The following is a 112088-nucleotide window of genomic DNA, read 5'->3' as shown; positions in this document are numbered from 1 at the left end:
CACAATGAGGTCCTGACTGAGGAAAAGATTGTGGAAAATCCTTTTGAAAGGATATTGACTAAGCATTTGTAAAAGAAGAATATGATCATAGTGTTAAAAGTTTAAGTTGTCTTTGGAAAAAGGCAAGGCATAGTCCAAGGTAAAATAATTAATTGGCTTAGATACCATCTGCAGAAATTGTAAAGAAAGTTTCAAAGGAAGAAACTGATGTCCAAGAACATGGTGAAAGAGGAGGTAATTGAAATACTCACTGAGCTAAAATACAATGACAAAGATTATAAATGCTGTCTGGTCTTAAACTGTTAAAACATCCAGACCAGATGAGATGCGTCTGAGGATGCTTGGTGCACCTGATCAGGTGGAAATTGAGCACGCACTAGCACTAATCCTCTAATCTGCCTGAGATACAGGGACGGTGCCACAGGGATGGAGAATTGTAAATGTGATCCCTTATTCAAAAAGGGATGTGAAGACAAGCCCCAACAACTACAGAACAGTCAGTTTGGCCTTGGTGATGGGGGATACTTTATAAAGTGAGATTCAGGATAAAATCAACTGTCATTTGAATAAGTATGAGTTAATTAATGAAAGCCAATGTAGATTTGTTGTGGACAAATTATGTTTAACTAACTTGCTTGAATTTTTGATCATGTAACAGAGATTTGAACAAGTTAATGCAGTTGATATAGTGTCAATGGACTTTCAAAAGGCACTTGATAAAGAACCAAACAATAGTTGATCAAAAAAAAATTAGAGGTCAAAGAATAAAAAGGACAATAGAAATATTGTTACAATGTTGGCTAAGTGACAGAAAACAGAGTAATGGAAAAAACTTGTTTTTAAGACTGGGGAAGGACTTCTGCATTTCTTAATCTACATCAATGATCTAGAATGGGGATACAGGGCACAATCTCAAGACTTGCAGGTGACTCAAAACTTAGAAATGTTGTGAAATTTGAGGAAGATAGTGATAATCTTCAAAAGAAAATGGACTAGTCCTGAGTATGCAAGTGTAATAGTTTCATGCTGAAAGATGTGAATTGATAAACTTGGCTAGAAGAATGAAGACTGGAAATCTAAAATAGGACTGAGAATTCTGCACAAAACAACCTCTAGGTGGTGACAGAATGGCAGAGCAAGCTGAGAAAATGATTACAGAGTCATACAACATGGAAACAGAACCTTTGGTCCAATCCGTCCATACTGACTGTATCCTAAACTGTGTTATGGACCAGACCAGACCCCTCAAAATATTTTAAGAAGGTAGCCTAGACCCAACTCCTTTTTTTAAGGCAAATGTAAAGTGCATTATTCCAAACGCAATGTGACCGATTTAAGCTAATTTACATTAAGCAAAACCAGAGTTTATTTAAATATGGTAGCCAAAATACAAACAAAACAGAAAAGAACTTAGAAATACAAATCTATTGGAAAACTGAACCAGATCGATACAGTAACTTAGTTAATTAACTGTTCCAATATAGTAACATCCCACAAACACTGCTCTTGGTAAAACCGGCAAATTCAGAAAAATAGAGGCAGCATGGTGGCTCAGTCGTTAGCACTGCAGCCTCACAGCGCCAGGGACCCAGGCTCAATTCCAGCCTCGGGTAACTGTCTGTGCGGAGTTTGCACATTCTCCCTGTGTCTGCATGGGTTTCCTCCAGGTGCTCCGGTTTCCTCCCACAGTCCACAGATGTGCAGGCTAGGTGGATTGACCATGCTAAAATTGCCCATAGTGTTCAGGGTTATAGGGGGATGGGTCTGGGTGGGATGCTCCAAGGGACGGTGTGGACTTGTTGGGCCGAAGGGCCTGTTTCCGTACTGTAGGGAATCGAATCTAATCTAATAGATTTGTCTCATCGGTAACCTAGCAGCAGAGAGAAAGCCCACCTCCCAGTTGTAACCAAAAAAGGGAGAAGATAGTTTCTGCTTCTTCAAGACTGCTTAAAGCTAAAACTTAAAAAAAACTAGAAAGCTTGGTCTGTGAGAGCTGGTCACACACAGCCAGACTGCCCCATTTGTTACAACATAATAAAAAACCCAAACGCCTCACAAGCTTTTTGCTTTCTTCCACACAACTGGACACTTTTCATTCAACCTCCCTTTAAAAAAAACGAAAAGGACAAAAGAACCTCTTAAAGCCATAGCATCATCACAGCTCCCCGTTTTAAAAAAAATGAATCATCAATATACAAAGATGGTTTCATTTTTAAAAAGCCCTTAGCCTAACAGTATTGGTCCACGACAGTACATATACATTATATTAAGTCTAAGCATGTAAACATTCACTACTACAGTCTATTTCAATTCATTTATTTATGCCACCGAATGCCTCTGACCTTCTTCATCAAAGCCACGACAATGTGTCAGCAATTATGTTCTCATCCTGCCATGGATATTTCTGTTGATGATAATTCACTTTTCTGGAAGAGATCTTTCTATCTTCCTGTCATTTTCTTGTAAGAGACCAGACCAACACCCAAGTCACCCGCATTGTTCACGATCTTGAAAGGCCTGGTGTATTAGGTATGGTTAGTACTGCAGCAGTGGTTGAAACAGCTTTCAGGCTATCAAATGCCTTGTGACAGTCTGCCATCTATTGACATTTTCTGTATTTCTTCACAACGTCAGTCAGTGGAGCTAAATTCAGTATGAACTTCAACTAAATTCCACTTAATCTTAGGAACTACTACTGCACCCTTTGTCAATGGTATGGGAAACTCCCCACTAAGGTTTGCTTTCACATCCCACAGACTATCCCATCTGTCCATGTCCAATAACGTTGACCAGAAACATGCCTTGGGCTTTTGCAAACTCACTCAGTCAGGTTTATCATCAAGCTCGCCTGCTGAATTCAATTGAACAATTCTGATAGATGCTGCAAATGTTCCTTCCATGTGTGACTAAAAATCACCACACAATTGGATAATCCTGAAATTACTTTATTTGTCTTTGAAATATGGCTGGCAATTTTTCATATCAAATGAAAAATTGATGTAATCCATTCAGTGTCAGGAAAGCTGAAATTTCACAGAAAGGCACCTGGCAGTATCCTCTGAGTAAGTCCAACTCAGAAGTTGCTTGTTGCACCTTCTGAATACAGTCTTCCAAATGTGGAATAGGATATGAATCAGACTTTGCAACTGCATTGACTTTGCAATACTCCATACATTACCATTGGGTACCATCTGGTTTTGGTATAAATCCTACGGATGAGCACCAGTCACCGCAACTCACTTCTGTAAGTTTTTCTCTGAGCATGCATTAAATCTTTTTTGGAACCTGTGCCAACTTTAGAGTGTTTAGTCTAACCTTCAAGCTCAGTGAACCAGCTTACATCTGGAACAAAATAAAGACCCACTCTCTTGTGGACCGAGAGGAGGAGAGTGCTGTCTTGGAGGTGAAAGGAGGACGTCGGGTTGGCTGTGCACCCTTGCAACCGGTGGATCTTAATGCTGGCTTCGGCCTAACACTGGTTCAGGGGAGCACCCAACCTGCAACGATGGCTGCGGCAAGTGCTCGTGCCCCAGGTCAGGGGGTCCGGAACACCATCCGTATTTCCGTAAAGAAGGTGGATGAAGGTGCACCTGTGGACCGCACCTTCTTCGTGAAGAGGGTCCTGTTAGACTGTTGCGGGTTCGCTGCTGCGGACATTTACTGCCTGCAGGATTTCCCCGGAGGAGGTTTTTACGATGTGACCTTCAGGAGTGCCAAGCTTTGCGAGCGCTTCCTGGAGGTTTTCAAGGAGAAAGGAGGTGAGGGCCCCCTCTCTGTATTGACCGCTGCCCCGCTGTTTGTGATGCCAGCGCAGAGGAGCCGTATGGTGACTGAACACATGTACAACCCAAATGTGCCAGCGGTTGATGTCCTGACCTTCCTTGGAAGGTACGTGAAGGTGGAAGGGGACCTAACTGACATCATGGACCCCTTTGGCATCTGGACCAGTAAGAGGCAGGTCAAGGTGACGCTGAGGATGGGCGCAGACGGGAATGTCGCACACCCACCATCCAGCGTCGCGATCGGCGGGAGCAGGGGCTACCTGACCTATGCAGGGCAACCTAAAGTCTGCCATGCCTGTGGGAGGTCAGGTCACGTGGCGGCCGACACGGAGGAGGGACACCTTGCAAAGGATTGCCCACGAGAGAAAAGCTGCAACCTTTGCGGGGAAGCGGGCCACTTCTATAGGGCATGCCCGCGGCGGGGTACCACCCACGCCCAGGTCGCCGGCAGGGGAAATGCGGGGCCAGCCCCCCCAGAGAAGAGGAAGGCACCAGGGCCCAGCAAGGACCCCACTAATGTGCACGAGGGCCAGGCCGTGCAGGAGGGCCCAGCGCTGCAGGATGGGCCTGAGGCCAGCAAAGCACCCCTGCAGGCTCCGATCTCCCCTGACAACCCGGAGCCAATGGAGGCGGCAACAGGCGACCCAGGGGAGTGGACAACAGTCCGGAAAGCGAGGAGGAAGGCGCGTCGACGGGCCCAGGAACCGCAACCATCAGGCGGGAAGAGGCAGCTACAGGGGGGCTATAAGAGCTCCTCTGACGAGGAGGATTCAGAGAGGGCCCACCCAAAGCAGAAGTTAAAGATCTCAAGGGGGAAGGAAAGCAGCACCCCGCTTCCAGGTGACGGGAGGCGTCCTGAGGCTCCCTCCGACACCCAGTCAAGTGCCGCTGGAGCACTGGAGGGCCCCCCAGAAATTCCAGGCGGGAAGGAGGAAACAGCGTGTCCCCAGCCTGACCCGGAGCCGGACCATCCTGCCTCCGCACCCCTGACGGGGGGATGCCACCCAGAAGGCAGCAATGACGGTTTCCTGAGCCCGGAGACCATCCAGCAGTTAGCCCGGGCAATGGGCATGAAGGGACAGATGGAGGGGCTGGACCTTGGACTTGGGGGGGGTACTGCAGTCACTGCCCACAATGGGGGTACGAGTTGCGAGCATTAATGTGTGCAGCGTCAAGTCAACCGCGAGATGTGTGTCCACTTTGGCCTACCTGACCACCATCAAGGCGGACCTCCTGTTTCTGCAGGTGTGCGGGATACCGCACCTCGGCAGGTACGGGAAATGGTCTGGCGCCTGGACCTATGGACCTTCGATCTGGTCGGGGGTAACGACTGTCGCTCCTTGGGCCTGGCTATTCTGCTGCGGGGGCGCGACTTCACCATCTCTCAAGTTCAGGAGGTGGTGGGGGGGCACCTCCTAGTGGCTGACATCACCTATAGGAACACTCCCCTGAGGCTGATCAACGTGTACGCCCCAGTGGTACGGAGTGAGCGGTTGGCCGTCCTGCAGCGGCTTCCACCCCTGCTGGCTACGTCCAGGCCGGTCATCCTAGGCGGAGACTTCAACTGCATCATCGATGCAGATGGAAGATCCGGCGTGGGGACAGCGGGTGGGGGGAGTCAACTGGACGTCACGTCCAGATCCTGATGGGCACGGTGAAGGACGCCAAGCTGCTCGACGTCTTCAGCACCCCTGCAGACGGAGCGCAGCAGAGGTACTCCTGGTCGCGGCCAGACGGGTCTATTCGCTCCAGGATAGACTTCCTGTTTGTGTCACGGGCGTTCTCGGTCAGGTCCACCGGCGTCGAGCCGGTGTTCTTGTCTGACCACTGCCTCCTGCTGGCCGACTGTCACTTACAGGACGACCAGCCGGCCGGCAAGGGGACGTGGAAGCTCAACACGACTCTGTTGACCCCAGAGAACGTCGAGGAGCTTAAGAGGGAGTATGCCGATTGGAGAACTGTGAAACCCCTCTTTGATTCTCCAGGCGACTGGTGGGAGACGGTGAAGGTGAACATCAAGAGGTTCTTTGTCCTCAAGGGTGTTCAGAAGGCAAGAGAGAGGCGGGGAAAGCTGTCGCGACTCCAGAAAAGGGTGCAAAACCTGCTCCTTCTGCAGTTGATGGGGGTCGATGTCACGGAGGACCTCCGCGAGGTGAGGGGCCAGCAAGCCTCGCTCTTCGCCGCGGAGGCCTCCCGGATAGTCTTCCGGTCCAGGGTCCGCTCCGTGGAGCAGGACGAGACGTGCTCGCGTTTCTTCTTTCGGAAGGTGCACAAAGAGAGCTCTGTGCTTAGCCGGCTGAAGGAGGACGACGGTTTGGTGATGTCGTCTCGGCCCGACATTTTGAGGATCAGCAGATCCTTCTATGCTGGACAGTACGACACGAAGCCCACGGACAGCACGGCCTCCGAGTCGTTCCTGTCGTCTATCACGGAGGTCTTCGATGGCACGAGGGAGTGGCTGGGCCGGCCGATATCCCTGGACGAGCTGGCCAGAGCCCTCAAGTCCGTGCAGAGGAATAGGACTCCCGGAAGCGACGGCTTACCGGTCGAGCTGTATTCCGCTCTGTGGGGTCTGGTCGGCCAGGACCTGCTGGAGGTGTACGATAGTGCGCTTCGGGCAGGGGAAATGTGTAAGTCCATGAGGAAGGGCATCATCACCCTCATTTACAAGAGGAAGGGGGAGAGGGAAGAAATTAAGAATTGGCATCCCATTTCACTTTTGAACGTGGACGACAAAATCCTGGCCAAGGTCATAGCCAACCGGGTCAGGTCTGTCCTGGAGTCTGTGATTCACCCTGACCAAACCTGTGCTGTGCCGGGCAGGAAGATCGCTGAGAGCCTCGTGCTCATCAGGGATACGATCGCCTACGTACAGGACAGGCGGGTCAGCCTGGACCAGGAGAAGGCCTTCGACAGGGTCTCTCATGCTTACATGAGGGACGTCCTCTCCAAATTAGTGTTCGGGGAGGGCATCCACAATTGGATCCGGCTGCTCTACGCCAACATCATTAGAGCAGTCTCGATCAACGGGTGGGAATCAGACAGCTTTCCTGTTAGATCTGGAGTCAGGCAGGGCTGCCCACTCTCTCCTGCCTTGTTCGTGTGCTGTGTGGAGCCCTTCGCCGCCTCCATCAGGAAGGACGTGAGCCTGAAGGGCGTGACTATCCCAGGCAGCGGAGGCCTTCAGGTCAAGACCTCCCTGTACATGGACGATGTCGCCGTCTTCTGCGCCGATCGTCGGTCGGTGAGTAGACTATTGGACATCTGCGGCCAGTTTGAACTGGCCTCGGGTGCCAAAATCAATAGGGGTAAGAGCGAGGTCATGTTCTTCGGGAACTGGGACGACCGCTCCTTCATCCCCTTCACCGTCAGGACAGACTACCTGAAGGTGCTGGGTGTTTGGTTTGGTGGAGCTGGGGCGTGCACTAAGACTTGGGAGGAGCGTATCGCCACATTGACGCAGAAACTGGGCAGGTGGACGCTCTGGTTCCTCTCCATCGCGGGTAAGAACCTGGTTGTCAGGTGCAAGGGGCTTTCGGTACTGTTGTATGTGGCGCAGGCCTGGCCTATTCCCTGGACCTGCGCCGCTGCGGTCACCCGGGCCATCTTCCACTTCACTTGGGTGTTGAGGATGGACCGGGTCCGCAGGGACACCATGTACAAAGACCTGGAAAACAGGGGAAAGGACGTACCGAACGCCACCCTCGCCCTGATGGCTACCTTTGTGTGCGGCTGCATCAAGCTGTGTGTAGATCCTCAGTACGCAAACACCAAATGTCACTACTTACTGAGGTTCTACCTGTCCCCGGTGTTGCGAAGGATGGGCCTGGCCTCGTTGCCGCGGAACGCTCCGAGTAGTTGGACCGTCCCATACCACCTGTCCTTCGTGGAGAAATTTTTGAAAGGAAACACCTTTGACCACAAGGCCGTCAGGCAGTGGTCAGCACGTAGTATCCTCGAGACCCTTCGGGAAAAGGAGAGGGTGGATCCAGTCGTGTGGTTCCCCACGCAGACTGCCAAAGTCGTTTGGCAGAATGCCTCATTGCCAGAACTTTCAAACAAGCACAAGGGCATTTATGGCTGCACGGTGGCTCAGTGGTTAGCACTGCAGCCTCACAGTGCCAGGGACCCGGGTTCAATTCCCACCTCGGGCGACTGTCTGTCTGTGTGGAGTTTGCACATTCTCCCCATGTCTGCGCGGGTTTCCTCCGGGTGCTCCGGTTTCCTCCCACAGACCAAAGATATGCAGGTTAAGTGGACTGGCCATGCTAAATTGCCCATAGTGTTCAGGGGTGTGTGGGTTATAGGGGGATGGGGATGGGTCTGGGTGGGATGTTTCAAGGGGTGGTGTGGACTTGTAGGGTCGAAGGGCCTGTTTCCACACTGTAGGGAATCTAATCTAATTGCTTGGCTGGTGATGAGAGGGGCTCTGCCAGTGAGATCCTTTATGCACGCCCAGAATCTCTGTGCCACCGCATGCCGCCCTCGAGGCGGCTGCGGGGGGGGACAAGACTGTCTATCACCTCCTTCTGGAGTGTGCCTATGTGCAGGAGGTCTGCAGGGGGATGCAGTGGTATTTGTCGAGGTTCGTCCCGAGCAGCTCCGTGACACGAGACTCCGTGCTCTACGGGCTGTTTCCCAGGACGCACACCGAGGCCAACATCAACTGCGCCTGGAGGACCATCAATGCTGTGAAAGACGCTCTTTGGTCTGCCAGCTGAAAGAACTGACCCTGACCGAGTGTTGCAGACTGGCGCACTCCAAGGTCCAGGACTATGTGCTGAGGGACGTCCTAAAGCTTGGGGCAGCTGCTGCCAAGGTGCGGTGGGGAAAGATCACGGTATGAAACCCCCCCGTCCAGAATAGAAAAAAAGGGCCCTGTCTGGTAACTGGGCCCAAGTGGCGCCTTCCCCAACTGGTCAGGGGGCCAACAGAACTGTGCGGGGAGATGACTGCTGGGGTATTTTCTTTGCTTTGTTTTTTTTTCTTCTTTGTTTTGTTTTTTTCCTTTAGTTGGTGTATGTACCCCCTGGGTAACCCGGAGCGGCTTGCATGACTGGGTAGGTGTATGAATGTTTTATTTTTTGTACATTCTATGAATAAAGTGTATTTTTTCAAATAAAACAAAAGGTGACGAAACATCTAAAAACTAACCTTCCAGCTCAGCGAGCAAACTCACATCCAGAAACTCAACCTGAGCTACAAACCTTCTCAAATGGAGAATGGGTATTAAAAATGCAGGTTTCATTGTTGCTTGATGTTTTCCAATTACCTGCCATCTATGACATGTCTTGCAAAATTCAACCACATCTTTATGCTGTCCAGGCCAATCAAAATGTTTTATTTTGTTTTGGCTTGAATGTTCCTTTGCCCCAAATGACATCCAACTGGTAATTCATGTGCTACGCACAACACCTTTTCTATAACCCATCAATAATGGATGATCATGGTTCAACCTGATGAACTTCTGCCAATTTCTCATCTACCTGAATATTTGATGGTCTCCAAAACCTCGTCAAGACATCATTTTTAAGACAGTAACATTTTGGGATATACAGATTCTTCTACTGTGTATGTTTCTTGATACAAGTGCTTTAGTTTTTCATCTTTTTGTTGTAATTCAGTTAATTTCTCAGAACTAAAAATATACGTCTCTTCTTGCTTTTTTTCTCAACAATTTGATCAAACACAGAGTCTGATAATTGTACTTCAACTTCCTTAACTTTATTCTTTGATTTCTCCTCCTGCTTCAACCTATGGCTTTGTGACCTTGTTATCACACTGGGAAAATCCCAGGATGTATTTCCTGTAATACTTCAGTACCCTGATTTTCGATTGGCTTTTCACCCCCAGCTGTGACCCAGCTATATCATTACCGAGAACAAATTGTACTCATGGAGCCAAGAGTTTCTCCAGTACTCCTACCACCATTTCTGCACTTCTCACCAAACACTCCAACCTCATTTTATATAATGGAGCACATCTCATTACTCCATGTATTTTATATATTACCATGATGACGAGCAAACCCATTGTAGCCAAAGGCCTAATGGGGATCTGTTTAAATATATCCAAGCATTGCCTAAATTCGATCAGAAGGATGCTGAAGCCTTTTCCATTTCATTTGAGGAAGTGCTGAACAACTGAAGTGGCCAGTGACCATGTGGACATTGTTGATTCAAACCACACATTACCATTTATTCTGGCAGTGGACCTTCCGAATTACCTATGTCCTCGTCTCTTACCATTAAAGATTGATATGCTCCCGTCTCGCTTAAAATTTTAATTTCTTTACCTACTTGTCTTGGCATGTACAAGTAAACCTTGCCCTCACAAAGGAGATCTAGCATTTTCTTCTTAACCAACCCCTGATCAAGTTGCAGCTTTTTAGCTTCGAATGTGCTTTCCTTTAGCACTTCAACAAAATTCACAGACTTATCCTGTTTTCCCACATCCGTCTTCCGAGTGCTTTTTCTAAACCACCAACACTGCAATTTCATGTGGCCTACTTTATTATAGTGAAAACACCTGAGCTTTTTCACCTCTCTTTCCCTCTCACAGATTTCCTTTTCATCCTGTGGTAAATTATCTTTACTAGCTTTAATGAGATCTCCTTCTCCCTTACCACTTGAGGATTTCTCTCTTTCCCTCACAGACTGCAATTGATGTTGGAAGCCATACTTTGATTTATGAATCAACACATAATCAGTGGCCATTTCAGTTGCCAATCTTGCAGTTTTAACTCTCTGCTTTTCCACATGGCCTCTCGTTACTTTTGAACCCCTCCAAAGTAATCGTCTGTAAGAATATGTTTGATCAATTTTCAACGCCCTTATCCACCTATCAAAATTAGATTATTTTATCCCTTCAAACTCAATGTACTTTTGACAGGGTTCTCTCCTTCGATTCCTGAAACATTTTTATAGGCTTCTGGCACTAGCTCATATGGACTTATTTATGATGGCTTTCTTCACCTCCTCATACACCCCAGATGGCTCCTCTGATAGTGATGCCAATACCTCACCTCTAATTACCTCTGTACTTGAAGAAAAGTCAACAGAAGCTTTTGAAAGAGAATTGGGTAATTAGCTGCAGAGAATTATTTGTTGGCTAACAGAAGAAGGCAGGGAAGCTGTATCAGTTTGTTCTTGTAGAGTGTTGGAATGGACATAATGGGTCAAACTACCTCTCTCTGTGCTGTAAAGGATTTATTTCAAGGAAGGGAAATGGAATCTGAATGAATAGCTCCACTTAAACAGCTGGCACATTTACAGACCTGCTGGGCAGAATGGCCTCTAGCTGAGCTGAAATTCCAAAGAGTTGTTTGAGGGATATTTTATTCTTGTCAGGTCTCCATTTCCTGTACTTTTTCCTTCTCTTTCTTTATCTAAGCAAGTTCAGTGATTCCCCAGATTTCTCTTCAAATCAGCTATGTCTTACTGCTGTCAGGGTTCCACAGGTAATGATGCCCTCCAATAGCTCACAAACCTGGAGTGAGAAACTCCTTAACAACCTTTATATTCTGCAAATTAAATGCTAAAATGGAGAGTCATTAGACTCTAAGCATTAACTCTGTTTTTCTCTCCACAGATGCTGCCAGAACTGCTGAGTTTCTCCAGCACTTTTTGTTTGTTTCATTTTCTGTAGGTCACACCTCATTCTATCTTTGTCAATACTGTGCTCCATGAAGCAAATGGAATGTGCACGTATTCTTTGATGGTGAACTTTTAAATTTGTAAATATTTGCAAACTGCATGGTCCATCTGGTCATGTTCTTCAACCATCTCCCCACATATCAATATAACATACATCTACCAAATGGCAACTTTTAAACTATGTGAAATATTGGACATTGTCCTTGAGAAGTCTCTGGGGCTAAAGCACACCTGAATGGTGGTCTGTAGAAAGGAAATTTCCCAAATGGAGTGATAAAGTAAGCATTTTGATTGCTCATCTAATGGTACCTTCCAGAACCCACTGATGGCATCAAGTTTATTGAAAATCCATTTCAAACAATTAACAATTAAACTCTCATCGATGTTAGACATAGGGTGGATGTCCTTTTGCTATCTCAATGTTGCGCTATCAATGCATAATCTGATTAATCTATTGGGTTTACGTACAGTAATTATGCCAGAACATCATTTGTTTTATTTTGTCTCTGGGAAAATTATGGTCATTTCCCCAGGCTGCTGCAGAATGTAGTGAATTAAGGAGTGTGATATTTTCCTGGGTGTGTAGAGTTGCAACAGTGTTGTTAGGGTTTTGTGGTCTTGGAGGAACTTTGTGATGATGTCACAGAGCATTAAAAAGCATAGATGGACAGTGTTAGAAAATTCTAGAATGAGAAGGGACACAGAGAAATCATGGACATGATCAGACAGGGAAGATAGATTAGTCCTTACCTAATGTAACAATAAGATCAGTGCTTGGGTATCCGTGATTACCATGTGCAGCAGCATTTAGTATTTAATGTAATAAATAGTGTACTTTGAAATCGAAAGATTGTCTTCAACTTTTTCTCCTCAATCCAAAACCCATACTGTGGCATCAGGCTGCATGATAAAAATGATGAGATTTGCTGTCTAGAAAATTGTGGCAGCAGTGAACATAGGGAAACAGACCAGAGTTAGCCTCAAAAGCAAATTTAAATAAGCTAATTCTAAAAAAAAGTAATCAGTATAATTCTAAGACCAGCCAACACCCAGAAAGCCATGGAGCTGAACAATTGCTGTGAACGTACTATCTTGAACACAAGATTAAATTTCCTCCAGAGTAACCATTAAGACTCAAAATGCCTTTTGCATCCAATAGTAAGAGAAACAGCGTTTTATAAAATTACTGACATACTAAAAGCCCATTCACAACTAAGGGGATAAATCCTAATCGAGTACCCAAGAAAAGAGGCTGTTTACAAGATACCCAAAGCAAATTTGATCCCTTAAGGGAAGGATCAAAAATGAATTGCCAAACTAGGCTGAGGAGCATAACTGAGATTTTCAAAAATGAGTTAACAAATTTCTGAAGTAATTACTGAATGACAAAGTTAACAACAGCAAGTTATGATCATTTTTCAGGTACAGGCTTGAAGAATGTTGAATGTAAAAGGAAAAAAGATCAGGAATAAGAATCATTATTGCAATCAGAGCCCTAACAGTGAAGTTAGTGAAATATTTGTTATTTTGGTAGTGTGAATGGCAAATTCAACTTCTATTTGCAACCACAAACTTTTATCCATTTTATTGATTAAAATACAAAAACCTTGAATAATAGTCACCCAAACATTGAATGGTAGCTGTCCTTAATGCAGTAATAAAAAGATTATTGAGCAAAGCTATTTTGAGTAGTTTTCTACCCACAGATGTTTCGAAACCCTTCCGCTATTGTGGAATATCTTCATCTATGTCCATGACATGGAATGACTGGTACTGACATACGTTGTTGCTTTAGCTGATTATTGATAGACACTGGAAATTGTTGCATGTTTTCTTGGAAGATTATTGCCAAGATTTTGATTTAGCACAATCAGGTCTCCTCATGGACATTTGAGCATATGTGTAACTGTTATCAATGTTATGATGAGGGAACACTCATGCTGTATCAAAGCTTCAGGACATTGCAACATTGTGAAGATGTTACAGAGCTGTCAATCACTGAGCATAAATAGCACCAGTGGGTGCAATTAGAACACTCTAGAATGAAAGAGAACTCAGGGAGTACATAGACTTGAAATCAAGAAGATGATAATTTAGTCTTTAACTAATGTAACTTTACGTCAGAAAGAAAAGATAACAAATATGTTACTTTGATAATAAAATGTGAGGCTGGATGAACACAGCAGGCCAAGCAGCATCTCAGGAGCACAAAAGCTGACGTTTCGGGCCTAGACCCTTCATCAGAGAGGGGGATGGGGTGAGGGTTCTGGAATAAATAGGGAGAGAGGGGGAGGCGGACTGAAGATGGAGAGAAAAGAAGATAGGTGGAGAGAGTATAGGTGGGGAGGTAGGGAGGGGATAGGTCAGTCCAGGGAAGAAGGACAGGTCAAGGAGGTGGGATGAGGTCAGCAGGTGGATGGGGGTGGAAGAACAGGTTAGGGAGGCAGGGACAGGTTGGACTGGTTTTGGGTGGAGGGGAAGGGCTGGGCTGGTTGTGTGGTGCAGTGGGGGGAGGGGACGAACTGGGCTGGTTTTGGGATGCGGTTGGGGAAGGGGTGATTTTGAAACTGAAGTCCACATTGATACCATTAGGCTGCAGGGTTCCCAGGCGGAATATGAGTTGCTGTTCCTGCAACCTTCGGGTGGCATCATTGTGGCACTGCAGGAGGCCCATGTCATCTAAAGAATGGGAGGGGGAGTGGAAATGGTTTGCGACTGGGAGGTGCAGTTGTTTGTTGCGAACTGAGCGGAGGTGTTCTGCAAAGCGGTCTCCAAGCCTCCGCTTGGTTTCCCCAATGTAGAGAAAGCCACACCGGGTACAGTGGGTGCAGTATACCACATTGGCAGATGTGCAGGTGAACCTCTGCTTAATGTGGAATGTCATCTTGGGGCCTGGGATAGGGGTGAGGGAGGAGGTGTGGGGGCAAGTGTAGCATTTCCTGCGGTTGCAGGGGAAGGTGCTGGGTGTGGTGGGGTTGGAGGGCAGTGTGGAGCGAACGAGCAGACCGGAAAGCAGACAGGGGTGGGGATGGAAAAATGTCTTGGGTGGTGGGGTCGGATTGTAGATGGCGGAAGTGTCGGAGGATGGCGCACCTCCCCACCTATACTCTCTCCACCTATCTTCTTTTCTCTCCATCTTCGGTCCGCCTCCCCCTCTCTCCCTATTTATTCCAGAACCCTCTCCCCATCCCCCTCTCTGATGAAGGGTCTAGGCCCGAAACGTCAGCTTTTGTGCTCCTGAGATGCTGCTTGGCCTGCTGTGTTCATCCAGCCTCACATTTTATTATCTTGGATTCTCCAGCATCTGCAGTTCCTATTATCTCAAATATGTTACTTTGAAGTCTAAGTCTGAAGACTGTTCTTAGCTTTACCTTCTCTTGATTCGTCTGTCTTGAACCCAAACTTATAGCGTGGCTTCAAATAAAATCGTAAAAGAATAACCACTTAGCATCCTTCCTAAACATTAAACTGCATTCAACTATTAAGTTTCCCTAATCTTGTGAACAATTTACAGTAATCCTTCTGAAGGGAACTTTTAATTCAATGTTCAGAGCAAGGTCAATGGAAAAAAATGTCTTCCAACACAAGAATGAGGTTTCTTGATGATGAATTATGTAGACATTATTTACTGACATCTTTCATGTTGTAGAATTACTTGTAACATATCCCTTATTTTGAGAATTATTGCACCTGGACCTTGAAGCTTCAAATCTCTTTCTTCAGCCATTGTATTCAACCTGAAAGGAGAATGGCATTCACCCTGGATGAAGCTTAAAATCAACTGACATTAACAACTTCTGTCAAACTTAAGGTAGTTGAATCACCAATTTCTCAGGACTACATTTGGTATCTTTTCTAATGATGGTGATGTCATTGTATTAATATCTTTGTATTAGTTTGCACACTTTATATTGTTGTATACTAAGTAAATACTGAATTGAGCTATAGTATTGTGGATGTAGCCAGTGTTGATGTAGCTAAGCATTGCATGTCCCTGTGAGGATTTATTTTTATTCTACAGTTCTGACAATGACACTTAATATCCATAATTTGGCCTTTTTTGTTTGGGACTAGCTTGTCACTTCCATCTTTAGAGTGTTTTTAGTTAATAAAGTAGATAGGTTCTATTGCTCACTAGTGTTGGGGTTGGCCTTGTCCTCTCAGGATTTATCTTCCTGGTTTATGCTTCTAGCATAATCTGAATAGCTTCCTCCAAAGCTATATTCTTTGCACTTAAATAAACCTGATAAAATCTCATTAATAATTCCAACAACAATTCTCTCATGAATGCTGATTCCAATGCTCCATAATGACAGTTTTCCACTATTCTGCAGAGGTCATTGATGAAATGATCTGCAAATTCCCCAAGACATTGAGCATTTCTGTTAAAATATAATCTTTCAAAAATGTTGTTTATTTTCAGATTAAAATAATTGACAAAGAACTTTGAGAACTTTGTCAAAGGTATCTTTGCTTTCTTTTACACTTAGTGATTTATAATGTTATTGATTGTCGGTCTTCCTGAATACAACAATGTGCTTACTTGTTCAGCTTGGGATTTAGTATTTGGGTTTGAAACAATTCTGTATCCTAAGGATGAGAACTAAGAAGGGTATGGTCACTCTTTTGGGACTGTATTATAGACTCTCAAATAGACAGGGAACATGGGATTAGCACTGCTGCCCCACAGGGCCAGGAGCCCAGGTTTGATTCTACCCTTGTGTGACTATGTGGAATTTGCACATTCTCCCTGTGTCTGGCTGGGTTCGCTCTGGGTACTCAGGTGTCCTCCTACAGTCCAAAGATGTGCAGGCTAGGTGGATTGGCCATGAGAAATTGCTCATAGTGTCCAGGGTATTACAGGAGAATGGGTCTGGGCAAAATGCTGTGAGATTCAGTGTGGAGTTGTTGGGCCAAAGGGCCTCTTTCCACATTGTAGGGATTCAATTCTATCCTATTCTAGAGGAGCAGATGTGTAGACAGACTGCAGATATTTGTAGGAATAAAAGAGTCATATTGGTTGGAGATTTTAATTTCTCCTGTATTGACTGGGCCACCCACAGGGTAAAAGGCCCAGATGGGGTGGAATTTGTCAAACTTGTCCACGAACATTTCCTAACTCAATATGTAGAGGGCCCTACTTGGGACAACACTGGACCTTTTCTTAGGAAATGAAGTCAGGCGAGTGACTGAAGTATCAGTCGGAGAATATATTGGGTTCAGTGACCATAACTGTTTCTTTTAACATACTTATGGAAAAAGATAGGTCAGGTCCACAAGTTAAGATGTTAAACTGGAACAGGGCCAATTTTGGGGCCATTGGGCAGGATCTGGCAGAGGTCAATTGGGTGAGCCTGTTTGAAGGTAAAGGAACTACTGGCAAATAGGATGCTTTTAAAATTGTGATATCAAGAATCGAGGGACAGCACAGGTGAAGAGAAAAGCTGGCAAATTTATCGATCCCTGGCTGACAAGGGATATTGAGGCCCTGGTGAGGAAAAAGAGGGTGGAATACATTGGGTTTAAGGTTTGGGCTCAAGTGAATCCCTTGATGATGATAAAAAGCATAGAAGCACACTCAAGAGGGAAATCAGAAGAGCAAAAAGAGGGTATGAGATGGGTCTGTCAGATAAGGTTAAAGATAACCCCAACAGGTTCTAGAGCTATATTAAGAGTAAAAAGGGTGATGAGGGAAAGAATAAGTCCTCTTAAAGATCAGCACGGTTATCTATGTGTACAGCCATGGGAGCTGGGGGAGAGACTTTTAATGAATATTTCTCCTCTGTTTACTGAGGAGAGAATCATAGGTGCTAAGGAAATAAGGGAAACTAGTAGGGATGTTTTAGACCGCATACACATTACCAGAGAGAAGGCCTTTGCAGTCTTAGGTTGCAATAAGGTGGATAAATCCCCTGGGCCTGATCAAGTCCATCCTCCGACGTTGTGGAATGCTAGGGAAGAAACTGCAGAGGCAGTTGCAGATATTTTTGCTACATCTTCAGCCACTAGTGAAGTTCCGGAAGACTGGAAGGTGGCTAATGTTATTCCATTGTTTCAGAAAGGTAGCAAAGCCAAGCCAAGGAACTACAGGCCAGTGAGTCTGATTTCGGTGGTAGGCAAATTATTGGAGAGGATTCTGGGAGACAGGGTCAACCAACATTTGGATAGTCAAGGTCTGATTAGGGAGAGTCAAGATGGATTTGTGCACGGAAAATTATGCCTGACAAATCCTTCAGAGTTTTTTGAAGAGGTAACCAAGTTGATAGATGAGGGTACGGCAATGGATGTGTTCTACATAGAACATTACAGCACAGTACAGGCCCTTCAGACCTCAATGTTGTGCCGACCTGTCATACCGATCTGAAGCCCATCTAACCTACACTATTCCATGTACGTCCATACACTTATCCAATGACGACTTAAATGTACTTAAAGTTGGCGAATCTACTACCGTTGCAGGCAAAACATTCCATTTCCTTACTACTCTGAGTAAAGAAACCACCTCTGACATCTGTCCTATATCTTTCACCCCTCAATTTAAAGCTATGCCCCCTCGTGCTCGCCATCACCATCCTAGGAAAAAGGCTCTCCCTATCCACCCTATCTAATCCTCTGATTATTTTATATGTTTCAATTAAGTCACCTCTCAACGTTCTTCTCTCTAACGAAAACAGCCTCAAGTCCCTCAGCCTTTCCTCGTAAGACCTTCCCTCCATACCAGGCAACATCCTAGTAAATATCCTCTGCATCCTTTCCAAAGCTTCCACATCCTTCTTATAATGCGGTGACCAGAACTGTACGCAATGCTCCAAGTGCGGCTGCTCCAGAGTTTTGTACAGCTGCAGCATAACCTCTTGGTTCCAGAACTTGATCCCTCTATTCATAAAAGCTAAAACACTGTATGCCTTCTTAACAACCCTGTCAACCTGGGTGGCAACTTTCAAGGATCTGTGTACATGGACACCGAGATCTCTCTGCTCATCTACACTACCAAGAATCTTACCATTAGCCCAGTACTTTGCCTTCTGGTTACTCCTACCAAAGTGCATCACCTCACACTTGTCTGCATTAAACTCCATTTGCCACCTCTCAGCCCAGCTCTGCAGCTTATCTATGTCTCTCTGCAACCTACAGCATCCTTCATCACTATCCACAACTCCACCGATCTTAGTGTCGTCTGCAAATTTACTAACCCATCCTTCTACGCCCTCGTCCAGGTCATTTATAAAAATGACAAACAGCAGTGGACCCAACACCGACCCTTGCAGTACACCACTAGTAACTGGTCTCCAGGATGAACATTTCCCATCAACTACCACCCTTTGCCTTCTTTCAGCAAGCCAATTTCCGATCCAAACTGCTATATCTCCCACAATTCCATTCCTCCGCATTTTGTACAATAGCCTATTGTGGGGAACCTTATCGAACGCCTTGCTGAAATCCATATACATCACATCATTCGGTTTACTCTCATCTGCCTGTTTGGTCACCTTCTCAAAGAACTCAATAAGGCTTGTGAAGCACGACCTTCCCTTCACAAAACCGTGCTGACTATCCGAATCAATTTATTCTTTTCTAGATTATTATAAATCCTACCCCTTATAACCTTTTCCAACACTTTACCAACAACTGAGGTAAGGCTCACTGGTCTATAATTCCCAGGGTTGTCTCTACTCCCCTTCTTGAACAGGGGAACCACATTTGCTATCGTCCAGTCATCTGGCACTATTCCTGTAGACAATGACGAGTTAAAGATCAATGCCAAAAGCTCGGCAATCTCCTTCCTGGCTTAGTTAGGCATTTTACAAGATCCCACATGGCAGGCTAGTCATGAAAGTTTATTCACACAGGATCCAGAGAAAGTTAGCTAATTGGATTCAAAATTGGCTTGATCATAGTAAGCAGAGGATGATGGTTGAAGTCCTATCCTGCTCTCTCTATAACTTAGGCCTACTAATCCTGCCACCATCTCCATAAATCTTCTTTGCACACTTTGCAGTTTAACTATGTCTTTCCTTTTAATAGGATGCCCAAAACTGTACACAACACTCCAAGTGCAGCCTCATCAACAACTTATACAACTGTAACATAACATACCGACTCCTATACTGAACGCCTCGATTGAAGAAGGCCAGCATGCTAAATGCCTTCTTCACCATCCTGTCCTTGGAATGTAGGAGAATGAAGGGTGACCTTATTGAGGTGTATAAAATCATAAGAGGCAAGGATAGGATGAATGCATATCATTTTTTTCCCAGGGATGGGGAATTTGGAAACTAGAGGAGATAGGTTTAAGGTGATAGGGAATGGATTTAAGAAGGACCTGAGGGGCAGCTTCTTTGCACAGAGATAGTGCATATATGGAATGGGCTGCCAGAGAAGGTGGTTGAGACAGGTACAACAGTAACATCTAAAAAACATTCAGATAGTTACATGGATGAGAAGGGCTTGGATGAATATGGACCAAATGCAGGCAATTGGAACTAGCTGAGTGGGCACCATGGTTGGAATGGACCAGTTTAGGCCAAAGGACCTGTTGCCTTGCTATATTACTCTGTGACACAATAATTGCTTTCTCCAAGGTATTCCATCTTATTCTGGTATTAAATGTCTATAGCAATATTATTTTTCCTCCCATGATTAATTAGAAAGTTAAGCAGAGAAATAGCAGATGGAGTTTAGTCCAGAAAAGTGTGACATGATGCATTTTAGGGAGGTCAAATGTATGAGAACAGTAAACAGTAAATGGCAGAGCCCTTGGGAGCATTGATGTTCAGGGACATCTTGGGGTGCAAGTGTATAGCTCCCTGAAAGTGGCACCAAAGTGGATAATGTAGTAAAGAAGACCTACAGCATGCTTGCTTGCCTTCACTGATCAGGGCATTGAGTATAAAAGTGGGGAAACAAAACGTAGACTGGGTGACTGCTTTGTAGAACATCTACGTTCTGCTCACAATGCCTGCCGCTTTAACACATCACCCTGTTCCCTGGCCAACAGCTCTGTCTCCGGCTAGCTGCAGTGTTCCAGTGAAGTTAAGCGCAAGCTGGAGTAACAACACCTCATTTTCCACTTGGGGACCGTGCAGCCCTCCGGACTCAATATCGAGTTCAATAATTTTAGCACCTAAACTCTCCTGTGTCCCAGCCCCTAACCCATCACATATCTTGCCATTACACACTACAATTATTAGTCATTAACAGTTCCCATCAGTAGCTATTTGTCCGCCCAGCCTGATCGTTATCAACTCCTTTGTCTGTCTAGCTGCTCTTCTCTCTCTTCGGGCTCTATCCTGTTGTATACTCCCAACCCCATCCCCCTCCCTGTTATCTGCACATAAACTGACATTTATCTAGCTACTGTCAGTTCTGAGGAAGGGTCACCAGTCCTGAAATGTTAAATCTGATTTTTTTCTTCACAGATACTGCCAGACCCGCTGAGTTTTTCCAGCAATTTCTGTTTTCGTACAGTTTTTAACTTCTATCTTTTCTAGACTGGTCCTTTTTACTGTCAATTTAAAGCATTTCCTTTCTCCTAAATGAGATTTTTAACTTCATTCATGGAACTCCAAAGTCACTCCCCAGCTGAACTTCACATTGAAACTGCACTTACAAATCCTTTTTCTCTACAAGTTTTATCTTTGGAAAAAGAAGATCAAAACAATGTATGTTAAAACAAAAGAAGATGCAGGGAGCACATGGGAGGAGTAAAAAAAAATTATCAGTGGGCCCGCACAGATGTCTGTCTCTGCTGTTTAGTTTCAAGTGTTACTGGCCATGGTGTTATGTCTAAGAAAAATTAATGAACAGTGAAACAAACAGCTGACCTTGGAGAAACTCATTATAGGGAGCTCCTCATAGCAGGTGAAATGCTAGGTGCTTCATTAAGTCTAATCATGCTCTGCTTGTTTGTAATTCTATAACATTGAGTAGCGTAAATTTTTAATTTTTTTGAGACAAGAACTGCTGATGCTGGAGTCTGAGATAATACAATGTGGAGCTGGAGGAACACAGCAGGCCAGGCAGCATCAGAGGAGCAGGAAATGCATTTCTGAAGAAGGGTCCTGACCAAAACGTCAGCTTTCCTGCTCCTCTGATGCTGCCTGGCCTGCTGTGTTCCTCCAGCTCCACACTGTGTTTTCTCAAGATTAAACTGTTCCTCAAAATATAAAACGTAGATACCAAGTTACCTGACAGCAGCGTTCTTTTTTTAGAGCAGTAAGGCTGTGCTATTTTCTGAGTCTGTGGATTGTTAAGAAGTAGCAATCGCCTTTAATAGAATAATGTCCTCTTCCTGTAGGATGTGGGAGATTGGAGAGAATCTCAATGTTACTGATGATTATGACTGCAGGAAGTGTGTTTGGTTGTGAATCCTATCAGATCGCATGGATCAGTTGGAGCAGTAGTTAGGGGCAAAAAGGAATTTGCTGGAGCTAAGGGGTGTGATGGTCGGCTGTTTCAGCTTGGGAGAAAAACCATAGATACAGTCAGGTAGATGGGTTACCTGCGGGAAAGGTAAGAGAGGGTGGTGCAGAGGTCTCCTTGGCTATCCCCATCTCAAACAACTATGCTATTTTGGAAAGTGCAGGGGTGATGAATTCTCTAGGGAATGTAGCTTCAACAACCAGGTTTCTCTGGTACCAAGATTGACTTTAATGAAACGAGGGGCACATGATTTTCCAACAGATTGACTATAGATTCTCCTATCACAATCAGAGACACAGATAGACATTTCTGTGGCTGGTAACACAACATCCAAATGGTGTGCTGCCTCCCAGGTGCCAGGGTCAAAGATGTCTCAGAGTGGGTGCAAAATATTCTGAAAGGGGACAGTGATCGGCAAGCTGTCATTTTACACATTGGAACCAATGACATAGAAAGACAAAAAGACAAGGTTCTGAGGAGAGATTGTAGGAAATTAGGCAGGAGGTTAAAAGATAGGGTGCCATGAGGGTAGTAATATCTAGATTATTCCTGGTGCCACATGCTAGAGAGGATAGGAATAGGAGGATAGAACAGAAGAATGTGTGGTTGAGGACCTGGCGCAAGGGAGAAAGATGCATTTTTGGATCATTGGGATTTTTTCTAGGTTGAAGTGACCTGCATAAGCAGGACAGATTGCCCCTGAATTGGAAGGGGACAAATATACCGGTGAGGAGAATTGCTAGTATCACCTGGGAGGACTTAAATGAGTGGCGAGTGGCTTGCGTGGGGTTGCAGAGGGACCAACAGAGATAGTGAGAAAAGGGATCTTTCTGAGAGTGGTGCTGTTGGGAAAAGGAGCGAGTCATACAGTTAGGGAAGGTAGAAACAAAGCAGAAGGCAATGTGGGACTGAAAAATTAAACTGCATTAATTCTAATGCAAAAGGCCTGACAGGTAAGGCAGATGATCTCAGGTCATGGTTGGAAACATGGGACTGGGATATCATAGCAATTACAGAGGTATGGTTCAGTGATGGACAGGACTGGCAGCTTAATGTTCCAGGATATAGATGCTATAGGAAAGATAGAAAGAGGGGTGCAAGACAGGAGGGGGAATGGCATTTTTGGTTAGAGGTGACATTACAGCTGTACTTAGGGAGGATATTCCAGGGAGTACATACAATTAAATTATTTGGGCGGAACTGAGAAATAAGAAAGGGATGATCACCTGATTTGGGTTGTACAGTCGACACCCCGAATAGTCAGTGGGAAATTGAGAAGCAAATTTGTAAGGAGTTCTCAGGAAACTCAACTGGACTCACCACATTCACAAAGTGGCAACAAGAGCAGGCCAGAAACTGGGAAAACTGCGGCGAGTAACGCACCTCCTGACTCCTTAAAGCCTGTCCACCACCTACAAGGCACAAGTCAAGAGTTTGATGGAATATTCCCCATTTGTCTGGATGAGCACGGCCCCAAAAACACTCAAGAAGCTTGGCACCATCCAGGACAAAGCAGCCTGCTTGACTGGCACCACATCCACAAGTATCCAATCCCTCTACCACCAAGACTCAATAGCAGCAGTGTATACTATCTACAAGATGTACTGTAGAAATTCACCTAAGATCCTCAGACAGCATCTTCCAAACTCAGGACCACTTCCATCTAGAAGGACAAGGGCAGCAGACATATGGGAACACCACCACCTCCAAGTTCCCCTCCAAGTCACTCACCATCATGACTTGGAAATATATTGTCATTCCTGTACTGTCACTGGGTCAAAATCCTGGAATTCCCTCCCGAATAGCATTGTAGGTCAACTGACAGCAAGTTCAAGAAGGCAGCTCACCACCACCTTCTCAAGGGCAACTAGGGATGGGCAAGAAATGCTGGCCAGCCAGCGACACCCACATTCTAGAGATGAATGGAAAAGAAATGGTGATAGTCCAACAGGTTTATTTGAAATCACAAGGTTTAAGAATGCTGCTCCTTCATTGGATGAAGTGACCCGATGAAGGAGCAGCACTCTGAAAGCTTATGATTCCAAATAAACCTGTTGGGTAATGACCTGGTGTCATGTGATCTCTGACCCTGTCCACCACAGTCCAACACAGGTACCTCCAAATCACAGTTTTAAAGTAATGATAGAAAAGGATAGACTTGATCTAAAAATTAGAGTTTTAAATTGGAGGAAGGCGAAGGCCAATGTTGACGGTATTTGGTTAGAACTTTTAAAAGTCGATTAGGGGCGGATATTTGCAGATAAAGGGACAGCTGGAAAGTAGGAAGCCTTCAAAAATGAGATAGCAAGAGTCAAGGGAGCGTATGTGTAAGGGATGGCAGGCAGATGCAGGGAATTCTGGATGACTACAGAAATTGAAGTTCTGGTCAAGGAAAAGAAGGACGTATATGTCAGGTATAGATAGCTGGCACCATGTGAATCCCTAGATTACATGGGCAATAGGAATATACTAAGGACGGAGTTCAGGAGGGCAAAAACGGGACATGAGATAGCTTTGGCAAAAAGAGTTAAGGAGAATCCAAAGGCATTCTACAAATACGTTAAGGACAAAAGAGTAATTAGGGAGAGAATAGGACCCCTTGAAAGTCAGCAAGGCACCTATGTGTGGAATGACAGGTGAAAAACCAAATGAGTATTTTGTATCAGTGTTTACTGTGGAGAAGGATATGGAAGCTTGAGATCTTGGAGAAATTAACAGTGACATCCTGAAAAGTGTCTATATTACAGACAGAAGGTATTGGATGTCTTAAAAAGGTGTTTAAATCCCTGGGGCCAGATCAGGCATACCCTGGAACTCTGTGGAAAGCTAGGGAAGGGATTGCTGGGCCCCTTGCTGAGATATTTGTATCATTGATAGCCACAAGTGAGGTGCAGGAAGACTGAAGGTTGGCTAACATGGTGCCACTATTTAAGAAAGGTGGTAAAGGAACGCCAGGGATCTATAGACCAGTGAGCCTGACATCAGTGGTGGATCCTGAGGGACATGATTCATATGTATTTGGAAAGGTAGGGACTGATTAGGGATAGTCAACATGGTTTTGTGCATGGGAAATCTTTCTCACTAACTTGATTTGAGTTTTTTGAAGAAGTAACAAAGAGGATTGATGAAGGCAGAAGAATCTGTTTTCTGACTGTACATTCTGTGACTCTAACTGCTGAGTATGACTAGTTTCTTCCACATTGACTTCAGGAAGGTGTTTGACAAGGTTCCTCAAGGCAGACTGGTTAAAATGGTTAGATCACTGCTGAGTATGACTAGTTTCGTCCACATTGACTTCAGGAAGGTGTTTGACAAGGTTCCTCAAGGCAGACTGGTTAAAATGGTTAGATCACATGGAAGAACTAGGCATTTGGATACAAAATTGGCTAGAATGTAGGCGATAGAGAGAAGTGGTGGAATGTTGCTTTTCAGACTGGAGGCCTGTGACCAGTGTTGTGCCACAAGGATTGATGCTGGGTTCACTGCTTTTTGTCACTTATATAACTGATTTGGATGTGAAAATAGGAGGTAAGGTTACTAAATTTGCAGATGATACCAAAATTGGTGGTGCAGTGGACAGCAAAAAAGGTTCCATCAGAGTACAACAGGACCTTGATCAAATTGATCAATGGACCGAGGAGCGGCAAATGGAATTGAATCTAGATAAATGTGAGGTGTTATGTTTTGGTAGGGAAAATCAGGGCAGGAATTATACTCTTGATGGTAAGGACCTGGGGAGTTTTCATGAACAAAGCAACCCTGGAGAGCAGGTTCGTAGCTTCTTGAAGATGGAGTCGCAGGTGTTCAGGGTAGTGAAGAAGGCATTTTGATATATTTGCCTTTATTTATCAGTGCATTGAGTACAAGAATTAGGAGGTCATGTTGCAGCTGTACAGGACATTGGTTAGACCACTTTTGTGATACAACCTTCAATTCTAGTCTTCCTGCTATTGGAAAGCTGTTGCAAAACTTGTAGGGGTTCAGAACAGATACACAAGAATGTTGCCAGGGTTGGAGAATTGGAGGTTTTGATCAATGGGGAGAGCCTGAATGGGCTGGGACTATTTTCTCTGGAGCATTGGAGGTTGAGGTGAACTTCTATAGCTTTATGAAATCATGAGAGGCATGGATAGGGTGAATAGTCAAGGTGTTGAGACGGGACGTTGGATGCCTTCAAGGCAGAGATCGACAAATTCTTGATCTCAGAAGGAATCAAGGGCTACAGGGAGAGTGCAGGGAAGTGGAGTTGAAATGCCCATCAGTCATGATTTAAATGGTGGAGTGGACTTGATGGGCCGAAAGGCCTTACTTCCACTCCTATGTCTTATGGTCTTATGGTCTTTTACCCGGTGTAGTGAAGTCCAAAACTATAGAGCATAGATTGAAGGTGAGAAGGGAAAGATTTAAAAAGGACAACATTTTCACACGAAGGGTGGTACATCTATGGATTGAACTGCCAGAGGAAGTGGTGGAGGCTAGTATAATAACAACATTCAAAAGGTGTCTGGATAGGTACATGAATAGGAAGGGTTTTGAGGGATATGGGCCTAAAGCTGGCAAAAGGGACCAGATTAATTTAAGATATGTGATTGATGTGGATGAGCTGGACTGAAGAATCTGTTTTCTGACTGTACATTCTGTGACTCTAACTGCTGAGTATGACTAGTTTCTTCCTTAAGCTGTTATTTCTCTTGCATTCATTATCAGGTTTAAAATTAAGATTTTAGCCTGGAGTGCTGCATCTGTCTGCTGTTCCTTCCATGAATTCATAGAATCCCGACAGTGCAGATACAGACCATTTGGCCCATCAAGTCCACACCGACACTCCAAAAAGCATCCACCTGGACCCAATCCCCAACCCTATCACCCTGCATTTAGCACGGCCAACCTACCTAGTCTACATATCTTTGGACTGTGGGAGGAAACCCATGCAGACATGGGGAGAATGTGCAAACCCCACACAGACAAGGCTGGAATCGAACCCAGGTCCCTGGCACTCTGAGGCAACAGTGCTAGCCACTGAGCCACCATGCCTTCCAACTTGCTTACCAGCATCGTAACCTATTGCAATTCATGCGCCAGGACCCCCCAGATCCTCTACCATCCAGTCCTGCAATATGTCTCCAGTTAAATTGTATGCTGCTTTTCTATTCTTTCTGCCAAAAAGGATGTTTGGACATTATATTTCATCCTGCCAGACTTTAATTGACAGCTTTAATCTGAATACATTCTTTTGCAGATTCCCTACCTCCTCTGACAACTTTGTTCCCGAAAATCGAAAGAACTGTGGATGCTGTCAATCAGAAACAAAAACAGAAATTGCTGGAAAAGCTCAGCAGGTCTGGCAGCATCCATGGACAGAAATCAGAGATAACGTTTCAAGTCCGATGACTCTTCCTCAGAAATGTTAACTCTGATTTCTCTTCACAGATGCTGCCAGGCCTGCTGAGCTATTCCAGCAACTTCTGTTTTCATTACTTTCCTTCTTTTCCCCAGGGCAGGATTGACTGCCACGAGGGGTCATAGTTTTAAAGTGTTAGGAGGAAGGTATAGAGGAGACGTCAGAGGGGAGGTTCTTCACCCAGAGAGTTGTGAGCGCATGGAATAGTTTACCAGTGGTAGTCGTGGAAGCAGAGCCATTAGTGGCATTTAAGCGACTGCTGGACATGCACATGGACAGCAGTGAATTGAGGGGAATGTAGGTTAGATTATTTTATTTTTGGATTAGGATTATTCCACAGCACAACATCGTGGGCCGAAGGGCCTGTACTGTGCTGTACGTTTCTATGTTTTATGTTCTAATTTCGTTTCACACATGAGCCACTCTGGGTAAAAAAAACTGCCCCCATGTCCTTCTTAAATCTCTCTCCTCTCACCTTAAAAGTATGGCCCATGGTCTTGAAATCTCCGACACTAGGAAAAAGACACCTGCCATTTACCTTATCTGTACCCCTCATGGTTTTATAAACCTTTATAAGGTCACCCCTCAACCTCCTAAACTTCAGTGAAAGAAGTCCTACCCTATCCAGCCCCTCCTTGTGGCTCAAACCTTCTGTTCCCATCAACATGCTGGTAAATCTTTTCTGAAAGAGGCTCTGGGGGTTCCGGTGCATGAATCGCAATAGGTTACGATGCTGGTAAAAATGCTGGCAAAATGCAGGGGATGGGGACAATCGAAATGTGGAGCTGGTTTAAGGAACAGATATTGCGTGTCCTTGATAGGTATGTCCCTGTCAGGCAGGGAAGAAGTGATAAGGTAAGGGAACCGTGGTTTACTAAAGAAATTGTATCTCTTGTTAAGCGGGAGAGGGAGGCTTATGTGACGTTGAGACGAGATGGTTCCGATGAGACGATGGAGAGTTACAGATTAGCTACGAAGGATTTAAAGAGACCGTTAAGTAGAGCAAGGAGGGGACATGAGCAGGTTGAATAATGGAGAACCCTAAAGCTTTCTATAGGTATGTGAGGAATAAAAGGATGACTAGGGTAGGAATAGGGCCAGTCAAAGACAGAAGTGGGAAGTTGTGTGTAGACCCTGTGGAGATCGGAGAGTTGCTAAATGATTATTTCTCATCCGCTTTCACTGAGGAACAGGAGAATATTGTAGAGGAGATGACTGAGTTACAGGCTTCTAGAATTGAAAGGATTGAGGTTAGTAAGGAGGAGGTGTTATCAATTCTAGAAGGTGTGAAGGTAGATAAATCCCCTAGGCTGGATGGGATTTTGCTGAGGATTCTCTGGGAAGCTAGGGAGATGGTAGATGGCCTTGATCTTTGAGTCATCATTGTCTACAGGTTTAGCACCAGAGGATTGGAGGATGGCAAATGTTGTGCCCTTGTTCAAGAAGGGCAGTAGAGATGACCAGGTAATTATAGACCTGTGAGCCTTACGTCTGTTATAGGAAAAGATTTGGAAAGGATTATGAGAGATAGGATTTATAATCATCTAGCAAGCAACAATTTGATTGGAGATAGTCAACATGGATTCGTCAAGGGCAGGTCATTGAGTTTTTTGAGAAGGTGACCAAGCAAGTGGTTGAGGGTAGGGCAGTTGATGTGGTGTACATGGACTTCAGTAAAGCCTTTGATGAGTTTCCACATGGTAGGCTATTGGAGAAAATGCGGAGACATGGGATTGAGGGAGATTTAGCAGTTTGGATTAGAAATTGGCTTTCTGTAAGAAGGCAATGAGTGGTGGTTGATGGGAAATATTCAGCCTGGAGTCTGGTTACTAGTGGTGTGCCTCAAGGATCTGTTTTGGGACAACTGCTGTTTGTCATTTTTGTAAATGACTTGGACACAGGCAAAGGTGGATGGGTTAGTAAGTTTGCAGATGACACTAAAGTCGGTGGAGTGGTGGACAGTGTGGAAGAATGTTGCAGGTTGCAGGGAGACTTGGATAAACTGCAGAATTGGGCCGAAAAGTGGCAAATGGAGTTCAATGCAGATAAATGTGAGGTGATTCATTTTTGGAAGAATAATAGGAAGGCAGAATATTGGGTCAATGGAAAGGTTCTTGATAGTGTAGACGTGCAGAGGGATCTTGGTGTCTGTACATGGATCCCTGAAAGTTGCCACGCAGGTTGATAGTGCTGCTAATGAGACTTACGGTGTTTAAGGTTTAATTGGTAGAGGGATTGAGTTTTGGAGCCGTAATGTCATGCTGCAACTGTACAAAACGCTAGTGCGTCCTCAGTTGGAATATTGCATACAGTTCTGGTCACCCCATTGCAGGAAAGATGTGGAAGCATTGGAAAAGGTGCAGAGGATATTTACCAGGATGTTGCCTGGCCTGGAACGCAGGCCCTATGAAGAAAGGTTGAGAGACTTGGGTCTGTTCTCATTGGAGAGAAGAAGGCTAAGAGGGGATTTAGTAGAGACATACAAGATGATCAGAGAATTAGATAGGGTGGACAGTGAGAATCTTTTTACTAGGATGATGACGTTGGTTTGTACGAGGGGCATTGCTTCAAATTGAGGGGCGATAGATTTAAGACAGATGTCAGAGGGAGGTTCCTTACTCAGAGAGTGGTAAGGGTATGGAATGCCCTGCCTGCCAATGTAGTTAACTCAGCCACATTAGGGGCATTTAAAAAGTCCTTGGATAAGCATATGGATGATGATGGGATAGTGTAGGGGGATGGGCTTAGATTAGTTCACAGGTTGGCGCAACATTGAGGGCAGTAGGGCCTGTTCTGCGCTGTGTTGTTCTATGTTCTATGAACCCTTCCAACCCTCTCCTGTTATCTAACCAATCTTTTATTCATGCTAACACTTCTTTGTTATTTGTTCTAGTGATCCACTTACACTCTGGTGTCCTCATGCTATGTAGCAACTTCTGATGTGGTATCTTATGTCTAGAGGCAGCATATGTTAATGTGATTCTTAACAAATATTTTAAATTTGTCTTCACAAATTGGGTCAATACAGACATTGCAGTCAATGACGGGGTGTGTGAAGTATTGGATCGGATTAACATAGGGAAAGAAGAAGTATTAATGGGTTTCCATTTATTAACTATCCCTGAAACCAGACAGGAAATAATGGAATATCTGACCATTATTATCCAATTATTGCTGAATACCTGTCTGATAATGCAAGACTGGAGGATTGCTGATGTTGAATCCTTGTTTAAAAATGGAGCCAGGAATAGAACAAGCCCATAAGTCTAATTTTGGTTGTGGGAAAATTAAAGGAATCAATTATGAGAGACATGGTGAATTTTCACTTAGAAAAGCATGGATTAATCAATAACCTTCAGGTACAGTATAACCTGCCCTGTCCCAGAGACAATGGTGAAGCCAGAGTAAGAATACCCAACTGGTGGACAGCCAACTTCAGTGCAGTAAGAACAGAGCTAGTCCAGATAAATTGGTACAAAATGTTTTTGAGAAAACAGTAGTTGAACAATGAGTTACCTTCAAAGAGGAGGTGGTTTGGGAACATTCAAGGTATGTTCTATCAAAAGGGAAAAAAAGGACAAAACAAATCCACAGGGATAATGGGAACTGCAGATTCTGGAGAAGCCAAGACAGCAAAGTGTGGAGCTGGATGAACACAGCAGGCCAAGCAGCGTCTCAGGAGCACAAAAGCTGACGTTTCGCGCCTAGACCCTTCATCAGAAAAGGGGCAAGGGGAGAGGATTCTGAAATAAATAGGGAGAGAGGGGGAGGCAGATCGAAGATGGATAGTGGAAAAGATAGGTGGAGAGGAGACAGACAAGTTAAAGGGGTGGGGATGGAGCTTGTAGAGGTGAGTATAGGTGGGGAGGTAGGGAGGGGGTAGGTCAGTCCAGGGAGGACAGACAGGTCACAGGGACGGGATGAGGTTAGTAGATAGGAAATGGGGGTGCGGCTCGAGGGGGGAGGATGGGATAGGTGTGAGGAAGAACAGGTTAGAGAGGCGGGGGCGAGCTCGGCAGGTTTTGGGATGCAGTGGGGGGAGGGGAGATTTTGAAGATTGAAATCCAATTGACACCATTGGGCTGCAGGGTTCCCAAGCGGAATATGAGTTGCTGTTAAGGTAAGCTGAGCCTGACGTCTATGGTGGGGAAGCTGCTGGAGAAGATACTGAGGGATAGGATCTATTTACATTTGGAAGAAAATGGGCTTATTAGTGATAGGCAGCATGGTTTTGTACAGGGAAGGTCATGTCTTACCAACTTAAAAGAATTCTTTGAGGATGTGACAAAGTTGATAGATGAGGGAAGGGCTGTGGATGTTATATACATGGACTTCAGTAAGGCATTTGATAAGATTCCCCATGGTAGGCTGATGGAGAAGGTGAAGTCACATGGGTCCAGGATGTACTAGCAAGATGGATAGAGAACTGGCTGGGCACCAGGGGACAGAAAGTTGTAGTGGAAGGAAGTTTCTCAAAATGGAGAACTGTGACCAATGGTGTTCCACAGGGATCCGTGTTGGGACCACTGTTGTTTGTGATATACATAAATGAGTTGAAGGAAGGTATAGTTGGTCTAATTAGCATGCTTGCAGATGATACTAAGATTGGTGGAGTAGCAGATAGTGAAAGGGACTGGAGAATGCAGCAGAACATTGATAGATTGGAGAGTTGGGCAGAGAAATGGTAGATGTAGTTCAAACCAGGCAAATGCAAGGTGAGACATTTTGGAAGATCCAATTGAAGAGCGAACTATACAGTAAATGGAAAAGTCCTGGAGAAAATTGATGCACAGAGAGATCTGTGTTCAGGACCATTGTATCCTGAAGGTGGCAACGCAGATCAATAGAGTGATCTTTAGAGTGGTCTCAGAGGGGCACTAATACCCTGGGTGGGAAATTTGCTAGTGCTATTCAGATGGATTTAAACTAGCTCAGAAGGGGGATGGGAAACTGAGGTGTAGTTCTAGTACACAGGAGGATGAGTGTAGGGAGGACATGGTCAGGACCTCACTGTCACAGAAGCGTGCTGGCAGACAGCAAGCTGGGTTGAAGTGTGTCTACTTTAACGCCAGGAGTATCCGGAATAAGGTAGGTGTGCTTTTAGCTTGGATAGGTACCTGGGACTTCGATGTTGTGGCCATTTCGGAGACATGGATAGAGCAGGGTCAGGAATGGATGTTGCAGGTTCCAGGGTTTAGATCTTTCATTAAGATCAGGGAAGGTGGTAAAAGAGGGGGAGGTGTGGCTTTGTTAGTCAAGGACAGTATAATGGTGGCTGAAAGAACTTTTGATGAGGACTCGTCTACTGAGGTGGTATGGGCTGAGGTCAGAAACAGGACAGGAGAGGTAACACTGCTGGGAGTTTTTTTATAGGCCCCCGCAAAGTTCCAGGGATGTGGAGGAGAGGATTGGCAAAACAATTCTGGGCAGGAGTGAAAAGAACAGGGTGGTCATTATTAGAGACTTTAACTTCCCTAACACTGACTGGAAATGCTATAACTCTAGTACATCAGATGGATCAGTTTTTGTCCAATGTGTGCAGGAGGGTTTCCTGACTCAGTATGTCGAAGGGCCGACAAGAGGGGAGGCCACACTGGATCTGGTACTTGGCAATGAACCAGGCCAGGTGTTTGATTTAGTGGTAGGTGAGCACTTTGGAGAGAGTGACCATAATTCGGTTATGTTTACTTTAGCAATGGAAAGGGATAGGAACATGCCACAGGGCAAGAGTTATAGATAGAGGAAGGGCAATTATAATGTGATTAGAAAAGACTTAGGAGGCATAGAATGGGTTAACAAGATGCAGGGGATGGGGACAATCGAAATGTGGAGCTGGTTTAAGGAACAGATATTGCGTGTCCTTGATAGGTATGTCCCTGTCAGGCAGGGAGGAAGCGATAATAAGGGAACCGTGGTTTACTGAAGAAATTGTATCTCTTGTTAAACGGACGAGGGAGGCTTATGTGACGATGAGACGAGATGGTTCAGATGAGGTGATGGAGAGTTACAGATTAGCTAGGAAGGATTTAAAGAGAGAGTTAAGAGCAAGGAGAGGACATGAGCAGACATTGGCAGGTAGAATAAAGGAGAACCCTAAAGCTTTCTGTAGGTATGTGAGGAATAAGAGGATGACGAGGGTAGGAATAGGGCCAGTCAACGACAGAAGTGGGAAGTAGTGTGTGGACATTGTGGAGATTGGAGAGGTGCTAAATAAATATTTCTCATCTGTTTTCACTGAGGATCAGGAGAACATTGTAGAAGACATGACTTATTACGGGCTACTAGAATTGAAAGGATTAAGGTTATTAAGGAGGAGGTGTTATCAATTCTAGAAGGTGTGAAGGTAGATAAATCCCCTGGGCCAGATGGGATTTTTCCGAGGATTGTCTGGGAAGCTAGGGAGGAGGTGGCGGAGCCTTTGGCCTTGATCTTTGAGTTGTCATTGTCTACAGATTTAGTACCAGAGGACTGGAGGATTGCAAATGTTGTGCCCTTGTTCAAGAAGGACAGTAGGGATGACCCAAGTAATTATAGACCTGTGAGCCTTACGTCTGTTGTCGGAAAAGTTTTGGAAAGAATTATAAGAGATAGGATTTATAATCATCTAGCAAGCAGCAATTTGATTGGAGATAGTCAGCATGGATTCGTCATGGGCAGATCGTGTCTCACAAACCGCACTGAATTTTTTGAGAAGGTGTCCAAACATGTGGATGAGGGAAGGGCAGTTGACGTGGTGTTCATGGTCTTCAGTAAAGCCTTTGATGAGTTTCCACATGGTAGGCTATTGGAGAAAATACAGAGGCACAGGATTGAGGGAGATTTAGCAGTTTGGATTAGAAACTGGCTTTCTGTAAGAAGGGAACGAGTGGTGGTTGATGGAAAATATTCAGCCTGGAGTCAGGTCACTAGTGGTGTGCCTCAAGGATCTGTTTTGGGACAACTGCTGTTTGTCACTTTTGTAAATGACTTGGACACAGGCATAGGTGGATGGGTTAGTAAGTTTGCAGATGACACTAAAGTCGGTGGAGTGGTGGACAGTGTGGAAGAATGTTGCAGGTTGCAGGGAGACTTGGATAAACTGTAGAATTGGGCCGAAAAGTAGCAAATAGAGTTTAATATGGATAAATGTGAGGTGATTCACTTTGGGAGGAATAACAGGAAGGCAGAATACCAGGTCAATGGAAAGATCCTTGGTCGTGTGGATGTGCAGAGGGATCTTGGTGTCCATGTACATAGATCCCTGAAAGTTGCCACCCAGGTTGATAGTGCTGTTAAAAAGGCTTACGGTGTTTCAGGTTTTATTGGTAGAGGGATTGAGTTCTGGAGCCGTGATGTCATGCTCCAACTGTACAAAACACTACTACGGCCTCATTTGGAATACTGCATGCAGTTCTGGTCGCCCAATTACAGGAAGGATGTGGAAGCATTGGATAGGTATAGAGGAGATTTACCAGGATGTTGCCTGGCCTGGAACGCAGGCCCTATGAAGAAAGGCTGAGGGACTTGGGTCTGTTCTCACTAGAGAGAAGGAAGCTAAGAGGGGATTTAATAGAGATGTACAAGATGATCAGAGGATTAGATGGGGTGGACAGTGAGAGTCTTTTTCTAAGGATGATGACTTCAGCTTGTACAAGGGGGCATAGCTACAAATTGAGGGGTGATAGATTTAAGACAGATGTCAGAGGCAGGTTCTTTACTCAGAGAGTGGTCAGGGCGTGGAATGCCCTGCCTGCCAATGTAGTTAACTTTGCCACATTAGGAGCATTTAAACAGTCCTTGGATAAGCATATGGATGATGATGGGATAGTATCGGGGGAGGGGCTTGAATTAGTTCACAGGTCAGAGCAACATCAAGGGCCGAAGGGCCTGTTCTGCGCTGTATTGTTCAATGTTTTATGAAGGCATACGGCATACTTTCATTCATCGGACGGGGCTTTGAGTACAAGAGTTCGCAGGTTATGTTACAGTTGTAGAGGACTTAGGTTTGACCACATTTGGAATACTGCGTACAGTTTTGGTTGCCTCATTACCAAAAGGATGTGGATGCTTTGGCGAGGGTGCAGAGGAGGTACACCAGGATGTTGCCTAGTGTGGAGGGCACTAGCTATGAGGAGAGGTTGAGTAGATTAGGATTATTCACATTAGAAAGATGGAAGTTGAGGAGGGACCTGATTGAGGTCTGCAAAATCATGAGTGGTATGGACAGGTTGGATAGCATGAAGCTTTTCCCCTCCAGAGTGGGGGAATCAGTTACTCCGGGTCACGACTTCAAGGTGTGAGGGGAAGTGTTTAAAGGACATAGCATGGAAAGGTCTCTACACAGAGGGTGGTGGGTGCGTGGAACGCATTGCCAGCGGAGGTGGTAGATACAGGCACGATAGCATAATTTAAGATGTATCTAAACAGACACATGAATGGGCAGGGAGCAGAGGGATACAGATCCTTGGAACATAGGCGACAGGTTTAGATTGAGGATCTGGACTGGCACAGGCTTGGAGGCCTGAAGGGCCTGTTCCTGTGCTGTAATTTTTTTTGTGCTTAGCTCTACCTTGAACCTATGCCCTCTAATTTTGGATTCCCCCACCGCAGGTAAAAGGCCTTGACTATTCACCGTATCCATGCCCCTTATGGCTTTATAAATCTCTCTAAGGTCACCTCTCAGCCTCTGACGCTCCAGGGAAGTAAGCCCCAGGTTACTAAGACCTCCATATTACTCAAACCCTCCAGTCCCTGCAATTTCTTTGTAAATCTTCTGCACTCTCTCAAGTTTAACAATATCTTTCGTCTACAAGATCAAGCAGAATTGTATGCAATATTCTAAAAGTGGCCACACCAACATGACGTTCCAACTCCTATAGTCAAATGTTCTGACCAATTAAGGTAAAATTACACAGTGTTCCTTTTGTGTACAATAGTCGCTTTTATATCTGGGGATACTGTGTTTGTGTATACTTAAGGCTGAGACAGATTCTTGATCAGCAAGAGAGGGCAACAGAGTGGATATGAGGAATGTCAGTTGAATCAGCCACCGTCTTATTCAATGGTGGAGCAGGCTCAAAGGGCCAAAACACCGTTCCAGTGATTTGTTTTGTGACTTATTTCGGCTAAGAATACAGTCTTGCACATGCTCGGTACAATATTTTAGCCTGTACGTTGCTTTTTCCAACCAAAAAAGTCTAGGAAAACCTAATTGTGGTTTGACATGTGTTTCTATGGGAAACTATGCTTCGCTCAAACTCGTGGTTTCCCGCACCTGCAAGCGAGAACTTACTGTAACTGACGGGCTGGAGCGACCCTGCAGTACTGGATTGAGCTGGAGTGGCGCTGTCTCCGGAGGAATTGGGTTCCGACCATGCAATACTGGAGTAAACTGGAGGGGCGCTGTCTCCGGAGGCCTCAGCCTCTACGCCGTGGGTTGAAGCTGCGATCGAACCCCCTCTTTCCGGCCGGTGCCGCTCCGTCCGGTCACTCGGAACCGCGTGTCCTGCTGTAGTTTCGAGAAATGCCGGCTCGACTCAGCCTTCAGTCCGAGGACCCGGAGCCCACGATGGAAGCCGAGTCCGTCAACAGGAAATCACACAAGAAAAGCAAGGTGTGGGTGGCGGCGGACCCCACCATAAGACCCTGGTCTCTTGTGTAGGCCCAGGCCTGGGACCTGGAGTAGATTGTCCCGTTCCGGGACAACGTGGGACCCAGCGCCCATTTTGTATCCGGATGGTGCTGGGGTTGGAGGGTCTGGCTGGGGGACAGTGGGGCATTACCGGTGTCAGAGTCGTCTTTCTGCTTCTTACCTTCTGCTGTTTAATTACAGAAAGAGAAAGAGAAAAGGAAACACTCAGAGAAAAGCGAGGACAAAAAGGCCACGTCCTGGGAGAATGGCGAGTTGAACGAAGACGCGACAGGGGAAAGCGAACTAAAGCCCCCGAAAGCAAAGAGACACCGGAGTGAAGATAATGACGGCAGGGATGACAGGAAGGGTCATAGAACCGAGAAAAACGGGGTGATCAAAGAGTCCAAGCAGAAAACGGCCCCACGTTCCAGCGATGATTCTAGTCAATATTCGGAGGGTGAGATCGAGGAGGTGAGACTGTCCACCGGGGACAACGTTTCCTTCAAAAGTCAGTCCCACACCAGCTGGTGTGGTGGCATTGAGCGCTCAGAATTGTTCACTCGTGCCTGCACATTTGTCATCGTGACACACTTCATGTTGAGTGAGGGGTGGGTGTCGTTTCCCTGTGTCCTTGGAAGAGAGGGTCGTGAAATTTGACATGTGGAGTTGCGTGTTGTCCGGGAAAAGTTGGGGGTGAGGAGGCCCTCTCCCGCGTCCCCGGGGCAATGTGCGCTTGATTTAAAGGGCATTGGTGACTAGTGTTCCAAAAGTTGAATCCGAAACCCGTTGAAAGCCTTAAAGAAGGCGGACCTCCATGATAATTGGCACCGTGGGTCAGGCATTTGGATGAGGGGCAGTTGGTAGTGATGTGATGACATCCCTAGAATGCATTCAGAAGAGTCTGGAACCCAGTGGGTCTCCAGTTATTGAGGATGGCAGTTGCAAGCTACAGACCTTTGTTTCAATAACATTTTACTTCTACTTTAAAAAATACCTAGCAAAGTTTTGCTTGTCTCAAGATCCCAGCTGGAATCTTTGCTTTCATGCAACTGTATAATGACTGGTGCTAAGACCATCTTCCATTTAACAACTTTCTTTATTTTCATTTAAAGACTCAGACCTATTTGTTTCTTTGCTGCCTGGTCTGCTGTGTTCCTCCCGCTCCACACTATGTTATCTCTGATTCCAGCATCTGCAGTTCTTATTATCTCTCAGAAAGCATGCAGTCTTTCAGAAAGAAGTTTTTGAACTGTACAGCATAAGTGAATTTGCCTTCCATAATCCTGATTGGTGCTTCACCAATGGGCATCATCTGATGACCCCATCAAGGGCAGTTTGAAGTTGCTGGCAGTCTTCATGCAGGGTCTGAATCCTTCCTGGCTCCAATTCCGGTGAGAGGGATTACTTTGCATCCGCGAGTGGTGTGGGTCAGTGAGTTGGCATCTTTCCAATTCTTCAGGTGTAGTGCAGTACCAGATATTACATTTTCCTGGGGGAGGGCGGGGAAGAGGTCACCAATGGTAGATTGAACGCAGTGGGCAGACAAAAGATGACAAGGAACTGGTCAGGACACGGGGGTGAAAGGACTTGGTGGGGCGGATTCGAAATGAAACTAACCTCACCAAACCAGGGTACCTGGTCACCAATGTCCCGAATATCTTTTAACCAGTAATGGTGAAGTACTTGCAATAGTTTGATGTTTTATAGGAACTGACTCCAGAACAGAAAGAAGGGGCCTTTTCAAACTTCAGGATTTCTCAAGAAACAATTGAACTGCTGAAGGGTATGTGAGATTTTGTTTCCTTTGGAGATTGCACAGATCTCCATGGCTGCTAGTCATCTTTTGTGAGACTGTTTCAGATTCAGTATTTAACAAATGAGAGCTATTTATGTTGTCAACTGTTCAATCTCATTTCCCAATAGTTTTTGCTGCCTGGAATCCCTAAGCTTAATAGTTTCTCAGATTTTATTTCAAAAGGCATAAAGGATATTAAACGTGGCCTTCTCTATGTGCTCACTGGAGTAGGGCCTCTCATAGTCCACTATTTGACGGTGTCCCTGAAACCTATTCATCAGCTGGGATTTGTTATCTGAACTAGTGTTGCAATTGCCAGTTTTCTGCTTTTTAATTGAGACTCACTAGCAATCGGGATCCCTGGTGACTTGTCTCTTTAGCATGTTTGTTCATCAGCACTTTCAGACTGGTTCAGTTTGATTGGTTCTGTTCCAGGTGCTACTTTTCAACCACTAGTCTGATCAATAATTTGTTCCCAAATCCTGCTAATCCAGAAGTGCAGAGTGTTCATTGTTCATTGGATCTTCTGAAGTTCCAATTGCATGCCAAGCTGTGACAATTGTAAAGAATTGTCACTGCAGCATGGGATAAAATGGCTCTAGCAATCTTGGGAATTTACCTTTAAGTTTTTCATGGACACACACAGTCTTGACTGATCTGTTTGCCTGCGTTGCTTAGGAAACACCACTAAAATTAAGCAAGAACAATGCAAAGATTTTGAGGGCGTTGTTATATAGTTTTGCTGATTGAGAATATATGTTTCAGGATGTGGTGAGTGTACAATAGGTTGATTCAGCTGAGGCAATGTTGCTGGAGTTGGGTATTTTAATTTTGGATCGACTTGGAGAAGCCATACAGCTCAAATAAAATCCTAGAGCATACAGCACAGAGTTGGCCATTGGACAAATATGCCTGCACAGACATTTTGACAGAAGTGCTGCATTGATCCTATTCCCTTTGTCTATTCATGGACCTATGCAGTCTTTTTCCACTTGTCCCATGTGTCCATTTCTTTTTAAAAGTTTCTTTTTTAGCTGCCTCAACCACTCTTTCAGGAACACATTCCAGATTGTAATTCGTGAATGTAATTTTGTTAGGTAAGGCATAGTGGTAATTTCACTGGCATCTTTTATTTTAGTTTGTCAGAAGTTTCTTACTTAGAGCATTGCTGGAAGCTGTTCCTTCAGGTAAAGGACTTCACAGCAACAGTGGTATGATCTGGAAACTGGTAGGGCTGTTGTCATTCATATCTTTTGATGCTAGAAAACCCTGCTTCAAGCCCTACCTGCTCCTCAGGTGTGTAGTACCATCTCTGAACAGGTTAATTAGAAAATGCCTATAACCTGGAAACTTGAGCTGGGCCAGACAGCAGTGCTGATGTCAAAGAGCACTTCTTTAGCGCACAGGGTCATTGAAATCAGAACTTGAATTTCCGGGATAACTGGGGTTAGTTTAACAATTCCAGAGCTTGAAGATAACAGATTTCTGTTAGGTAAGGGTGTAAAGGACATGGGGCAAAGGTAAATAAAGGCAGTCAGAACCCAGATCTCTGATCGATTCAAGTGGCTGAATTAATTCCTATTCCTAATGTATTTTACCACCAGTGACATAATATTTGAAACAGTCAGCCCTTTCCGCATTACAAGGGCCTCTGACTTAACGAGAGTCTGACTCATGAACCCTTGTACTTACAAATGTGATCCTATGCAGAGGTGTAATTTTAAAGATCCACAAGATGAACGTTCTTTGGACTTAAGTAAGACAATATTAAGTAGCTTAATAAAATGTGAGGCTGGATGAACACAGCAGGCCAAGCAGCATCTCAGGAGCACAAAAGCTGACGTTTCGGGCCTAGACCCTTCTTCAGAGAGGGGGATGGGGTGAGGGTTCTGGAATAAATAGGGAGAGAGGGGGAGGCGGACCGAAGATGGAGAGAAAAGAAGATAGGTGGAGAGAGTATAGGTGGGGAGGTAGGGAGGGGATAGGACCTATCTTGGCCTGCTGTGTTCAACCAGCCTCACACTTTATTATCTTGGATTCTCCAGCATCTGCAGTTCCCATTATCTCTAATATTGTCTTAGTGTTGTGTTCTGACTTGTACACAAATCAATGTATAAATGTAAACTGGGACTGTCTGTACCCAAAATTTCTTTGGTAAATAACAGCTGTGGTTTAGGAGTAGACTGACCTTCAATACTGTAAGATAGATTTACACGAGATATAAAGATTAAGCCAGGGTGAATAAGAATTGAGCAAGATTACTTCCTATGGTGCAGGTGGTTTTCCCAGCTAGTAGCACTTGCCTTACCAACATTTTTAGGGGGAGTGTGGGTCACATTTTGTTGCACGAGGCAGCAGCCTGCAATTGGCACAATAAAGCCCCTTCTTTCTTGTGTCCTTTGTTTTGCCAGTTTTGAAATGTGCAGTTCTGAAGAAGGGTAACCTTCAGACCTTCACCAAAACGTTAGCTCTGATTTTTTTTCACAGATGCAGCCAGACCTACTGAGCTTTTCCACCAACTTCAGTTCTTGTTCCTGATTTACAGCATCTGCAGTTCTTGGAGTTTTTGTTTTGAAATGTGCGTGTTGGTGCACTGTTCTTTCTAATCTGTCACATTCTTTTGGTTCACTGTCTGCAGAACGAGGAGTGACCTACTTGTTTCCAATACAAGCACGAACATTCAACTATATCTACGAAGGGAATGACTGCGTGGCACAGGCCAGGACTGGCACTGGCAAAACCTTCTCCTTCGCAATCCCTTTGGTGGAAAAGCTGCAGTCAGAGGCTGTTGACCGGAAGAGAAATCGCCCTCCGAAGGTAAAAGAACCTGCAGCCAGATTGCTGCTGGGACATAAAATTGAAAAGCAGCTTTAGTTCCTCTAATAAGATGTGGCATTCTCCTACTCTGCACTTGGTGAACACTGGGATACAAGCTCACTGGGTTCACATTTGGAGAATGATGCTCAAAATGAGAAATATTGACACTGTTCAGTGCCTCACTCGGAAGGTCACATGTCTGGGCTCTGGGTTTCTTGGGTTCGTTTACAGTGAACGGCCGTATGGTTGGATCTCCAGCATAATCCCCCAATTTTTTGAAGTTTGTGTTTGTAGTAAATAGGGTAGTTAAAAAGGCAAATAGCACACTTGCCTTCATTGCTCAGTCCTTTAAGTATAGGAGTTGGGAAGTCATGCTGAGGTTGTTTGGGATGCTGGTGAGGTCTTTTTTGGAGTACTCTGCCCAGTTATAGGAAAGATATTAAGTTAGAGTGGGTTCTGAAGAGATTTACCAGAATGTTGTCAGGTATGGAAGGTTTGGGCTATGAAGATGGGCTGGACCATCCTTCATTGGAATATAGGAGATTGAGAGGTGATCTTAGAGGTTTTTAAAATCATGAAGGGTAAAAATACGGTTATTGGTAGATGTCTTTTCCCTAGAATTTCAAGTTTGAGGATATATTTTTAAGTTGAGAGAAGAGAGGTTTAAAAAGGTCACAGTGATTTTTTTAAAAGAGGTTGGTATGCATGTGGAATGAACTTACTGAGGACGTGGTAGATGCAGATACAGTTAGTGTTTAACAGACGTTTGGTTAAGTATTTTAATAAGAAATGTTTGGAGTGATATGGGCCAAGTGCTGGCAGGTGGGATGAGTTTAGTTTTAGATTGTTTGGCATGAACTGGTTGGACTGAAGGGTCTGTTTCTGTGTCGTTTGACTCTATGACTGGAGCAGCTGACTATACTACCATCACTGGATGTGCTGATGAGTGAATACTGACCACCTAGTCTGAAGTTTGAGCGTCTGCAAGTGGCTATGGAGCACATCCCTGCTGGGTTCCTTGCCAAGGTCACAAACAGATTCCTAATGGCCGGAATCAATAGCTGGCTGGTTGGCAGCCTTGCATTACCAGACTGGGCTGGAGTTGCCACCTCACTGACTCTGTTGGTAGGATGGCGCACAGAGTTCCTTTACTAGCTGAATGGGCCGATCTGGCAAATTCATGATCGGTTTTACAGGTGCCAGTCTTACATCACGTTTTTTAATTCTTCCTTCACTTTCCTTCCAAGGTCCTAGTGCTTGCTCCAACAAGGGAGCTGGCGATTCAAGTAGCGAAAGATTTCAAGGATGTAACCAAGAAGCTCATGGTCTCTTGTTTTTATGGCGGAACAGCATACGTTGGACAAAGTGAGTGCTCAGTATTCAGAATAATACTTTCACCGTCTAACAATTCATACAATGTGCCTTGTTCTTCTGTGAGCTGCTTTGGTATGCTGTTTGTCAAAATTGATCAAGAACAAAGTTGCTGGAAAAGCTCAACAGGTCTGGCAGCATCTGTGAAGGGAAAAAACAGTTACCGTTTCGAGTCTGGTACCCATTCCTCAACAGGTGGTGGCTGGGAAAACATCAGTTTATATCAGAAAAATGGGAGGTGGGTGGGGTAGGGAGAAAAAGATAGGAAAGAGCCCAAAGAGTGAGAGAGAGAGAGACAGTTGAACAGACAAAGGAGTTGCTAATGATCAGGCTGAGAGGGTGAACAGTTGTTAATGGGGACTGTTAGTGATTAACAACAGCAGGTGTGTAATGGCAAGCTATGTGGTAACAAGGTCTGGTGTCTGCGACAGGGAGCTGGGACATGGGAGAGTTTAGGCCCTAAAATTATTGAACTCAGTATTGAGTCTCCGGTGAGCTGTAGGGTCCCCAAGCGGAAAATGAGATGTTGTTCCTCCAGCTTGCGTTCAGCTGTGCTGGAGTGCTGCAGCAAGCCAGAGACAGATGTTGGCCGGGGAATAGGGTGGTACATTGAAGTGGCAGGCAACAGGGTCTTTTTAGTGAAGCAATTGCCAAGTCTACGCTTTGTTTTCCCAGTGTAGAGGAGATTACAGTGCAGTCGATGTGGTAAACATGGATTTAAGTAAGGTGTTTGATAAGGTTCCCCATGGTAGGCTCATGCAGAAAATAAGGAGGCATGGGATAGGGGAAATGTGGCAGATTGGATTCAGAATTGGTTGACCCTTAGAAGACAAAGGGTGTTAGTGGACGGAAAATATTTAACACGATGCTCGGTTACGAGTGGTGTATTGCAAGAATCAGTTCTGGGTCCTCTTCTACTTGTGATTTTTTTGTAAATGATTTGGATATAGGAGTGGAAGGGTAGTTTAGTAAGTTCATAGATGATACGAATGTGGGTCAAGTTGTGGATAGTGCAGAGGGCTGTTCTAGGCTATAAAGGGTCATTGATAGGATGCAGAGCTGGGCTGAGAAGTGGCAGATGAAGTTTAACCCTGAAAAGTGTGAGGTAATTCATTTTGGAAGGACAAACTTGAAAGCAGAATACAAGGTTAATGGAATGATTCTCGGCTGTGTGGAGGAGCAGAGGGATCTTGGGGTTCGTGTCCACAGTTTTCTGAAAGCTGCCACCCAGATGGGTAGAGTTGTTAAGAAGGCATGTGGTGTGTTAACTTTCATTAATAGACGGATTGAGTTTGAGAGTTGTGAAGTTATGCGCCAGCTATACAAAAGCCTGGTTCGGCCACATCTGGAGTATTGTGTCCAGTTCTGGTCACTTCATTACAGAAAAGCTGTGGAAGCGTTCGAAAAGGTGCAGAGGAGATTTACCAGGATATTACCTGGAATGGAGGGAAGGTCTTATGAGGAAAGGTTGAGGGAGCTACGGCTTTTCTCTTGATGAAGGATGAGAGGTGACTTGATAGAGGTGTACAAAATGATCAGAGGTATAGATAGAGTAGACAGCCAGAGACTTTTTCCTAGGGTTTAGGTAGCTATTATGAGGGGGCATAGTTTTAAAGTGAGTGGAGGTAGACATAGGGGAGACGTCAGAAGTAAGTTCTTTACTCAGGGAGTGGTAAGGGTGTTGAATGCATTTCCGGAGAATATAGTGGAGTCGGCCTTGTTAGGGGCATTTAAGTGGCTATTAGATAGGCATATGAATGATAGTATAAGGTAGGGGCGGAGGTTAGATAGTCCTTAGGTTTAGGATAAAGGTTGGGCATATTATTGTCTACCGAAGGGCCTGTCCTGTTCTGTGAGACCACATTGTGAGCAGTGAATGCAGTAGACTAGATTCTGGGAAGCGCAGGTGAAGTGTTGCTTCACCTGGAAGATATGTTTGGCCCTTGGGTACTTGGGAGGCAGTAAATGGGCAGGTGTTGCACTTTTGCTGGCTACAGGGGAAGGTGCTTTAGGACTGTGGGGAGGCGTTGGGGGTGAAGGAAGTGTGGATCAGGGCTTCCCGGAGGGAACAGTCCCTGCGGAGGACGAATTAAGGGAGGGGATGGGAGGGAATATCTGTCTATATGGGGGAAATGAAGTGTAGACTTGGGCGACTGTTTCGCAGAACATCTATGTTCTGCTTGTAGAAAAGACCCAGAACTACCTGTTGCCTGCTGCTTCAACACACCATCCTGCTCCCAGGCCAACATCTCCATCTCTGGCTTGCTGCAGTGTTACAGCGGTGCCCAACACAAGCTGGAAACAACACCTCATTTTCCGCCTGGGGACCCAACAGCCCACCGGACTCAATATTGAGTTCAACAATTTTAGGGCCTAAACTCTCCCATTTCCCAGCCCCCTACCCCACACACCAGACCTTGTTACCACATAACCTGCCATTATACATCCCCTGTTGTTAATCATTAACAGTCCCTATTAACAACTGTTCACCAACTCAGCCTGATCATTATCAACTCCTTTGTCTGTCCAACTGTCTTTCTCTCTCTTTGGGCTCTATCCTATCGTTTACTCCCTACCCCACCCACCTCCCTTTTTCTGATATAAACTGATATTTTCCTAGCCACCGCCAGTTCTAAGGAAGGGTTGCTGGACCCAAAACGTTAACTCTGTTTTTTCCTTCACAGATGCTGCCAGACCTGCTGAGCTTTTCCAGCAACTTTGTTCTTGTTTTGTGATTTACATCATCTGCAGTTTTTTTTCAATAATTACTTTGACAAGATTGATGCTGGTGGACACATTTTCCACAAAACTCTTCTGCAAAGCTCACCAGTGAAGGAGTGGAGCTCCAACAGCAATAACCTATACTTCTGTTCTGCATTTGACAGGCTGTTTTGCAAGAACATCCTCAAACAATTTAAAGTCTATATATATATATATATATATGGAGGCATTTTAACACACACAAACAATACCTGGTCCAGGAAGTAAGTCTTTAGGATTGAGTTAAAGGAGAAAAGAGACTGTGACCGGAGCAGGAGAAAGCCATTTAGACCCTGGTGCTTGTCCCACCATTCGATGAGATCATGGCTGATCTGCCGTCATTATTTTTGTTTTTGTCCCACTTTGCACCAGATGCTATTTACAGGATAGTGTCCCAAACATCTATTCTTTCTGTGTAAAGAGTTCCCTAGTCTCACTTCTGAGAGTTTGAGTATTGATTTCTGCTCCTGGGTCTAAAGTCCCTAAATACCAGAATACTCCAGGTCTGATACCCAAAACTAATCACTGTAAGTCCGGTTATGGTATAACCAGGTCATTGTGTACTTGAAGCACAACTTCTGCCTCTTTGTAAATATACGTTCCAGTAGTACAGTGCACGCCTAAGTGTCTTTAAACACCACTGTTTCTGGCATTTTTCCATTTCCAAAATCCCTTGTTTTATCCTTTTGGGTCTGAAAGTCCATTTTCAGACATTTCAGAATATTTTCTGCAATTTTGTCCGTTCCTTTAAGTGTTTCACTAAATGTCATGATTCCATCTACAGTGCTGCCTTTCTTTATATCATCGTCAAATTTAGATAGGGTGTTCTATCCCATTATCCAGGTCTTGCAAGTGTGATGGTCCCAGTGGACTCCTGTACCATAGGTTTCTGTTATCGAAGTAAGAGGTGAATAATGGAAACCCAATGCAGATCATTGAAGGGAAACTTAGAATTAATGTCTTTGTCTGTCACCCATTTTCGTGACCAGGCCATCTTCAATTCTATCAGCTTCACCTTGAGCTCACAGTCTCATATCAGGGACTTCAGAATGCCTTCAGAAACTCCATTAAATATCATCCTCAGTTGTCAGATACATCTAACCTTTCACATCTATCTGGACAAGTATAAGCCCCAAACACCCTGTTCTCTTATCTGCTGCAGTCACCTTTTATGTGACATTTTATCAGATGCTTTCTGGAAATCTAAACCATATAGACAAGATGAACTAGTTGGGAGCACAAGAGGAGATAGGAGAGGAAACCAGAGAAAACTCCTAAAGTTGAACACAGCAGTGAAGCAGAGAAGGGAAGCCAAGTGTCACCTTTCCATTCCACAATTATCCTGAATACTGAATTATTTTAACAGGTGGTTACAGGAGTCAATAATACTTTGTGGTCCAACCTGATCTGGTAGTCTTCTCACTGAACTAGTTGTCCAAAATAATTTGAACAAGTGGCAGAAATGATTGCGAGTTGGCTTCATGAAAGAAAACAAGAGTGGGAGTAAAGGCCAGCTATTCAGAGTGACAAAGCAGGGTGAGAGTAAAGGCAAATTGTTCACAGTAACAGAAAGCAGAGAGGGACTAAAGGCCGGTTGTCTGGAGTGACTGAAGGTCGAAAGTGGTGTCCCACAGGGATCAGTGCAGGGACCACTGCTGTTCATAACTTGTATCAACCATTTAGAATTTGAATCAAACGCATTTTGAAATTTATGGATGACACCAAATCCTGGGTTAGGCAAGGAAGAATGGACAGTTCTGAGATGGGCTGCAACATGTTAAAGGAGAATGTGTTAGTAAGCAAATAATTAAGGAAATAAGTTTAACATGTGAAATTACACATTTTGGTAGGAAGAATAGGGAGGTCACTTATTGGAAGATACCAGTCCGTGGGGTAGAGAAATGGGTAGAATTACACCAATCCCTAAATAATTCGCAACACTGGTTAACAAGGCAGATGGCACGCTGGAATTTGTTACTTTTTAATGAAATCCCTCTCTAAATAAAGTAATACGAAGCCTGTATTGAAGCTTGGATTAGACTGCTCTGAGAGTACTGTGTGCAGCTCTGAGTTGGGCGGCACGGTGGCTCAGTGGTTAGCACTGCAGCCTCACAGCGCCAGGGACCCGGGTTCAGTTCCAGGCTCGGGTAACTCTCTGTGTGGAGTTTGCACATTCTCCCCGTGTTTGCGTGGGTTTCCTGTGGGTGCTCCAGTTTCCTCCCACAGTCCAAAGATGTGCAGGTTAGGTGGATCGGCCATGCTAAATTGCCCATGGTGTTCAGGGGTGTGTGGGTTATAGGGGGATGTGTTTGCGTGGGATGCTCCAAGCGGCGGTGTGGACTTGTTGGGCCAAAGGGCCTGTTTCCACACTGTAGGGAATCTAATCTATCATATTATTAAAAAGGTCAAGAGAAAGCAATGCAGAGATTTACAAGGATGACACCCAAAATGTGTGGGTTTATACATCAGGAATTTCAGGCCAGCCTTCTTCCTCTTGGAAAAACAAAGGCTCTGGATGACGTAAGAGGGTGTTTAAGTTTCTGAAAAGTTTGGATCGACATGACAGAGAGAACATTTGTGTGTAAGAGCATCAGTAGAGACCATCAAAAGGTAGTCATGAAGAATTCCAATTTGAAAGAACCTCTGTTCCAAGAGAGTAGTGAGAATGTGGTACTTACCAACACATGGAATTTTGGAGGAGTGAACTGTGTATTTAAATGGGAGTATCTAGCTAAGGTAAATATGTTGCGAAATGGGATTGACAAAGTAGATGTAGAGCAGATGTTTCATCCTGTGGGGCAATCTAGAACCAGAGGTCATAATTTAAGAATAACAGCAGATTTAAATCAAATGAGCATTCACTCCTCCAAAAGGGTCATGAATCTGTGGAATTCACTGTCCTAGAATGTGATGAATGCTTAACATTGCGTTGCCTCCCAAAATTTACTCAGTTTTTAAAAAAATTATTAATGGATTGAAGGATTATGAAAAGCAGGTAGGAAAGTGGAGATGAGGTCTAAATGAAACCAGCTATTATCATATTAAATGGCAGAGCAGGCTTGGAGGCTGAATTACTTACTCCTCCTATTCCCTGTGTGTGGGTAAGAAATAGCTGGTTGTGATGGCAGAATTACATAAAAAAATCGAAGAGATGACGCTTGAATGGAGAATCAGCATCAACATGGATTGGCCCACCAATCCAAATGACCTGTTACTGTGCCTTTTTATTTTCTGTAAAATTTGGATGACTTAAACTTAAAAGAAGTAAAGATTATACTGGGGTAACAGTTGAGACCATGGAATTGTTTTATTGGAGACTAAGGTTTCAAACGGAAAAGAGAGAGTGTAAGAGTCATACGTCACGGAAACAGACTCTTCGGTCCAACTCATCCATGCTGACCAGACATCACAATCTGACCTATCGTCCCATTTGCCAGCATTTGGCCCCATATCCCTCTAAACTCTTCCTATTTATATACCCTTCCAGATACCTTTTGAATGTTACAATTGTACCCCCTCCTCCACTTCTGGCAGCTCATTCTCTATATGTGCATTTCCCTCTGCATGAAAAGGTTATCCCTCAGGCCCTTTTTAAATCTTTCCCGTCTCACCTTAAACCTATGCCCTCAAGTTTTGGACTCCCCCACCATAGGAGAAGGGCCTTGACCACTTACCCTCTCCATACCCTTCATGATGTTATAAACCTCTAAAATCACCCTTCAGCCTCCAATGCTCAAGGGAAAAAGCCCCATCCTATTCAGCGTCTCCCTATAACTCAAATCACCAACACCCCCTGCCCCAGGCCCAGTCCCAGTAACATCCTTGTAAATCTCTCCTGCATCCTATCAAGTTTAACTGCGATCTTCCTGTAGATGGACAATTGTATGATTAATTAAGCAAACCAGTAATTGCAAAAAAAAATGAGTGGAAGACCGATGGCTAGTGTGTTGGGATGTTGTAAGTTTAAATGAATTGATAGAGAGCTTTTTCCAAGCCAGGTTGTGAAGGAAGTGAGATTGCGAGTGGTATGTGGACGAGCCAGAAAAGTGCTTGCCTTCATTGTGGTGACGGGATTATGGCAAGAGCAAAGTGGTGGCCAAAAAATGTGGGGAAATTTACATGGAGAGAGGGATTGCCTGAGCATAGGAGGACACTGAAGTCAAGTAAGAGAATTGAATGAGTTGAGATGTAGGTTCTAATCATTGCAATTACTTGTTTGCTTCAGAGGCTGAGGGAGGAAAGCAGTGAAGATGTGTTGGTGGTCCATGTTTCATTGCACAGAGAATGGTTGGTCAAAAACAAGAATTCTAAATGAGTCAAGAGGGCTGAAGTAGACAGGGAGGACCCTTAGAAGTAGAGGGAGAAATGAAATTGTGGCTTCATGATCAGGATCAAACCACCACCACAGTGGTCTTCATAAGTTTAGTAGGGAGCAGCCATTTCACCCCCAACCCCTTCAGACATATGCTGTCACAACTAACTGACTTGCCAAGGGCCCAGGTGAATAGGCAATGAGAACTGACTCACAGGCAGAACCCACTGGGTCAGCAGTGGGAGAGATGAATTAATGGAGAGATACCTACCAGGATTAAGTCCAAGAAGGCACACTGGATGGATGATTCATTTGGACATCTTATCGAATACATGGCAAGGGTGACAGTACAGCACTCCCTTGGTCCTGCAGTGAGTCTTTAAATCGGGTTTTCTGATTCAGATGAAATCAATTTACCAACTGTGCTGCAGATACCAACTACAGCATGGGATATATCTGGAGTAAAACCCCCTGAACACTGTCCCATCAAACGTCCAGGAGCAGGTACAGCACAGCTTAGATATAAAGCTTGTCATATCGTCTCCAAAACACCATACCACGCTACCAGCCTGACCTATTTCTAGTCGTAACATTGATTCCTCAAAACAAAAAGGCAGGAATTAGTGTCTTGAGCCAGGACTGGAAATTACTTCTGTAATGGCAGTGAATGGCCATTTTGTACTGTAACTGCTTGTTTAATTTATTTTTTGGGATGTTGGCATCACTGGTTAAGACAGCATTTATTTACTGTCCCTAATTGCCCTTGAGAAGATGGTGGTGAGCCGCCACCTTGAATCATTCGGTACAGGTAGACCCAGAGTGTTGTTTGGAAGTCCCTTTAAATAATTGAGGACTTCACAACTTTCTGATTCGTGGTGAAATAATGAGTACTGTTTCATGATTAATCTGATGGTGTGAGGAATGCTTCTGGCTTAGTTATGGATGGGATTATGCAAATAGAGTTGATGGTTGAATTGTCTCTTAGTGGACAGCATTCGGAATGGTATTGATATCCTGGTGGGGACACCTGGGAGGATCAGGGACCATCTGCAGAACATGAAAATTGACCTGTCTAAACTGAAGCATGTGGTTCTGGATGAAGTGGACCAGATGTTGGACATGGGCTTTGCTGAGCAGGTGGAGGATATCCTGAAAGTTGCTTACAAAAAAGGTGAGTCATTCCACTCTCCCATGACCTTGTTTTGTCTTTCCTTCTCTATTTTGGTTCAGATAATTGGCTGTTCTTGTTTGCTTTTGAAAAAGTATGTAATCTTTAAACAACCTGAGCCTGTACCATTGATGAGAAAGAAAATGTTATGTTGCCAACCTCCTTTGGGAAACAAAGATCAATAAGTTGCATTTATTGAGCATTTTCCACAGTATTAATATAAGGCACTTCACAAGAGTGCCCAATGAATAAATTTTGATACTGAGCCACTTGGAAGCAAATTAGGGTAGCTGGGCAGCAACTTTGTTAAAAGGGAAGAGAGGTGGAGGAATTTAGTGAAGAAGGTTTAAGACTTAGTTGATGGTGAGATGAGGAAATTGGGGATGAAAAAGAATTGGAGGGCTTTCAACTTCATTGAATGTGGATGTCTTTGGCCAGGCTAACATTTATGTCCATTCTTAATCACTCTGCTGGTGGTGAACAGCCTCTTGAACTGTTAGTGAGGGAGTTCCAGGATTTTGATGAACCAACGGAGAAGGAACTGCAATATTGGTACAGTGAGTGGCTTAGAGGAGAAGTTGCAGTTCAAGTTGTGTTCCCATACAACTGCTACCAGATCCCCCAGGTTGGAAGGTAATGCCTTCATGCCACCCACTGAGTGTTGGAAATTTGTGATGCTGGGGTTAAAGAGATAAGGAGGAACCTGCTAGGTGAAGGAATACAGGCAGCAAAATTTTGGATCAACTGAAAATTTGTGGGGCATACAGGTAGGAGCCTGAATAGAAGAGCTTTCCATCAGCTGAGACTGGAGGCAGAAAGAGGATTGAGAGCAACATTATGCTGAATTTAACTGGGGTTTTCCAAGCGTCCTTCAAGATCCTCATTTGTCATTGTGGGGAAAGTTGGAGAAACATGCTGCTCGTCAGGGATTTTATTGATTTATGTGACCTCTCCTGAAAAACCTTATGTAAACTTGGCTGTCAATTCATTTCATGAATTTTTGAGGTCCCTATGTCGCCAGTTTAGTTGATTGTGCTTCCTGTCTAATAATCCTACATCTGCCCAGTTATGACAAGCAAGCAAATCTTTTACTGTAGGATATTAGGTACGAGTCCAGCAGTTTTGTGATCCTTCCATAACTTATTGATTTTGTTACCAATCACCTACCAATGATTAATATAATTTTCTACTTTTGCCCCCCAATAAGATTCCAAAGACAATCCTCAAACACTCCTCTTCTCTGCAACTTGCCCTCCCTGGGTTTATCAAGTCGCCAAGAAATACATGAGAGCACAGTACAAACAGGTTGATCTCATTGGAAAACGGACTCAGAGAGCTGCTACAACTGTTGAGGTAGGTTTGAGCATGGACAGATTCCAGTCCTCCACAGATCCTTGATGGATTTGGAATATATTACAGTTGGGTAGTTTCAAAATCTATATCTTTGTCTCTCGGTTAAGAAGGTAGCATTGGTAAACTCCAGCTAAACTTGGAGTGTTTTAAGATAATTTAAAGTAATCTCAGTATAAGGCCGGTTATTGAGTGAGAATAAGAAAGGATATAACAAGGAAAGTGCTGAAGATAACTTCAGAGGGAAGGAGAGCCCAGCTTGGCTAGCTCATTGGGGTGAAAGGCCTGAGGATCTGGATTTCCAGGTTTGGTCAGTTGTTGTATTGATAAAAAAATCTTTGTTTCATATCTCAGAAAGAATGCTGCTGGTTGAACTTAGTTGTAAGTGGACCATTAAACATCCTATATTGCAATAAAATGCCATCAAAGACAAAAGCTAAAACTTGACAGTTCTTTTCCCTCTGATCTCTCTGGTGCTGTATCAGATACCCATTACTTGGACTTACCCAATGCTTACAACAGTGTTGTCAGAGTTACTTAGCCGATTTCCACTAGGTCACTGTGCATATCCAAGTCCAATGTGTTTCAATTTTGTGATTATACTTGCTTGATCCCAGTGTCACATCTTGGTGTTACAGCTCAGCCTCCACTCTGCAGAACATGTGCTGCCCTGAATGGACATGGCCTGCCAGTTGATCTAAGATCTATCTTATGATACCAAACCAGACCCAGTCCCCAATTTATTAAGGCCCCAAATTCAACCTGGAAATTTTATTACGTTTCAAATGGAACCAGTAACATTTATTTGGTTAAAGCAGACACAATTTGAAATCCCAGTTACTGAAAAAAAAGCCACAAGATCCCAATAAGAATAATTATTTACCATAAATTAGTTAACAAAGCAAACAGTCGTTATGTATCAAACTGCGGTAAATGGCAGATGCGACTGTATCAAAACCCCAACAATTTCTCAGCAAACTGACCGTGCGTGAGTAAGTCACAAAAGAAAAACTCTTTCTCCTGAAGAATTTCATCTCCTATTCCACAGAGCTGGTCTGATCCCCAGTAATCAGGATATCTGCTGTAATCCAGTTGGGTAGGTAGCCAAACAAAAGATGCACTGTTACACATTTCTCTTTCATCTTCACCAAGACCCAGATTTTTGGTGGTCTTTTCCAGCTGAGTTGACTTTTCAAGGTGTATCTTATGTTAGGCCATGGTGCGCACACTAGCGTATAAGCACAGAGTCAATTCTAGCTTCTCAGCCACATTTCTGCCAAAACTGCGTCATGGTAACAGAGGTTACCAATGACACCTGGGGAACCCTGGCCTTCTCTGCAGCACAGAACTAGAAGCAGCACTTCAGCTACATGGAGCCACCTCACCTCTCTGTCTGCTTCTACAGGGCTGCTGTAACCTCTCACCTTGACACTTCGTGGTAGGATTCAGGCCCCCTTTACCTGAAGCAGATCATATGGATCACAAAATTATTCCAGTGCAAATGAGGCAATTTAGCCCAATATTTTGCCTTAAATGTTAGAATCTCTAGTTACCATTGCAAAATATCTAGCCCTAAAACACTAACAAAGTGCAAGATTTTATTATGACAGTATGAAAGTTTCAGGGTAGGTATTATTAGGTTTGTTGAAAACCCTGCCCACACAAGTCCTTTAGGGAGCAGAAGCCCAATCACCCCAGTGAAGCTGCTCTACTACTCAATGATATCATGGCTGATATTCTACCTCGATTCACCGTTTTGCTGCACTTGCACCATATTCCCTGATGATTGTCAGTATGTAGGAACCTATCGATCTCATTCAAATCGACCCTCTCTAATATGATATTGGTTCCTTTATCGTTTTGGCTTCAATATCGCCTTTGGCTTCAATACCAACTCAGATTCAATTGCATGGAAGCTACAGCTCAAGGCCTTTCTTTTCTCGGCCAGCATTTGGCCATAGAATGTCACTGGACACAGCGAGCAGCAGTCATTGGTGATGTCATCCAGGTTTACAGTGGCAGTCATGGGCGGACTATTATCTTCTGTGAAACGAAGAAGGAAGTAAATGAACTGGTGATGAACAACTCAATAAAACAGGTATGGCATTATCCTCTCCATGCTTCCGCCCTGAGTAACACTGATGCATAGCAGACCCGTTCCCACTAGTAGCGTAACCATTGTTATACAGTGACAGTAAAGTTCCACCAATATGGTACCCAGTTTTATAGAGTAACTTGTTGCAACCACTACTATATCTAGTGTGTACGGTGACTACTCACTAGTACTGTACTCCAGTCTTGTATAGTGACAGGCGCGGTCCCACCAGTATTGTACCCCACCATTATACAGTGACCTGTCCCCACCCGCACGCTACTGCAGTGTTCATGATGGACCTGTCCCCACTAGTATTGTGCCCTGTGTTTTACAGTAACAGACCTGTCCCCATTAATAGTGATAGACCTGTCTCTGCTAATACTGTAGCCCAGTGTTATGCAGTGACAGCCGTGTCCCAAGCAATACTGCACCCCAGTATTACACACTGATAGACTTCTACCCAACTAATACTATACCTCTTAAACAGTGATAGACAACTCCCCATCAATAGTGTCCATAGTGTTGTACAGGGATAGATCTTCCATGACCATTTGCTGAGTGACCGCATTATTGAATCATAGAATCATTGAATCCCTACAATGTGAAAGCAGGTCACTCAGCCCATTAAGACTGCACCAACCCTAAATGCTGTCCATTGTTAGATTGCTGTACCTCATTAGTTCATTATCCAAGATTTTGTTTTTTTTTTTGCAGGATGCTCAGTGTCTTCACGGGGACATTCCACAAAAACAGAGAGAGATCACCTTGAAGGGTTTCCGGGATGGCTCCTTTGAGGTCCTGGTTGCCACCAATGTGGCTGCTCGTGGCTTGGACATTCCAGAAGTAGACCTGGTAATACAGGGCTGCCCACCAAAGGTAAATTAGCCTTGCCATTCAGAGGGATGCCTGCAGACTAGTCATGTTAAAATCCAGTTGTGGATTCTCATTGTAATTTATTCAAGTGCTGTTAAAAACAGTGTAAATGTTTTAAACCCAGTGTGTCTCCTCTTCTGAATACACTTCCAAAAAGGAGTCATTGAACCTGAATCTTCAACTCTGTTTCCATCTCCACAAAGCTAGACTAGCTTTTTTTGTTTCAATTTCCAGCATCTGCAGTGTTTTGGTTTCTGTGTAAATAGTGTGTGTTTATCAAAATGATTAAACATAAACTCAGTGTTTAATGTTTGAGATAGTTTTAAAGTATTCCAGACCCTGTAATGAGCAGTTCTCAGGTATGGATTTATGATCTGTAACTTAGGAATTTGAGTTGATTTGCTTTTTCTTATAGTAAAGTTCTCAGAGGTTTTCTATGATCAATCAATGATTTAGGATGTGGATTCCTACATTCACCGTTCTGGTCGTACAGGCAGAGCTGGGCGCACAGGGATCTGCATCTGTTTTTATCAGCGGAAGGAGGAAGGTGATCTGAGATTTGTGGAACACCAAGCTGTAAGTGCATTTTGATGTGAAGTATCTTATACAAATTGCTTCAGAAAAGTGATGGTATCGATGAAGCTGTATCCCAGTGAATATACAGCTGTCCTTCACCAGCAGCAGACAGAAACCATGACATTGATTTCATTGTAGCAGATCAGTTAGAAGATGAGAACATGCATAGACATGGTGGCTGTGTGATTAGCACTACTGCCTGCCTAGGGATCTGGGTTTGATTCCAAACTCATGACTGTAATGTGTAGAGTTTGCAACTTCTGCTCGTGGTACATGCGTTTCATCAGGTGTTCTGCTTTCCTCCCACAGTCCAAAGATGTGCAGGTTAGGTGGATTGGCCATGGGAAAATGCAGGGTTACAGGGATAGAGTAGGGGTTCGGGTGCTCTTCGGAGGGTCACTATGGATTTGATGGGCTGAATGGCCTGATTTCATTGTGTAAGGATTCTGTGTGCAAAACTAGAGAACATCAGGGGACAGGAATAAGACTTCTTGGATAAGCAAATTCACTCCTTAACAAAGAAGTATTCTTGTCCCCTGCTGACACTTTTCTCTGTTTTTGCAAATGCTCCAATTTCTTCTGTTTCTGTTTAAGCCTGAAATTTAGTAGCAAGTACAGTCCTGACGATTGTTGAGTGCTTCACCACTCGAGGTTAGTCATTGTCCATAGCAGCCTTCACTGTGATGTTCAGTGCTGCTATGTGCTCGTTCTGCTTTATTGCCTTAGCCACATATCATTGTTCATTAACACCAAGCTGTTAAACTGTAAAAGACCATCACAAACCTATCTGGTCCCATTCTTGCCAAAACCCAAGTTGCACTTTCCAGGAAGGTAGTTCAGAGTCAGCCATATTTCTCAAAGTGTGAGGTGCCATGAAGACCAGACTGGCAAATTTCCTACTGTAAAGGGAAACAGCATTGTTGAACTAGATGTGTTTTTACGGTACTTGACAATCTTTACCTTACCAGTGCCATGGTCTGCATCAGACAAGCATATTTTGAAATTCCAGATTTTTTTAAACTTCAAATTTCACTGTATGTCATGGTAGGCATATGAACCTATCCCAGGAACAATAACCTGGCCCTCTGGATTTCCAGTTGAATGACATTTCTACAATGCCCCTGCCACCCTGAAAAATTATTTGCTGGTTTTGGTCACTCTGAGTTAGGGTGTTGGGTGAGGCATCTCTTGCCCTGACAGTGATCAGCTACATCTAAGCATCAAATATGATGCCTTCCTAATTATCTAGCTCACCCAGTTTACGAGACCCCTTCTCGGCATGAACAAGTGCACCAACATTTCATTGTTTTACTTCGCTTTTGAGTTTGTTATCTTGTATGCAGATGTTTTCCCACAGCATCTCCCTCCTCTTTCTACTTTGTGGCATGTTGCAGGGCGACTACCAGATATTTTTCAATAGTTACAGCAAATGCATTTGTCTTCATCTCATATGTCTAAAGTAAGCAAGATGAATAATAACTTCTGTCAAAAATGAATCTAGATCAGAACGGAAACTGTAGCATTTGAGATTTGCTTTTTTTTCACAAAAATCCATTTTGTAATTTGTCTTTAAAGGGAGTGACATTCAAACGTGTTGGAGTTCCAACGGCTGCCGACATTGTTGAAGCTTCCTGCAAGGACGCCGTCCGGTACCGTGTGATTTCAGATTAACACCTGCTGAGAGAGGATTGTATTCAGCCAGACTGGATTGGGGGTGCATTTGGATTCAATCTTTGAAATGAAGGGAACTGATGAGGGGTTAGATGAGTAATAATAGGCCCTAGTGATGGGAGGGTGTGTGGGACAAACTGTAGCAGTAGTGGAGGTGTGACAGAGGTCAGAGAGGTTATTTAGAATTTGAGTGGTGCAAGACCAGGACACAGCTTGCCTATTTGTTGCAGTACATTTTCAGAGTTTGTGATCTGTGTTGGCCTTCCCTCTGTGACACATTCAGAGTTATAATTAAAACTGAGTAACCTGTAGCTATTGACTGTAAATGAATGGTTTCCAGACTTCTCATTGAATGCCATTGAGCCATACTAAACAGGAAATCAACACCTTTGTGCAGTGGGGTTGCAAGTGGGTAGGTTGGATGTTGGCTCAGAGCAAGATTGTGATCATATGAGAAATATTAGATCAGTGATAAATCCAGATGGATAATCAGTGAATTCCACCCAACTGAACCTTGGTATATTTGTATTTGAAAGGTCTTTGGACTCCATCCCAGCAGCAGCCATTGAGCGCTTCCGTCCAGCAGCTGAAAGCCTGATTGAGCAGCGAGGGGCATTGCAGGCTTTGGCTGCTGCTTTGGCACACATCTCAGGCGCAAGGAGCATCGAGCAACGTTCTCTCCTGAACTCGGATGTGGTAAGCATGACTACATCTTGTCCCCGTCTCCCTAACCAGTCCTTCCTCCCACCTATCCCCTCCTCTCACCTTAAGCTGCACCCCCATCTCCTACCTACTAATCTCATCCTGCCCCCTTGACCTGTCCATCCTCTCTGGACTGACCCATCTCCTCCCAACCTTCCCACCTACACTCTCTCAGCTTTACTGGCTCCATCCTCGCCTCTTTGGCCTGTCTGTCTCCTCTCCACCTATCTCTTTCCATCTTCTATCCGCCTCCCGCCTCTCCCTATTTATTTCAGAATCCTCCACCCCCCCCCCCCCCCCCCCCCCCGTCAACCTCCTGCTCCTCTGATGCTGCTTGGCCTGCTGTGTTCATCCAGCTCTACACCTTGTTATCTATGACTACATCTGTATGCAGTTTATTCCTTCCTGTGGCTTGAGCTCCTTCAGGACATGGTGACTGGTTTAAATTTGTGATGCAGTATTAGATTGACCATAATGTGCAATGTGCTAGGTGTCACCTGGACGGTGTCACTACCCCTATTCCACCCACAAGACTGGAAAATATTCACATTAACCAGATTTCAACTCTTCTGTCTCCCCTAGAGAGAGCAGTGGCAGGGCAGTAATAAGATAATCCTGTGCTTTGATCTGTCCATTAGTGAGAAGTCTACCAGCCCTCACTGAGTCAGACAAGCAAGTGGACAGTTGTGAGATGCTAGAAAGCTAACTTATGCTGGGGAACAGTACCCTGCCAACAGTCAGCACCTGAGCTTTCACCTATTCTTCATATGTACTATCTTAAAGGAAGTTTCGAATGATGCATCCTGTTACCGTTCTGCACTGGCAGAGGTTCTGCTGGGGACTATGATCACCTTTTGTCGGGCATGTTGCTATACGGAGTGTTTACACCACATCTTTGAAGCACTCAGCCCATTGTGTCTATGCCGGCTTTTTGCTACAATGATTCCAGTGAAACTAATTCTATTTGTCTTTTTATCTTCCTGGGACTCTTCCTTAAAACACCATCCAGTTCACTAGAGCCGTTTTGGGAAGGGAATATCCTGTTTTCACCTAATCTGGCCTACATGTGTCATCGCATAGGCGTTCTACAGAAACAGACCCAGTAATGTGCGTCATTCTTAACTGTCTTCTGGAATAGTTCAGCAAAAGATTCCACAAGAAAAGAATGAAAAATGTCCCATGTGGATCCAATAGTTCATCCCCATTAAGGTTTGAGTAGATTTGTATCCCAATGTTGATCCCAGTCCCCCCTCCTGTATCAATCCTGTTGCTGGTGTGTGCATGCACACACCCCACCCTCCTGACCTTATTGATCTTAATCCTCTCATGCCCTCCAAGTAAATTGCACTAGCCCTTGCCTAAAATTCCCACTGATCTCCTTCCCCGTGATAAAAATGCCACCCCATTGCCCTACCTATTAATCCCACTGACCCTCTTCTGGCATGTTAAACTGACCACTCCCCACCACACCCCCACCTTCTGTCGCAATTGCAATCTACAAATTACAAATTGTTCTCCCCTTCCCATGACCCTGAACCAATTGCTGTCCATGTCCAACTTTCTATTCCGATTTTGTGTAAGGGTCTAGTTGATCAGATAAGCAATCAGGCTCAGAACACATCTGAGGAAGGGTCACCAGATCCGAAATGTTAACTCTGTTTTCTCCTTCATAGATGCTGCCAGACCTGCTTAGCTTTTCCAGCAAATTTGTTTTTGCTCCTGATTTACAGCATTCGCGGTTCTTTTGGTTTTTATTAAGCCATCAGGCTGAGCTCTGTCTGGCCCAGCTCTAAAAGCCAACTTGTTGTCAGTGTAAGATTTCACAACATGGGAACAGTACGTACTGGAGCTTCTCCTCTCATCATGTTTGACCTCACCTGGATCAGTATTTCCACCTGTTCTCCCTCGTGCACTTACATATCCTCCCCTTTCAGCATTGATGCTATTCTCCTCCCTGACTGTCTGGCAGGTAGTTCTGCATTATAACTTAATTCCTGAGTCAAGAAATTTGTCCTAAATTTAAAATTTGTTGAATATACTCGTGACAATCTAATTTTTCTGGCTTCTAGTTTTGATCTTTCCCAAACAGAAGCATCTTTTCTAGGCCTTCCATTTTAGACTGTTTCGCCCTTCTTCGTCAGTTTTCTGTCTCATGGAGAAGGCCTCATTTAATCCTGCCTGTTCATCCTGTTCAGCAACAGGATGTTAGATGTGATCTGATTCTCACATTATTCCTGGAAGCCATCTTTGTTTTGATATACCTCAAATCTATATTCTCAAATTGGGAAAGTTTTATTTTAGTAAGATCAGATATGATTTAGCCAGAGTGGACTGGGAAAGGTACTTTACATAAAGCTGTCTTAGAACAATGAGATGCATTCAAGAAGGAAATATGGAGAGAACATGCCAACATATTCTATGTATCTGCACACCAAGATCCCTCTGTTCCTCCACGCTGCCAAGAATCCTATCCTTAATCCTGTACTCAGCTTTCAAATTCGACCTTCCAAAATGCATCACCTCGCATTTATCCAGGTTGAACTCCATCTGCCACCTCTCAGCCCATCTCTGCATCCTGTCAATGTCCCGCTGCAGCCTACAACAGCCCTCTACACTGTCAACGACACCTCCGACCTTTGTGTCGTCTGCAAACTTGCTGACCCATCCTTCAATCCCCTCGTCCAAGTCATTAATAAAAATTACAAACAGTAGAGGCCCAAGGACAGAGCCCTGTGGAACTCCACTCACCACTGACTTCCAGGCAGAATATTTTCCTTCTACTACCACTCGCTGTCTTCTGTTGGCCAGCCAATTCTGTATCCAAGCCGCTAAGTTCCCCTGTATCCCATTCCTCCTGACCTTCTGAATGAGCCTACCATGGGGAACCTTGTCAAATGCCTTACTGAAGTCCATATACACCACATCCACAGCTCGACCCTCATCAACTTTTCTAGTCACATCCTCAAAAAACTCAATAAGGTTTGTAAGGCATGACCTACCCCTCACAAAGCCGTGTTGACTGTATTTGATCAAGCCATGCTCTTCCAGATGGTCATAAATCTTATCCCTCAGAATCCTTTCTAACACCTTGCAGACGACAGACGTGAGACTTACCGGTCTATAATTGCCGGGGATTTCCCTATTTCCTTTCTTGAAGAGAGGAATTACATTTGCCTCTCTCCAGTCCTCAGGTACGACTCCAGTGGAGAGCGAGGATGCAAAGATCTTCGCAAGTGGCGAAGCATCCCTTAAAATGGCCACCCAAGTGGACAGGGTTGTTAAGAAAGCATATGGTGTTTTGGCTTTCATTAACAGGGGGATTGAGTTTAAGAGTCGTGACATCTTGTTGCAGCTCTATAAAACTTTGGTTAGACCGCACTTGGAATACTGCATTCAGTTCTGGGCGCCCTATTATAGGAAAGATGTGGATGCTTTGGAGAGGGTTCAGAGGAGGTTTACCAGGATGCTGCCTGGACTGGAGGGCTTATCTTATGAAGAGAGGTTGACTGAGCTCGGTCTCTTTTCATTGGAGAAAAGGAGGAGGAGAGGGGACCTAATTGAGGTATACAAGATAATGAGAGGCATAGATAGAGTTGATAGCCAGAGACTATTTCCCAGGGCAGAAATGGCTAGCACGAGGGGTCATAGTTTTAAGCTGTTTGGAGGAAAGTATAGAGGGGATGTCAGAGGCAGGTTCTTTACGCAGAGAGTTGTGGGAGCATGGAATGCGTTGCCAGCAGCTGTTGTGGAAGCAAGGTCATTGGGGTCATTTAAGAGACTGCTGGACATGTATATGGTCACAGAAATTTGAGGGTGCATACATGAGGATCAATGGTCGGCACAACATTGTGGGCTGAAGGGCCTGTTCTGTGCTGTACTGTTCTATGTTCTATATTCTAAGAAAGAGGGGTGAGACCATTAAATCCTGTGAACCCTGGATACTAGGGGACATATAATGTTGGATTAAGAGATGAAGGAAGTCTCATGGCAGGTACTGAGGGCTCAAATCAGCTGAAGCCCTAGAGGAGTATAGCATATGCAAGAAGGATTTTAAAAGGAAGATTGGGAGATCTAAGGGAGAAATGAAAGAATTCCACCTGATTAAATAAATGAAAATCCTTGAGTAGGTTTGCAGGTGCATTAGAGCAAAAGAATAACAGGGGAAAGAGTAGGGCCCATTAAGGACCGCAGTTGTAATTTGTATGTGGAACCAGAAGGCAATGAATACTTTGGATCAGTACTCAACTAGTGAGAGAGTTGATGTGAGTTTAGAAATCAGTGAGAAGGCCTGTGTTTGTTGTGGACCAGACAAAACCCCCCTTCAAATGTGTATCAAGGAGGTACCCCTGACCATGACTTTTATCTTATTTAAAGGCAAGTACCAGGAGCTGCTTTCTAGATGTAATTCAATTGGTTATACTACTCGGCGTTAAGCAAAACACTTTATTCTTCCCCTTCAGTTAAAATACAAACAAAACAAAGAAGAGCTATCATACCTTAGTTCTGTTGGAAAACTTAACACAATACTAGATTATGTAGCTACTAAGCAGCAACTGTTCAAATTAGAAACATCACATAACCGTACCCTTGGCAAAGGCAAAGTCAGTAAAACTGATGTCTCACATGCAATCTGGCATCAGAAAGAGAACCCGAGCTTTTAGCTGTGAGTGAAAATTATCGTTGAGAGAGGGAGACATCTTCCACAGTCAACTGCAAAACCCCAATAACTATTGAAAGCTAAACTAAAACCCTGGTTCTATGGGAGCCTGACCAGCCTGGCCATGCTGCTTCTATTGTTCCAACCTTTTTAAAAAAAAACCCAAAGCCTCACAAGCTGTTTACTTTATTGGCTTGGAACAGACTGCTCATCACCCCTGCCTCAACTGTTCTTCATTTAAATTAAAAAAAAGACAGAATACACCTCTTAAAGCAATAATATCGTCACAGTTAATTAAAGAAATTTGCATGTATGGAGAGGAGGTGCTGAGTGGCGATGGCCTTTTAAAAGTAGATAAATCTCCAGGACAGGATAAAATATATCACAAGTTGTTGAGTGGAGCAAGGAAGGAAACAGGGATGCGTCTGAATATTATCTATCTGGCCACAAGACAGAGGAGACTGATAGCAAAGAGCTTATGGAATCCAAAGAAATTGGCAAATTGGATCCACAGTTGAGTTAGTTGAGTGGCTGGAAGCAGAGGCTGATGTTGAAGGGTATTTTTCCAACTGGAAGTCTGTGTCCACTGGGGTCCCACAGGGATCAGTGTTGAACCTTCATTGTTTGCAGTTTATGTAAACAATTTAGACCTGAATGTTGGCGGATTGGTCAGTAAGTTCACAGATGATACATAAATTGGTGGGGCAGTAAATGAGAGGAGTGCCTTAAGAGTACAGGAGGATATAGATGGACTGATCAGTGGCAAATGGATTTCAGTCTGGATAATTGAGATAATGCATTTGCACAGGACGAACAGGGCATGGGAATAAATGATGAGCGCTAGGACCCTGGGAAGTACAAAGGATCAGAGGGACCTTGATTGCATGCACACCAATCCCTAAAGATATTAGGGCAGGTGGATTAAAGTAGCTCAGAAGGTGCATGGGACGCTGGCTGTATTTGCTAAAGCATAGAGTTTTAAGAGCGGGGAGTTACTCTGGAACTGTATAAAACATTGGTTGGCCATTGCTGGAGTGAAATGTGCAGTTCTGGAGTGTAAGATAGATATGAAAGCACTGGAGAGGGTGCAAAGAAGTTTTACTAGGATGTTGACTGGGCTGGAGTGGTTTAGCTATGAAGAGAGATTGGACAGACTGGATTTGTTTTCCTTAAAGCAGAGGAAATTAAGAGGGGATGTGATTGAGATATGTAAAGATAAGGTAGACAGGAAGAAAGTTTTCCCCTTGCTGAAGAGATTGATGAGCAGGGGCGACATATATTTAAGGTAAGAAGCAGAAGGTTTAGAAGAGATGTGAGGAAAATCTTTCGCCCAAGTGAGAATCTGGAACTCTCTGCTTGTAAACATGGTAGTGGCAGAAACCCTCACAACATTTAAGAAGTATTTAGATGTACATTTGTAATGCCAAGACATACAAGGCTATAAACCAAGTCCTGGAAAATGGGATTAGAATAGTTAAGTGGTTATTATGACTTGCCTGGAACGGTCTTTTTCTGTGCTGTTGATCTCTTAAATTCTAATGTTCTTTACTGATGTGACTAATTTTGTAGAAATGAATCCCAGCTTTGCGTATTTTTTTCCATTCTGGTCTTAGTAGCAGGCATCACTCATGGTTATGTACACGTATCCCAAATCCTTCTGCTCCTATATCCAATCAATACTGTAATGAGTATCTGTCCTTGAGTAAAATATATCACCTGTATTAAAAACCATTCACCATTTTATATAAATTCTGCAATTTTGGTCATTTCTTGGATTTTGTCACCATTTTTCTCAATATTAGCTGCACCTTGACCACATGCCGGTCATGTCTGCACTTCTGATTTCCAGTTCTAAATCATTTTATAGTTATGGTGAATGTCTGTGATTCCAGTACCAATCCTTATAAAATAATATTTTGGATGTTTCCCAGATTCTGCAGATTGTTTTTACTGAAGTTTGTTACCTATTCTATTAGCTGCCCTGTGATTTCATGTGCTCTGATCTTGGACTGCTTTATGGTCCCTTATCAATGTCTTTTGAAGATTCAAAATGACAGGCTGTCTTTAATTATTTTTTCTGTACGTGAGAATGCAAAAACCGTTTCTTTCAAATCCTAACATATTCTAACCAAAAATAATTTTTTTTGATGTGTGTGGGTATGTTTGTTTGCCTTAATTACATTTGGGAGTAGCCATGGACAACAAGATGGCTCAGTGGTTAACACTGCTGCCTCACAGCACCAGGGACCTAGGTTCCAGCCTTGGTTAATTATCTGTCTGTGTGGAGCTTGCACATTCTCTCCGTGTCCGCATGAATTTCCTCAGGCGGCTCTGGTTTCCTCCCACAGTACAAAGATGTGCAGGTTAGGTGGATTGCCCATAGTGTCTAGGGACTAGATGGATTAGCTCTGGGAGAAGCACGATTAGGGTAAGGGGGTGGGTCTGGCTATGATGCTGTTCGAAGGATTGGTGTGGACTTGATGGGCTGAATGGCCTGCTTCCGCACTGTAGAGATTCAATGATTCTATGATTAACACACTACTTCTATCTCAGGGGTATACAACAATGGTGTTGGCTTGTTCAACAGAAATTCATAGTTTGAACTACGCATGGAGAGGGCTGAAGGAACAACTCGGAGAGACTGTGGAAAGCAAAGTGAAAAGGATGCGATTCCTAAAGGGTAAAATGGTATGTTGACAATGAGCATTTCATCAGACACTGTTACTGCAGCATGTGAAGTTTCTATGATCAGTGCATTGAGTATAGGAGTTGGGAAGTCATGTTGTAGCTGTACAGGACATTTTCCGAAGAAGGGTCAAGCCCCAAACATCAGCCTTCCTGATCCTCTGCTGCTTGGCCTGCCGTGTTCATCCAGCTCTATACTTTGTTATCTCAGATTCTCCACCATCCTCAGCTCCTACTATCTCTAGGACATTGGTTAGAATTTTGGTCTCCCTGATATAGGAAGAATGTTGTGAAACTTAAAATGGTTCAGAAAAAATTTACAAGGATATTGCCAGGGTTGGAGAGTTTGAGTTGTAGGGAGAGACTGAACCAGCTGGGGCTATTTTCTCTGAAGCGTTGGAGACTAAGGGGTGACCTTATAGATGTTTATAAAATCACGAGGGGCCTGGATTGGGTGAATAGCCAAAGTCTTTTCCCTGGGGTGGGGGAGTCCAGAACTAGAGTGCATAGGTTTACGGTGAGACAGGAAGAATTTAAAAGGGTCCCACGCACCAAATTCTTCATACAGAGGGTGGTGCATGTTTGGAATGAGCTACCGGAGGAAGTGTTTGAGACTAGTACAATTACAACATTCAAAAGACATCTGGGAAGGTATATGAATAGGAAATGTTTAGAGCGAGATATGGGCCAAATGCTAGCAAATGGGACTGGATTAATTTATGATATTGGATCAGCATGGACAGTTGGACCAAAGGGTCTGTTGCCGTGTTATTCTATGATTCCATAAGCCGATAGCTACAAGCAGCAATTGTGGATAGTCTCTATGCTTGATGTCAATCTATCCTGTTTGAATTTTAAGGGCTTAGGGGTTTGGAAAAATGTTCCATCAGCGGATAATCCTTGAACTGCGGTCTATCGGAGGGGACTATTATGAAGCCATCTAAGATGGATTCTGTTTTGTTGTTGTCGAGAGAATTTCAAACTAGATCTCAGACATGGGTCGTTGGGTAGCTGATGGCTTGGAAACAGGATCACAAACAAGGACTCAAACCAGGACCTTTTTGGGTGCAAATGCTGTCTGCTAACCACATATGAGTTTCTGCTGCTTTCCCTGACACTGTGTATCTCGAAGTCTCTGCGGACTTTGGCAAGGCCTTCGACAACTCTCTCATGGCAAGCTGATACGAAGGGTGAAGTCACGTGGGATCTGCGGTAGGCTGAAAAGATGGATACAGAACTGACTTAATCATAGAAGACATAGAGCAGCTAAAGAAGGGAGCTCTTCTGACTGGACATCTATGTCTGGTGATGTTCCACTAGGATCAGTGGTGGGACCCTTGTTTTTCATGTATAAATGTTTTGGAAGAACATGTAAGTGGCCTTATTAGTAAGTTTACAAATGGCACAAAGATTGGGGGAGCTACGGACAGTGAAGATTTCCAGAGGATACAGCAGTATATAATTGGCTAGAGACTTTGATGGAGAAATGTCAAACAGAGTTTGATCTGGACAAATGCGAGGTGTTGTATTTTGGAAGATTAATGCAGGAGGGAATTAGACAGTAAATGGCAGAACCCTCAGTAGCATTAGCATATAGAGGGATCTAGCATACAGGTCCACAGTTCCGTGAAAGTGGCAACACAGGTAGATAAGATGGTTGAGAAGGCATATGGCATGCTTGCCTCCTTCATTCGGGTTATAGAGGATAAAAATTGGCAAGTCATGTTGCAGCTGTTTGAAACTTCAGTTAGATCACATTTGGAATATTGTGTACAGTTCTGGTTACCACACTACAAGGATTTGGAAAAGGTACAGAAAAGGTTTACCAGGATGTTGTCTGATTTAGAGGGTATTTGCTATGAGCAAAGATTTGACAAACTTGGTTTACTTCCACAAGAACATCAAAGGATGAGGTGCAACCTGATAGAAGTTTACAAAACTCTGAGAGGATTGGATAGTCAGTTTGTTTTTTTCCTCAGGGTAGAGATGTCAGTTGCTAGGAGATGTAGGTTTATGGTAAAATGGGATACGTTTAAACAAGATGTGAGAGACAGGTTTCTTACACAGGTGCTAAGTGTCTGGGATGTGCTGCCAGAGGAGATGGCAAAGGTGGATACAACAACAACTTTTAAGAGATGTCTTCATAGGTATTTGAAAAGGCAGGGATACAAATCGTGTAGAGGTACAAGGTTTTTAGTTTAGAGAAGCATCATGTCATTCGAGCCTTGGTGGGCTGAAGGGCCTGTTCCTGTGCTATATTGTTCTTTGTTCAGACTTGAATGTAGGTGGTTTGATCACTAAGTTTGCAGATGATGTGGTAAATAACGAGGAGGAAAGCCTTAGATGAAATGGTAAAGATGTGCCAGTCAGGCTGAACAGTGGCAAATGGAATTTAATCCTGAAAGGTGTGGGGTGATGCATTTTGGGAGGATGAACAAAGCAAGGAAGTACACATTGAATGGTAGAACCCTTTAAAGTACAGAGGATCAGAAGGATTTTGGTGTGTCATAGATCTTTTTACATCATGGAAAGAGGCCCTTTGGTCCATCACGTCCATGTCGGTCATCAACATTTATCTGTTCAAATCTCAGGACGAGTAGATAAGATGGTTATGACAGTACATGAGCTATTTGCCTTTTTTAGTTTATGCATTGAATACAAGAACAGGGAGGTTTTGATGGAGCTGTATATAAGTTTAGCTAATGACACAGCTGCAGTTTTGTGTGTAGTTCTGGTTACCACACTGATGTTGCCTGGGCTGGAGAAAATCAACTATGAAGAGAGATTGGGGTTATTTTCCTTACATTGGAGAAGCCTGAGGGTGGCCTGATTGGGTACAAAGTTTTTAGTGGTAGTGTACAGAGTAGCTAGGGAGAAACATTTCCCCTTAGAGGGGTTAGTAACCATGGGGCACAGTTTGAAGCTAGGGTCCAGGAGGCTTCGAGGGGTTGGAGGAAACATTCTTCTCACCCAAAGAGTTGGAATTGTATGGAACTCACTGTTTTGAAGCATGCAAAGCTACAGGTAGAGTACTGGAAAATCAATTTGAATAGATAGATGTTGATGATCTGCATGGATATGATGGGCCAAAAGACCTCTTTCCATGCTGTAAAAACTGACTTCTTGGAATCTGACATCTCCTGAACGCAACACTCCCATACAGAAGAAGTCAGATCTAAAGTGTGAGATCTTACGTCCACGATCTGCTGGAATTGACTAACTTTCCGCTGTGTCTTTTTTTTAGGGTGTCTGTTTCGATATTCCTGAAGATTCTCTGGAAACCTTGAAGGTACATTTGCGTTTCTGTATGGACCTGTTATTGCATGGTAGCATGTAAACTTGCTGTTGTTACTACTGTTGTTAAAGACATTAGTGCAAAAAAAGTGTTAAGCAATGTATTTCACTTTTCTTCTCCTCTGAAAGCTGCTTCTCCAAAAACATAAATACAAGAAAAGACAATTTCTCTGATCAAAATTAGTTCCTGTCTTACATTAATCATTGAAGCAAGTCCCATCAGTACCATAACTGCCCCATTAAAGATATGCAAACTATTGGATGTGCATTGCGTTTTTCTGGTATCCATTGGGACTTCCTGACATTCCTGGCCTCTGTCCTTGGGCCTCTACTGTTTGTAATTTTTACTAATGACTTGGACGAGGGAATTGAAGGATGGGTCAGCAAGTTTGCAGACGACACAAAGGTTGGAGGTGTCGTTGACAGTGTAGAGGGCTGTTGTAGGCTGCAGCGGGACATTGACAGGATGCAGAGATGGGCTGAGAGGTGGCAGATGGAGTTCAACCTGGATAAATGCGAGGTGATGCATTTTGGAAGGTCGAATTTGAAAGCTGAGTACAGGATTAAGGATAGGATTCTTGGCAGTGTGGAGGAACTGAGGGATCTTGGTGTGCAGATACATAGATCCCTTAAAATGGCCACCCAAGTGGACAGGGTTGTTAAGAAAGCATATGGTGTTTTGGCTTTCATTAACAGGGGGATTGAGTTTAAGAGTCGTGAGATCTTGTTGCAGCTCTATAAAACTTTGGTTAGACCGCACTTGGAATACTGCGTCCAGTTCTGGGCGCCCTATTATAGGAAAGATGTGGATGCTTTGGAGAGGGTTCAGAGGAGGTTTACCAGGATGCTGCCTGGACTGGAGGGCTTATCTTATGAAGAGAGGTTGACTGAGCTCGGTCTCTTTTCATTGGAGAAAAGGAGGAGGAGAGGGGACCTAATTGAGGTATACAAGATAATGAGAGGCATAGATGGAGTTGATAGCCAGAGACTATTTCCCAGGGCAGAAATGGCTAGCACGAGGGGTCATAGTTTTAAGCTGGTTGGTGGAAAGTATAGAGGGGATGTCAGAGGCAGGTTCTTTACGCAGAGAGTTGTGAGAGCATGGAATGCGTTGCCAGCAGCACTTGTGGAAGCAAGGTCATTGGGGTCATTTAAGAGACTGCTGGACAATGTATATGGTCACAGAAATTTGAGGGTGCATACATGAGGATCAGTGGTCGGCACAACATTGTGGGCTGAAGGGCCTGTTCTGTGCTGTACTGTTCTATGTTCTATGACCCAAGCTGAGTGTTTCCCATATGCTGTACATTAACTGAGCTGTGGTGTCTCTCACAGGGAAGCTGGCAGGACAATCGGCGCTGGCAGCTCACCGTAGCAACTAAGTTACCAGAGCTGGAGGAGGAAAGACGAGATGGAGGGTCCAAATACAGAAAACGTTCCTTCAACAGAGGAGGAGGAGGAGGAGGAGGAGGATTCAACAAGAGTCAGAATGGCAGAAGCATGAAGAGAAATTTCAGCCGAGCCTTCGACTGGTAGTGGGGCATGAGCACCTGCCACACCTCAAACGAGGATGCTTTTAAATAACTCACCTGACTGTCCAGTTACTGATTTACAGGCTGCCCAGGCTGTGCGTGACAGACTTGTGTATTTATCACATAGCAGTTTTGAACGCACAGAACATTGACTGGAATTAGTTGGGCAACAGTAAGTTGCTGGAATCAAGGGATCGTTTACTTGGATGGATGGTTACAGAGAAATTAAAAAGTATTCCTTTAACTCTGGAAATTGTGAATATTTGTTAACCGGCACAAGCACTAGTCCTATATCATCTCCTGTGCAGACACCAGGAGGTTTCACTGAAGACTTGCTTTGGCATAATCCCTCTGGAATCTAGCTCTGTTTGATGCCTAGCTTCAGGGACTAACTGAGAGCAGGGTGTTCTGTCAAGGAAAACTGCAAGTGAACTTGGCCTTCAAGTCACCAGATGGCTGCACATCCCTAGAAGTGATGGTCAGATGAGTGATTGAGTAGGAACACTGGATGGTTCTTCCTTCACTCCTGCTAAGGCCACTGATGGCTTAGAGATCAGTTAACTCAGCAGAGTTGTGAGCATTGGGCCTGTTAGTTGCCCTCTATCTGTTTGGTATATTTGGCAGTTTTCCTGCCGGGGCAGCATCTTGCCTCTTTGTAACGTTTGCAGCAACTCTGTACTGGTAATCACTATTGACCAAATAGCAGCTCAGTTCAACCACTTGCCATTTATGTTGTGAGTGTTCATTGTTGATTTGGATAATTAGGAAGAAACTACTGAACTTCTGGAGCAGGCTATCTTTATGTTGCTGTGATTATGATATTGGTTGTTGCTTAGCAAAAATGCTTTTGCATTCATTTGATCACAAGATGTTTGTGAAGGGTAGTTGGCCAATATTTTATCCTCTCAATTTACCCTTAGACTTTCCTCCTCTGTTATAAAAATGCCTGTATTATTTTTCTCAAAATTCATTCCACATAGTGACATCAGATGATATTATACCTGGCTTGCTTGAATATGGATCGTGTTTTACTTTCTGTTTAAAGTAATAATCCTAAATTGCTTATTCAAGTAACCAAACTATTAGAGATTTCTCTGTAGTCATCTGATAGACCCTGACTTTCATGCTGAAACTCCCATGTAACGCAGTTTTGGAATTAACCTTGTGACTGTTACATCCCTCCTACTATTTGAGTAAAAGGAAAGTTCTGGGGAGACTCATCAGCTCTAGCCGGATCAGTGGAGAGAGAAACAGAGTCCCATGCAACTCTTTGAACAGCTCTTGAAAAGTCATATTGTCCTCAAATCGTTAACTCTGTTTCTCTTGTGTTTGAATGTTTGTTTCACTTGTCTCTTGGTATTCAGAACAGATCATATTGGGTCTCTTCAGAACTGGGCATGGCTTTGAATTATTATCTTAAAGAGGTAGGCCAATCAGCCCAGTGCTGGCTGTCCAGAGTAATCTAGCCAGTCCCATTTTTCTGTCCTAGTCCAGTAGCCTTGAGTTCATTTGCCTAAAATGCTCATTCAGTTTCCTTTCAAAATCGCCTTGTAGGCAGTGAGTTTACATGAATGTTAGTGATCTGGAAAAGTGTTCTTCCCAACCCCCTACATTTCTTGATTGTGAACACCTCTGTCAAATCGCTGTTCGTCCTCCAAGGAGAACAACTCTAGTATATCTTTACAGACTTCTGCAGCATAGAAAATGGGCCCAATGACTTCACAAAACTCTGACTATACAAATTCCACTTTTTAGCTCTTGAGTCATAGCCCTTGAATCTATGGAAACTCGAGTAAATATCTAAATACTGTTAGGAGAGTTTCTGACACAACCGCCTACTGTCTGTTTCCTTGTAGCTATCCAATGTTTTATGCATGCTAATGTGTTACCTGCAGCAATGAGTTCTTATTTTGTCCATGAATCTTTGCTGTGACACTGGCCTTCTGGAAATTGAGTGCCTCAAGTCTACAGGTTCCCTTTTATCCATATTCCTTGTTATTTCCTCAAAGATCTCTAATAAACTGGCCATGCATGATTTCCCTTTCAAAAGCTACATTGACTCTCCCTGATTGCACTGAAAGTTTGTTAGTACCCTGCTAATATCACTGCAGGAACAACTCCGGTAATTTATCTATGACAGATCTTAAGCTAACTAGCCTTTAGTTTTTATGCTTTCTGCCTCGCTGTCTTGAATAGAGGAGTCACATTCATTATGTTCCAATCCAATAGGAATTTTTCATAGTTAGAACTAATGTATCTGTTATCTCTGCAGCCAGTTCATAGTCATACAGCTCGTAAACAAACTCTTTGGTCAAATTCAGCCAGGCCAACCAAGTTTCCCAAACTAAACTTACCTGCATTTGGCCTGTGTTAGGGGAGGTGTTGGTCTGGTGGCATTATTGCTGGACTGTTAATCCAGAGAACCAGATAATGTTCTGGGGATCTGGATTTGAATCTTGCGACAGCAGATGGTGGAATTTGAATTCAGTGAATATTTGGAATTAAGAATCTAATGATGACCGTGAATCCGTTGTCGATTGTCAGAAAAACCTATCTGGTTCACTGGTGTCCTTTAGTGATGAAAACTGCCATTGTTACATGATCTGGACTACATGTCACTCCAGACCCCCAGCAATGTGGTTGATTCTTAGCTGCTCTCTGGGCAATTAGGGATGGGCAATAATGTCTTCGTCCTGTGAATGTATAAAGAAAAATATCCCTTTTCTATTCAAGTGCCTGGGCAAATGTCTTCTAAATATTGTAACTGTACCTGCATCTGTCACGTGCTGTTGCAGTTCACTCCAAACACAAACCACCCTCTGTGTGGAAAAAGTTGCCCCTCAAGTCCCTTTTAAATCTTTCTCTTCTCACCTTAAAATTATGCCCCCTCGTTTTGAACTTACTAACCATAGACAAAAGACCATTGCTATTCACCTCATCCATTGTCCCTCGTGATTTTATAAACCTCTGAAAAGTCGCCCCTCAACCTCCTATGGTCCAGTGAAAAAAGTCCAAGCCTAACCAGCCTCTTTGTAACTCAAACCCTCCAGTCTTGGCAATATCCTGACATATCTTTTCAGAACTCACTCCAGTTTAATAGCATCCTTCCAATAACGGGACTACCGGAACTGTACACAGTACTCCAGAAGTGGCCTTTCCAGTGTTCTGTAGAAGCTCAATATGACGTCCCTACTCCTGCACTTGATGGCCTGAACAATAAAAGCAAGCAAGCATGACAAATATCTTCCTAATCATCCTGTTAATCTGTGACACAACTTGTAGGCCGATATAGATATATTGAGTGAGTGTGCAAAAATCTGGCAAATGTGAAATTTTCACCTCAACAGAAAATATTTAAAAAGAGCATTATTTAAACAGAAAATGACTGAAGAATTCTAAGGTGAAGAGGGATCTGTGTTCTAGTGCATAAGTCATACTAAGTATGCAAGTACAGCAAGTGATTAAGGTGGCTAATGTAACACTATATTCTTTATTACAAGGAAATTTTACTATAAAAGCCTTGGAGGTTATGCTTCAGCTATAGTGCATTGGTGAGACCATATTTCAAACCAATTAATCACCACTTTCTTCTTATGCAGTATCTTTGCTGGGTCCTCCCCTTGAATTGTCTTGTTGAGTGTAAAATGGAAAGCCTTGACAAAATGCCTTTCTTTTTGCAATCTCCTTAGTTAAGGAAGGATATAAATATATTGGAGGGGGTTCAAAGGAGAATTACTAGATTGATACCAAGAATGAGTAAGTTGGTTCTAGAACAAGGTCTGGATTTGTTTTCTCACTGCATTTAGAAGTGTGGAGCTGTGACTTGCTTAAAGTTAATAAGTTTCTGAATGGTCTTGACAAAGTAGATGTGGAAAGGATGTTTCCTCGTGTGCGAGGGAGCATGATTTGAAATTAGGGGTTTGTCCTTCTGGGATGCAGGTGAGAAATTTTCTTTGAAGGTTGAAAGACTTTGGAACCAACCCATCTGCAGATCCCCACCATCTTAAAATATTCCAGTGTGTGTATTTTAATTTACATTTTATTGAAACAACAAACAAGATATTCAGTTTCTGTAAAGAAGTGTTCTTAGGGCATGGAATGCTGACTAAAAGCAGGCACAACAGCAGAATCCTTAATTTAGGATATGAGGAATGGTTTGAGAACTAGGCTAGGTGAGAACTTGCAGAGGCATTATAGATGCACTTGGTCAAATGGTCTCCCTCTCGTTATAAAATTGTATTAGTTATTAAGTTATTACTTTTTAAAGATCCTTGGATTTACTGGTCCCAATGAGATACCACTTATTCCTCCTCCTAATGTGAATCTTGGTGGTTTCAGTACCCTTTGTTGCTGCCTCTAGTTGCCATATAAGCCCTGTCTAACCTGCCTCCTCTGCAAGAGAATGCTGTTGTTTTCCTCTTTTCTCGATCTATGGCCCATATACATCACTATTACATGCTCTTTAATTTAAAAGCTTCAGCTGCAGCTTTATGAAAATAGGGTTCACTTCTTTGTGCTCCTTGACAATTAAAATTTCCTTTGAGGAAGAACCAGAATGTTTTCAATGTTAGGTCAAGGGTTTGTCAAAGAATTCTTCACTTCTGAGAGGCTCCTATTATTTAAATTACAAAACATTCAAGCAACATCTCCAAAACAGCAAAATTTAACCTTTTGGCTCCTTTGTCCTGCCCTCCATGTTTGTTGTCTTCTGACCAAAGTTCCAAACTCAGCAGAATAGGTGACCCATAATTCTGGGGGAGTAAAGTCTATACCTTTCGGTGGATAGCATTATTGGGACATTACTGGTAAAATAGCTGTGACTCAGTTAAAGGAAAAAATATTATTGGATGTGGTGGATATTATAGCTTTGGTGCATCCAAGCAGGATTGATTATTCATGACTAACTTAATAGTGTAAAAGTAATCAGTTACTCCAAACACCGAATCAAAATTACAAAATAGCAGCAGACAATATTTCCAAATGTTTCATGATTTTAAACCAAGGATTAAAATCAAGCCTAAGTTATAAATTTTTACATGCCAATGGAGAAAAGCATAATTGTAGTCAACTCTACTGTTACTCTTTGGATTAGCTAAAGACTCTAGAATGAAATCCATCAGGATCTGAGGGCTTTTCAGCTTCTCATTCTAATAATTTCTTAGTATTCCTTCCTTGGGTGATTGAATTGTTTTTAAGATACTCCATCTCTTTCATTCTTTGATTTGCAATTATTCCTGGAATGTTAGTCATAAGCAAAATAACTGTTCAATTGTCTGTCATTTTCCAACTTGATTATTTCCAGAGGACCACCGCTGACACATGCTTTTCCTTTTTAAATATCTGTCTGGACTATTTTGATATTTCTCACTAGTTTTATCATGTACTGTAATTTCTCCCTTTTCTCAGTTATTCTTTGTTCATGTTCTGTCCAGTCTTCTGACCATGATCTTTACTGAATTGTAGATATTTTCTACAAATATGCATTTCATGTTTTTGCACACCTCGGAAGTAGTTGGGACTTGAACGTAGGCCTCCTGGCTTAGAGGTAGGGGCACTGCACACTGCATTAGAACAGCCCCTCTTCACAGAACTGCATTTTTTTCTTTCAATTTTGATACAATCTTTAACTACTTTGATTAGTTAAGGATGGTGTTTCATTTCTCTCGAGTCTTTCTCACTGGAATGGCTATCTTGAATGTTATGTCTGCAATTTCATCTCCACTTATCTGTACTCTAACTTCTCTCTTTTTTTCCAGGCTCTGTCTTCATACCCTTATAACTGCCCAATTTAAGTTTAAAACACTGCAGTCTTGGATACATTCTTCTCTCCCTCAAGACCAGAATTAAATCATTATAATCACTGATACCCAAGTGTACATTCCCTATGTGATTATAAATTAATCCTATCCCGTTGCACATCTGATCGAGTATAGCCTGTTCTCTGGTTAGCTCTAATTCATGCTGCTCTAAGAAACAGTTCTGAAACGTACTGAGCTCATCTCCCAGGCTACCATTTTCACTAATTCGGCTCATCTATATGTAGCTGAAAACCACCCAGGTTATTGACATTAACTTTCTCAAACTACCCATTATTTCTTTACTATTTCTTTACTCCCATCCTACGGTATGGTTATTTTTAAGAAGAATATAAAATGCTCCTACAAGTGACTTCTGACCTCTACTATTATATGTCTACCAAAAATGATTTTATATCTTTCTGTTTAGAACTAAGGTCAAGTCTTTCAATTGTACGGATCTACCTTTTCTTGACTTCATGCCCTTCCAAAAAATGTTGCGAATCCTTGTATATTCAGGTTTCAGCCTTTGCTGTCTAGCAGCCAGATCTTTGTAGCGGCTATTCAGTCATACAAATTACATCTATTAGAGCAGTCATAGAGAGGTCAGGCATGGAAACAGACCCTTTTATCCATGCTGACCAAATATCCTAAATTAATTTAGTCCCATTTGCCAATATTAGGCTTAGGAGAGCTATAAGGGGACATGAGAAAACCTTGGCAGATAGGATCAAGGAAAACTCCAAGGCTTTTTACACGTACATGATGAATAAGAGAATGACCAGACAGGGTAGGGCCGAGCAAGGATTGTAAGGGGAATTTGTGCACAGAGCCTAAAGAGATAGGAGAGTTCATTAATGAATATTTTTCTTCGGTATTCATAACCGAGAGGTACCTAGTTGGAGGAGAGGGCTGTGAAACAGTCTGGTAGGCTAGAGGAGGTCAGTGTTAGTAAGGAAGATGTACTAGGAATTTTGAGGAACTTGAAGATAGATAAGTCCCCTGGGCCTGATGGGATTTATCCAAGGATTCTGTGGGAAGCGAGGGACGAGATCGCAGGGCCTTTGATGATTTTTTTCAACCTCACTGTCCACGGGTATAATGCTGGGAGATATTAGAGTGGCAAATGTCATTCCCTTATTCAAGAAAGGGAATAGGGATAATCCTAGAAACTACAGGCCAGTTAGTCCTACTTCAGTGGTGGGCAAATTATTGGAAAGGGCTCTGAGAGATAGGATTCATGATCACTTGGATAGGCACCGTTTGATTCGTGATGGTCAGCATAGCTTTATGAGGGGTAGATCCATGCCTCTCAAACGTTATTGAATTCTTTGAAGAGGTGACCAAACACATGGATGAAGGTAGAGCAGTGAATGCGTTTGATAAGGTTCCCCATGGTAGGCTCAAGCAGCAAGTAAGAAAGCATGGGATAGGGGAAATGTGGTAGATTCAATTCAGAATTGGCTGACGCTTAGAAGACAAAGGGTGGTAATGGATGGAAAATATTCAACATGGTGCTCAATTACGATTGGTGGACCACAAGGATCTGTTCTGGGTCCGCTTCTATTTGTGATTTTTGCAAATGATTTGGATGTAGGAGTGGAAGGGTGGATTAGTAAGTTTGCGGACGATACAAGGGTGGGTCCAGTTGTGGATATGGCAGAGGGCTGTTCGAGGTTAGAAATAGGCAGTGATAGGATACAGGGCTGGGCTGAGAAGTGGCAAATGGAGTTTAACCCTGAAAAGTGTGAGGTGATTCATTTTGGAAAGACAAACTTCAAAGCCGAATACAAGGTTAACAGAACGATTCTTGGCAGTGTGGAGGAGCAGAGGGAACTTGGGGTACACATCCACAATTCCCTGAAAGCTGCCACCCAGGCGGATAAGAGTTGTTAAGGTGTATGGTGTGTAAACTTTCATTAACAGAGGGACTGAATTCAAGAGCCTTGAAGTTCTGTTCCAGCTTTACAAAAGCCTGGCTCGGCTACATCTGGAATATTGTGTCCACTTCTGGTTGCCTTGTAACAGGAATGATGTGGAAGCTTTGGAAAAGGTGCAGAGGAGATTTACCAGGATGTTGCCTGGAATGGAGGGAAGGTCTTACGAGGAAAGGTTGAGAGAGCTAGGGCTTTTCTCTTTAGAACGATGAAGAATAAGAGGTGACTTGATAGAGGTGTACAAGATGATCAGAGGTATAGATAGACAGCCAAAGTCTTTTTCCTAGGATGGAGGTAGCTATTGTGAGGGGGCATAGTTTTAAAGTGAGTGGAGGTAGATACAGAGGAGACGTCAGAGGTAGGGTCCTTGCTCAGAGTGGTCGGGGTGTGGAATGTGGTGTCAGACAGGGTAATGGAGTTGGTCTCATTAGGGGCATTTAAGTGGCTATTAGATAGGCATACGGATGATAGTATAAGGTAGGGGTGTAAGTTAGATAGGCCTGAGGATTAGGGGAAAAGTATGGCGTAACATCATGGGCCAAAGGGCCTGTACTTGAAAGACACATGGTGACCCTCAGTCTCAAAATTCTTCTTACTGTATTAAAGTGCACCACTGTAGCGCCCATCGACACAAACTATGCAGCACTTCGTTTTTTTAAAACTGCAACACTGGATTTTAGGTTATAGCAAGCCAACTTGCATTTCAGTTTCAAAAAAAAGGAAAACGTGGTCCCTTACACAAAAAACACAATTATCCGTCTGATTTTGTCTGCCCCTTAACAGTTTGATTGTGGCTCAGGTAATAAGCTACTAATCGAGGTACTGCTTTTCAATTTAACCACTAACCCTTTTATAATCCCTCAGCGAAGCCGCTTTCCTGCTCTGGGGCTTAGATGCAGCAGTCTCCCCTCCTGGCCGCCGGAAGGCGCTGTCTTTGAAGTCTGCAGTGCTTTCCGCATTCGGCGGAGGGCAGTGCTGCCCTGTAATTACGGGTAAAATGGCGGCGCAGGAAGGCGGCCTTGACAGGGCTCTGAGCGTGAGATACTCCCGGGCATTGAGGCTGTCGGAGGTAGAGTCGAAGCGGGACCCTGAGTCGGAGCCTTATCGCTCCAAGTACAAGGCTCGGGAACTGCTGAAGGAGCTGAAAGCATCGTTGGGGCCGCGGGACGATGAGCCGCTCCAGGCTGGAGACTGGCTGCAGAAAGCGGCGGTGCTCGAGCTGCAGCTCGGCCTCAACCACACGGAGACAGAGGAGCTGTCCGCCGGTGAGGAGCACCTGGCCAAGTGCATCCAGATCCTGGAACCCTTCAGGCTTAGCCCCGGGGGCGTGTCCGTCTTCCTCCAGGCCGAGGTGAGGAGGCAGCGCAGGTCTCCTGGCAACCGGAACCTGGGGGACGCAAACACAACCCCGACATGGGGCAGGTCCCTGAGATCACCCCCACAATCGGAGGATGGCATTGGACAAGGAGAGCAGAGGTTGCGGGGGTTAGGCAGGGGCGATAGGGAGGATGGGAGGTGAGGGAGCGTGACAGCCGTTTCCTGCAGTCAGTCAGACAGGGATAGGGCCAGGGATAATGGGAACTGCAGATGCTGGAGAGTCCAAGAAAATAAAATGTGAGGCTGGATGAACACAGCAGGCCAAGCAGCATCTCAGGAGCACAAAAGCTGACGTTTCGGGCCTAGACCCTTCATCAGAGACGGGGATGGGGTGAGTGTTCTGGAATAAATAAATACATCACCGAGGCCAGACGCCAACTCTCCGACACCACCTCGACCCGCCCGCTCGATCATGACCCCACACCCAAGCACCAAACCGTCATCTCCCACACTATTCATGACCTCATCACCTCAGGGGACCTCCCACCCACAGCCTCCAACCTCATTGTTCCCCAACCCCGCACGGCCCGTTTCTATCTCCTTCCCAAAATCCACAAACCTGCCTGCCCTGGTCGACCCATCGTCTCAGCCTGCTCCTGCCCTACCGAACTCATCTCCACCTATCTGGACTCCATTTTCTATCCTTTGGTCCAGGAACTCTCTACCTACGTCCGTGACACCACCCACGCCCTCCACCTCCTCCAGGACTTCCAATTCCCTGGCCCCCAACACCTCATCTTCACCATGGACGTCCAGTCCCTATACACCTGTATTCCGCATGCAGATGGCCTCAAGGCCCTCCGCTTCTTCCTGTCCCGCAGGCCCGGCCAGTCCCCCTCCACCGACACCCTCATCCGCCTTGCCGAACTTGTCCTCATCCTCAACAACTTCTCTTTCGATTCCTCCCACTTCCTACAGACTAAGGGGGTGGCCATGGGCACCCGCATGGGCCCCAGCTATGCCTGCCTCTTTGTAGGTTACGTGGACCAGTCCCTCTTCCGCACCTACACAGGCCCCAAACCCCACCTCTTCCTCCGTTACATTGATGACTGTATCGGCGCCGCCCCTTGCTCCCCAGAGGAGCTCGAACAGTTCATCGACTTCGCCAACACCTTCCACCCCAACCTTCAGTTCCCTGGGCCATCTCCAGCACATCCCTCACCTTCCTGGATCTCTCAGTCTCCATCTCAGGCAACCAGCTTGTAACTGATGTCCATTTCAAGCCCACCGACTCCCACAGCTACGTAGCATACACTTCCTCCCACCTACCCTCCTGCAAAAATTCTATCCTCTATTCCCAATTCCACCGCCTCCGCCGCATCTGCTCCCACGATGAGGCATTCCACTCCCGCACATCCCAGATGTCCAAGTTCTTGAAGGACCGCAACTTTCCCCCCACAGTGGTTGAGAACGCCCTTGACCGCGTCTCCCGCATTTCCCGCAACACATCCCTCACGCCCCACCCCCGCCACAACCGCCCAAAGAGGATCCCCCTCGTTCTCACACACCACCCCACCAACCTCCAGATACAACGCATCATCCTCCGACACTTCCGCCATCTACAATTGGACCCCACCACCCAAGACATTTTTCCAGCCCCACCCCTGTCTGCTTTCCCGAGAGACCACTCGCTCCACACTGCCCTCCAACCCCACCACACCCAGCACCTTTCCCTGCAACCGCAGGAAATGCTACACTTGCCCCCACACCTCCTCTCTCACCCCATCCCAGGCCCCAAGATGACTGTCCACATTAAGCAGAGGTTCACCTGCACATCTGCCAATGTGGTATACTGCATCCACTGTACCCAGTGTGGCTACCTCTACATTGGGGAAACCAAGCGGAGGCTTGGGGACCACTTTGCAGAACACCTCCGCTCGGTTCGCAATAAACAACTGCACCTCCCAGTCGCAAACCATTTCCACTCCCCCTCCCATTCTTTAGGTGACATGTCCATCATGGGCCTCCTGCAGTGCCACAATGATGCCACCCGAAGGTTGCAGGAACAGCAACTCATATTCCACTTGGGAACCCTGCAGCCCAATGGTATCAATGTGGACTTCACCAGCTTCAAAATCTCCCCTTCCCCCACCGCTTCCCAAAACCAGCCCAGTTCGTCCTCTCCTCCCCACTGCACCACACAACCAGCCCAGCTCTTCCCCTCCACCCACTGCATCCCAAAACCAGTCCAACCTGTCTCTGCCTCCCTAACCTGTTCTTCCTCTCACCCATCCCTTCCTCCCACCCCAAGCTGCACCTCCATCTCCTACCTACTAACCTCATCCCACCTCCTTGACCTGTCCGTCTTCCCTAGACTGACCTATCCCCTCCCTACCTCCCCACCTATACTCTCCTCCCCACCTATCTTCTTTACTCTCCATCTTCGGTCCGCCTCCCCCTCTTTCCCTATTTATTCCAGTTCCCCCACCCCATCCCCCTCTCTGATGAAGGGTCTAGGCCCGAAACGTCAGGTTTTGTGCTCCTGAGATGCTGCTTGGCCTGCTGTGTTCATCCAGCCTCACATTTTATTATCAGGGATAGGGCCAGGGCTTGCAGGGTGTGGTTCAGGAGGGGACCAGATAGTGGACAGGGCTAGAACCCATGCAGGTACCCATTGCGACACATTTTATTAAAGAAGGTGAATGGAATCACAAGAGAAGTTGTTCAACTGATAACAGATTCTGCCAGGCAGAGGAGGTCATTGGATGGGACTGATTGAGCCTCTGTTTAAGAAAAAGCCCAGAGCCCTCGGGTGTGGTGGGAGTGGAGACGCTTACTGGATGAAGAGGGAACTTGGTAATGTTGTCCCCTTGTTTAAGAAGAGTAGCAAGGATAATCCAGGTAATTATCAACCAGTGAGCCTGACGTCAGTGGTAGGGATGCTACTGGAGAAGATACTGAGGGATAGGATCTATTCCCATTTGGAAGAAAATGGGCTTATCAGTGATAGGCAACATGGTTTTGTGCAGGGAAGGTCATGTCTTACCAACTTAATAGAATTCTTTGAGGACGTGACAAAGTTGATTGATGAGGGAAAGGCTGTAGATGTCATATACATGGACTTCAGTAAGGTGTTTGATAAGGTTCCCCATGGCAGGCTGATGGAGAAAGTGTAGTCACATGGGGTCCAGGGTGTGCTAGCTAGATGGATTAAAAAACTGGCTAGGCAACAGGAGACAGAGAGTAGTAGCAGAAGGGAGTTTCTCAAATTGGTGACCTGTGACCAGTGGTGTTCCACAGGGATCTGTGCTGGAACCACTGTTGTTTGTGATATACGTAAATGATTTGGAGGAAGGTGTAGGTGGTCTGATTAGCAAGTTTGCAGATGACACTAAGATTGGTGGAGTAGCAGATAGTGAAGGGGACTGTCAGAGATTACAGCAGAATATAGATAGACTGGAGGATTGGGCAGATACATGGCAGATGGAGTTCAATCCGGGCAAATGCAAGCTGATGCATTTTGGAAGATCAAATTCAAGGGCGAACTATAAGGTAAGTAGAAAAGTCCTCGGGAAAATTGATGAACAGAGAGATCTGGATGTTCGGGTCCATTGTTCCCTGAAGGTGACAACGCAGGTCAATAGGGTGGCCAAGAAGGCACATGGCTTGCTTTCCTACATTGGACGGGGTATTGAGTACAAGAGTTGGCAGGTCATGTTGCAGTTGTATAGGACTTTGGTTCGGCCACATTTGGAGTACTGTGTACAGTTCTGGTCGCCGCATTACCAAAAGGATGTGGATGCTTTGGAGAGGGTACAGAGGAGGTTCACCAGGAAGTTGCCTGGTATGGAGGGTGCTATCTATGAAGAGAGGTGAGTAGATTAGGATTATTTTCAGTAGAGATTGAGGGTGGACCTGATTGAGGTCTACAGAATCATGAGGGGTATAGACAGGGTGGATAGCAAGAAGCTTTTTCCCCAGAGTGGGGGACTCAATTACTAGGGGTCATGAGTTCAAAGTGAGAGGAGGAAAGTTTAAGGGAGATATATGTGGAAAGTTTTTTACACAGAGGATGGTGGGTGCCTGGAACGCGTTGCCGGCGGAGGTGGTAGACGCAGACACGTTAGCATCTTTTAAGATATATTTGGACAGGTACATGGATCGGCAGGGAGCAAATGGACACAGACCCTTAGAAAATAGATGATAGGTTAGACAGAGGATCTTGATTGGCGCTGGCTTGAAGGGCCAACGGGCCTGTTGCTGTGCTGTAATTTTCTTTATGCTTTTTCTTTGTTCTTTGAAACATGGCTACAAAATCAGAAACAATTCACATGGCAGAGGACGCTGAAGGAATCTCCGATATCATTGGAGATTGGAAAAGAGAAAAAAAAATAAAATCAAGACAGGATGAAATCCGTAGAGTGAGGAAGAAACAGACTGAATCAATGTGCCTCTCAAAGCAATCCAGTTTGTGAATCTTGGGAAACAAACAGAAACAGGCTGTACAGGATTGGGAGATCATGCAGATGCTGAAGATGTGAAAAGAAAACTGAAATTGCTGGAGAAAAACAGCTCTGGCAGTATCTGAGGAGGAAAGGCAGAGTTAACGTTTTGAATCCAATGATCCTGTTCAGACAGTCATTACATTGAATAATGTCATTATATTTCTGAGTTTCTCCATCAGTTTCTGTTTTTACGGGAGATTGAGGTTGGAAATTATGGAGATCTCCAGAGGAGATGAGGTCAGTGGAAGTGCACAAATAAAGGTTTGATATTCAGAGATGGGATCTTGGTTCAGGGAGGTAAAAGGAAGTCTTGGGATAGTTGGCATTTGGCCTCCGCAAGTTGAAAGTTGTTTCAGTTTTTCACTTATTTTTCCTTTCTGTCAGTGGCACACTTGCTCCAAGTACATCTATTGTTGTTTTTCTTGTCTCTATCTTCACTTCCTTTGGCCCTGGAAAATGATCTCTTCTGCCACCCAGCCTCTCTGCCTTTGCCATGTCACAGAAAGAGAGTCAGAGGTAACCAACTGTGGAGCTGGAGGAACACACCAGGCCAGGTAGCATCAGAGGAGCATGAAAGTTGATGTTTCGGGCCAGGACCCTCCTTCACCAAGTCAGAGACCTCCTTTTGTCCTTCGTACCAGCAAAGGTTAGGTTTGACAGCGTACTGCTGGGTGTTGAAGGGTACGTGGAAACTAGTGGTGTACTCGAGAAATATAAGGGGTCATGGATTGATAAAGAGGCCCACCAAAAGTGCAATTGTGGGAACAGGAAGCAAAGCCACTGCAAAATGATTCCCTAACTGAGTAGACAATATCAGAATCCAGAGAGAGCAGTGCCACCCAGGTACCAAACAGTGGAGAGATGTATCAGGAAAATGATGTAGTCACAGTGTCAAAGACTAGTCAAGACAAAGCTAGAGGAAGAGTTTATACTTGTTGCGTTTCTTGCATCAGTTGTCATTTGTCACTTTGATAAGGACTGTTTTGGCATTGTAGAGGGAACAGAGACTGTTTGGAGGGATTGGAACATAGAGTTGGGGAAGGTGATAATGGATTTGGGAGCAGCAACTGCTTAAAGCACTTTGTTTAGGAATAGGGGTTAGATGGGCTATTGTTTGCTAGGAGAGTGGTATGAAGCCTGAGTTTTTGTTTTTGTGGAAAGGGCCAATTTGGAAGTGAGGACAGTGAAGGGAGAAACCAGTTTGCAGTATTAGGGAGCATAATCTCAAGTGAAACTTGAATTCTCTGACTTTGCGTTAAATTTATACTCTCATGAATGAACAGAAAGAGCCAACATAAAATTTGTTCTTTAACTTTCAGAATCAGTTGGGCATCCTATGGGCAGGATTGGAAGAAATGGAAAAGGCACAAACCTATCTCGAAGATGCGGAATCTCTTTACAAGCAGTACACCAAGGAGGTAAAGTCGTCGTTTGATGGCAGGTGGATGCTAATAATCAATACGTCTGGATTGGTCAATGCAGTGACCACTGTGTGGGGACATTGGTCAGTGCAGTGACTGCTAGATGGGGGCATTGGTCAGTGCAGGGTTTGTGCATGTATGGAGTCGGGGATTGGTCAATGTGATGACTGCTCATAGATGCATAGCTTGATATAGTGCAGAAAAGGCCCTTTGGCCCATTGAGTCTGCACTGACATAACTTCCACCAGAAGTGTGCTCATCTCTATTTCCTGCACTTGTCCCATATTTATGAATGACATTTGAAGTACTCATCCAAATATCTTTTAGAGTTTGTGAGGTTTCCAGCCTCCACAACTTCCCCGGGCAGCGCATTCCGGATTCACACCACCAACTGAGTGAAAAAGTTCCCAAACGCCACACACACAACAGCCGGCCCTGAATCTCCTCCCCATACCCTAAAACTGTGCCCTCTCATGATTGATCTCTCAACCAAGGAGAACAGTTGCTATCTGTTTACCTTGACCATTCCCCTCATAATCTTATACATCTCAATCATGTCAATCATCAGTCTTCTCTGCTGTAGAGAAAACAATCCAAGCTTAGCATCTCTGCTTGTAGTTCAGTTTCTTCATCCCAGGCAGTATCCTGGTGAACCTCCTCTGTAGCCCCTCTAGTGCTATCACATCCATCCTGTAGTGAGTTGACCAGAACTGCACTCTGTACTCCAGCTGCAGCTTGGCCAACGCTCTGTACAACTCCAACATTTTCTCAGATAACAAGGTGTAGAGCTGGATGAAAACAGCAGGCCAAGCAGTATCAGAGGAGCAGGAAAGGTGATGTTTCAGGTCTGGACCCTTCTCCATTTCTAAAGAAGGGTTCAGACACCAAACGTCAGCTTTCCTGCTCGTCTGATGCTGCTTGGCCTGCTGTGTTCATCCAGCTGTACACCTTGTTGTCTCACATTCTCCAGCATCGGCAGTTCCCACTATCTCCAACATTATCTCCTTGCTTTTGTGACCTACGAAAGTACTCTATGTACTAATGGAAGCAAGTGTCTCATGTGCCCACTAAACAATCCTATGTAGGTGCTCTGCTGACATCAGGGATCTGTGAATAATCACCCCTGGATCCCTTGTTCCTGTAAGCTACGCAGTGTCCTGTCATTCATTAAGTACTCCCTCCTCTTGTTTCTTCTGTCAAAATGCAATACCTCACACTTAACAGGATTGAATACCAACTGTCACTGGTCTGCCCATCTTGCTGTAACCTATAACCATCATCTTCGCTCTTAACCACTCTACCAACAGCAGCAGAATGGCTCAGTGATTAGCATTGCTGCTTCATAGCACCAGGGACCTGGGTTTGATTCCACCCTCGGGTGATTGTCTGCGTGGTGTTTGTATATTCTCATCAGATTTGTATGGATTTCTGCTGGGTGATCAAGCTTCCTTCTACAGTCCAAAGATGTGTAGGTTACATGGATTAGCCATGAAAATATCGGCCACTTTGTTCCAAGAGGCAGTCATTCCCATTTTATTAGATAATTCAGATTTGTCAGTAGTCTGGGTCAGGAGCATGCAACTGCACACAAAGCAGGAAATGGAATCCTAAGTTTAGGAGCAAAAAAATTTTAGTAGATGCAATTGCAATGAATGTTGCCAATGATTAAACTCAAGTCTGAGATAGTTAAATTGAATGTAAATCTTCCAGCATTGTATATAGAGCATAGAACATAGAACAGTACAGCACAGAACAGGCCCTTCAGCCCACAATGTTGTGCCGACATATATGGAATGGAAACACATTAACTGTGACCTCAACAGTCAGAAGGTGTGCTTAGGTGATGAATTTATGTATGTGAGAGTTATTTTGAAAAATAACTTTTGTTTACGGTCTTGTGCCAATTTAAATACTGTGTCAGGGAAATTATTGCTTTGCTTGTATATTGTGACTTCAAGTTTCATGGCATGTTCATAATTATTGAGCATGTTGATGAATCTCTACTTCTGCTTCATGAGAGTCCAAATATCGCAACATTTAAGAAGGCAATGTTACTACCTGCTGCAGAGCCTAATAATGAGAATGCAAAAAGAATGCCTGAAAATCAAAATGTAGCCCTCGACAAAATATCAAAGACCTCTGAATGTGTTAACTATCCAGCGAATGCCATTGCATGCTGAGCGAGAAATCTCCCTAGCTGGAGGTAGTCATTGCATGGCTGTTGTGTAGTGTAAAAAATCACTTGCCACTTATCAATCCTTCCTGACTGCACATTCTTTTGCAAGTTATTTCTTGACGCTCATCTTGGATTTGACTCTCACCAGATGCCACCATCAATATCTATTTGTAAAGAATTAATGTAACACTGAAAGTGATTAGACAACAATGTTATCAGCAGGCACTGTTGAGGTAATGGAATATCATTGAGAGTGTTTCTAACTGAGGACTAGCTAATCAGTTTTGATGCTGTGCCTGAGGGCAGAAGTTGGAGCCTGGTTGTGTTGCCATCTTTGATAGCATAGCCTGTAGCCCAAGCCAACATGAAGCAATGGGCTTTTGTGTGAGCTTCTCATCCACACCATGGCTGAGGAAATGATGACTTCAAGAACAAGGAGAACTGGCTAAAGAAACCACTGATCAGTAATTACAAAAGTAAGAGGCTGCATGAATAAACTGCAGGTACTGCATAAAACTAATCTGTTGTTTATCATTTAGGTTGGAATTCCACCATTGGACACCCATGAACATTTCTTGGGAGAAGACGAGAGGCTGACTGAGCAGGAGAGACATAAAAGGTATGGTGGATTTTAACTTGGCAGAAATCGAATGTGAAGTTTTTCTGCAAACATTTGAGACAATCTGGAGAATTACAGATACTGGGAGCTCTGAAGTTTCAGCCAGTAATCCAGTTTTATGTGCTAATTTTAGAACATAGAACATAGAAAAGCACAGCACAGTACAGGCCCTTCAGCCCACGATGTTGTGCTGTGGAATAACCCTAATCCAAAAATAAAATAACCTAACTTGCCTTCCCCTCAATTCACTGCTGTCCATGTGCATATCCAGCAGTTGCTTAAATGTCACTAATGACTCTGCTTCCACGACTACCACTGGTAAACTATTCCATGCGCTCACAATTCTCTGGGTGAAGAACATCCCTCTGATGTCTCCTCTATAGTTCTAACACCTTAAAACTATGACCCCTCGTGGCAGTCAATCCTGCCTTGGGGAAAAGTCTCTGGCTATCGACTCTACCCATGCCTCTCATTACCTTGTACACCTCGATCAGGTCACCTCTCTTTCTCCTTCTCTCCAGAGAGAAAAGTCTGAGCTCAGTCAACCTCTCCTCCTAAGACAAGCCATCCAGTCCAGGCAGCATCCTGGTAAACCTCCTTTGCACCCTCTGCTATAATAGGGCGACCAGAACTGGACACAATATTCCAAGTTTGGTCTCACTAGGGTTTTGTGGAGCTGCAGCGTAACCTCGCGGCTCTTAGACTCGATCCCCCTGTTAATGAATGCCAAAACACCATATGCTTTCTTAACAACCTTTTCCACCTGGGTGGCAACTTTGAGGGAGCTATGCACTTGAACACCAAGAACCCGCTGTTCCTCCACACTGCCGAGAATCCTGCCTTTAAAAATTTTGTTGAGCTAATCTAGATTTTTTGAGAAGCTAACACCTGGTAAAAAAGAGAAAAAGGCAGGAAAGTAGTGCAGATGCTGAAGATATGAAAGAAAAACAAGCAGTGCCAAAGACTAAGATTGTGCCCCTAAGATGCTGCTTGGCCTGCTGTGTTCATCCAGCTCCACACTTTGTTATCTCGGATTCTCCAGCATCTGCAGTTCCCATTATCTCTAGTGCCAAAGAAACTCAGCATTCCTGGCAGCAGCTATGGAGAGAGAAACAAAATTAATGTTTTGATTCCACTATGACTCTTCACAAGAAGCTATCGTCAGAAATGAGTCATACTGGACTGAAAGCGTTAATCCTTTCTCTCCACAGGTTCTGTAGTGCATGATAAGTTTCTCGAGTACATTGCTGTTATTTCAGAAAATAACAGCAATGAGATCAAAAGAAAGAGATATAAGCAGCATTAAAGTTTTTAAAATACCTCAAAATTGCAGGATAGGACTGAAGAAAGTAGAAGTGATGTCAACAGTGTTAACTTAGATTTGTTGGAAAAGTGTTGGAATCAATTAATAAAGAAGTAATAGCAGCACATTTGGAAAATCATAATCTAATCAAGCAGAGCCAGAATGGCTTCACGAAAGGAAAATCATGCATGACTTGTCCATTGAGAGTTTTTCAAGGAAATTTCAACCAGGGTAGGTAGAGGAGAACCAGTAGATGTGTTGTGTTTGTATTTCCAGGAGATGTTTCACAAGGTACTTCACGAAAAGTTGGCGTAAGATACAAGCCCATTGTGTTGGAGGTAGTGTATTGGCATGATTCAAACTGGCAAATGAGCAGCAACAGCAAGTGGTGATGTGATTTTTTTTTCCTTCAGAATAATAACCTATAATCAGTGGGATTCCAGAGGGACCATTGCTGGGACAGCAGCTGTTTAGATAACTTGGAAGAAGGAAGCAGATGTACTATAGCCAAATTTGCAGACAACACAAAAAGGGTGGAAAAGCAAGTTATGAGAGGGATGCAAACAAGTTACGGAGAGACATTGATATGTTAAGTAAGTGAGCAAAAAGTTAGCAAATAGTGTAAATGTGGGAAAATGTGAAGTTGTTCATAGTGGAAGGGAGGACAAATGAACAGAGAATTATTTAAATGGAGAAAACTGCAGACGGCTGTAACACAAAAGGACTTGGGGTTACTTGCGTACAAAACACAGAATGCCACTACATGTGCAGCAGATCATCAAGAAGTCTAATGGAATGTTGCCCCTTATTTCAAGGGAGTTGGAGTGTAAGCGTAGGATGGTTTTATTTCAAAGTACAAAGTGCTGGTGAGAGCACCTCTGAAGTAATGTGAGCAGTTTTGGTACCGTTGTATAAGGAAAGATATTGTTTCTTTGGAAGTGATTCAAAGGAGGCTGACAAGTATGATCCCCAGAATGGAGGCATTGTCTTATGAGCAAACTTTAAAAATGTTGAGACTCTGCTCATTGGAGTTTGGAAGAATGAGAGGTGACCTTGTTGAAACATTGAGAATCCTTAAGGAGTTTGACATGTAAACACGAGGATGATTCCCATCATGGAAGTCCAGGATCAGAGGGCATGGTCTCAAAATAAATTTAAGACTGAAGTGAGGTGGAATTTCTTCTCAAAGGATGGAGAATCTCTGGAACTCCTTGCCAGTGGGAGCTATGGGGACAGATTCCTTGTGTATATTGATCGGTGGGGGGGGGGGGGGGGGATTGAAAATTATGTGGGAAAACACAAGAAAATGGATGCGAGAAAAGTCAGACCAGCCATGATCCTAAGATGGAGCAGACTTGAGGGGCTCAACAACCCACACCCGTTCCTATTTCATATGATCTTTATGGTCTGATGGGAGGATGAGTTGAGAATTTAGTTAATAAGCATATGGGTTACTTGGGTTTATAAGTAATATGTGATGTGATCGCAGTATGCCTATGCTTCTGGACACCAGTGTGACCCAGGACAAACACATCTAAACAAAGTATGTGCAACTCGAGCTTCAGGACAGATGCTGTGAAAGTTTAGGGACACTTTGTTGTAGGAGGGGCCTCCTGATTTGCTGAAGTGACTTGAAGTGAGGCAAGTAAGGGGACCCAGGAGAGTTAGTTCTTACAACTGGCAACAAGTTTGAGGTTCTTTAAGTCTCTTTAGAGAAGAGTATGGACTGCATGGGTGCATGAACTACCTGACCAGGGTACTGTCAGGGAAGCCATTCAGGTGAGGGGAATAAATAGAATTATAGTTGTAGATGGGTCTGTGTAGTGAAGGGGATAGATATGTTTTTCTCTAGCCAATGGTTATGTTGCCTGCCAGGATTTAGATATCTGCTCTGGGCTGGAGAGGAACCTGCAGTAGGACAGGGCAATAGGGTCAGAGAAATAGGGTTTTGTTCATGAGAACTGGCATCCATACTAGCGAAAGTGAAAGCTATTATTTTGGGATGGCCCACCCCAGACCCATTACTGGGAGCAGTATGCTAGTGAATCATATAACTAGGGCACGAGAGTGGGTTTTAAACTGAATAGTAGGTTGGAGGGGAGTGATGGGCAATATTTTAAAAGTAAAGAAACAACATTATAGATGGGGACAGCATTTGGGTAATTGTATCCAAAGTGCAACTGGATTGGACATGACATTCAAACATACAAGAGTACATCAGCAGATAGGGACCTACGTAGAGGCCTACAGCACAGAGACAGGTTCTTTGGCCCAGATTGGTCCATTCCAACCAAAATGTCTATCCACACTAACCCCATTTCCCTGGACTTGGCCCATATCCTTCTAAACCTTTCCTATCCATGTATTTGTCCAAATGTCTTTTAAATGATGTTAATGTACCTGCCTCAACCACTTCCGCTGGCAGCTTATTCCACATGCATACGACCCTCTGTGTTTAAACGAAAAAAGTGGCATCAGGTTCCCATTTATTCTTTCCCGTTACCTTAAACTGATGCCCTCTAGTCCGAGGCAAAAGACTGCGTGCGTTCACCCTTTCCATGCCGCTATTAATCTTACACACTTCCATAAGATGCTCCCTTAGTCTCCTGCACTGTAAACAAAAGAAGTCCTGGCTTGTCCAGCCTCGCCCTATAACTCAGCCTTTGAATCCTGGCAACATCCGTGTAAATTTCTCTTTCACTCCAGTTTAATAACACCCTTCCTATAACAAGGTGACCGAAACTGAACACAATACCCCAAATGCGGCCTTGCTGATGTCCTGTACAACTGCTACGTAACTTCCCAACTTCCATGCTCACTGCTGGAACTGATGAAGGCCAGTGCGCGAAAAGCCCTTTTCACTCCTTTGTGACTTCACTTTCAGAGAACTGTACACCTGAACGCCAAGGTCCTTCTGTTCCACTACTCTCCTTAAGGCCCTACCATTCAACATGAAACTCCAACTTGAATTGACTTTCCAAAATGCGCCACCTTATCCATATTAAACTCCATTTGCCATTTCTTGGCCCACTTCCCCAGCTGATCATGATCCCGCTGCAATTTCTGATAACCTTCCCACTGTCCACAATACCACCTATTTTAATGTCATCCACAAACTTACTAATCCTCCCTTGTACATTCTCATCCAAATCATTGATATAGATAACAAACAGCAATGGGCCCAGTACCGAATCCTGAAGTACACCACTAGTCACAGGCCTCCTGTCCGACAAGCATCCCTTCACAATTACCCTCTGCTTTCTACTATGGTGCCAATTGTGTATCCAATTTGTTAGCTGTCCCTGGATTCCATGTGGTTTAACCTTCCAGAGCAGCTTACCATGTGGAACCTTATTAAAGGCCTTACTGAAATCCACATAGACTACGTCTATTGCCGTGGTCAATTCATCAAAGAACTCTATCAAATTTGTGAGGCATGATCTCCCACACACAAAGCCATGATAACTACTCCTAATCAGACCCTGACTTTCCAAATACATGAATGTCTTATCCCTCAGAGTCTTCTCAAGTAACTTACCAGTCACAGATATTGGGCTTACTGGTCTATGATTCTCAGGTTTTTCTCTGCAGCCTTCCTTGAATAAGGGCACAATATTCACTACGCTCCAGTCTTCCAGGACCTCACTCATGGCTAACAATGATGCAAATATATCAACCAGGGCCTCCGCAATTTCTTCTCCACTCTCTTGCAGTGTTTTTGGAAATATCTGATCAGGACCAGGAGATTTATCCACCTGCATACATTCTAATACGTACAGCACCACCTCTATTGTGATATGGATTGCCCCTAAGATATCCCCACTAACTTCCCCAAGTTCCCAATTCTTTCATGGCTTTCTCCATAATAAACACTGAGGAGAACTATTCAATGGGGACTTCGCACCTCTCCTGTGGTTCACACATACGTGTCCACTTTGGTCCTTGAGGGGTCCTATTCTGTAGTTATTCTTTTTCCCTAACTATTCTAAAAGAGTCTCTTTGGATTCAGCCTAATCTTCTCAGTCGAAGCTATCCCATGCCCCTTTTTCACCCTCCTGATTTCCTTCTTCAGTAAACTCCTGTATCTCCTATATACTCCAGGGATTCTCTTGATCCCAACTGCCCGTACCTGAGGCATGCCACCTCCTTTTTTTTCTGGTCAAAGCCTCATTAACTCCTGTCATCCAGGGTTCCCTACTCCTGCCAACATTACCCTTCACCCTTAAATGAACATATAGACCTTGAACTCTAGCTATCCCATTTTTAAAGGCCTTCCATTTGCTGGAGGTCCCTTTGCCTGTAAACAACAAGATAAGGCCAGATTTTGTAAAAATTATAAATAAAAGGAGAGGCCTTGAGTCTTAAGTGCAGACAGCATTTGGAACAAAAGTGGTGACTTGTTAGCACAGATAGAGATAAATATGCATGATCTGACTTGCATCACAGAAATATTGTTGAAATGTCACCATATGAGGACCAGAGTGGTAGTCGGCTACCCTTGTAAGTTAAAGATGATAGTACAGTGATGAGACATTACTTTGGTTCAAAAGGGCAAGCATTAGTCTGGATAGAGAAAAGAAATAGTAAATCTAAGTTGTCATCTGTGAGTGTAGTTTATAGACTTCTTGACAATAGTTACACTGTAGAAGAGTTCAAGCAGGAAGAAATGAATAGGACATTAAATAAATATACTGCAGTTATGGGTGACTGTAGTCTAAATGTACTTTGGGATTATCAGGTTGGCAAAGATAGCCTGAAAAGTAAGTTGTGTGTTTTCAGGATGATTTCTTACAGCAAAGCATTCTAGAGCCAACCAGAGGGGAGACTCTGCTAGACTTAGTGTACGTGCAGAGAGACAGGAATAATCAATTACTTCTTGATAAAGGAGTCTGTAAGTGTTAAAAATCACAACATGATAGAATTTCAAGTTGAATTTGTATGACAAATTTGGTTCACAACTCATTTTTTTCACACTAAATAAAGGTAATTATGAGGGTATGAAGATAGATGTGAACTGGAAAATACGGTTAAAAGGACAGTGTAGTTGCAATGGCAGCTTTTTAAGGGGATATTTAATATTTAATAACTCAGCAAAGATTTATCCCAATGAGGAAAAAAAATGCATCATCCATAGCTAATTAATCAAATTTTAATCATCAAATCTAAAGGCTAATAATCTTTCAGGGCCAAATGGCCTGCCTCCTACAGCTTTAAAAGAAGTGCAGTTATAACCATCCAAAATTTCTTCAATTATGAAAGTGGTTGAAAATAGCATGCACAGAGAATCAGCCGAGCTAGCGGCTGGTTAGTGTAACATTTATGTTATGTCTGGGGTTGGAGGAGTGTGCATTTAATTAATTAGATTCCCTACAGTGTGGAACTGTGTGCACGGATTCCTTTCTCAATTCTTACTGTATTAGTGGTCATAATCAATTTCAAATTTAACTGGAGTGGTAGTATGGCCGATTTTTTGAGTTTTAGTCCAGGTTTATGCAGTATTTTCACATGGAGCAAGATGTGGGAGGAGACAACACAATTCAGTGTTTCTTATGCTGTAAGAGAGGTATATGCTGTGCAAATTTCAGAAGGGTGAGGCTTGATGAGTTAAAATGGATTTTGAAAGCAATAACAAAGCAATAAGGATGGCTCAGTGGTTAGCACTGCTGCTTCACAGCACCAGGGATCCAGGTTCAAATCCACCTTTGGGCGACTGTCTGTGTGGAGTTTGCAGGTTCTCCCTGTGTCTGCGTGGGTTTCCTCCCACATTCCAAATATGTGCAGGAAAATGCATGGTTACAGGGATGGGGTAGCGTGATAGGTCCGGGTGGGATGCTGTTTGGAGGGATGATGTGGACTCAGTGGGCTGAATGGCCTGTTTCCATGCTGTAGAGATTGTATGATGCTATGAATAAATTGATGAATTAAGCAAATGAGTAATTAATAAAGCTCAACATTAAAATACCCCAAGTAGAAGAGGCAACTAATAAAACTTTATTTTTGTCTTTTCAGTGAGAAAGCAGAGCAAGAGAGATACCTGTATAGACTAGGCCCATAATCCTGACCACCAGGGAAGGGGAGGGGACCGGGGCTGAGCTAAGGAATTGGGTTCATTTAACACCAACCTTGCTTTTGCCTCTGGTGACAAATACTCCAAGATGGCCTCGGTGGAATTCATGCAAGCGTGTTGGTCGGAAACAGGTTATCTTTCGGTCTGGGTGTTCCTCATCTCCCAGCCTGCTTTTGGATGCATTTTTGTGGGGTGGTGGAGGGCTCCAGTGCGTATGTGGCTGGGTTTACTCAATTTCAGTATGTATGCGCGCACGTACAAATGCTTCTTTTCGATAGTTAACTCATTCCCTCATAATCTCCCACACTTGCTTCTTGTGTTTGTTTCGTGAACACCTTCCTCCCTCTCTCTTCACCCCCCTCCCCACCATGCTCCTGTCTTTCATTCTCTCATGCTTTGTCTCTCATTTACTATTTCTCTTTCTCACTCTCTATCTCAGTGCTTCATGATTGCCCATTATTTCTCTTTTCCCACGCTCCCTCACCATCACCGTCTGTCCATGCAGCCAAGTGTGAGAGTCCAAGGTTTACCTTAACTGCTCAGGGCTAGCCAAGAATTTGAAATGAGTGGGAAAGGATTCTGTTGTCACTGTACATGTAGGTACCAACAACATAAATAGAATTAGAAAAGAGGCCTGCTTAGACAGTGAAGAACTGGGCGCCTATCCACAAAGATGATGATTTCTGGATTAATGCTTCGGCTACGTGCCAAATAGCCGATAACACGAAAGGTTAGTAAAGTGAATACATGGCTGAAAGACTGGTGTTGGAGAAATGGTTTCCAGTTCATGGGGCACTGGCTGTGCACTGGGGGTTTAACCTTGGGATGGACTGCACCGTGCAGGGACCAGTGTTATACAGAATCAAATCGAGAGGTTCAATCAATGCACAAGAACAAAATATTAATATGGAAAAGTTTTAGCAAAGATTTGTGGATTAGGTTGTTGACTTGCTCGCTGAGCTGGCTTGTTTTCATTCGGATGTTTTGTCACCATGCTAGATGACATCATCAGTGACTGCATCCAATGAGGCAGTGTTGTTCTACTCTGCTTGGAATTTATAGTCTGGTCTGTTATGGTGAGTTGTGTCATTTCCGTTTTTTTTCTGCATGGATTTGTATATGGGGTCCAGTTCTATATGTTTGTTGATGCATTACGGGTTGACATATACAACCCCCAGCCCCCTCAACAGAACAAAACCAGAAATGATACCACTCACCATAACAGATCAGAGAGTATAAATTCTGAGCGGAGTCGAACAGCATTGTTTCATGGAGGTGATAATTCACCTAGCATGGTGACAACACATCTGAACGAAAACAAGCCAGCTCGGCGAGCAAGTTAACAACCTGATTAATGTGGAAAATTAAGGTCAGAGAATGGCAGCAAGTGGAATGAATAAATGCAAGCATTCATTGACGACAAAACTAATTGCTTTGTATATTAATATATGCATCATTCATTTAAAAAATGTTGATAGCTTACATTGAACTAAGTAAATATAATCTGATAGTTTTACACAGTTATCATTGCTTGATGATCAGGATTGGGTGTGATCAAAAACAGAAAACTAGGTAATGGTAGAGGGATGGCAGGAATGTTAAGTCAGGGATGGCCCTCATTTAGAAGATCAGGATATGGAATCTTTTTGGGTAGGGATGAGGAATAATAGGGGATAAAAATCAGAGTGGGAGTGGTCTACAGCCCCATATCACTAAGATTGATCCAGGTATGGAGGAATTTTCCTATGTGGAGAGGCTGATTAGGTTGTGCCTGAGCTCATTGGAGTTTAGAAGAATGAAAGGGGACCTCTCTGAAACAGTGTTTCAAAATATTTCCATTTAAAAAGGAATGGAGCATAATAATAGCAAAATTTTACTAAAACTATACAAGGTACTAGTCAGCCTGCACCTAGAATCCTATGAAGAGTTCTGAGCTCCACCGGGTAGATGTGGAGGCATGTTTTCCCCCTGTGACACAGCCCACACCAGAGTGAATAACTGTACTGTGAGAGGTTGCCCTTTTCAGATGGATGAAGATGAATTTCTTCTGCCAGAGGTAGTAAGTCTGTGGAATTCTTTATTGCAGATAACAGTCAAGTCTGGGTTGTTTAGTATATTCAAGATTAAGGCAGATTTTTAATCAGTAAGGAAATCAAGGGTTATAGGGAAGTGGCAAGAAAGTGATATTGAAGAATATTAGATCAGTCATGATCTTGGACTCACTGTGCTCAGTGCTAACTTATACTGCAATGTCTTATGATTTTATTTAATGAAAATGTTCATCGTCTTGAGGTGAGAATGGGCAGTTAATCGTAGATACTAAGGAATTATATGAAATGAATATATTTTGCTTCGGATACAAAAAGAACCCCACTAATATTACTGGAAAAAAGACACATCGAACTTTTCATCTTGCTGTCATCAGCTCAGTTGGGAAGCTATGCCAATATAAAGGGAAAGCAAAAAAAACAGAAAAGCTGAAAAGCTTAGCAGGCCTAGCAGCGTTTGTGGAGAGAAATCAGAGTTAATGTTTTGGGTCCAGTGATGTTTTTGTAGAACATCCCTCAAAGGAAAAAGTAACATTTGTACCATATGTGAGGAGAGTACTCATTGGTTAGCAGGTGTTCTCTGGTAGAGGTGTTGGTATGGAGAATACACCATTTATTTGACTGACAGTTAACTGCTACTCTTTATATAAATTTTATACCAGGCAGTTTAACTGTACTTGTCAATACCCTGAGAAATGACCAAAGAATGGCTGTCATTTTATATTGTTCAGCTGAAATAGGCACAATGCGTGTTCATATCCTTCATGTATTTTTTACATTATTTAGCTTCTGTGCTATGAAATGACTATTTATATTCCTGCAATAGCTGTAAACCAAGAGATGGATAGGGGAGAGGAACTTGATCAAATTAAATTTACTAGAAAGGCAGTACTGAGTGAATTGCTGGAACTGCAGCAGTTAAGTCTCAGGGTCCCAACGGACTTCTTCATAGAGTCTGAAAAGTAGTGGTTAATAAGAGAATACATGCGTTGGTCTTAATTTTCCAAAAATTACTAGATTCTTGAAAGGTTCCATTAGATTGGCAAGTAGCAAATATTCAAAAGGAAAAAGGTAGAAAACAGGAAAGTACAGGCCATTTACCTTGGCCTCTGTAATGGGGAAAGTATTGAAGGTGATTATTAAGGAAGTTATAGCTGGGCACCTAGAAAAACCCGAAAAAGAGACAGCCACTCACCTGTTAAACTATATCTGGCTTTGTTCAGAAACAATTAACCCAAGTTCCTCTTGTCAACAGAGTAAATATTTTTTGTAATTAAAATTTATTAAAGCAAGTGTGCAAAGATTAGTAACAGAGAAAGGCTTAGACTTTGCAGAGGTAATTATGACTTGTTAATTTTGGAATGTTAGAATACATGTAGCAAATAGGGGTAACAGATAAATTAAGGTCCAGTGCAGATTAAATAGCAAATGGAATCAAACTGATCCCACGATTTCCCAATAATGTACTCCCAACATCAGTGACACCAAATTTTATTAAAGTATCACAAAGGGGCACAACGTTTGATGACTTGGCCTTAAACTCCTTTGTGAGCTGCTCCATCAGTGACTGCATCAACAGTTGTTCGTGTTCTTGTGGTCCACCATCCTTTCCATGTGTTATGCCTCAATTTGCATGCTGAAAATTGAGTCCAGTATTGCTGGAATTAAAGGTTTTTAAAACAATGCAGATATCCCCAGTCAACCTATCTTTCAAGCTCAGGTTGACAGAAAGCATAAGTCATGTTTCTGCCACGAACAAGAATTGCTTCTTATTGCAAATGGATGGACTGTTGCTATAATTGTTACAATTATGTATTATCAACATATAACTCTACTAGTTAAAACTCAAATCCCTTTATAAACAACCCCTGTACATGCACAAGCATATAGATATATGTAAATAAAAAGAGTATCATGGGTAAAAGGAAAACTTGGGAAAGCAGGTCACTGGTCTGTGTTCACAGGGTCAACTTGAATGGCTCTTGTGCTGATTAGAGCGCTCACAGCTTCTTGATCTTCCTACTAATGCTTTCACCAGCTTGCAGAAGACATAGGATGCTCAGTTCGTATTCTGACTTATTAATTAAAAGTACCAGTTTGCAGTAACTGCTAAAGGAAAAATAAACTGGTTTTCTTCAAACTTAAACTGGAGCAAAGACTGTTTCTGAGATAACAAGGTGTTGAGCTGGATGAACACAGCAGACCAAACAGCATCAAAGGAGCAGGAAGGTCTACCTTTCGGGCCTAGACCCTTCTTCAGACCCTTTTTCTGAAGAAACGTCAGCCTTCCTGCTCCTGTGTGGAGCTGCTTGGCCTGTAGTGTTCATTCAGCTCCACACATTGTTATCTCAGTTTCTCCAGCATCTGCAGTTCCTACTATTTCAAAGACTGGGCTTGTGAACAAACCATCAGAAACAAACTGTATAACTACCTAAGACCCAATCACATAGTTGTTGACAAGCAGAAGGGCCTTTCTTGTCAATAATTGTTCATTAGCCTACAGACTGATCAGTTACTTTTTGCCAGTTCGTGCTCAGCCCTTGGCTCTATTTTGTCTACGAATCATTTCCTTCCGCTTGAACCAGCATCTGTGTAAACATTACAATGAGTGTCAGATTACTTGTTTGCATAATTGTAGTGATCCTTCAACAATCCTTTGTTTATAAACCAGTTTTTTTTTCCTATTTCAGTCCACAGTCAGAAATACCGATAAAACAATAAAAAGAAACATGGCCTTTACAGTTGGGTCAATGCTCTCCTGTATTCTTGGAAACTACACTTCTGTATTTCCTCAGGCACAACTCCAGTTTTCCACAAACTGATAGCTTCACCAAGCTGGATTATTTTCCTGAGCCCAACTTACTCAATTACAACAAACAATTACTGGTAGACTTTCAAACCCTACTCTGATTTATTCATGATACTTGGCATCTTCTGAGCCCTTATTGCTCCCAGGATTTAGAGTCATAGAAATCTACAGCACAGAAAAAGGCTTTCATATCTGTGCCAGTCAAAAAGTCTAATTCCATTTTTCAGCACTTGGCTCATAGCCTTGCGTGCCTTAGCATCACAAGTATACATCTACATATTTCTTAAATGTTAGGAGTGTTTCTACCTCTGACAGCCTTACAGGTAGTGAGTTCCAGATTCCCACCAACTTCTGAGTGAAGAAGTTTTTCCTCTCATCTCCTCGAGGCCGTCTGTCCTTAACTGTAAATCTGTGTCCCCAAGTCATTGATCCTTCTATCAAGGCATTTCCCTGAGCCCTCGTTAGACAGAGGTGTTCCATTGCTCTAGATGAAAATCATTTGCATTTAGCAGCACAGCTAAAAGTAGTCTTGCCTAACATCGAGGCTTCATCTCTTATCACATACTGTCTTCCAACCTCACTTTCATTTTTGAACTTTTCTTTGATGATCCATGAACTGTCCTGAGTAACCAATTTTAAAATTTTTCACCACAGTCCTGTTGCCAAATAGAATTCACTAAACTTAATATTTTGGAACATTCGAACATACCGGACTGTTTGCTAGACCAGCATTTATTGCCCAGAGGGCAGTTAAGAGTCAACAACATTGCTCAGGGTCTGTAGGCACATGTAGGCCAGACCAGATAAGGAATGGAAACCTATTTCTGACCCAAAGTAGTAAGTGAACTCGCAAGTGGTTTTGTTCCCGGGTATCTGCTGCCTATACCCGTTTGGATAATAAAGGATGCGTATTTGGAAATTGCTATCGAAGGAGGCATGGTTAGTAGTGAGTACAGCTTGTACCATTTACACAATATCACTGGATTGCTAGTGAAGGTTGTAGTTGTGCCATTCAAATGGAATGCTTTGTCCTGGATAGTGGTGTTGGATGAGCTATACTCATCTAGGTGAGTGGCAAGTATTCCATCAGATTCCGGACTTGTGCCTTGTGGATGATGGATGGACAGGCTCTGGGGTGCTAGGAGGTGAATTACTTGCCAATGTTTCCATACTCTGACCCACTAATTTGGCCACAATATGTATATGGCTGGTCAAGTTCGGATTTACCAATATGTTGATAGTAGGGGTTTCAGCCTAGTTTGAAAGAATTATCTTATGAAGAAAGGCTGGGCCTTTAGGTGTTTAGAAGGGAAAGTTGTGATCTTATTGAAACATATAAGATCTTGAGAGGACTGGTTAAGGTTAGGTTAGATACTAAGAAGATCTTGTTGGGGAATCTAAAACTAGAGAACACAGTTTAAGACTAAGAGGCTTTGTGTTTAAGACAAATGAGAATTTTCTAAGGGTCGCTTGAATGTAGAATTCTTTTCCTCAAGGTTGTGAAGAATGAGCCTTTAAAAATCAATTCAAGTCTCAGCTAGAGAGAGTTTTAATAGACAAGGGAGTAGTGGGCAGTAGAGTGCAGACAGGATACTGGAGCTGAGGCCACAGCAATACCAATCATAATTTTGAAAATTTGAGCAACTAGTTAAGTTATTTGTTTGCTGTCGCTGCTGCTACACAGTAGCAATGGAGTGATGTTTGTCACTAATGGAATGCTGCCATCAAGCACAGTCAGTCTCACGCTAAGGAGTAATGTATAAAAAATTCACTGCTAGTGTGATGTTGGGTATATAGGCTGTATGGCTCAGTTACACGTGGATTGTATCAAATAGCATACCCATGCAGTGTTTGCATCAAACAAGGTACAAACTATAGCAATTGCTCTGCACTTTCAAGACTCACCACATGATGTCCAACATTAATGTGATTTCATAGAGAGGCAACATTTTCTAAATAATCTTGCATGTGTTCAAGTTCAAGTCAAGTTCACAGTGTGGCACGCTTGTGTGTGCTCATGTATTAATACACAGGGTCCTGTATTTTGCAGTCGGAAAGAAAGTGCACTAAAGCTATCTGTTTCAACTCAACACAGACAGTGATAACCAATCATTGTCAGGGCAATGTCTTGACAAATCAGATTCACCCTGCCTTGTTTAAAACTTAAAGCCTAGCAGTTAACTGTCAGCTAGCATTATTTAGTGGACTATTGTAACACCTCTACTAATCAGTGTCTATTTGCCAGCAAATCAGCACCCTTCTCGTGCATTATAAGTATTGTTTCACCTTTTCATTGGTTTCTGTACCACAGCAGCACAGCTATGTTCCTCTGTGGTAGGTATGACGCAATGAGCGGAAATTTTCCCCAGATTTTACTGGCCCTACGTTTGCAGTTACTTATTACCTGTTCAGCCATATGAATGACCGCATGTTTGGTTTGTATAGGTTTGAGAAGGTTTACACTCATACCTTATATTACTTGGCACAAGTCTACAAACACCTGGATATGAATGAGAAGGCTGCCTGGTACTGCCATACAACCCTGCAACGTCAGCTGCAGTTCACTCATTACAATCCTGTGGAGTGGGCTATCAATGCTGCTACTTTGTCCCAGTATTATATTACAAAGGTAAGTCTGCATATGCATTGTCTTCAGATATCAGTCCAAGGCATTATGATTAATGCATGGTGCCAGGACTCCAGAAGCAATTTGAGTGTGTGGGTTTCACATAGATATTTGAGAGCTCATTTGACAATGGAATCCCAAGTGTTCATAGTTAGCATTACCCATGGAAAATTATTCCTTACAACTTTACAGAGAGATTTCTTCACAGAAAGATAATGTTGGACCAGGAACGGAGTGCGGTTAGGTGAGTGGGTTGGAGGGGGCAGGTAATGTTGACAGATTGGGCTGTGAGGGGCAGGAATGAGCTAGGGCAGGGAGAGGTGGGATTGGATGTGACTGAGTGGGGGTGAGACATGGCGTGGAAGGGTAAGATCAGGTGAGACTGTGAGGTGACGTAGAAAATGTCACTTCTTTCTTCTCATTTCTTTGGTTTAGAACTGAATTGAAGTTAAGAATTGAACTTTGAACAGCAGCTTGTTTAAAAGTTGAGAACAAAGATGGTTGTTTTCTATTGGTAACTGGCCTGGAAAGATAATGCAACTTAATTACTGATCTAAGGACATGAGGCCATTCAGCACCAAGCTATTGCTATACTCCTGGCTGGCAGCTGTTTGGATGTTAAATTGATCAATTGAGGGAGAACCAGTTCTGACTGGGTTTTGGCAAGAGACAGTTTTATCTTTTGGAGGATTTTAGACATAGTGCTGATTGATTTTGCTGTCTCTCTAGTGTCTTTTCAATTCTTGAATTGTTGAGGGGTCTTAGAAAATAATCTCAATCTGAAAGAAATAAGAAAATATTCCTGAAGTCTGATGAAATTGTTTGCACTTTGGGATTCAAGCAAATTATACTTCTCCATGAACAGTTGTCCAAGGATTTTATGAAAACATGGTATCAGTCATTGGAAACTGTTTATTGAACTGGTAAATCACAATTCTTTTACTTTCTCTTTATAATTTATCTCTTAAGTGTGTCTGTCAATGTGAGTGGGAGTTATGATCAAGGAAGATTGGACTTTAGATCATAGATATTGTGATGTTGTCATTAGATATATGCATGATGGAGGGACAGGACTGGCATTATGCCATTCCAGGATATATGATCTTCAGACAGGACAGGGGAGGCAGTGTTGCATTATTAATTAAGGAGTCAGTACCTGCTGTAAGGAGGGACTACATCTTGGAAGGGGTCTTTAAATGAAGCTTTGTGGCTAGAGCTTAAGAATAAAAAGGGAGCAGTGATGCCACTGGGTGTGTTTTATAAGTCACAAACAACAGACAGCAGTCAGTTGAGGAGCAAATACTTAAATATTTGGACAATTTCCTGAGGGATATAAAAATAGAAATAGAGCAGTTATATCAAGGGATTTCAGTTTCCCCAATATTAATTGGAATAATGATAGCATTTAAGGATTTAGAGGGCACAGATTTCTTGAAATTTTTCCATATCAACATGTAGAAGTCCTAAAAGATACGGTTTAGTGCAGGGCGTAATTCTGGGGAAGAAACCAGGACAGGCATTCAAGGTGGAAGTAGGATTCAAGGACCATGAAACTTGGTGACTAACTGGATTTCTGCTTTTGGCTCTGCCATTTTGTGTGTGTGTTTTTTTTGGGGGGGGCGGGGTGGGTGGTGGTAGGTGGTAATGTTTTTGTCCTCGTTTGTGTGTCTAAGCAATATATCTGGGATGGATTTCAGTGAAGCCTGGTATACACATGGAGCTGGCCTTGGCAGGTGCTGTTTACCTTCTAAATTAAGGTCCTGATCCACAGCCTGGAACTTTTAAAAGATTTGTCAGGGCTGTACAGTCGACTGCAGGCTGCAGCGAATGTTCTAAAGATCAGCTTAAAATTACAGGTTGTCTGTGTTCTCTTGAGCAGCAGCTTTACATGGAAGGTCGTTTGTGCCTCGCTGCTGCAAGCGTAATCTTCAATCAGACCGGCGGAACATCCTCAGAATCTCCTGCAGAGGAAAGTAAGTTTCGTTATCCAGTAATAGTTTCATATTATTGAAAAGAATGCTTATGAGCAACGTTCAGACCCTTTTAAGTTTCAACTATGGAGTTGTTTTTCCAGTTGTGTACTGTGCCCTCCCTAAATTTGCTCCAGAAGCAGCAGGATTCATTTGCCCAATCCCAGAGTGATATGATCCTTGTGCCATTTTCACCGCAGAAATGAAGTATTTTCACCAATACAATGTCCTAGAGCTTTTGTAGTGACTTGTACCTTTGTAAACTCAAATTGTTCAAAATCATTAAGCCCTAAGCAATCACTTCCTTCAGTCTTTACTTGATGGCTGACTCATAGGATGGAGTCATTGAGAAACACTCAGCATGTCATTTATCTACACACAGGTGAAGAGGAGAGAGACCATCGTGATCAGCTGCAACAGAAGAAGGCAGAAATAGCTCGGTGTTGGATAAAGTACTGTCTCAATTTGCTGCAGGACTCGCGCAAGTTGCTTGAGGTATATGCAACAGGAAGATTTGGTAACTGAACTGAACTGTTACAGAGAAATGCCTGTGATCTCCATATTAGGGTCTTAAAATTCAATAAGATGAGTTGGACTGTGAGAGAGGAGAATATCCCCTTGACTGTACCTGAAAAATGTGCCTAAGAATTGGGGAAAATTCGAACAATATTCACAAAGGAGAAAGACATTATATCTGGAGATTTCAAATGTGTTGGTAATGTTCTACGGCATGTTAACACTAAGGAGGAAGTATTAGATATTTTAGCAGGTATCAAGGTGCATAAATCTCCAGAGCCTGATGAGATGAATCCCAGACTGTAATAGGAGACAAGGGAGGTTGCTGGGCCCTAGTGGAGATATTTAATGCTTTGCTGGCCATAGGTGAAGTGCCTATGACTTGAGGTAGGCTAATGTGGTTCCTTTGTTCAAAAAGGACAGCAGAGATTGACCAGCTAATTACTGGTTAGTCAGCAAAATAGATTGGGATCGTTAGGAAGAGCTGAAAATCCAATTGAAGAAGGAAGAGGGGGAGAAGGAATGTGGGAGGAAGAGTGCTGTGATGTTTGGATCTAGTGAAACGTTTGATCTGATTCCAGTCTGTTGAGGAGGAGGTGAGCTGCATTGGTGGGATTCGAACCCGGATCCCTGGAACATTATCTGGATCACTAGATTAACAGTCCAGTGATAGGCCACTTGGCCATTGCCTCCTCTCCCCCAGTTAGAGCATGTAGTTCACATGGACTTCAGTGAGACCTTTGACGAGATCCCATGTTATTCCAAAGGTAAACGCCTGAGGGATCCAAGACAGTTTGGCAAACTGCATTCAGAATTCATTTGCAAAGGAACATAAGACAGTGCAGCACTGAACGGGTCCTCAGACCCATGATGTTGTGCCCAACGTGATGCCAAATTAAACTAATTCCTTTCACCTGCCTTTGGTCCATATCCCCTCATTCCTTGCACGTTCATGCACGTGTCTAAAAGTTCCTGAAACACCCTTATTGTATCTGCCTCCACCACCGTCCTGGCAGTGTGTTCCAGACTCCTTCCACACTCTTTTTTTAAAAAACAACTTGCTCCACACATCTCCTTTGAAGTTTTCCCCATTCAAACCTATCTGTGCATGTCATCATTTTATGGACTTCTATTAAGTCATCCATCAGCCTCTGTCACTCCAGAGAAAACAGCATGAGTATTTTATAGCCTCTCCTTATAGCTCATTCCCATTAGTCGGGGCAGAAACCTGGTAACCTTACCTGTACCCTCTCCAAAACCTCCACATCCTTCCTGTAAATTGGTGACCGGAATTGAATGCAATACTTAGTGTGGCCTAACCAAAGTTTTCATAAAGCTGCACCATGACTTCCTGACTCTCATTCTCAATTCTCCAACCAATAAAGGCAAGCACGCCATACAGCTTCTTTACGACCCTGTCTAGTTGTGTGGCCGCTTTGAGGGAGCAATGGACTTGAACTCCAAGATCCCTCTCTACTTCAGTGCAGTTCAGGGTCTTGCCATTAACTGTATACTTTTCCTTAACATTCAGTCTCCCAAAGTGCAGCACCTCATGCTTGCCCAGATTAAACTGCTTCTGCCATTTCTTCGCCAATATCTGCAACTGATCTATATCCTGCTGTATCCTTTGACAACCTTCTACACTATCTACAACTCCACTGATCTTTGTGTCATTTGCAAACTTACTAACCCAGTCATCTACATTTTCGTCCAAGTCATTTATGTGTATCACAAACAGCAGAGGTTCCAATATGGATCCCTGTAGAAGACCAGTAGTCATGGTCCTCCAGCCTGAAAAACAACCTTCCACCAGTACCCTGCCCCTTTTACAGACAAGTCAATTCTGAATCCAAGCAATCAAGTCACCTTGGATCCCTTGCATCTTAATCTTCTAGACGAGCCTACCATGAGGGACCATGTCAAAAGCATTACTAAAATCTATGTAGGCAACATCTACTGCTCCACCCTTGTGGATCACCTTTATCACTACCTCGAAAAATTCAATCAAGTTAGTAAAACATGACCAGCCCCATGCAAAACCATGTTTTTCCAAACATTCATAAATCCTATCCCCAAGAATTCTCTCCAGTAGCTTCCCCGCCACCTGTGTGAGACTCACCAGTCAGTAGTTTCCTGTATTATTCCGGTTAACCTTCTTGAATAAATGAACAAGATTAGCTACTCGCCAGTTCCTTGTGACCCCTCCAGTGGCTAATGAGGATATAAAGATCTTTCTCAAAGCTCCAGCAATCTCCTTTCTTGCCTCTCTCAGTATCCTGAGGTGGATATCATCAGGCCCTGGGGACTAGGATTGAGGGTTGTTTTTGTGATTGGAAGCCTATGACCAGTGTTGTGCCACAGTGTTTGGTATTGGGACCCTTGCTGTTTGTTATGTACATTATTAACTTTGATGTGAACCCAGAAGGTATACTTAGTAAGTTGGTCAGTGACACGAAATTTGGTGGTGGTGGTGTTAATGAAGAGGAGGATGGTCCAAGGCTACAGTCTGATATTGATCAGCTGATAAACTAAGCAGAGCAATGGCAGATGGAATTCAATCTTGATAAGTGTGAGGTGACGCATTTTGGGAGGTCTTGTAAGAAAAGGATTTACTTGATGAATGGATTTCATTGGCTGGACAAAACTACATGCAGGAGGCCTAGGGAGTTCTAAGGAGCAAAGGGACCTTGGTGTACAAGTCCATAGACCCCTGAAGGTGCCGGTACAGGTAGACAGGGTAATGAAGAAGGCTTATAGGGTGTTTGCCTTTATCAGCAGGTGTTTGGAATACGGGAACAGGACAGTCATGTTGAAACTTTTACAGAGCATTGGTTAGCCACAGATAGAAAACTTCGTATAGTTCTGGTGACCATGCTGTCAAAAGATTGTAATTGGACTAAGAGGGTGGTGAGGAGATTCACTCGGGTGTTGCCTGGAATGGAGAGACTGGATAGACCAGGTTTGTTTTTCTTGAAGCAGAGGAGGCTGTTAAGCCCGTTTCTGTACCATCTGACTATGTTCATGACAGTGAGGCCCACTACTGCATGCCTCTTCCATATTCTCCAGTATCCCATTGTTGATGTCTCTAGGTTCCACCATATCAGGCTGTAGTTGTAAGAGTATCAGGCTTGCTCCTTTGTACAAAAATAAATTATATCTAGTAAGGGTGCCACAAATCCCAATTGCATTAGGCTTCTGAGGCTACCATTCTCACATTGTCAGCCCCTTCATGGAGACCAAATAACTCTGTACACATCTGGGTTAAATTTTACTGGGGAGGGAGTTCCAGGATTTTGATGCAGCAACAGTGAAAGAACGGGTATATTTCCAAATCAGGATTGTAAGAGGTTTGGAAGCGAACTTGCAAGTGGTGATGTTCCTTTTGCATTTGCTGATCTTGACTTCTAGATGGAATGATCACGCGTTTGGAAGGTACTATCTGGGAAGCTTTGGGTTTTGCAGTGCATCTTACGGATGGATCTCTCGGCTATCACTGAGTGTTGGTAGCGAAGGGATTAAATATTTGTAGATTGTGGCACCAATGAAGAGGTTGCTTTGTTTTGGATAGTGTCAAGCAAACTTGTTTATTGTAGCTGTCTTCTTTTCTTATAGGATGATGTTGGCGAAATGGATGATGATCGTCAGGAAGAGCTGAAAATCCGATTGAAGAAAGAAGAGGAGGAGAAGGAGCAGGGGAGGAAGAGTGCTGTGATGTTTGGATCTAGTGAAACATTTGATCTGATCCAGTCTGTTGAGGAGAAGGTGAGCTGCATTTACCCTGTGGACTTCAGCAATGCTCGAGACGTGTTCTTGGTTGGACAAAACTACGTGCAGGAGGCCAAAGAATTCTTTCAGCTCGATGACCATGTGACAGACCATATTGAGGTAGTTCAGGATCACAGTGCGTTATTCAAGGTCTTGGCATTTTTTGAAGAGGACCAAGAGAGGCGTTGTAAGATGCACAAACGGCGCATTGATATGCTGGAAGCAGTCTACACAGAGTTAAACCCACAGTATTACCTCTTAGTTTGCCGGCAGCTTCAATTTGAGATAGCTGACACTTACTATGAAATGATGGAGCTAAAAGTCTCTATTGCCAATCGGCTGGATGAATTAGATAGTCACAACATCAAGAAAATAAACCACCTAGCACAGTCAGCCATTACCTACTACACCCTCTTCCTAGACTCTCTGAAGAATTCGGAGAAGAAATTTCCAGAGAAACTGGAATCCGATATCTTGCGACCAGCGCTAGTTTGCAAGTTTCGCATTGGTTGGTTGTACAGTAAGATGATCACTTCAGACCCGAAGCTGCAGCTCACCAACCTGCAGCAGTCAGTGGAGTGTTACCGCTTTGTGGTGGATTACTGTGAGACGCATCCTGAGGCCACCAAGGTAATGGAGCCTGAGCTGGAGCTCTGTGTTGAAATGGCCACCCTTTTGCCGGCAAGGATGGAGAAACTAAAGGCCAAAATAGTAGCTTTTAACTGACCTGCTGTAGAGACCTGCTTCACTTCTCTATCCCAGCGCCTGTACTTCCCTGTGTAATAAACATACCCAGCATGTTCAGCTCAGTGTCTTTGTATGTTGTCTCCAACTGTATTTTTTTTTATTTCGCCAATGAGTGTGTCCCAGGCTAGGCTAGCATTATTGTCCATTTCTAACTGCCCTCTTGGACTGTTGCAGTCCGTCTGATATAAGGACACGCACAATGCTGTTATGAAGGGAATGCCAGGATTTTGACCAAGATACAGTGAAAGAACAGTGCTTATATTTCCAAGACAGGAAGGTGTGAGAGATGAAAGGGAACTTGCACATATCTGAATGTCTCCCATATGTCTGCTGTCCTTGTCCTTCTAGATAGTAACGGTCAAGGTTCATTTGATAACTGGTGATCCGATGGTGTTGAAGTTGGGGGATTCAGTGAACACCATTGAATATCAAGGGGACATGGTTGGATTCTTTTGTTGAAGGTGGTTGCTGCTTGGTTCATCTGTGGCTCAATATGACTGCACTTTGCAACCTAAGCCTGGGTAATGTCCAGGCCTTGCTGCATTTGGACTTGGTGTATTTTAGTATCTGAAGAATTGCTAATGGTAGTGAACACTGCAATCATCAGTAAACATCCCCAATTCTGACTTTATGATGAAGGGAAGTTCATTGATGGAGCAGCAGAAGGTGGTTTAAACCTAGGACACACTCATGAGAAACTGTTGCGTTGCCCATTATGATTTGTGCATGTAACTATCTAGTTGGCTACATGGATGTTTTCTTGGCGGTTATTAGTTAAACCAGGGAAGAGATATCCTGTGGTCTGGGACTGAAGATGATTGGCTGTCCAACAGATTTATGGCTATGCAGCAAGACTGCGTCTGCTGGTTTTGGGAAAGTTTAACTCTATAGCATGCCTTTTGGCATGTAGTTTCACCTCATCTTTAGGCATGCCTGGTTGTACTCCTGGCATAACAAAGTGTGAAGCTGGATGAACACAGCAGGCCAAGCAGCATCTTAGGAGCACAAAAGCTGACGTTTCGGGCCTAGACCCTCTCAGCCTGCAACGCCAGCTTTTGTGCTCCTAAGATACTGCTTGGCCTCCTGGGTTCATCCAGCTCCACACTTTATTATCTCGGATTCTCTAGCATCTGCAGTTCCCATTATCTCTTCTCTTGGCGTGCCCTGTTGCAAACTTCATTGAACAGGTTCCCCAACCTGATTGTCATGGTAAAGTGTGGGATATTCAGGTTACAGATTTAATACAGTTCTAGAGCAGATAGCTAGTGTTTTACCTCCTTATCACCCTCGCTGCCGGACATAAGATAAAATGATGAGATTGTGTACAAAGGCCCCTTTAATTTATAAGTTACTGTCCAGAGCAATTCAGGTAAGGCCTGTGTCTTTTATACCTTCATGGGAAGAGGAGGATAGAGCAGAAGGAAATGAAACAAGTAAAGATGACTTGAGTTTAGTTGTTAAGACTGAGTCATGCTGAGAAATCGTTTAACTGACGAAATTGTGGCTTATCTTGCAATGTAAAAATTCAGAGAAACTGCAATATCCTGCTTTTCACATGGTTTACAGTTTGCTTTGAGTTAACAAACAATTTGTCATCACTTAAACAAGATCACTGTATGTATTATGCAATTCCTTGGAGCAGGTTTCCCACTCGCATTCAATGGAGTCAGGAACAAGAACTTGATCTCTGTACTTTCCAACATGGATAATCCAGAGCGATAGTGCTGTTGACAAAGACTGTTTCTGCAGGGACAGAAGAGGATTGTAGGTTGAAGGAAAGAGGTGGGAAATGAGGATCAAAGAGTTGCTTAGAGGAAATGGTTGAGGGCCCAGAGGGAAGTAAAAGCGGGACCAGTTGGATATATTAGAGAGAGTAGCTGCATTTTGTTCAAATGCAAATGAGTATAAGTTGCTGCACTGCATCTATTAAGCCATCCCA

General features: G+C 43.8%; 2 protein-coding genes across 3 annotated transcripts; both read left to right on the top strand.

The window, feature by feature from the left end:
* The first annotated feature begins 36666 nt into the window (after window positions 1–36666).
* On the top strand, window positions 36667–70772 carry ddx21 (DEAD (Asp-Glu-Ala-Asp) box helicase 21). Its single transcript, XM_048550781.2, has 15 exons — window positions 36667–36852; window positions 37072–37341; window positions 38578–38653; window positions 41304–41482; window positions 42730–42847; window positions 50911–51096; window positions 52301–52446; window positions 54392–54541; window positions 55253–55414; window positions 55868–55987; window positions 57563–57636; window positions 58195–58354; window positions 65571–65705; window positions 68947–68991; window positions 70332–70772. The coding sequence occupies exons 1-15, from the start codon at window positions 36763–36765 to the stop codon at window positions 70530–70532; spliced, it is 2112 nt and encodes a 703-aa protein (XP_048406738.2). The 5' UTR covers window positions 36667–36762; the 3' UTR covers window positions 70533–70772.
* Window positions 70773–79234: 8462 nt separating this feature from the next.
* Window positions 79235–110206, top strand: kifbp (kinesin family binding protein). Of its 2 annotated transcripts, none has more exons than XM_048550782.2 (7): window positions 79235–79611; window positions 85402–85500; window positions 88219–88298; window positions 102971–103154; window positions 105031–105124; window positions 105504–105616; window positions 109250–110206. In XM_048550782.2, the coding sequence occupies exons 1-7, from the start codon at window positions 79258–79260 to the stop codon at window positions 110126–110128; spliced, it is 1803 nt and encodes a 600-aa protein (XP_048406739.1). In that variant the 5' UTR covers window positions 79235–79257; the 3' UTR covers window positions 110129–110206. The 2 variants fall into 2 exon arrangements, with proteins under 2 accessions (XP_048406739.1, XP_048406740.2); XM_048550783.2 differs by lacking the exon at window positions 79235–79611 and adding an exon at window positions 82940–83129.
* Window positions 110207–112088: the final 1882 nt, after the last annotated feature.

Source organism: Stegostoma tigrinum, chromosome 20 (assembly GCF_030684315.1).
Source record: "Stegostoma tigrinum isolate sSteTig4 chromosome 20, sSteTig4.hap1, whole genome shotgun sequence".
Lineage (NCBI taxonomy): Eukaryota > Metazoa > Chordata > Chondrichthyes > Orectolobiformes > Stegostomatidae > Stegostoma > Stegostoma tigrinum.
Note: the sequence above shows the minus strand (reverse complement) of the source record. Positions and strands in the feature narration are given on the sequence as shown.

Excerpts from the sequence above, each read along its gene's own strand:
- kifbp (XM_048550782.2), top strand. The coding sequence starts at position 79,258 with ATGGCGGCGCAGGAAGGCGGCCTTGACAGGGCTCTGAGCGTGAGATAC. Across the intron at positions 79,612-85,401 it reads CCGTCTTCCTCCAGGCCGAG|AATCAGTTGGGCATCCTATG; the intron begins GTGAGGAGGCAG and ends TTTAACTTTCAG. Across the intron at positions 85,501-88,218 it reads ACAAGCAGTACACCAAGGAG|GTTGGAATTCCACCATTGGA; the intron begins GTAAAGTCGTCG and ends TTTATCATTTAG.
- ddx21 (XM_048550781.2), top strand. The coding sequence starts at position 36,763 with ATGCCGGCTCGACTCAGCCTTCAGTCCGAGGACCCGGAGCCCACGATG. Across the intron at positions 36,853-37,071 it reads AATCACACAAGAAAAGCAAG|AAAGAGAAAGAGAAAAGGAA; the intron begins GTGTGGGTGGCG and ends GTTTAATTACAG. Across the intron at positions 37,342-38,577 it reads CGGAGGGTGAGATCGAGGAG|GAACTGACTCCAGAACAGAA; the intron begins GTGAGACTGTCC and ends GATGTTTTATAG.